We start from the raw sequence: 144179 nt of genomic DNA on the forward strand, positions 1-144179 counted from the left end.
GTAACATCTCAGTACTGAGTGATGTAATGATAGTAATTGTAACTGTGGGGTAGTATCTTGCTTTCTGTGATTACTGTTCGCGGATTAATGGTAACTACTGCTACCTGCAACTTAGAGCACCCTGTGTTAGTGTGTATCCAATGTTCTACTCAAAGGAAACCTTAATGAAAGTCACTTCAACAACCCTTATTCAATTTCCTTAAACATAATGTTTCAAATTAATATGCCTTAGGCTGGTGACCGTTTATTGTTTCATTTGTATGAACTTTTCTACTTTCATTACCCCAAAGTAAATCCTGTTTAGTTTTGCTGTTAATTACAATATATTCAAAAATACTGTCCGATGCATTTTTATCCATTAGACAAACGCACGGTCAAAAGACAAAAATCCTCATAGAGGGCAGCACTAGTTTAGTGTCACGACAGGCAAATTAGTGACGAACAGTGAAGTATGGCTGGTGTTATACCTTCTGACTTATCAAGTCTGGAAACTATCCCAATTTAGTCTGCGAAAATCACATAACTGCAGTGCATGTGCGTCTCAAAAAGTTTTCAATATTCCTTCGCTCTCTTCGCGCAGACTGTTAGCCCTAGGGGAAAACGAACAGGACGTTTCTGTAGAAAATTGAACATAGTTTAATTATGTACTGGGATACATTTTCGCTAGAGGCCGCGGTTTTCGAGTTACTTATGACGACCGTAAAAAGCGACATTTCAACGCACCCTCATACGCCATTGGTCAGAATTTTTAGTATGTTGGTCATGAAACTCGCTCCTGCCAATATAAAAACAAGGTCACACTTACAGAACAGATGGTTTGAAAATGGACACAGGTGTCCGAAACTAGTCACCATCAAGAGATTTAAAATAGATACCTCTCACTACAACCTACAAGTGACAGAGCTACAACCATTTATTTCAAACTTATTGCTATTCTCATTTCTCCTAATCCTGATTATTTTTGTCTTTCTCGGTTTACTTTTGTTCATACTCTGTATTGATCAGACTGTTTATTCCATTCAACAGATGCTGTAATTCTTCTTCACTCTCAACGAGATAGCAATGTCATAATCAAATCTTATCAGTGACATCATTTACGTCTGTATTCCAGGTCCCATTCTTGAACGTTTCTTTTATTTCCACTATTGCTCCTTCGATGTATAGCTTTGAAAATTAGGGGTGCCACTATGCTACCGTGCCATACACGCTTTTCAACCCCAGAACTTGTTGTTGGTCTTCTAAACTTATGATGCTGGCTTGGTTTTTGTACGTATTGTATATTTCCCGTCATTCTCCGTAACTTACTTCTTTTTTTCTGAGAATATCGAACGTGTTGCGCCGTTTTACATTATCGAACGGTTTTTCCAGTTCGTCAGGACTACTGACGTGTGCTGATTTTTATCAAATGTTGCTTCTATTATCAAGCAAAACCTCAGAGTTCCTCTTTGTTACATTCATGTCTTAAAATCAAACTGATCATCGTCTAACAAATTTTCAGTTTTTGTGCCCATTTATTTCTATATTATTCTTGTCAGCAGCTTGGACGGATAAGCTTTTAGGCTGACAGTGCTCGCAAATTGCCTCCTCTTGCTGTGTTCGGAATTGTGTTGATATTTTTGCGAAAGTTTGATGGTACGTTTCCATCGCCATAGGTTCTACACGCCAGCTGAAATAGTCGTTTGGTTGTCACTTCCCCCAGAGATTTTAGCAATTTCGATAGGATATCTATTTCTTCTGCCTTACTCGATATCACGTCACTCAAAGTGCTGTTAAACTATGACTCTAATATTGGATCCCCTATGTCTTTCACACCAACTTCCATTTCTTCTTCTATTACGTCATCAGGCAAGTCTTCCACCTGCTAGCAACACTAAGAGACTGAAACTTTAAACACCTTGGAGAATTTATAACAGGAAGGAACAGGAGCAAGGAGGGAATAACAGAGAGGATAAAGTGGATGAGGCCAGACTTCTGCATGACGAGAGAGGTATACAATAAAAAGAATATATCCACAGAGGCAAAGATAAGCCACTCAAAGGCAACAGTGAGGAATGGAGTATTATCTGCTGCTGAGGCGATGACACTAGGAAGAAATGGGGCATAGTAAATAGAGATAGAAGAGGGGAAAATAATGAGAAAAATACTAGGTCCCAAAAGTTGTGTAGAGAGGTGGACGCGAAGACTTAGGGAAGAATTGGACCGGAACATGAGAACAATATTTGGGGAAATCAGACTCAAAAGGGCAAGGTTTTCTGGGTATGTAGTTAGGACGAGTAAGGACAGAATGACGAAGAGAGTGTGAGAAAAAACAGGGAGGACAAGGGGAAAGACAGAAACGAAGTGGATTGTTGAACTTCAGAAGGAATGGATGCAACTGGGGGTCAAGGTCGAAGGAAAGAAAAATTGGAGGAACAAATATACACCAACAAATATGCCGGAGATCAATGACAGAGAAGAATAAAGGAAAAGATTGGAATGACACCAGCAAAGCCGCCAGGAGAAAGGAAAACTGAAGGTCTCGGAAGAAGAGTGGGAGAGAGAGAAGAGAAATAATGTAGAGGTTCTGGGAGAATAAGAGGAAAATGCAGTCCACGAATGGGTTCCCTGTGGTCCTATGGTGCTGCAAGAAGAAGAAGAAGAAGAAGAAGAAGGTTGTGTACATAGTTCCACATAGTCAGCGCGTACACAACTTTCCCACTAGAGAGCGTCCCACTAAGCAGAACAGCGCAGGCGCAGCGCTCGTCCGCCTCTGCACTACGAGATGGCGCTGCCTTAGAGACAGACCAAATTCTGCCTCGGCCAATCCATGTATTAATACACTCATGGAAATGGAAAAAAGAACACATTGACACCGGTGTGTCAGACCCACCATACTTGCTCCGGACACTGCGAGAGGGCTGTACAAGCAATGATCACACGCACGGCACAGTGGACACACCAGGAACCGCGGTGTTGGCCGTCGAATGGCGCTAGCTGCGCAGCATTTGTGCACCGCCGCCGTCAGTGTCAGCCAGCTTGCCGTGGCACAAGGAGCTCTATCGCAGTCTTTAACACTGGTAGCATGCCGCGACAGCGTGGATGTGAACCGTATGTGCAGTTGACGGACTTTGAGTGAGGGCGTATAGTGGGCATGCGGGAGGCAGGGTGGACGTACCGCCGAATTCCTCAACACGTGGGGCGTGAGGTCTCCAAAGTACATCGATGTTGTCGCCAGTGATCGGCGGAAGGTGCACGTGCCCGTCGACCTGGGACCGGACTGCAGCGACGCACGGATGCACGCCAAGACCGTAGGATCCTACGCAGTGCCGTAGGGGACCGCACCGTTACTTCCCAGCAAATTAGGGGCACTGTTGCTCCTGGGGTATCGGCGAGGACCATTCGCAACCGTCTCCATGAAGCTGGGCTACGGTCCCGCACACCGTTAGGCCGTCTTCCGCTCACGCCCCAACATCGTGCAGCCCGCCTCCAGTGGTGTCGCGACAGGCGTGAATGGAGGGACGAATGGAGACGTGTCGTCTTCAGCGATGAGAGTCGCTTCTGCCTTGGTGCCAATGATGGTCGTATGCGTGTTTGGCGCCGTGCAGGTGAGCGCCACAATCAGGACTGCATACGACCGAGGCACACAGGGCCAACACCCGGCATCATGGTGTGGGGAGCGATCTCCTACACTGGCCGTACACCTCTGGTGATCGTCGGGGGGCACTGAATAGTGCACGGTACATCCAAACCGTCATCGAACCCATCGTTCTACCATTCCTAGACCGGCAAGGGAACTTGCTGTTCCAACAGGACAATGCACGTCCGCATGTATCCTGTGCCACCCAACGTGCTCTAGAAGGTGTAAGTCAACTACCCTGGCCAGCAAGATCTCCGGATCTGTCCCTCATTGAGCATGTTTGGGACTGGATGAAGCGTCGTCTCACGCGGTCTGCACGTCCAGCATGAACGCTGGTCCAACTGAGGCGCCAGGTGGAAATGGCATGGCAAGCCGTTCCACAGGACTACATCCAGCATCTCTACGATCGTCTCCATGGGAGAATAGCAGCCTGCATTGCTGCGAAAGGTGGATATACACTGTACTAGTGCCGAAATTGTGCATGCTCTGTTGTCTGTGTCTATGTGCCTGTGGTTCTGTCAGTGTGATCATGTGATGTATCTGACCCCAGGAATGTGTCAATAAAGTTTCCCCTTCCTGGGACAATGGATTCACAGTGTTCTTATTTCAATTTCCAGGAGTGTATGTAACGCAGCCAATGAGATTGCTGCTAACGTAGAACTTTTTCTCCTCGCAGATCACACTCGCGCAGTGATGCCTGAAAGCGTGAGGTATTATAACAAGTGTACATATCTCCCATGAGTCAGTCTGTAACAGTCTGCAATAGTCTGTACCAGTCTGCATTAGTCTGTACCAGTCTACATTAGTCTGTACCAGTCTATAGTCAAGTTTCAGTCTGCGCCTAATAAGAGTACCATAGTCCTGTACATAGCCATGAACAGAAATGTATAGACACTTTGTCAAGTATCAGATATAAGGGAGAATAAGATTAACGTACCAAGACCAAAGGGACTTCAAATTGTCAATTGTAAACAGCATCCAGAATCAAGTTAAGTAATTTCTATGCTTGTTATTATTTTAATAAATGTGTGTGAAAATTAATCAAGTTCTGTTTAAAGTTGGTCACCGTCACTCTGCTACTCTAAGTGTGCAAGTGGCATTTCTATCGTCTGACCTAACAGCAGAAGATAAACACGCCACGATAAGACCACGAGACATATTGCTGACACTCGCCTACTTCGTTAGAGCGAAGAGTCAAATAACCTGATGGTGTGTGTACCGAAGGTCTTACAGTACACACACCACAAGAAGATATTGTATCGTTGCAGTAAACCTAACTGCAGCCACAAAGTCGTAACTTTCGACCTGAAACGCCAGACACCAACACACGTGAAAATAAGGCTGTGGTTTAAGCGCTCTAAAGGCAAATACGCTAACTTGGATCCGTTCACTGTTAGAGGGGATTCTGCCTGCGCGTGAAACCCTGGCACCCAGACAACGGTGGAAGGGACAAGACAGCACTGATAAAGCAGTGCGGTCCCCTTTCCCGTGACCGTAGCTCCAGCCCCCTCCAACCCCCCTTCACACACACACGCACACACACACATCTCACCGCTGTCCAGCTCAGCCGTATGATTTACGACCCTGCCGGCCTAATGGAGCGGGCAGCCAGCCACCTCACGTGTCCGGCACGTGCTCACAGCGGACGGCCCCACCGCGGAAGCACGCTTCCACAACCAAATTACTACATCGTGCGTCCTCAAGACTCACTAAAAGTAGAGCACACTGCTCTCAAAGAACTTCCAGAGGAACACCTCAAAGCTTATGAAATCGCGGATTAGGCTGCTCGAATGGTTCAAATGGCTCTGAGCACTATGGGACTTAACAACTGAGGTCATCAGTCCCTTAGAACGTAGAACTACTTAGACCTAACTAACGTAAGGACATCACACACATCCATGCCCGAGGCAGGATTCGAACCTGCGACTGTAGCGATCACGCGATTCCAGTCTGAAGCGCCTAGAACCGCTCGGCCACTGCGGCCGGCTACTCATTCACAGATTAAAACTGTACAAAACAATGTCACTGAAGGTACTTGCATCGCAAATCTAACAGTAGGAAAACTCTCTCATTCCCCATATACCAGTGATCCCAAACAAAATTAACCCACTCATTTTAAGTGACTTCAGTTCCCAATCAAGGTTTCGTTTGCAATAGCAATAAACAGACAAGGTGAGAGAGAGGGGAAAGTAATAGACGGACAGAGAGGAGCTGGAGGAGGTACAGGAAGATATGGGGTAGGAGGAGTCGGGCAGAGAGAGGGGGACTACTCATTTCTTGACCAGTCTGCCGTGGCAGCTGAAGATAGCGGAACGAAATTTTAATTTTCACCTTCAACAAATCGTTCACACAGGAGAATCGTACAGAGACACCGTCATCTAACCATCGGTCAGACTCCCGTATATACGACATAATAATAAGCATATCTAGCGTATGGCGAGACCACAAGCCATGCTTTTGTGCAGTTCATCCATATAGCGACAGATACCAGCTCACGAAGTTTGCTTTATTGATGCTCAGAATTTAGGGGGACTCGTATGTTGAAACCTGGTGATTCTACTCAACTTTTTAGGCATCTTCAACAGCCTTGTTTCTGAACTTGAGCGCAACATACACAAGATTTATCACAATTCACTGTCAAAGTAACTCATATATCTTGTCGTGACAATTCTCAATCAAGTTCGGCAGCTTGTATCTTATCAGAGAACGACTTTCTGACGCTGAGTTTTTCCTCATTTGTAGCCAGCCATCAAATCTCAAGGCTGTACGATTGGCGTCTTGATTACTCAGATAATTAGTGATTTATCCAAGTTTAAAGTCGGTTCAAAACATTTATTTATCAATTACGTCTCATTTGCAGCAAGCCATGCCCTAAAAGGGTCCACTCGGATTTGATTTATTTTTCTTTGCACCACTGAAAAGAGAAGGAATTAATTTGGTTTGATCACTAAAAGATTGTTTCATTTCAGAGATAATAAAGAAGTTCCAAAACATACTTGACTACTATTACGAGCGAAAATAAGTATGAACTTTTTGAACATGCGCATTGGAAAAAGGAATAAATGTTAAAGCTGTTTTTATTTGTCTTTGATTTTTTTAATGTGCAAAGTAGATTGATTGTTCAGCCTCTGGATTTTAGAAATGTTTATCTGTTCATTTCGTACGCGCTATCCTGCAGTTCAACACAACAATTTTGACCACCTAGGAGTAGGCAGCTTGTTCAATGAAAATATCCAGTGTTTTTACGTTAAACAATTCAAATCAAAGTCCAAAGGGAGTTGGATAAAACTGCAACTTCATGCCTATTCAAGACAACATTTCAATGATGTAAAGCATTGGTTTTGTAGAAAACTCTAAATGTCATCTGACAACATTCAGCCATTCTTTCAAACTCCCGCGTCACTTCTTACATGGTCCAACTTTGAAGTGGTAATGTCAAAATCTACAATTTTTGTGAGTGCTCTAACATTCAGAACGTGCTTTACTTGTACTGGGTATCTTTTGAATCAAAGCGGAACGAAATTTTAAATTTAACCTTCAACAAATCGTTCACACAGGAGAATCGTACAGACACACCGTCATCTGACCATCGGTCAGACTCCCGTGTGTACGACATAATAATATGCATACCTAGCGTAGAGCAACAACTGAACGATTTGAAAGCAAATATGTTACCGGGTCCGGATGGAACACGAGTTCGATTTCACAAAGAGTGCTGTTGTTGTTGTTGTCTTCAGTCCTGAGACTGGTTTGATGCAGCTCTCCATGCTACTCTGTCCTGTGCAAGCTTCTTCATCTCCCAATACCTACTGCAACCTACATCCTTCTGAATCTGCGCAGTGTATTCATCTCTTGGTCTACGATTTTTACCCTCCACGCTGCCCTCCAATGCTAAATTTGTGATCCCTTGATGCCTCAAAACATGTCCTACCAACCGATCCCTTCTTCTAGTCAAGTTGTGCCACAAACTTCTCTTCTCCCCAATCCTATTCAATACCTCCTCATTAGTTACGTGATCTACCCATCTAATCTTCAGCATTCTTCTGTAGCACCACATTTCGAAAGCTTCTATTCTCTTCTTGTCCAAACTAGTTATCGTCCGTGTTTCACTTCCATACATGGCTACACTCCATACAAATACTTTCAGAAACGACTTCCTGATACATAAATCTATATTCGATGTTAACAAATTTCTCTTCTTCAGAAACGCTTTCCTTGCCGTTGCCAGTCTACATTTTATATCCTCTCTACTTCGACCATCATCAGTTATTTTACTTCCTAAATAGCAAAACTCCTTTACTACTTTAAGTGTCTCATTTCCTAATCTAATTCCCTCAGCATCACCCGATTTAATTTGACTACATTCCATTATCCTCGTTTTGCTTTTGTTGATGTTCATCTTATATCCTCTTTTCAAGACACTGTCCATTCCGTTCAACTGCTCTTCCAAGTCCTTTGCCGTCTCTGACAGAATTACAATGTCATCAGCGAACCACAAAGTTTTTACTTCTTCTCCATGAATTTTAATACCTACTCCAAATTTTTCTTTTGTTTCCTTTACTGCTTGCTCAATATACAGATTGAACAACATCGGGGAGAGGCTACAACCCTGTCTCACTCCTTTCCCAACCACTGCTTCCCTTTCATGTCCCTCGAATCTTATAACTGCCATCTGGTTTCTGTACAAATTGTAAATAGCCTTTCGCTCCCTGTATTTTACCCCTGCCAACTTTAGAATTGGAAAGAGAGTATTCCAGTCAACATTGTCAAAAGCTTTCTCTAAGTCTACAAATGCTAGAAACGTAGATTTGCCTTTTCTTAATCTTGCTTCTAATATAAGTCCTAAGGTCAGTATTGCCTCACGTGTTCCAACATTTCTACGGAATCCAAACTGATCCTCCCCGAGGTCCGCATCTGCCAGTTTTTCCATTCGTCTGTAAAGAATTCGTGTTAGTATTTTGCAGCTGTGACTTATTAAACTGATAGTTCGAAAGAGTGCTCTACATCATTAGCCCTTTACCCAGCCTGCATTTATCGCGAATCTCTAGTGCAGCACTCGCAAACGAATGGAAAAAAGCGAGGGTGACTCCGGCGTATAAGAACGGAGCCGCAAAATTACAGACCAATACCCCTAACTTTTGCTTGCTGCAGAAAACCTTGAACGTATTCTCAGTTCGAATATGATAAAATTTCTTTAGACTCAGAAACTTATGTGCACGAATAAGCATGGTTTTAGAAAGCGTCCCTCGTGCAAAACTCAGCTTGCCGTTTCCTTGCGTGATATACTGCGAAATATGGATGAAGGAGAACAGGCAGATCCCGTATTTCTAGATTTCCGAAAATCATTTGACACGGTGCCCCACTGCATGCTGTTAGCGATGGTACGAGCATAAGGAATATGTGAGCGGCTCGAAGACTTCTTAAACAGTAGAACCCAGTAGTTGGCCTCGACGACGAGTGTTCAACAGACGCAAGGGTATCGTCAGGAGAGCACCAATGAAGTGTAACAAAACCGATATTAAATGTAACCGTAGGCTTCCGCGGCCGTTGTCAATGTCAGTAAAATTCTTCTGGGTTGGAGACCGCATTGTCATTTATAAAATTCCAACGTTTCGGCGTCTGTTGCAAGACGCCTTCCTCAGGGTGTGTTGCTAACTGCTGAATGCGCGCAAGTGTGGGTACATATATACTATGGAAGAGTGTTGTGATTGGATGTGAGGATGAGGAGGAAGGGTACTAGGAGTTCATTTCATTGGCGTTTGCATTGCGTCTTGTTATTGGCGGAAATAGGCGTTTGACGACCACCTATTTTAGGTGGAAAGGGGATTTTTACGAGCAGACGGACGGTGTTGCTATAGGTTCTCCTCTTTCGCCAGCTGCAGCAGACATTTTTATGCAAGCATTCGAAGAAACAGCACTCCTGTCCGCGCCATTACGCCCGGAATGCTGGCTACGATACGTGGATGACACCTTTGTTATCTGGCCACACGGAGAAGAAGAGCTTCAGAACTTCCACGAACATCTTAACCAGCAGCACAGCAAAATTCATTTTACCATGGAGATTGAAAAGAACGGGGCATTGCCTTTTCTCGACGTAGAAGTTTATCGTAAGCCAGACGGGAAGCTTGGACACAGAGTTTACAGGAAGCCCACCAACACGGACAGGTACCTGCATGCATCCTCCCACCACCATCCTATGCAAAAGAATTCGGCCCTGCGAACTTTAACTAAGAGAGCCTACAGGATCAGCGATGAATACAACCTGCAAGCTGAACTGCAGAACTTCAGGACCATTTTTGGAGCTAATGGCTACGACATGAGGCTGATACGCAAAACCATGGCGCCGAAGGAGGAGGGCAACAGGGAAATACAGAACGAAGCAAAGAACACCGCCGTGCTACCGTATGTACAAGGGGTTACTGAACGTCTGGGAAAAATTCTCCGTCGGGCAGGTATTAAGCCGATTTTTCGTAGCAACAACAAAATAAAAGACATTCTGGGCTCGGCAAAAGATACAATTGACAAGTTTCATGCCGCCGGAGTTTATGGAATCGAGTGTGAATGTGGACTGGTGTTTGTAGGTGAGACAGGGCGTCCAATAAGCACGAGGCTAACTGAACATGAGAGATATATCCGCCTCAAACAATACAGCAAATCAGCACATCATGAGCAGTGCAGGATGAACATCGAATTTCGAGAGGCCCGAGTACTGGCGAAACAGCCGTTTAGTTTGAGGAGGAAGATTAGAGAGGCTATAGAAATAGCCAAGCGACCCGATAATATGAACAGAGAAGACGGGTACAGACTTCCAGCGTCTTGGCTGCCTGCTGTGACAGCTTTGCGGAAGGACAGCTCGCGCAAAGCAACAGGCGTGCGGTAGGCCACAGCGGAGGATGGTACACAGAGCGCTGACGCGGCCTAGTCGATACTAGGCAGTTAGTAAACAACGCTACGCTGCAGGCGCCGCTAAGTCTCCTATTCGCCGATTTCCACCAATGGCACGCAGTAAAGGAAACTCCAATGGAAAACGCCTATTTCCGCCAATAACAAGACGCAATGCAAACGCCAATAAAATGAACTCCTAGTACCCTTCCTCCTCATCCTCACATCCAATCACAACACTCTTCCATAGTATATATGTACCCACACTTGCGCGCATTCAGCAGTTACCAACACACCCTGAGGAAGGCGTCTTGCAACAGACGCCGAAACGTTGGAATTTTATAAATGACAATCCGGTCTGTAACCCAGAAGAATTTTATTGACACGAAACCGATATTGTTCTCTACATAGATAAGTAATTTTTTGCTGATGATGCCGTAGTGTACAGTACGCTGTCGAAGTTGAGTGACTGTTGGAAGATACGACTCAGACAAAATTTCCAGTTGGTACTGAAACTGTCCTGCAGCCACCTTTTATTAGTCCGGTAGCCCATTACTGGCACGACAGAATGTGATGCATCCATGCGGGAAATTGTTTCTCGTGTGGGATGAAGTGTTCCGGCAGTGCAACGGGAAGCGCAGAATGGTTCACGGAACGCAGTAGAAGACGACGAGATGGCTCCAGTCGCAGCTTCCAGACCACCCTACGAGAAGACGACTCCTTGAAATGATCCTGTAGCCAGTATTCATTAGTCCGGTAGCCCATTTTCACTACCATTTCTCTTTCTTTTCCTTGTTTCTCTTTTCTCTTTACTCTCATAGTGGCGTGATGAATGAATGTGGTTGTGTGTCGCGTTGCTAGACGGTGGCGTAGTCTGCTGCAGGAAGTCTGCGATAGCCGTGCAGATTCAGCAGCAGTTGTACAGAATAGCCAACTCTCGTAGTGGTCAAGTAGGCAAAGAGGTTTGCGCTACTTGTGAGAAATCCACCTGCGTTAGGTTGGTGCCGGAAATGGCACGTTTGGGTTTTCGGGGCCACGCGGAGCGTGCAAGAGGCTGAAGAAGAAAGCGGGAAGCAATCTGCCGCCGGTACGGGAAGCGTCCACAGCTGTGCTCCAGTCGAAGAAGGGTGAGTTAGACTGACCGCGTGGCACGTTGTTACTTGGCGAGAGGAGAGCTGTTAGCTTTTGGTCTCGCTTTTCAACTCTGAAAGATTGCTTTGCCTTGTTGCAGCAAGTAATGCAAAACTTTGGCAGATTTTTCTTTTAGAAAATTTCTGTAGCAGATTTGGATCCGCCGGAAGAGTGCCACACAAAGGTGTCGATAAGAAGTGAGCACTCGCTCCTGTATGAATGTCTGTTTGCCTTCAGCTGTACGTGTGTAAGCTTTTATTTTTCTAAATATTAATAGCTTTGCCTTCTCGTAAATTTTCCTCGCTATATATGTGTCTTTCGCCCGTGGGGAGCCAACCACGTGGTTGAACATTAGACTTTGTTGGGCTACCGTCGTCACTAACTGTCCGATCTCATGTTTGTTTTAAAGAATGTTAACTGTTCATGATTGTGTGATGTGATATTGTTGCAACTTGGCCACGATACCTAGAAATTGCGTCTCCACAAACCACGTGGGCACTCGGGTGCACTGCGAAACGTGTACCGTTTCACGAGTTATTGCGATCAGTTATCAGGCAACAGCAGCTGTGTGAATGATTCACACCAATGATTTTAGGCGTAGATTATAATGAATGTATCGATGCTTTTCTTTAATGTCTCAGGAATTAATGTTATCAGGAATCGTGTACATGCCTCACATCCATGTCTTAGAAATAAATGATTTTATCTACAATTTTCTCTTCTGTTCCGAGGTTACGTTTTTGCACCTAAGCCACTCACCTCGTAGCTTTCCCGTTAGCACATCCAACGCGTTTCCTTACGAACAGGTTCAGTGATTAGTTGTTCAAATGGCTCTGAGTACTATGGGACAACATCTGTGGTCATAAGTCCCCTCGAACTTAGAACTACTTAAACCTAACTAACCTAAGGACGTCACACACATCCATGCCCGAGGCAGGATTCGAACCTGCGACCGTAGCAGTCGCGCGGTTCCGGACTGAGCGCCTTAACCGCGAGACCACCGCGGCCGGCTCAGTGATTAGTTTCCCCTTTTATTTTAAAACAAATTCTTTTGATTAAGTCTTATTTTCAGGTGTGTTGCTGGGAGCTGATCTTATGCACAGTGTTGATGCATTTTCCATTTTATTTTAAATGTTTGACTCTCCTCAACAGTGCACTGGAAATACTATTACTTACATCGCATCCCCCATGCGCGATATCACGACGTATACATCTTTATGAGTTTTTGGACTGTTATCAAATTAATTTATTTTCCGACTCGGCCCAACCTTTGATTAGTTGTATGGTTAGAGTCGGTGGCGACCCTAATCTTAACGTAATAACCCGTAGAAACAGGTTAGTTACAGTATGACGAATTGCAGCTAGCCCTGTGAAAAAATGTGAGTTAATGAGGACGAGTAGGAAGATCAAATCTGTAATGTTCGGATACGGTATTATTAATGTGCTGCTTGACACGATCGTTTAAATACACGTATCTGAGCATAACGTTGCAATGCAACATGAGGTGGAAGTAGTATGTGAGAGCTGTGTTTGGGGAGGTGAATGGTCGACTTCGTTTTATTGGGAGAATTTTAGATCAAACTGTGTGCTGGACCGAGACTTGAACTCGGGACATTGCCTCTCGCGGGCAAGTGCTCTACCAACTGAGTTACCCAAGTTCGCAGAAGAGCTTGTGTGAAGCTTGGAAGGTAGGAGATGATGTAATGGCTGAATTAAAGCTGTGAGGCGGGATCGTGAGTCGTGCTTGGATAGCTCAATTGGCAGAGACGTTGCCCGCGAAAGGCAAAGGTCCCGAATTAGATTCTCGGTCTGCCACACAGTTTTAATCTGCCAGGAAGTTTCATACCAGAGCGCACTCCGCTGCAGAGTGAAAATCTCATTCTGGATACTGCTCGAGTGTTTGGGATCCATACCATGTCGGATTGGAGGAAGACATCGAGGCAATTCAGAGGCGGGCTGCTAGATTGTTACCGATAGGTTCAAACAACACGTGTTACGGTGATGCACATGAGAGGTGTCTTCATTTACGTACTCTGACACGTACAGCGTTATCTATTGATCAATTTTCACACTATTCTTTTCTTCTGCCATAAGTTTTCCCCCTCTCCGATACTATTCCGTTGCAAATTGATATTTCTACAGCGTTTTGAAAGCTTAACTTTAATTATAATCAGCCTGCATTTCTGTTATTGAATGTTATTGCGAGGCCTGTTTCTTTTGTGTGTTAAATTTATCAAACATTTTTGTGACTTCATTGGTTCATGCATAAGGAATCTTAGAATTGTAATGCCAGTGAAACATAAATGCGCCAATCTAAAATGTGTAAGGGTGCTAGGTTTGCGAATCAACGGTATTACAGCCTGTCTGTGGCGAGCTATTGAAGTAGCCACATACTGGAGTGGAAATTATCTGCTAACACTCCTAAACGAGCGTCAGGTGGAAATAATATTTGTGTATTGCAATGTGGCATGCCGTAGAATGCTTTAAAATATTTCACGTCGACAAGAAGTATTGCATTAGAGCACATTGGAAGAAGAGCAGCGGTTCAGTAAGACTGTTCAACTTCGTAGCCACAGCAGATAATGTCGTCAACACCTCGAGGCTACGTAAAGATTTTTTAGAACTCTACTAGTACACTGAAAGGTCTCTGTTGGATTCCTTTCATGTTAATTTCTTAAATCTGTTGTCATTTACGGCATAAATTCCTCTTCTAAATTTACTGTGGCGTCTCTGACTATCTGCGAGGAGACTGAGTAGTGGATCGTGTTACTTTTACACATAAACAAGAACAATCTGTCACACTACTACACTTTAAAACACAGTTTATATGCAATTCATGTCACACAGTCTCATACGGAACCTACATCCGCTTTCTTTTATATACTGTATATGATAAGATACTGTCATCCCCCTTCCCTTCTGTGTGAGAGGATGAATGAGCAAATGCATTTCTAGTTGCATGCTTGAGGGTAGCAGAAAGCCTGTCTGTTAGAGAACAGTAAGACTAACGTCGGAACAGGTAGCTATGCTTTCTAATAGCAAAGAGGTTTCTATCCTAAGCATGGTTCTGTCCGTCCCTTGTCATGTTGGTATAGGAAGCTGCCCCTCTGGTCACTTACGTTTTGTATACGGAAGCACCCTTGGTAGGAACGCAGGTCAGTCTGTCCGCGGCGAGCGTCTGAAGTGGTAAGATCTTCGGCTAAGCGCGTGTCTGCTAAGTCCACAGGACAATGGATTTCTTAAGTTCAGCCTAACTGAAAATTTAATCACCTTTATTTCAGGTTTAGCTCTAAAATATCTAATGTTATCTTAAATTGCAACGCAGTGTATTTCGAGTGTGAACTTCAGAATATTTTCCAGTAGTTGCTTTGTCACTACTTTGTGAGTAAAGTGGAACCACGTGTTGATCAGTAACTCTAACTAAGATCATCAATCTTAAATGCGAATGTGCGTGAGATTATAACGTCTCGCCTTAACAATGTTTTTCAATATAGCAACTTTTCTTTATGTTCAAGGCACGTGGGGTGTACTTTGTGAGACCAGTACCACGTGCTTATACAATTGTTTGACCCATCAGGTTAATAGTAAGACGATAGTAACCAGTTCGAGGTTTTTGTTTTGTAAATTGCTTTTCGATCTAATTTATTTTAATTATCAAAATTATTATGGAGTTACACTCTTTGTGTAAACCAAGTTAACCACGTGAAGCATGTGGTGTAATCATCAAAGTAGCTCTCAGCTATTCTTTTCGGGAAGATTTCACAGAGAGTTAGTATGAATCTAGTATACGAGTGTGTGGTAATTACAAGACGGACAGGATTGCGCTACCAACGTTACTTCTTTGGGTGAAAATTGAATCGGTTGGTTGTGGTTAATTTCCTCTTACATATGTTTCAATGTTCTTCGTGTGTTGTTTTATGAATGTAGTGTTGTATGCAGTCTCCCAATCTTGGCTCCCCATTTGATGTGTTCCGTAAGATTACAAACTCACATTTTCACAATCCTAAATAAGGCACCAGCTTAGTTATGACTCAAGTTTAATATGCTGAAATTTCAATGATCAATGTTAAAATAAATTTCCAAATATAAACTGATTTATTTATTTTTATTTAAATTCTCTTTTTTATATATGTGTTTTCGTATGACTATTAAAAGATTATAATTAATGTTAGTCTGGTTGGAAATTTGGTAAGCTAGACTGGATACCTGGTGAAACAGTTGCTCAGTAATGCAACGTTAACTTCCTCAGATAGCTCACAGCTTTTAACCCTCTTTTATTGTCTATCAGCACCACTTTCACATAACAAATTAAAGCAACAACATTACAACACGAATCAGTCGTTTCATTGCAATGGATTAATATATGTACGAATCTGAATACGTGCGTGTTAGGAAAACATTATTAACGTAAGTCACAACATCCGTATCCGACTCCTGCTTCTGGTTCTCCATATTAATTCATTATCCTTTTTGATGAATTAGTGAAAGATACCACCACCATTAAACAACATAAAGATGATGTAATACAGATAAATCGATTAATAAACCATATTGAAACCACAGCATATGGGTAAAGATTATACGAGGGTATCGCTCGTTTGACAACAAATCTCGCATACGTGACGTTATTTTGACGTCATACGTAGTGTCAGCGACCACAGAAACTGTTATCGACTTTCATTAGCGTTCGATGCGGGACTGTCAAAACGACTGTGCACGCGTATAGGAGATTTATAAAAACATGTCATTCTTGGAAAGATTTATTATAATTTTGCTATAATTAAACTTCACGTAATGATTTATCGACCGTTATAAGAGTGCTCTCTCAGGAATGAGTAGATGACGTCCATAATTTGCAAATTAAGCGTGGAACACGGTTGTAGGGGAACTTGGCCTAAAATGAAATACTAGGATAAAATGACACACTACTTGTTTCTCGAATACCGTGACTCTCAGCTTTAAATCTATTGTAGTAGCGGTACTGTGATAATGGCGTGTGCCTCTTGTGTTTATTTCCCGCGCTAGAGCTCAAAATCGTAATCAACAGGTGCTGATCTAATATCGGTAAGTCACATAATGCTCTAAACACGTGCTTTATTATATTGTTATCAAAAATGTAAGTTAAGGTGACGGAACTATTATTTTCTTTGTTTGTTGACAGCAAAGTTTTGTTGATAAACATAAGCTGGTCATGCGTCTGTTGTGCCGAGTACAAAATGGCTGTCCAGGGAAACCTGACACCAGTTACTTGGGTATAATGAAATACTGCGTCATTCTACCCATGTATAGTGTGCCATTTTACCCTGGCAAATAAATCGTATATTTTGAATGTTTATTGTTGTGTTTACGTATTAAAATTAATTAGAATACTAAAAACAACAAAACAGTGTTGATAAGTTAATGAAATTATATATTGTAAATGTTTTATATACAGAAATATTTGTAGGATTAGGTTACAGCTGCTGGCTGATAGTAATTGATGCAATATAATAATATCGTATGCCTAACTTTAAGTGTGCTGTCATAAAACAATAGATGCGTAATACTCAGCTTCTTTTCAGCACAAATGGTTTGGACCTACAAGAGAGACAGATTGTCAGTCTTAGAGCGAACACTCAATGAAACAAGCTATTCAAGCTATTGAAAGAAAAGATATGGGATGGCTGAAAGCTTAAAAGACATTTGATGTTGCAAAAGCTACGTTACGTCGATGAGTTATGGGAAAAAACAAACGTATCACTGGAGCAGACAAAGGCTTGGGACGATTCATCCCTACATTTTCTAAGAGACTTGAAACACTGCTGGTCGATCACATAAAAGATTTAGCATCCCGAATGTTTGGTCTTACATGTAACTGTATACGAAAATTAGCTTTTCAGTTAGCAGAGCAAAATAGAATACCTCACAGATTCAGCAGAAAAGATGAAATGGCACGCTGGGATTGGCTTAGGGGATTGCGAAAGAGAAAACCAGAGCCCACTGAAGCAGCTAGAGCCCAGTCTTTTAACAAACCGCAAGTATAAATTTTTTTTAACGTTCTTGAACAAACATTACAGATAAGTAATATTGAGCCCGCCAGAGTATGGAATGTTGACGAATCAGCTCTTAACCGTGCAGAAGCCTCAAAAACTATTTGCGGTAACTGGTAAAAAACAAGTTCGCACCATCACCAGTGCAGAGAGAAGACTGTTACTGTTGTATGCTGCATGAGTTCATCAGGAAACTTTATCCCGCCAACTCTACTTTTTCCAAGGAAAAGATGGAAGCACGAGCTTTTAGATGGCGCACCTACAGGATCACTAGGCCTGCCTAGTGAGACTGGCTGGATGAAGGGAGATTCATGTCTCACTTGGCTTCAATATTTTCAAAAGTATGCAAATGGAAGCAAAGATAACAAGGTTTTATTACTATTAGAGGGGTACAAAGAAGGAGCCTCCTAGAAGATTGTGAGCCTAAGACAGACACAATCGGACGTACCCTGGAAACGGTGAAAGATTTCACCGGGTAATTCTTTTAACACCAGATCAAGTTCAAAACCAAATTAACATCAAGATGCAACGGCCTTTATCAAGACTACCCCTTGTGACGATCTCGATAAATATTGAGGGATTCTCCAGTCATAAGAGTGTTTTATTAGCAGACATATGGTATAAGCATAAATGCGACGTATTGTTGGTGTAAGAAACACACCGGGGAGCCACCAGCCACAGACCTAAAATAACAGGGATGGATTTTGCCATTGAAAGACCTCACGACAAGTATGGGAGTGCGATTTTCATCAGACCCGGGCTCAGCGTAACATCAGCCACAATGACAGAAGCAAATAACATTGAGGTACTTATCATTCGCGCCCAGAAGTTCTCTGTGACGTCTGTGTACAAACCACCAGATGTGGACTTTGTTTTCCATGAACCAAACAATTTTACATATGACCATATTAATTTAGTCATGGGCGATTTCAACTGCCATGGTGAAGCATGGGGATAAAATGAGACTGATGAAAATGGTGTACAGCTTGAATCCTGGGCTGACGCTAATGACCTACAATTCATTCATGACCCAAAACAGCCAGCATCCTTGAACAGCAGAAGATGGAGAAGGGGATATAATCCTGACAAAATCTTTGTGAGTAGGAAGTTGGCAGCACAGTGCATGAAGCTTGTTGAAGAACCTATCCGAAGTGCACAACATAGAACCGTCATTTGTGCTGTGAATGGCGAAGACGGTTTAATTTCAAAAAGGCAGACTGGCAGAAATTTAAAGAGCAATTGGACGACGAGATTGAGGAAATCCCCCCTTGACCAGATGTGTATGGTAGATTTATCGATCTTGTGAAAGGGATCTCAAAGAAAAACATCCCAAGAGGTTGCCGTACCCAGTATATACAGGGTCTGACCGGCAGCAGAAATGTCTTACTTGACAGGTACCAAAAGCTGTTCACTCAAGACCCCTTCAACGAAGATAGGATGGAGGCTGGGGAGGAACTAATGCAGGCTATTGCTGAGGATGAGAGATCACGGTGGTGCAAGCTAGTCGAGAATCCTGACATGAAACAAAACAGCAGACGTGCATGGAAAGTACTGAAAAACTTAAGTGGGGACCCAACTGACCACCAGCATAAGAACAACGGGGTAACAGCAAATCAGATTGCTATCCAACTTCTGAAGAATGGGAGAATTAAAGGGAAAAGAGAAAGGGAAAGAGTTCTACCCCAAGAACAAAAAGATTACGGATTCTTCAATGCTTCATTCACAGCAACTGAAATGGAAGACGCCGTCCAGAATATGAAACTGAATAAGGCCGCTGGAACTGATGACCTTAGAACGGAGCAGATAAAACAGTTCAGGCCCAGAGCTCGAAACTGGTTACTACAAATGATGAACACCTGTATTAAAGAGCTGAATATTCCAAAACTATGGCGGCAGGCGAGAGTGGTGGCTTTACTAAAACCTGGCAAGGAGATAAAGGACCCCAAGAGTTACAGACGATTGTCACTTCTATGCTATCTCTATAAGATACTGGAGCGGATGAGTCTCAACTGGGTGGCAGAAAGTATAGATGGAAAGCTCATAAAGGAACAAGCCGGTTTCAGACCAGGAAGATCTTGTTGTGGGCAAATACTTAATCTGGGTTTGAAAAAAAATTAACTGGAGCAGCTTTCATAGATCTTACTGCTGCATACGACACGGTAAACCACAGAAAGCTATTGCGCAAATTATATCACATCACAGGGGACTGTAGTTTGACGATGGTTATTGGTAGTGTTCTGCAGAATCGAAGATTTTATGTCTCCCTAAATGGTAAGAACAGTAGATGGCGACTGCAGAAGAATGGCTTTCCACAAGGAAGTGTACTTTCTCCCATCCTTCATGATGTGTATACTAATGACCAACTTGTACCTCAAGATGCAAGACTGTTCGTACATGCTGATGACACAGTTGTGGTGGTCCAGGGGTCCAATTTTGATGCAACATCTGGAAATCTCTCTAGAGCGCTTGAAGAACTGGCTCAATGCTACGACGCCAATCACCTCAAGCCAAACCCTGACAAAACCCAAGTATGTGCTTTCCATCTGCGCAATAGAGATGCTGGAGCTGAGTTCGACGTTACATGGCATGGTAAGAAGCTAAAGTACTGTCCAACTCCTAAATACCTTGGGGCTGTACTTGACAGAACGCTTTCCTTCAAGCAGCATTGCCAAAACACCAAGGCTAAAGTCTGCTCCAGGAATAACATCATCCGCAGGCTGACAAACTATGAATGGGGAGCTCAACCATCAGTACTGAGAACATCAACACTTGCTTTGTGTGTTTCTGCAGCGCCAGTATCGGAAGCATTTGCACTTGCTAAACAGGTTGATGTAAGTGCAAACGAGACAATACGAATTGTCACAGGCTGTCTCAGACCCACGCCAACGGGTAATTTGTACCTACTTGCTGGAATTTCCCCATCCAAGATTTGAAGGCAGGTGGCAGCAGACTCTGAGAGAACAAAGAAAGAAACAGATGCTCGACACCCACTAAATAGGTGCGTCACTCAGGCTTGGAGGCTTAACTCTAGAAATAGCTTTATTGCGAGAACCAAGATGCTTGACGGTTCACAGGAAGATAATAGAGTCCGTAAATGGGAGAATGAAGAAACCGCAATGCAGATAATACCAAAAGATCAAATGGCACCTGGAAACAAACTTCCTTGTACCGTGTGGAGAACACTAAATAGGCTGAGGGCTGGTGAACCCAGATGCAAAACTAATCTGGGGACTGCTGACTAACGATGTCGACGTTCTTTGCGGATGCGGAGAGGTACAGGACGAGGCACATCCGCTCATGTGCCGACTACTGCCGCAGCCCTGCAGTTTTAGTGACCTGCTACAAGCCAACGACAAAGCCGTAGCGGTGGCTAACTACTCGAAAAATAAAATTTGACCTGGACACGGAAAAGTAAAGCAATTACCATTAGATGGATATAGTATGCGAAAAGTCTTAGAAATGGCCACTCACGCGAGAGAAAACGGCATAATTATGATTTATTTTCCTCCTCGTTGCCCACACAAGCTGCGACCTCTAGACGGATGGTTCTATGGTACCCTGAAGACTTGCTATGGTCAGTCCACAATGTGGTTAAAATATCATCATGGAAAGGTCATAACTCAATTTCAGGTAGCTGGAATATTTTGTGAGGAATATGGGAAAGCTGCTACTATTAGTAAGTGGTTTCAGGAAAACCGGAATTTGGCCGTTACACACACAAATATTTCCGGAGTACGAATTTTTGCCTTCTTTAGTAACACACATTGATGGAGAGCGCGAAGAAACTGGCAATGGAGAAGTTACAGTGGAGAATACAGTTGAGCCAACACATTCGAAAGAACAACGTATCCAGAATGACTCGACATCAAAAGAAGACCCTACACTTCCATACGGTTCTAATGAAAATAGTGAGAATTGTCCAGATAACACTCTACCAGATCTAAGGGAAACGTACTGTTCCGCCTCCCAACATATCCGAGTTCACAGGATATATTACCAGTCCCATCAGCTTCTGGATCTTATGTTCGAAGCAAAAGAAAACGAGATGGTTCCCCAATTTTAACCAGTAGTCCATATCTATTAAATTTACAACAAAGGTTGCGGGAAAGCGAGCATTAGAAGAGAGAAAAGCGGGAAGAAATGCAAAAAGACAGCTGACACTCAGGGATGAAACTGAAGCAGATGCTGACGAGGAAGATGTATTTACTGCAATGACCTTTTAGTCGTTCTAAGCCTGGGGAGAATTGGCTGCGGTGTGTAAAATGTCCCATGTGGACACATGCTGAATGTGCAGGACCGCTAAGAGATTCGTATGTGGCATATGGAAGGACTGAATGCTTTATAACATGACATTTTTAATAGGGATTCCGTAGAAATATTGGAACACGTGAGGCAATACTGACCTTACGACTTATCTTAGAAGAAAAATTAAGGAAAGGCAAAGCTACGTTTCTAGCATTTGTAGACTTAGAGAAAGCTTTTGACAATGTTGACTGGAATACTCTCTCTTTCAAATTCTGAATGTGGCAGGGGTAAAATACAGGGAGCGAAAGGCTATTTACAATTTGTACAGAATCCAGATGGCAGTTATAAGAGTCGAGTTGCACGAAAGGGAAGCAGTGATTGGGAAGGGAGTGAGATAGGGTTGTAGCCTCTCCCCGATGTTATTCAATCTGTATATTGAGTAAGCAGTGAAGGAAACAAAAGAAAAATTCGGAGCAGGTATTAAAATCCATGGGGAAGAAATAAAAAGTTTGAGGTTCGCCGATGACATTGTAATTCTGTCAGAGACAGCAAAGGACTTGGAAGAGCAGTTGAACGGAATGAACAGTGTCTTGAAAGGAGGATATAATATGAACATGAACAAAAGCAAAACGAGGATAATGGAATGTAGTCGAATTAAGTCGGGTGATGCTGAGCGAATTAGATTAGGAAATGAGACACTTAAAATAGTAAAGGAGTTTTGCTGTTTGGGAAGCAAAATAACTGATGATGGTCGAAGTAGAGAGGATATAAAATGTTGACTGGCAATGGCAAGGAAAGCGTTTCTGAAGAAGAGAAATTTGTTAACATCGAGTATAGATTTAAGTATTAGAAAGTCATTTCTGAAAGTATTTGTGTGGAGTGTAGCCATGTATGGAAGCGAAACACGGACGATAAATAGTTTGGACAAGACGAGAATAGAAGCTTTTGAAATGTGGTGCTACAGATGAATGCTGAAGATTAGATGGGTAGATCACATAACTAATGAGGAGGTATTGAATAGAATTGGGAAGAAGAGGTGTATGTGGCACAACTTGACTAGAAGAAGGGATCGGTTGGTAGGACATGTTCTGAGGCATCAAGGGATGACCAATTTAGTACTGGAGGGCAGCGTGGCGGGTAAAAATCTTAGAGGGAGACCAAGAGACGAATACACTAAGCAGATTCAGAAGGATGTATGCTGCATTAGGTACTGAGAGATGAAGAAGCTTGCACATGATAGAGTAGCATGGAGAGCTGCATCAAACCAGTCTCAGTACTGAAGACCGTAACAACAACAACAACAAAATGACCTACACGTGTTTTATTTTACCCCTAGTAACTAGGGTAAAATGAAACACCGAAGTAATTTTGCAATGCTCATTTTCTGCAAAAAATATTTTCTTTTTTAAAATATCTTGTGTACTAAAAGATGTGTTTGTTAGTTATATTCGTGTTGCTACTTTGTACAAACAAATATAAATGAATATCGAGTACAGTGTCAGTTTTGCTTAGTGTGTGTTATTTTAGGCCAGGTTCCCCTATTATAGTTTTCAGTATGCCGTTTGAAGTAACGGAGCACTGAAAATTTATCGCAAACACGTCACCATTATTGTTAAATTTCAGTTAATAACACTTCGATGCTATAATCCTTCAAGAGATACTATATTAACGAAAACAGGAGCCAAAAGATCCATTAATAAGTGCTAGAGTCATGAATAACATCGTTGTTTCTGGGTTCGGAAGATATAGGTTCGCATCGTCTCACATGATTTTTTTTTTCCATATCAGCGTCGTTAACTCCTTTTGGGACTTCCTTATGAATCTAATACTAGTGTGTTCTCCAGTATTCGATGTTATTTAGAGTTCCGTCTGATAAGAGAATGAAGGATAAAATAAATATTTACTGATTTCAGAGTGTGTGGTTAGTCAAGAACCTAAAAGACGAGCTTAATTTACTTAAAAGACAAAAATAAAATCCATATTCTCTATTCTCACAAATATTCGGCTCTTTATTTCCGAATGCGTGGAATGCTTTGGGTTTATGGTTAGGCAGGAACCTAAGAGGACAACTTTAATTGCTGCAACTGAAACGAACAGTAATAATTCATATGCTCGTATTTCTTTGTCACAAATATTTTGCTATTTATTTCCGAGTACGTCGCGATTTTCGAGCGTTTGGTTAACCAGGAACCAAAGAGCACAGCCTTAATTGCTGCAGCCTGTAATGGTACTTGAATTACGCAACCGTTACGGCACCTCACCTCAACCTCTCGATACCAGGAATATTCTACCGTGTTTCTGTAAAACAGTTAACATATTTCTGTGACAACATTCATATTTGATTTCATTAATGTAGAGGTACTTCGATACATCGATATGTATATGTTGCAATGATATTATTCTTATGTGTATTCTTTCCTTTGTCACTATGATCTTTGACGTACTTGTAACTCTGATTTTTGCGCGCGTAAGCGATTATTAGAGTGTCAAGTTTTGGTCGTCATGTTAAAAAGACGCAAATCGTAGTCAGTCTATGAAATGTGAACTTTAACAGTGAGGAAGATATTTTCAAGTATGTTTCATATTGTGAAGTGATGTTTTGGAACGAGTTACGTGATATTGCAACACTTTTTTAAAAAGAAGTGTAACTTAGATTCGGAGTGCTGATTACTTTTTTACATCACCATTGTCCTAACTTGCAAAAGTTTAATCTTCAAGAATGTTTTATGGAACACATCTATAAAACTTTTGAATATCGCAGAATAACACCTAGGCCTCTTTGCATCCGAGCTTGGAATCATCACTGCCTAGATTTTCGACGATTGAGCCATGAGTTCACAACGAGAACAGCGTGAGAAACACTAAAAGATGAGTGCCTAGTTTATCCATTATTTCAAGAAGTGACTTTTTTAACTGTGCTCTAATGACACCTGCCACATAATATAACTTTGTTGTTGCCCGAAAATGCAACACTACAATCATAATTAATTTTTGACCTTTGTTGTGGTTGGGTTGTTGGAAGCTGGAACGAACAGCAATGAAATTAATACTCTTTCTTTTCACAAATATTTTGTTTTTATTTCTGAATATGTGGCGACTTCCAAATGTGTTGTTAGGCACGAACCCAAGAGGACAGCTTGAACTGCCGCGTGTGAATCGAGGAGCAATGAGATTCCTGTGCTTCCCCGTCACAGATATTTCGCTGTTTATTTACGAACAAGCTTAGCGTCTTCTGTGTCGCCCGCACAGACTGTATGCCTGCAGAGATTTTTTTGTTTTTTGTTTTTATTGAATGGAATTTTTATGTTCTTGACAAATGGAAACACCTAATCTTTCCATTCTAATTAATGCCATGTAAGTATGGCCTTTTCAGAATGCACTTCTGATCAAAAAGCGATTCTGGTAGCTCCAGTCCAAAGTTTTTGTTAATCACGCCTTTTGCGTTTTTGTGGAGATATTTCCATAGCAGCTTTCGTCTCCTAATAAATATTTTTTTATATCGAACGCAGAAGCGAAATACCAAATTTCATAAATTTCCAAAAAAACAGTGGAAAAATTTTCATAAAAAATTCATCTTCTATTTCACCCCCACAGGGGTTTAGCTTCCGGAACCACTGAAACACTTTTTTTGTCTGTAACCGAGAAGTCGAATACCAATATTCATAAATGTAGTTTTAAGACTACTTTAATAGTTATTTAATAATGATATTTATTTCAAGGAAATTTTTCACTCATTACTTCACCCCCCCCCCCCCCTCCCTTAGGGTTAAATTTAAAAATTGATGAAACACGAATCTATTTTTTACCTAGAAACTAAATATAGTTTTCGTAGGTCTAGCTTCAAAATTACTTTAACAGTGGCCTGTCACAAAAAAAACTTCATCGGTTGTTTCACCCCCTTATGGTTGCAATTTCGAAAGATCCCTTCTCAAACGACGCCTGTAGTATGAGATACACATTTTCTCTAAATTTCAAGTTTATATCCTTGGCGGTTCGGGGGAGGCTATGATGAATCAGTTAGTCAGTGCATTGCCTTTTATATACAGAAGATAAGCAGCGATTTCCGAATGTGTGATTAGGCGACAGCCTACGAATGCAGCTTTAAACGCTGCGACTAAACCGAACTGCAATGAAATTGGTATTATTGCCTCTCGCAAATTTTTGGCTCTGTTTCCGAATATGTGGCGATTTCCGAGCTTGTGGTTCCAGAGAACAGCGTAAATTACTGCGACTGAAACGAAGAACAATAACATTCATATTCTCTATTGTCACGAAGTCGATGACAGACCGTGCTGTTGTCGATATTGAGCGTGCCGTCAAAATTATGTCACGTGTGCGGGAAGTGTTGTGAAACGAACATTACCTGCAATACAGACAGTAAATAATACAACTATACTATCACACAAATCCGTAGATTAATATACCAGAGATGTAACAGTAGAACATAGTTGCCAAACTGTCAACAGAAGCTGTCATCTATAAAAACTAACTAAACATCTCAAAAATAGTGCTCAGCTACTGCAGATTAATAAAACTTCATGAACTTATTAAAAAAATTACTGCGTCAGCGATAAAAATGTGCTGAGGAAGTAAGTATGCTAAGGACGTAAGTACTTTGAAATTGTAAAGCAAAAATTATAACATAATTTACAACTAATTAAAACGTACCGAACAAAAATTATGTACGAACATCTAGCATGTTTTTCATATAGCTTTAAAATGACCATAGTGTCAAAATCAGCTCATAGGCACCAGTAAAGCTGAATAAAATACTATTACAGCAGTATTATTGGTTAAATTATTTCATGAAAGTTTTTATTTCAACTTCTAAATACGTTTTATTTGTTACAACAGTCAAAATCTTGAGTAAAATCATTCTTTCATATCTGAATTATTCTGCTGCACTTAAATTGCACTGAGTGGTCTTAAATTCAAACAACTGCATAAAATATTTGGTTTAATTTTGACTACTTTTGTATAAATAAGTGTTAAACAGTATAATTTATGCGCTTTACTGTTTTATGTATGAAATGTGCTGAAACACGTATTACCAAATGCCATAAGACCTTTAGGATCCTCATAATTCTATGCACCGTGTTGATCAGTGATTCCTTCCATTTCATTATAGACTACTGTGTCTCCTGATCTGCTCAGCTAATAAACGTAATGAAGTGGTAAATTTTATTAATTCGGTTATGTGTAATGGTAGTAAAATTTACAGAGATAGTAGCACAGAGATGTTGCCATCTGCATCCATTTTACTTTTCCATCCTGACTATGAATACTGAAGAGTATATTGACTATTCTGAAATTAATTGTCCAGTTTGGACTGAAGACCACCTGTTTTTTATCCGGTCACATTAATATTGTTGCACAAGAACCTGGGTTCGAGTCCGTGTCCTGTTTCATTCTCACTTTTTGATACAGTAGGCCCTACTATTACGTCAGAAGATTATTGCTTTAAATATTTGGAAAAGGATCGTTTAAACAGAGTGCCTTCTCGACGCACTCTCCAGTTTTGATCGACGTGCGATACGTGTGGATCTTATGTGAAGCCATGCCAAATTACAGCTTGATAAGCAGTGTGCCGAGATCACAAGCCACGCTTTTGTGTAGTTCATCGATACAGCGATAGATACCAGATCACCAAGTTTGCTTTATTGATGCTCAGGATTCAGGGCGACTCGCATGTTGAAACTTGGTGATCCTGCTCAACGTTTTAGGCATCTACAACACCCTAGTTTCTGAAGTTGAGCGCAACATACACAAGATTTATCACAATTCACTGTCGAAGTAACTCATAAATCTTGTTGTGACAATTCCCAATCAAGTTCGGCAGCTTGTATCTTATCAGAGAACGACTTTCTGACGCTGAGTTTTTCCTCATTTGTAGCCAGCCATCTACTCTCAAGGCTGTGCGATTGGCGTCTTGAATGCTCAGATAATTGCTGATTTATCCAAGTCGCTTCAAAACATTTATTTATCAGTTATGTCTCATTTCCAGCAAGCCAAACCCTAAAAGGGTCCACTCGGATTTTATTTTTTCTTCGCACCAATGAAAAGAGAAATAAATAATTTTGTTTGATCACTAAAAGTTTGTTTCATTTCTGAGATAAAAAAGAAGTTCCAAAACATAGATGAGTGCTATTACGAGCGAAAAAAGTGAACTTTTTGAACATGCGCATTTGAAAAAAAAAATGTTAAAGCTGTTTTTATTTGTCTTTGATTTTCTTAATGTAGAAAGTAGTTTGTTCAGCCTCTGGATTTTACAAATGTTTATCTGTTCAATACATACTCGCTATCCTGCAGTTCAACACAACAATTGTGACCACCTAGGAGTACGCAGTTTGTCCAATGAAAATACCCAGCGTTTTTACGTTGTTGTTGTGGTCTTCAGTCCTGAGACTGGTTTGATGCAGCTCTCCATGCTACTCTATCCTGTGCAAGCTTCTTCATCTCCCAGTACCTACTGCAACCTACATCCTTCTGAATCTGCTTAGTGTACTCATCTCTCGGTCTCCCTCTACGATTTTTACCCTCCACACTGCCCTCCAATGCTAAATTTGTGATCCCTTGAATCCCCAAAACATGTCCTACCAACCGATCCCTTCTTCTAGTCAAGTTGTGCCACAAACTTCTCTTCTCCCCAATCCTATTCAATACCTCCTCATTAGTTACGTGATCTATCCACCTTATCTTCAGTATTCTTCTGTAGCATCACATTTCGAAAGCTTCTATTCTCTTCTTGTCCAAACTAGTTATCGTCCATGTTTCACTTCCATATATGGCTACACTCCAAACAAATATTTTCAGAAATGACTTCCTGACACTTACATCTATATTCGATGTTAACAAATTTCTCTTCTTCAGAAACGCTTTCCTTGCCATTGCCAGTCTACATTTTATATCCTCTCTACTTCGACCATCATCAGTTATTTTACTTCCTAAATAGCAAAACTCCTTTACTACTTTAAGCGTCTCATTTCCTAATCTAATTCCCTCAGCATCACCCGATTTAATTTGACTACATTCCATTATCCTCGTTTTGCTTTTGTTGATGTTCATCTTATATCCTCCTTTCAAGACACTGTCCATACCGTTCAACTGCTCTTCCAAGTCCGTTGCCGTCTCTGACAGAATTACAATGTCATCGGCGAACCTCAAAGTTTTTACTTCGTCTCCATGAATTTTAATACCTACTCCAAATTTTTCTTTTGTTTCCTTTACTGCTTGCTCAATATACAGATTGAATAACATCGGGGAGAGGCTACAACCCTGTCTCACTCCTTTTCCAACCACTGCTTCCCTTTCATGCCCCTCGACTCTTATGACTGCCATCTGGTTTCTGTACAAATTGTAAATAGCCTTTCGCTCCCTGTATTTTACCCCTGCCACCTTTAGTATTTGAAAAAGAGTATTCCAGTCAACATTGTCAAAAGCTTTCTCTAAGTCTACAAATGCTAGAAACGTAGGTTTGCCTTTTCTTAATCTTTCTTCTAAGATAAGTCGTAAGGTCAGTATTGCCTCACGTGTTCCAACATTTCGACGGAATCCAAACTGATCCTCCCCGAGGTCCGCATCTACCAGTTTTTCCATTCGTCTGTAAAGAATTCGCGTTAGTATTTTGCAGCTGTGACTTATTAAACTGATAGTTCGGTAATTTTCACATCTGTCAGCACCTGCTTTCTTTGGGATTGGAATTATTATATTCTTCTTGAAGTCTGAGGGTATTTCGCCTGTCTCATACATCTTGCTCACCAGATGGTAGAGTTTTGTCATGACTGGCTCTCCCAAGGCCGTCAGTAGTTCTAATGGAATGTTGTCTACTCCTTGGGCCTTGTTTCGACTCAGGTCTTTCAGTGCTCTGTCAAACTCTTCACGCAGTATCGTATCACCAATTTCGTCTTCATCTACATCCTCTTCCATTTCCATAATATTGTCCTCAAGTACATCACCCTTGTATAAACCTTCTATATACTCCTTCCACCTTTCTGCCTTCCCTTCTTTGCTTAGAACTGGGTTGCCATCTGAGCTCTTGATATTCATACACGTGGTCCTCTTCTCTCCAAAGGTCTCTCTAATTTTCCTGTATGCAGTATCTATCTTACCCCTAGTGAGATAAGCTTCTACATCCTTACATTTGTCCTCTAGCCATCCCTGTTTAGCCATTTTGCACTTCCTGTCGATCTCATTTTTGAGACGTTTGTATTCCTTTTTGCCTGCTTCTTTTACTGCATTTTTATATTTTCTCCTTTCATCAATTAAATTCAATATTTCTTCTGTTACCCAAGGATTTCTAGCAGCCCTCGTCTTTGTACCTACTTTACCCTCTGCTGCCTTCACTACTACATCCCTCAGAGCTACCCATTCTTCTTCTACTGTATTTCTTTCCCCTATTCCTGTCTATTGTTCCCTTATGCTCTCTCTGAAACTCTGTACAACCTCTGGTTCTTTCAGTTTATCCAGGTCCCATCTCCTTAATTTCCCACATTTTTGCAGTTTCTTCAGTTTTAATCTACAGGTCATAACCAATAGATTGTGGTCAGAGTCCACATCTGCCCCTGGAAATGTCTTACAACTTAAAACCTGGTTCCTAAATCTCTGTCTTACCATTATATAATCTATCTGATACCTTTTAGTATCTCCAGGGTTCTTCCACGTATACAACCTTCTTTCATGATCCTTAAACCAAGTGTTAGCTATGACTAAGTTGTGCTCTGTACAAAATTCTACTAGGCGGCTTCCTCTTTCATTTCTTAGCCCCAATCCATATTCACCTACTATGTTTCCTTTTCTCCCTTTTCCTACACTCGAATTCCAGTCACCCATTACTATTAAATTATCGTCTCCCTCCACTATCTGAATAATTTCTTTTATTTCATCGTACATTTCTTCAATTTCTTCGTCATCTGCAGAGCTAGTTGGCATATAAACTTGTACTACTGTAGTAGGTGTGGGCTTCGTATCTATCTTGGCCACAATAATGCGTTCACTATGCTGTTTGTAGTAGCTTACCCGCATTCCTATTTTCCTATTCATTATTAAACCTACTCCTGCATTACCCCTATTTGATTTTGTGTTTATAACCCTGTAATCACCTGACCAGAAGTCTTGTTCCTCCTGCCACCGAACTTCACTGATTCCCACTATATCTAACTTTAACCTATCCATTTCCCTTTTTAAATTTTCTAACCTACCTGCCCGATTAAGGGATCTGACATTCCACGCTCCGATCCGTGGAACGCCAGTTTTCTTTCTCGTCATAAAGACGTCCTCTTGAGTAGTCCCCGCCTGGAGATCTGAATTGAGGACTATTTTACCTCCGGAATATTTTACCTAAGAGGACGCCACCATAATTTAATCATACAGTAAAGCTGCATGGCCACGGGAAAAATTACGGCTGTAGTTTGCCCTTGCTTTCAGCCGTTCGCAGCACCAGAACAGCAAGGCCATTTTGGTTAATGTTGCAAGGCCAGATCAGTCAATCATCCAGACTGTTGCCCCTGCAACTACTGAAAAGGCTGCTGCCCCTCTTCAGGAACCACACGTTTGTCTGGCCTCTCAACAGATACCCCTCCGTTGTGGTTGCACCTACGGTACGGCCATCTGTATCGCTGAGGCACGCAAGCCTCCCCACCAACGGCAAGGTCCATGGTTCATGGGGGGGAACTGAAATCAAAGTCCAAAGTGAGTTGGATAAAACTGCAACTTCATGGATATTCAAGACAACATTTCAATGATATACAGCATTGGTTTTGTAGAAAATTCTAAATGTCATCTGACAACATTCAGCCATTCTTTCAAACTCCTGCATCACTTCTTACACGATCCAACTCTGAAGTCGTAATGTCAAAATCTACAATTTTTGTTACTGCTCAAACACCCAGAACATGCTTTACTTGTACTGGGTATCTTTTGAATCAAATCCCCCAGTACCAATAAAGTTATGTCCAGTCGTATCTCGAGTTTCATTCAGTTTCCTTTTGCAGGAAGTCTGGCATTAATCACTGACACGCCTTAAATTCTAGAGGAAAGATGCCAATAGATTTGATAAATCTGTATTCTGTTGTACTGATATATTGTTGCAAACTGTTTGCGGTCTGTTGAGCACGTTTTATGATTAATATTCTATATCATAGCTTCTAACTGATCAGCTGTTTAGAAAATAATAACCTGTAAGCCCTTTTACACAAAAAGGATTACAACACAATTTCACTAGAAGTCCATATGTTTCCAAAAGCAATGCTTTGTGATGAACGTTTATTTTGGCATCTTCAGTAAGACATAAGTACCTTCGTCTATTAAGTAATTGTTGCCGTTTGCTGAAAATTTGTTTATTTGCTTGTGATGCAAGTGTTTTCATTTATTAATTCATGAATTTATTTGTGTTGTCAGGTTACATGTAGAATTCTCTGCAAAACCGATGCTATACTACTCTGAAATGTTGCTGACACACACACACACACACACACACACACACACACACACACACACACACAGTGGTTACGGGTACTAGAAGCCACACCACAATTTGGGAAACGGGACCAAATTTCTAATAGTTGACTGGCGAGTGTAGATTTTCACACACAAATGTTTTATTCATCTCTTACAGAAACTAACAGTACGGCAATAAAAAACCTTTTAACACGCCGCTAACGGCAATCAAATCATTTATAACAATACAAAAATTTAAAAAAAAATTCTTTAAAAAAAATAGAAGTACCAGTACGGAAATCAACAACCTTTCAAAACACGCCGCTAACGGCAATCAAGTCATTTACAGCAATGCAACAGTTTAAAAATTTCTCTTAAAAACGGCAATCCAGTCATTTATAGCAATACAACAGTTTAAAATTTCATTTTGTAAAAAAAAAAAAAAAAAAGAAATAAAAAACACGGAAGCTAACAGTATGGCAATACCAGCCTTTCGAAACACGCCGCTAACGGCAATAAAGTAATTTATAGCAATATAACAGTTAAAAAATTGAGAACCTTAGTAAACAGGCTAAACACCGAACTTTGTTAATAAGCTACGGTGAGGTACTGAAGCTACCAACACCGCCATTTAAAAAAAAATCAAAAGTCTCAGCAAACACATGATTACTGGCAGTAAAGGAATCGAGGAATTTAAAAAGGTTTTTAAACAAAAGTGTCCTGGGCGCTTTGGGCGCTCATCATTTAGGTCATCAGCGATAACAGATATGACGGACCCGTGTAAGGCGGCCACAAATCACCCACTCTGGGATGCTCAGGCTAGACAGAATACTGACCAATTTAAATACGCCCGTAAACACAATTGCCACTCTCTGGCTGGTCACTGAACCGACTTTTAGCAAGCGAAAACTTGTTATAAGATGGCTAAACTTGCTGACAGAATTAGAGCTAACCTCGTCAAGGAAACATTACACCACACAGTCCTGAATGAGCGACCACATGATCAACCAACAAGAAGCATGGATTTACTCATAACCCACGACAGAATAGCGAAACAATTACTGTCAAAACTACACCTCCAATCGGGCAGTAACGAGAGCAGGAGGAAAGATCACTGTCTTCAATTACACCGGTTCCGGGGACAGGAAACCCGGTCGCTGGAGGCCACAAGGCAGAAGAGACGGCGGTTACGCAAAATTATCACTTAATGATTAAACCTTCCACTAACTTAAGTTGCAATTATGCTCGAACAGGCAGTACACGACCTCCGATGGCAAGGATCCACACATGCGACAGCGCACGCGTCGCCAGCGTACCCAACACGCCACGGTCACGTGACAACACGCTCTGTCACCGGAGTTCACGTCTTCTCTGAAACGTTGACGGGTAGTGACCGCTCTTTCATGGCAGGTGTTTCCTTTTTAAACTCCAGTGCTGAAACGGAGGACTTAAAGACGCTTCTTTACGTCCCACCAAGGTGAGATGAACGGCAACTACTCGTGGAGCGATTGTGTATACAACCAACACGCGGGGAGCTCTTCCGTCAACTTGACCCGCTCGTTACACACAACCGACATACATCACGTGGCGACTCGGTACAACCGACCACGCCTGCTTCGCGCTGGAGAGCCACACTGACCTCCCGTGTCCACCACACCCTCTGCTCGCCACGCCCCTACTTCCGCGCCACCACACGAGGTTACCACCAGTCAGAGATTTCACTTGCTCCATAGCAGTTTCAATGACGCAAAAATGCAGATATCGATAGCAGAGAGAAAACACAACCACGCAGCCACTTAATGACAGACAACGTATCAAACAAACATGTAAGGGGAAGAAAAGGAAAACAAATGCAATCTGAATACAAGGTGTAGCACGAGTCGATACACGGCTCATTTACCTTGAGCATCCATAACGATGCAGTTTCACTTCCACTTTCTTTGTTTTCAATTGTTCAAACGTAACACTGATGCACAGTGAGCGGGGACGTTGTTAAGTCTTGTTTCGAGAGCCTCGAGTAGCGTCGTCGGGAGATTTCGGTGGTATCTCCTGTTACCATTTGCCCCCCCTGCGAGCACGGTCTGTTAGCACCAGACCACGGAGGTTCCAAAAAAGGCTCACTTGACATTATCACTTTGCCCGATAACTACTGTTTCTGAGATCATTTCGGCGCGGAGGTGGTAGATACTCATCTCTCCACTGTTGCTTTTGCTCCTTCCTCTTTGAATCATCGTGATGCAAGGAGAAACCAAACCCTCGTTACAGCTGTCGGTCATAGTTGGCTAGGCAGACTGGTGAAACAGGGTGTAATGTTGATGCATTAAGATGTTCTGAAAGCGGTGCTGATATTCAAGTTAATAAAAACGAGTTGAAAGCTGTGAGCTATCTGGGGAAGTTACTCTTGCATTACCGACCAAGTGTTTCACCAGGTATCCAGTCTAGTTGACCAAATTCTCAACCAGACTAACATTAAAATTATAATCTTTTAATAGTCATCTTACGGCAACCGGTGATATATATATATATATAAAGACAATTTAAAAAAAGGAATAAATCAGTTTATATTTAGACATTTATTTTAACATTGATCATTGTACCATTAAAATATCAGCATATTAAACTTAATCCACTATAAATAGTTTGGACAAGAAGGGAATAGAAGCTTTCGAAATGTGGTGCTACAGAAGAATGCTGAAGATTAGATGGGTAGATCACATAACTAATGAGGAAGTATTGAATAGGATTGGGGAGAAGAGAAGTTTGTGGCACAACTTGACCAGAAGAAGGGATCGGTTGGTAGGACACGTTCTAAGGCATCAAGGGATCACCAATTTAGTATTGGAGGGCAGCGTAGAGGGTAAAAATCGTAGAGGGAGACCAAGAGATGACTACACTAAGCAGATTCAGAAGGATGTGGGTTGCAGTGGGTTCTGGGAGATGAAGAAGCTTGCACAGGATAGAGTAGCATAGAGAGCTGCATAAAACCAGTCTCAGGACTGAAGACAACAACAACAACAACAACAACAACAACAACAAACTTAATTCATAACTAAACTGGTGCCTTATTTAGGATTGTGAAAATGTGAGTTTGTAATCTTACGGAACACGTCAAATATGGAACCAAGATTGGGAAACTGCATACAACACTGCATTCATAAAGTAACACACAAAGAACGTTGAAACATATGCAAGAGGAAATTAACCACAACCTACCGATTCAATTTTCAACCAAAGAACTTACGTTCGTAGCGCAATCCTGTCCGTCATGTAATAATCACACACCGGTATACTAAATTCATACTAATTGTCTGTGAAATCTTCTCGAAAAGAATAGCTGAGGGCTACTTTGATGATTATTGGACACTCAAAGTGTGTAACTCCACAGTAATTTTGATAATTAAAATAAATTACATCGAAACGCAATTTACAAAATAAAAACCTCGAACTGGTTACTATCGTCTTAGTACTAAGCTGATGGGTCAAACAATTGTATAAGCACGTGGTACTGGTCTCACAAAGTACACCCCACGTGGGCCGAACATAAAGAAAAGTTGCTATATTGAAGAATATTGTCAAGACGAACGCTGCTTCCAACGTGGAGGCGAAGTCCAGAATCGCATAAGTTCGCAACAGTACAGTGCCTAACTGTTCTAACTATAAACTCTCCTCAGAGCAAAGGCAGAAAGCCGTCTGTCTCAACAAAACTGTGTTAGAGCGACCGTCACACACGAGCGCTCGCAACAGGAGACCTCGTCTCTCCACCACCGGTCTCCAAGAAAGGCTCAGCTCCCCACCATCGTAATTCCGAAAACAAATCATATTCCAGAAACTAAGGAATATTCTCCCTCTCTAGAGATTCTTCTGAACGCCGACCAACCATTTTGTCGTCCAGAGCGGAAAGTTTGCGAGGAAAAATCTATACTCGTACAACGGTACGCTTCTGAGAAGAAATTCTTGAAAATAACCCAGCCTGCGTTATTTCAGAGGTGACGCTTCCTCGTTCCTCTCACCTGCATCAAAGATGTTCGTTGTTTCCGAAGTATCATCCTTCTGGTTCGGCTAAAAAACCGGCCGGTCGCGACTCTGTTGTGCTCCAGCCCTTAGGAGCTACGACGTCCGTCTTGCTACTTACTATGTTTAAGCAGGAGCAATACACCTGTGTGGGACTTCCATCCGGGCTTGAGTTCCGTCTGCCGTTTCCTTTCCACCGCCGTGTGATAATAAAGACACTCCATCACTTTTCGTGCAATATGTGTTAACAAATATTTACAAGGCTTAGGTGACAATATTGTAAGGTTTCAGGCAAATCCTACACCTTCCATGAAAGCCCTGACATGATAAGCAAATCCAGTAGTATGTCACACAGCTCCCAACAAATCGTGACATTAAATTAACCAAAGTAATACGAGTAACGAGTGAGCAAATGGAACACCACAGACTAACACAAGAATGCCTAAATGCATGTCATACCTTCCTACCGTGAGACAGACCCAGTTCCGAGGGGAGAAACGAGAACAGAAGCCGAGAGCAGAACCGGGTTAAGCTAGAAGGCGCTACGGTAAGGCACGGACTGGACACCGACGTAGCCAGCTAACCACTAGGGCCACACCACCTGCAAGTTTTAAAGTGCGACTTTTTCGCGTCTCTGTTACGTTGCAAACTTTAAAAACATTGCCCCACCACAATAAGTATAACGTTTCTCATTGGATGGACAGAATTTTTGTAGGCGGAGCTTAAGGTTAACATTGAAACCCTGATTGGTCAGATGAAAACACAGCCAGATAGTTTTTTTTTTTTTTAAAAAAAAAAAAACTTCAGTAAATGGTAGTAAGGAGAAGTGAGGACAGAGTTGCTTCCGAGATGGCGAGGTGAACGGAGCTGTGCACCCAGCCGCCGCCCTGACGCTGCCTAAACACCGACAAGGTAATGAACGGACGCGATGCCGCATTTTTGATCGCATAAGGCTTCACTCAGAACTGCAGAAGTCTCATCTGTTACACCCCCTTTTTGCGTAATACTAGTGTCGATCGTCAATTAAAGCTCATGGTGTTCACATTTGCCACTTGAAGAAAAAATCTGAAACGCGATGATTTCTCTGTTATATAGTTATTGAGAAGCCACATCAGCCACTGTAATTTACGACAAGTTAGATAAGTAATTAAAGATAATTGAGGGTCACTGTAGTCCATTTTGATAGTTTTCTCTTATGTCAAACTCAATTTAAACCTAGATTATAGATGTAATATGGCATAGGTCATCCTTCGATCCATTGTAGAACTTGGAAACCCATTCAGGGAATATTCGTTCACATTTTTGTTGAACGCCGTTGGTTTTTACCATCCTGTATTAAAACACTTCCTTTTATCAATAGTGCAATTTATAAACAATGTTTTGTGAGTAGAATTAAATTTCCAATGGTAAACTGCTTTTTCGGCGTTATTTTACCAGCTAACTAAAAATGGGAAAGCCTTGAACCCCTTCCACTAAATTTAGTTAGTATTAAGATTCTTTTACAGGGAGTGCAGTGGAGCTGACGCTGAGATCATTTAGTATTGGGTTATATCATCGCTAGTCTCACAGAACTCTTCTGAATTCTACATGTCATGTGTGGTCTGGCGTCTCCTTACCAGCAGCAGGTCCCAGGTTCAAACTAGTCAATTCCCTAAAAAACACGCTCAGAGCGTCGTTGCGCGAAAGCGGTAGGGAGACACGATATAGAACAGACAGACACCACCATGAATGTTTAGAATGTCAGTCTCCTTTAAATATTCATATATACGATGTACTGCCTATCAAATACTACATAAGGTGGTTGTAGGTCACGGCAAAGTACACTCCTGGAAATGGAAAAAAGAACACATTGACACCGGTGTGTCAGACCCACCATACTTGCTCCGGACGCTGCGAGAGGGCTGTACAAGCAATGATCACACGCACGGCACAGCGGACACACCAGGAACCGCGGTGTTGGCCGTCGAATGGCGCTAGCTGCGCTGCATTTGTAAACCGCCGCCGTCAGTGTCAGCCAGTTTGCCGTGGCATACGGAGCTCCATCGCAGTCTTTAACACTGGTAGCATGCCGCGACAGCGTGGACGTGAACCGTATGTGCAGTTGACGGACTTTGAGCGAGGGCGTATAGTGGGCATGCGGGAGGCCGGGTGGACGTACCGCCGAATTGCTCAACACGTGGGGCGTGAGGTCTACACAGTACATCGATGTTGTCGCCAGTGGTCGGCGGAAGGTGCACGTGCCCGACGACCTGGGACCGGACCGCAGCGACGCACGGATGCACGCTAAGACCGTAGGATCCTACGCAGTGCCGTAGGGGACCGCACCGCCACTTCCCAGCAAATTAGGGACACTGTTGCTCCTGGTGTATCGGCGAGGACCATTCGCAATCGTCTCCATGAAGCTGGGCTACGGTCCCGCATACCGTTAGGCCGTCTTCCGCTCACGCCCCAACATCGTGCAGCCCGCCTCCAGTGGTGCCGTGTCGCGACAGGCGTGAATGGAGGGACGAATGGAGACGTGTCGTCTTCAGCGATGAGAGTCGCTTCTGCCTTGGTGCCAATGATGGTTGTATGCGTGTTTGGCGCCGTGCAGGTGAGCGCCACAATCAGGACTGCATACGACCGAGGCACACAGGGCCAACACCCGACATCATGGTGTGGGGAGCGATCTCCTACACTGGCCGTACACCTCTGGTGATCGTCGAGGGGACACTGAATAGTGGACGGTACTTCCAAACCGTCATCGAACCCATCGTTCTACCATTCCTAGACCGGCAAGGGAACTTACTGTTCCAACAGGACTATGCACGTCCGCATGTATCCCGTGCCACCCAACGTGCTCTAGAAGGTGTAAGTCAACTACCCTGGCCAGCAAGATCTCCGGATCTGTCCCCCATTGAGCATGTTTGGGACTGTATGAAGCGTCGTCTCACGCGGTCTGCACGTCCGGCACGAACGCTGGTCCAACTCAGGCGCCAGGTGGAAATGGCGTGGCAAGCCGTTCCACAGGACTACATCCAGCGTCTCTACGATCGTCTCCATAGGAGAATAGCAGCCTGCATTGCTGCGAAAGGTGGATATACACTGTACTAGTGCCGACATTGTGCATGCTCTGTTGCCTGTGTCTATGTGCCTGTGGTTCTGTCAGTGTGATCATGTGATGTATCTGACCCCAGGGAATGTGTCAATAAAGTTTCCCCTTCCTGGGACAATGAATTCACGGTGTTCTTATTTCAATTTCCAAGAGTGTATGTGGATGAGTGCTCGTAATGTGCGACATTATAGCCACCTCACAGTCGTCTATTTCATTAACATTTTTGATTTAAATGTGCGAATGAGCGTAATGCGCAAAAAACTACTATTGTAAACTTTATGCTGAAACTAAGTTTACTGTTCGATCCAAATTTATCCCTTTATTAATTTATTCGGCAGAAACTTACATCTGCCTCAGACACAATTTCTTTGAAATTAAGGCACATATGGTCTACTCTTACATAGCTGGGAAGGTGTGGTGATCGTCTTTTAGGAAAGTGTCAAACCAATTTTTATGCAGTTTGGTAAATAGAATATACACCGAAGAGGCAAAGAAACTGGTGCATCAGCCACCGCGTCCACGCAGAAACGCTGCAACACGACGTGGCAGGGGCTCGATTATTGTCTGAAGTAGCTCTCTCCATAAATCCGTACCAGGGTCTGGAGATCTCTTCTCAACAATGCATCCTAGATACGCTCAATAATGTTCATGTCTAGGAAGCCTGGCGGCCAGAGGAAGGGTTTATGGTCAGAAGAGTGTTCCTGGTGCCACTCGGTACCAGTTCTGGACGTTTGTGGTGTCGCATTGTCTGCTGGAAGTGCCCACGTCCATCGGAATGCACTTTGATGCCAGTGATGAGACAAGATGCTCAAGAACGTGTCACCTATCAGAGGCGTATCTACACTTATCAGGCGTCCCATATCTCTCCAACTGCACACGCCCCACACTATTACAGAGCCTCCACAGGCTTGAACAGTCCCCTGCTGACATGCAGGCGCGATGGATTCATGAGGTTGTCTCCATACCCGTTCACGTCCATCCGCTGTATGCAATTTGAAATGAGACTCGTCCGACCAGGCAACATGGTTCCAGTCTTCAACAGTCCAATGTCGGTGTTGCCGGGCCTAGGAGAGGCGTGAAACTTTGTGTCGTGCAGTCACGTGAGGGCCTTCGACTCCGAAAGCCCATATCGATGATGCTTTCTTGAATGGTTCGCACGCTGACACTTGTTGATTGCCCTGCATTGTAGTTTGCAGGAACTTTTTCCAACTGCAGCGATGTCGGAGATTTGATGTTTTACCGGATTCTTCATATGCACGGTACACTCGTGGAGTGGTTGTACAGGAAAATATCCACATCATCGCTATCTCGGAGATGCTCCATCTCGCACGCGCCACGTTGAAACATACTTAAATCACGATACGCTCACATTATAGCAGCGTAACCCATCTAACAACAGCGCGAGACACTTGTTTTCTTACACTACAGCCCATTAAAATTGCTACACCAAGAAGAAATGCAGATCATAAACGGGTATTCATTGGACAAATATATTATACAACAACTGACATGTGATTACTTTTTCACACAATTTGGATGCATAGATCCTGAGAAATTAGTACCCAGTACAACCATCTCTGGCCGTAATATCGGCCTTGATACGCCAACAGAGCTTGGATGGCGTGTATAGGTACAGCTGCCCATGTAGCTTCAACACGATGCCACAGTTCATCAAGAGTAGTGACTGGCGTATTGTGACGAGCCAGTTGCTCGGCCACCATTGACGAGACGTTTTCAGTTGGTGAGAAATATGGAGAATGTGCTGGCCAGGGCAGCAGTCGAACATTTTCTGTATCCAGAAAGGCCCGTACAGGACCTGAAACATGCGGTCGTGCATTATCCTGGTGAAATGTATGGTTTCGCAGGGATCGAATGAACGGTAGAGCCACGGGTCGTAACACATCTGAAATGTAACGTCCACTGTTCAAAGTGCCGTCAATGCGAACAAGAGGTGACCGAGACGTGTAACCAACGGCACCCCATACCATCACGCCGGGTGATACACCAGTATGGCAATGACGAATGCACGCTTCCAATGTGATTTCACCGCGATGTCGCCAAACACGTATGCGACCATAATGATGCTGTAAACAGAACCTCGATTCATCCGAAAAAATGACATTTTGCCATTCGTGCACCCAATTTCTTCGTTGAGTACACCATCGCAGGCGCTCCTGTCTGTGATGCGGCATCAAGGTTAACCACAGCCACTGTCTACGAGCTGATAGTTCGTGCTGCTGCAAACGTCGTCGGACTGTTCGCACAGATGGTTGTTGTCTTGGAAACGTTCCTAACTGTTGACTGAGGGATCGAGACGGGCTGCACGATCCGTTACAGCCTTGCCGATAATGTGCCTGTCATCTCGCCTGCAAGTGATACGAGGCCGTTGGGATCCAACACGACGTTCCGTGTTACCCTCCTGAACCCACCGATTCCATACTCTGCTAACAGTGATTGCATCTCGACCAACGCGAGCAGCACTGCCGGGATACGATAAACCGCAATCGCGATAGACTACAATCCGACGTTTACCAAAGTCGGAAACGTGATGGTACGCATTTCTCCTCCTTACACGAGGCGTCACAACAACGTTTCACCAGGCAACGCCGGTCAACTGCTGTTTGTGTATGAAAAATCGGTTGGAAACTTTCCACATGTCAGCACGTTGTTGGTGTCGCCATCGGCTCCAACCTTGTGTGAATGCTCTGAAAAGTTAATCATTTGCGTATCACAGCATCTTCTTCCTGTCGGTTAAGTTTCGCGTCTGTAACACGTCATCTTCGTGGTGTAGCAGTTTTAATGGCCAGTAGTGTACTTGGCTGACGGCTGTATGGATACAGCTCCTGACGTAGTCGTAGAGCGGGCTGCGTAAAGAAAGAGAAAGCTTTTGACAATATTAACTGGAATATTCTCTTTACAAATTATGGAGAGGTAAAATACAGGGACAGAAAGGCTGTTTACAGTCTGTAGAGAAATGAGATGGCAGTTGTGAATCGAGGGACATGAAAGAGTAGCAGTCGTTGGGAAGGGAGTGAGACAGGGTTGTAGGCTCTCCCCGATGCTATTCAATCTGTATATTGAGCAAGAAGTAAAGGAAACAAAAGAAAATTTCGGAGTAGGTATTAAAATCGATGGAGAAGAAATAAAAACTTCAAGGTTCGGTGATGACATTGTAATTCTGTCAGAGACAGCAAAGGACCTGGAAGAGCAGCTGAAGGGAATGGACAGTGTCTTGAAAGAAAGATATAAGATGAACATCAACAAAAGCAGAACGAGGATAATGTAATGTAGTCGAATTAAGTCTGGGAATTAGATTAGGAAGTGAGACACTTAAAGTAGTAAAGGAGTTTTACTATTTGGGGAGCAAAATAACTGATGATGGTCGAAGTAGAGAGGATATAAAATGTAGACTGGTAATGGCAAGGAAATCGTTTCTGAAAAAGAGAAATTTGTTAATATCGAGCATAGATTTTAGTATCAGGAAGTCGTTTCTGAAAGTATTTGTGTGGAGTGTAGCCATGTATGTAAGTGAAACATGGACGATGAATAGTTTGGACAAGAAGAGAAAAGAAGCTTTCAAAATGTGGTGCTACAGAAGAATGCTGAAGACTAGATAGGTAGATCACATAACTAATGAGGATGTAGAGAATAGGATTGGGGAGAAGAGGAGTTTGTGGCACAGCTTGAGTAGAAAAAGGGATCGGTTGGTAGGACATGTTCTGAGGCGTCAGGGAATCAGCAATTTAGTATTGGAGGGCAGCGTGGAGAGTAAAAATCGAGGAAGACCAAGAGATGAATACACTAAGCAGATTCAGAAGGATGTAGATTGCAGTACGTACTGGGACATGAAGAAGCTTGCACAGGATATGGTAGTATGGAGAGCTGCATCAAACCAGTCTCAGGACTGAAAACCACAACAACAACAACAAGTAAAAGGTGGTGTAAATGGTCGCCGGCCTGTGTGGCCGTGCGGTTCTTGGCGCTACAGTCTGGAGCCGAGCGACCGCTACGGTCGCAGGTTCGAATCCTGCCTCTGGCATGGATGTGTGTGATGTCCTCAGGTTAGTTAGGTTTAAGTAGTTCTAAGTTCTAGGCGACTGATGATCTCAGAATTTAAGTCGCATAGTGCTCAGAGCCATGTTTGTAAATGGTCTTTTGGGCAGTTTGCGCCACTAGATACGTCTTATTGACGTCGCGTCCAGGAGGTATACGTAATAAATTGGCCACGCCTGTTTGTGTTTGTGTTTGTGAGTGCGTGGGCGTGTTGTGTGGGTGTCGGGTCAGGGAGCGCAGACGGAGCGCCCCCGTCCATCTGGCGGCGCGCCAAGCAGTCCGTCAGCGCAGGGGTGGCCGGGCCGGCCGTGAATCAGACGTGGGGGCGGTGGGGGTGAGGGGTGGTGTCCCGCGGCGGCTGCCCGATGGCTCGGAAGGGGCGGCTGGCCGACCCAGCCGCGCCGGCTAACTCGGTTATCTGCGTTTCCTGTCCACTGCTCCCGCGCCATGTCCGGCTCATTTGGCGCCGTCCGCGCTGCCAGCGGGCAAAGCGGTGTGTGGGGGGTGACAGCAGCGGGCGGCTCTGCCGTTGACCAATAGAGGGAGCACGGTGCACTGCCCCGGCGGCGCTCGTCCGCGCCGTGACGTGACGGCAAGTGGAGGACGGCGGAACTTCAGCTGCCGACGAGGGTCACTCTAAGCAAAGTAAAGAACCACCAGCTCCTCCCCCCTCCCCCCCCCCCCTCCCTTCCAAAGCACCACCGCCACCCTCACCACCGTGTCAAAGGCCTTGAAACCTGCTACTTCTTGTCTTTAACGATTCGTGAACTTTTCTACCTTGGGACTTATGAGCAACTAACTTCATTCTCTACCAATTTACTTACTGTGGTGTGTGTACTGTAAAACCTTCGGTACACACACCATCAGATTATCTGACTCGTCGCTCTAACGAAGTAGGCGAGTGTCAGCAATATGCCTCGTGGTCTTATCGTGGCGTGTTTATCTTCTACCACTTGCACGCTTAGATTAGCAGATTGACGGTGACCAAATTGAAACAGAACACGATTAATTTTCACACACATTTATTAAAACAATAAAAAGCATAGACATTACGTAGCTTGATTCTGAATGCTACACTCCTGGAAATGGAAAAAAGAACACATTCACACCGGTGTGTCAGACCCACCATACTTGCTCCGGACACTGCGAGAGGGCTGTACAAGCAATGACCACACGCACGGCACAGCGGACTCACCAGGAACCGCGGTGTTGGCCGTCGAATGGCGCTAGCTGCGCAGCATTTGTGCACCGCCGCCGTCAGTGTCAGCCAGTTTGCCGTGGCATACGGAGCTCCATCGCAGTCTTTAACACTGGTAGCATGCCGCGACAACGTGGACGTGAACCGTATGTGCAGTTGATGGACTTTGAGCGAGGGCGTATAGTGGGCATGCGGGAGGCCGGGTGGACGTACCGCCGAATTGCTCAACACGTGGGGCGTGAGGTCTCCACAGTACATCGATGTTGTCGCCAGTGGTCGGCGGAAGGTGCACGTGCCCGTCGACCTGGGACCGGACTGCAGCGACGCACGGATGCACGCCAAGACCGTAGGATCCTACGCAGTGCCGTAGGGGACCGCACCGCCACTTCCCAGCAAATTAGGGACACTGTTGCTCCTGGGGTATCGGCGAGGACCATTCGCAACCGTCTCCATGAAGCTGGGCTACGGTCCCGCACACCGTTAGGCCGTCTTCCGCTCACGCCCCAACATCGTGCAGCCCGCCTCCAGTGGTGTCGCGACAGGCGTGAATGGAGGGACGAATGGAGACGTGTCGTCTTTAGCGATGAGAGTCGCTTCTGCCTTGGTGCCAATGATGGTCGTATGCGTGTTTGGTGCCGTGCAGGTGAGCGCCACAATCAGGACTGCAGACGGCCGAGGCACACAGGGCCAACACCCGGCATCATGGTGTGGGGAGCGATCTCCTACACTGGCCGTACACCTCTGGTGATCGTCGAGGGGACACTGAATAGTGCACGGTACATCCAAAGCGTCATAGAACCCACCGTTCTACCATTCCTAGACCGGCAAAGGAACTTGCTGTTCCAACAGGACAATGCGCGTCCGCATGTATCCCGTGCCACCCAACGTGCTCTAGAAGGTTAAGTCAACTACCCTGGCCAGCAAGATCTCCGGATCTGTCCCCCATTGAGCATGTTTGGGACTGGATGAAGCGTCGTCTCACGCGGTCTGCACGTCCAGCACGAACGCTGGTCTAAATGAGGCGCCAGGTGGAAATGGCATGGCAAGCCGTTCCAGGAGTGTATTTTACTCAACCAATCAACTCGCTTTGCAGTCTGCTAACTTCCCTATTCAAATTAATTAAACCAACAAATACTTTTCTGATTTTTTCATGTCCAAGAGACAACACATTTACACAACCCAATTACAATTACAGTAGAGTTTCAAAAATGCCTCCATTGACACTTACACAAAGGTTACACCGTCGCATCATGTTCTGTGTGACACGGGCAAAAACCCCATGAGTATCCGGAATTGTTCCTGCTGCTGCTACTATCCATGCAACCAGATCCTCTTCTGATGCAACAGGAGTTGCGTAAACAAGGTTGCGCATCTCTCCCCACACAAAGAACTCCAGAGGTGACATTTCCGGGGATCGAGCAGGCCGTGGTACAGGACCACCTCTGCCAATCCACGTTTCTGGAAACCGTCGGTCCAGGAATCGACGCACACGACGACTGAAATGTGCCGGCGCCCCGTCATGTTGGAACCACATGCGTTGTCTTGTAGGGAGCGGGACCTCTTCTAGCAATTCTGGCAATGCTCTGGCGAGAAAATTTTAATAGTACCTGCCATTTAATGGCCTAGGTAGCAGATAGGGCCCAGATTACCTGAACAGGGACGCCGTCGCACGGTAAGAACGCTGCAATTTGAGGAAGCTGTCTTGCAGCATGTGGAGCGGGACCTTTCAGTCAGCACTCGTGCAATTCCACGTGACATGGGGACGAATCAGACGAAGGTAAGAACAGTCCTTCGAGAGCAATTGTTACGTCCATTTCACTTGCAGCGTGTCCACAACAATTTAATGGCCTAGGTACCAGATACGGCCCAGTTAAACAGTCCCCAATAACATCGACCCACACAGTAACGAGGAACCGCACTTGATGAGTTCTAGTAACTGTGGCATATGGGTTATCCTCACTCCAAACTTGCGAATTGTGCATGTTGAAGACTCCATCACGCCCGAACGTTGCTTCAGCGGTAAACAACACAGAGGATGGACATGTAGGATGGATTTCACACTGTTCCAGGTACCACTGCGAAAACTGTGCTCTGGTTGGATAATGAACTGGTTCCAGGTTGTGGACACTCTGTAAGTGAAATGGACGTAACAATTGCTCTCGAAGGACTGTTCTTACCTTCGTCTGATTCGTCCCCATGTCACGTGCAATTGCACGAGTGCTGACTGAAGGATCCCACTCCACATGCTGCAAGACAGCTTCCTCAAATTGCAGCGTTCTTACCGTGCGACGGCGTCCCTGTCCAGGTAATCTGCTAAATGACCCGGTCTCACGCAGACGTTGGTACACAGCAGCAAAGGTCGTATGATGCGGCCTACGGCGATTAGGATATTGTTGTTGATAAACCAGCTGTGCAGCTCGTCTGTTGTGGTGCGCTACGTAGTACGCACCAGCCATATCAGTGTACTCAATGCAGATCTATCGCTCCATTAGTAAAGAGAAACAATGCACTACTACACTGGTGGACAGCAGTTGCATACAACTGAAGAGCGTTATACAGCGTTCACTGGTTTAAATAATCCTCATAGAAAAAAATGACATTAGGGAAAAATATTTGTTTTGATGTCCCCTACAACCTCCCACAGTTTGTCGGTGTAAATACTTTTCACCTTGTATATCACCTCCCACGATTAAAGATGTGTAAACAAATAAAATAAAAATGACGCACTGAAGGTTAATTAAACTTCACATAACGACTAAGAACTTCCCTTGAATATTTCTCAGTTTCAGGAATAATCGCTGAAATGCTTTTTTTTAATAAGCAATAAATGGTTGAAACTGGTATTTACTATCTAACAAAATTTTATTGCCTGCCTTATGGTTGCAGTTTCCCAAGAAGAAAATCTACAATCTCGCTGTGACTTCCCTTGAAATTTGCAGACAAAACGTTGTCACCATTCCGTATTTCCGTACGTCTGTTACTTAGAAACTTCTTTGCCTACAGTCGCTTTTGTCTGTTCTATTTCTGTAGCCTTTTGATCACAAGAAACGCAGCATAACCTCCCCCCCCCCCCCCCCCATGCATACATGCGTACTTTCCACAAATTTTTGGGTATTCCTGTACGTCTACGATTGCGCACGACGAAAGAGACATCGTGTAGATATACCTTTACTTTTTAAGTGGGGTAGGACGTCAAATGGGCCCAACTTGAAGCAGGAGAGGCATCACAGGACATTTTAATTTCCACTGTCTATACTTTTACAAATAAATTCATAAAACTTTGTCAGCAGACAATGCATCGAAGAATCTCCCTTACTTATGAAGAAAAGTGTACCTATAGCAACAAATAGTAAGTGAAAAAAATGATGAAATTTCACAGGAAAAAAAATTTTTTTGTTATGTTTTCAAACTTCCACTGCTATGAGTGTGAATTCTGAATCCTTCCTGGTCATGCTGACAAAGTTTTGTGAATTTATTTGTAAAAGTATAGACAGTGGGAATTAAAATGTCCCGTGGTGTCCCTCCTGCTCCAAGTCAGCCCGTTTGACGTCCTACACCCCTCCCCCACCCCCCACCCCCGCCCCTCCCCCATTAAGCTTTAACTCTCGCACATTCTTTTCTAACTCTAGCACGGTGATGTATTACTTGAGATTTGGTCGCGTATTTGCATAACAATCCCGTTTTATTCTTTTCCCATTTCTTTCTTAAATTCTGAAACTTATTTTGAGAATTCTTAACAACTAACTAAAACTGACCTTGACCTTCTTCAATAGTAGCTTGTCTTTAACATCATACATTTTACGATCAGTATCCTGCAAAAGTCTTCACTTAATAGTGTGCTTATTTCAGTCATCATTATTGTTAACTCATTATCACTTTCAAACTGTTTGCTTAACCAATCAAAGCTCTCATTTTGACCTTTAGAAACAGTTTTGATTTTGTCTGTCAACTAGCCTAATTGTCTATTATTACTTTTCATATATTGTTATATACTACTAACCCCTGTTCCTTTACATTGTCTCCTGTTCCTAACCTCAATTTCTTCACATTGTTACCCGTGAACGTCCCCTATCTCCCAGAAGTGTACCCTATTATTCTTGACCTCCTTTTCATAGGAATTTTGACTTCTATGAACTTGCCTTGAAACTACACTACCTTAGTCCTCCTTGGCTAGTATTAATCTTACGATAGTCAGATCATTATAGTGTCATGTAACTCACCTAACACTTTGTTGTTCAACCTGAGCGGGACAAACTGTAGAAGCTGAAGAATGGTACGCTAATGCATCCCAACTATCAACAGATCCAGGGTGCTGAATCACATCAGTAGTGGGTGCATTCTTACTCAGGAGAACACGACAGATATCCTCACCTTCAGTATTAACATCACTAACTGTGCCGGCCGCTGTGGCCGAGCGATTCTACGCGCTTCAGTCCGGAACCACGCGGCTGCTACGGTCGCAGGTTCGAGTCCTGCCTCGGGCATGGACATGGGTGATGTCCTTAGGTTAGTTAGGTTTAAGTAGTTCTAAATTCTAGGGGACTGATGTCCCATGGTGCTCAGAGCCATTTGAACCATCATCGTCGTACTCTCTGAGGCCTAGGCGAAACAACTCAATCACAGTGAAAGTATGGTATCTGAGCCGTGGCGCTCGTTACTGGCGCGCCAGTCTCCTGGATGTCCATTATCGATCCTTCGATGTTTCTTATCTTTGCTTGCCTTGTTGTTTTCCTCATTCGCGGGGCTTGTGGCAGTTGACGTTTGCTCGGACTACCTGCTGAGACGCCGCGAGGTACGAGGTGGGAAGCAACCGCGTATATGTGGAGTTGGTTGTACGCGGTCTGCCGGTTCAGCATGGAGGATATGTGTTGGCTGCCTGCCTGTCTGCTCTCCTGATTTTGCTCGCCGTGCCTTGCGACCGCCTAGCTTGGGTTGCTGCCTGGTGTATCCTACACGAGCCATACCGGACGTGCAGCAGAAGTTAAGCAGCCTTGTGTTTCTTTAAAGAAAAGGAGCAAAAGTTAAAGACCTTTTGTAACGAATTTTGGTGGCCTCTTAAGTGTGGCCTTCGCGTTTACACTGCCTTTGGGGAGAGCTAATTCTTTTAAATTTAATTAGTTTGCGTTCCCTGTACTTTGTAATCTTTTGGGGGTTTTATTTGAATTTTCTCTTTGGGGTTCCTTCGTTGTGCTTGGTTAAATGTTTCTTTGTATAGCGGGAAGTGACTCCTGGTTAAAACACGGAGAAGGTGTTTGATGTTACTGCCGCTTTCGGCATTTGTCTTTTCAGTTAAGTGATGTCATCCCTTAGAGCGACCTGATGCCACTCCTCGTTAATTAATGCTGGTTTATGTGTACTTAATTTTGAATTGGCCATTTGAATTAATATTTTGGAGCGCAGTATAACACTAAGGCAACCTCACTGTATACCACCTTGTGCCCCAGTCTAGTACCTTAATTTTCAGAGGCACGACATTGAAAATAGGTACAACGTTCTTCGTTATTCTTGTCAGAACAATATTTTTTTGTAATAATAACTCAATTTCACTTAATACACCGAAGCCAGATGCCAGTGTAGGAAAGAATGACAATTTATTTATTTAATTGATCACCTGTGTACTCCCACAAAATAAATCTATACACTCAATTTGGTGAGATCTGTGAAATGAATGAATGTATGATCGTGTGCTAACCGCAGATAGTGAAGGTGCAATATATGATCATCTTTGAGATGGTCCTTTGGTCACCTTTAGTGAAACCAAATAGATGAAATTTACCTGAGCTTTGAGCGCCTGAAATGTTGCTGACCAATACGGTAGCAATGTGCTCCCACGCTTCGACAGAGGTGCGAGATGACCTGAAGAACGGCCATGTTTCAGCACTGGGGCGCTGGATCTTGTGTTGGTAGGGCCTGTCTTAGGTGTGCTCCGTAAAGAAAAAAGAGTGGAGAGAGTGGTATGCATGTGGAATACTTAAGAGTAGTTTGGAATATTAATTTCTCTATTTCAGGAAGTTTTGTGGGGAGAATTAAATGTGAGGCAGGTAATATTAAGGGGATCGTAGTAATCTTCGGAAGTGACCAACGGTGACAATGAAACCACGTGTAGCAATAAGTTGAAATACTTCCGAGTAAAGGTGAATTACTGGTGTGTGTACTATAAGTTGGAAATATTTAAGAAATGGCGTGTGCAGGACTTGAAACTAGAGACGAGTACTTCCACGTGTTGAGTACTGTGCGAGTCTCAATCTGTGTATGAGACAAAGGATAAAGAGAAGTACTCGTCCATGGTATCAGTTGAGTAGTCGCGTGTGTGGCGAATATGTTCTTAATATTACTTTGCGTGTTATGGTTCCGTGTGACGCTTGATTCAAACTATAATACTCTGAGAGAGAAGCAAGGTGAGTCAGCCGTCTATCCAGCAACGCCACTTGGCTTGCATTGCACAGGAAGACGTGCATATATCCTCCAGAGTTCATAGTGGGAAAGAAAAGTTACGAAGTGGGGCAGTGTCGTGTGAAACTGGGATGAATACTGATTGAAGAGGGAAAGCTTAAAGTGGTGTGATTATAACGTTGTGACTATTCTTTGTGTTGTATTATATATTGCCAGAGTGATGTATTTCAAGTAATGTAAGTATGTGTGGTTTGCATGGGAGAGTAGCAAGATATGTTCAGGGGCAGTGGGTTATGATTGTTCCTTTTTTTACCATTCGGTCTGGAGTAAATTTTCGTGTTGATGGGTGTAAGAGTCGAAGTGTGAGATACAGCAAAATATCCACCATCCTATCCAGAAAGTGCACTGTAGTGTTAGACAGTTACGAGACCATAAGATAGAGAATCACCAATGTAAAGCCATGCCCACTGGGCGGAGTTTCCCATTTGTAATTGCTGTAGAAAAATGTAATAATAGAATAATAGAATTTATCGGAATTAAAAAAATATAGTGAAAACAAAAAGATTGGTCGCCTTTTCCTTCGAATTTTATGTTGTCATGGTATCCAGAATTTATAATGTGTGCGCCATTCATATTCAGTGCGATGGTCACGTGTTGATCAAAGCCGTTAAATAAGAAAGAAAATGTCGTATTGCCAGTGAGTAGTGTACAGTCAGAGTTGTGTAAATTACTAATAGTCAGATGTGCGTTTCCGTTTCCGTTGCGTAATATTCAAACAGGAGAATAACTTTTAACTTAATTGTACTAGAGCTCATGTTACTCTAGAAATAAGAATGAGGCCACTCGCTTGGCAGACCACTCTTCTTGCAGGCCTGACTGCTTGGTGCCACATTATCAGCCAGGCATGTGGGTGCCTCTCAATACACTGGCCATTATTTACAATTTAGAAAGATGCTTATACGTTACATTTCGATAATGACAAAAGAGAGTTTTATTGGATCCAAACCAACTAATAAGATCAGTTGAAAGGTCTCTGTTGGATTCCTGTCACGTTAATTTCTTAAATTTGTTGTTATTTACGGCATAAATTCCACTTCTAAATTTACTGTGGTGTTTCTGACTATCTGGGAGGAGACTGAGCAGTGGAACGTGTTACTTTTACACATAATCAAGAACGATCTGTCACACTACTACACTTTAAAACACAGTTTATATGTAATTCATGTCGCACAGTCTCATACGGAACCTACATCTGCTTCCTTTTATATACTGTATATTATAAGGTACTGTCATCCCCCTTCCATTCTGTGTGAAAGGATGAATGAGCAAATGTATTTCTAGTTGTATGCTTAATGGTAGCAGACAAGCCTGTCTGCTAGAAAACAGTAGGACCAATGTCGGAACAGGTAGCTACGGTTTCTAAAAGCAAAGAGGTTTCTATTCCTAGTATGGTCTTGTCCTTCCCTCGTCATGTTGGTATAGGAAGCTGCCTCTCTGGTCACTTCCGTTGTATCTGTTAAGCACCCTCGGTAGGGGCCCACGCCAGTCTCTCCGCAGCGAGCGTCTGAAGTGGTAAGATCTCCTGCTAAGCGCGTCTCTGCTAAGTCCACAGGACAATGGATTTCTTGAGTTCAGCCTAACCGAAAAATTAATCACCTTTACTTCAGGTTTTGATCTAAAATATCTTGTTGTTGTTGTGGTCTTCAGTCCCGAGACTGGTTTGATGCAGTTCTCCATGCTACTCTAACCTGTGCCAGCTTCTTATCTCCCAGTACCGACTGTGACCTACATCCTTCTGAATCTGCTTGCTGTATTCATCTCTTGGTCTCCCTCTACGATTTTTACCCTCCAAGCTGCCCTCCAATACTAAATTGGTGATCCCTTGATGCCTCAGAACATGTCCTACCAACCGATCCCTTCTTCTGGTCAAGTTGTGCCACAAACTTCTTTTTTCCCCAATCCTATTCAATACTTCCTCATTAGTTATGTGATCCACCCATCTAATCTTCAGCATTCTTCTGTAGCACCACATTTCGAAAGCTTCTATTCTCTTCTCGTCTGAACTATTTATCGTCCATGTTTCACTTCCATACATGGCTACACTCCATACAAATACTTTCAGAAAATACTTCCTGACACTTAAACCTATACTTGATGTTAACAAATTTCTCCTCTTCAGAAACGCTTTCCTTGCCATTGCCAGTCTACGTTTTATATCCTCTTTACTTCGACCATCATCAGTTATTTTGCTCCCCAAATAGCAAAACTCCTTTACTACTTTAAGTGTCTCATTTCCTAATCTAATTCCCTCAGCATCACCCGACTTAATTCGACTACATTCCATTATCCTCGTTTTGCTTTTGTTGATGTTCATCTTATATACTCCTCTCAAGACACTGTCCATTCCATTCAACTGCTCTTCCAAGTCCCTTGCTGTCTCTGACAGAATTACAATGTCATCGGCGAACCTCAAAGTTTTTATTTCTTCTCCATGGATTTTAATACCTACTCCGAATTTTCCTTTTGTTTCCTTTACTGCTTGCTCAATATACAGATTGAATAACATCGGGGAGAGGCTACAACCCTTTCTCACTCCCTTCCCAACCACTGCTTCCCTTTCATGCCTCTGGACTCTTATAACTACCATCTGGTTTCTGTACAAATTTTAAATAGCCTTTCGCTCCCTGTATTTTACCCCTGCCACCTTTAGAATTTGAAAAAGAGTATTCCAGTCAACATTGTCAAAAGCTTTCTCTAAGTCTACAAATGCTAGAAATGTAGGTTTGCCTTTTCTTAATCTTTCTTCTAAGATAAGTCGTAAGGTCAGTATTGCCTCACGTGTTCCAACATTTCGACGGAATCCAAACTGATCCTCCCCGAGGTCTGCATCTACCAGTTTTTCCGTTCGTCTGTAAAGAATTCGCGTTAGTATTTTGCAGCCGTGGCTTATTAAACTGATAGTTCGGTAATTTTCACATCTGTCAGCACCTGCTTTCTTTGGGATTGGAATTATTATATTCTTCTTGAAGTCTGAGGGTATTTCGCCTGTCTCATACATCTTGCTCACCAGATGGTAGAGTTTTGTCAGGAGTGGCTCTCCCAAGGCCGTCAGTAGTTCCAATGGAATGTTGTCTACTCCGGAGGCTCTGTTTCGACTCAGGTCTTTCAGTGGTCTGTCAAACTCTTCACGCAGTATCTTATCTCCCATTTCATCTTCATCTACATCCTCTTCCATTTCCATAATATTGTGCTCAAGTACATCGCCCTTGTATAGACCCTCTATATACTCCTTCCACCTTTCTGCTTTCCCTTCTTTGCTTAGAACTGGGTTTCCATCTGTGCTCTTGATGTTCATACAAGTGGTTCTCTTATCTCCAAGGGTCTCTTTAATTTTCCTGTAGGCAGTGTCTATCTTACCCCTAGTGAGATAAGCCTCTACATCCTTACATTTGTCCACTAGCCATCCCTGCTTAGCCATTTTGCACTTCCTGTCAATCTCATTTTTGAGACGTTTGTATTCCTTTTTGCATGCTTCATTTATTGCATTTTTATATTTTCTCCTTTCATCAATTAAATTTAATATTTCTTCTGTTACCCAAGAATTTCTACTAGCCCTCGCCTTTTACCTACTCGATCCTCTGCTGCCTTCACTACTTCATCCCTCAAAGCTACCCATTCTTCTTCTACTGTGTTTCTTTCCCCCATTCCTGACAATTGTTCCCTTAAGCTCTCCCTGAAACTCTGTACAACCTCTGGTTCTTTCAGTTTATCCAGGTCCCATCTCCTTAAATTCCCACCCTTTTGCAGTTTCTTCAGTTTTAATCTACAGGTCATAACCAATTGATTGTGGTCAGTGTCTACATCTGAACCTGGAAATGTCTTACAATTTAAAACCTGGTTCCTAAATCTCTGTCTTACCATTATATAATCTATCTGATACCTTTTAGTATCTCCAGGGTTCTTCCATGTATACAACCTTCTTTCATGATTCTTAAACCAAGTGTTAGCTATGACTAAGTTGTGCTCTGTGCAAAATTCTACCAGGCGGCTTCCTCTTTCATTTCTTAGCCCCAATCCATATCCACCTACTACGTTTCCTTCTCTCCCTTTTCCTACACTCGAATTCCAGTCACCCATGACTATTAAATTTTCATCTCCCTTCACTATCTGAATAATTTCTTTTATTTAATCATACATTTCTTCAATTTCTTCGTTATATGCAGAGCTAGTTGGCATATAAACTTGTACTACTGTAGTAGGCATGGGCTTTGTGGCTATCTTGGCCACAATAATGCGTTCACTATGCTGTTTGTAGTAGCTTACCCGCATTCCTATTTTCCTATTCATTATTAAACCTACTCCTGCATTACCCCTATTTGATTTTGTGTTTATAACCCTGTAGGCACCTGACCAGAAGTCTTGTTCCTCCTGCCACCGAACTTCACTAATTCCCACTATGTATAAGTTTAACCTATCCATTTCCCTTTTTAAATTTTCTAACCTACCTGCCCCATTAAGTGATCTGACATTCCACGCTCCGATCTGTAGAACGCCAGTTTTCTTTCTCCTGATAACGACATCCTCTTGAGTAGTCCCCGCCCGGAGATCCGAATGGGGGACTATTTTACCTCCGGAATATTTTACCCAAGAGGACGCCATCATCATTTAATCATACAGTAAAGCTGTATGCCCTCGGGAAAAATTACGGCTGTAGTTTCCCCTTGCTTTCAGCCGTTCGCAGTACCAGCACAGCAAGGCTGTTTTGGTTATTGTTACAAGGCCAGATCAGTCAATCATCCAGACTGTTGCCCCTGCAACTACTGAAAAGGCTGCTGCCCCTCTTCAGGAACCACACGTTTTTCTGGCCTCTCAACAGATACCCCTCCGTTGTGGTTGTACCTACGGTACGGCTATCTGTATCGCTGAGGCATGCAAGCCTCCCCACCAACTGCAAGGTCCATGGTTCATCTTATGTTATCTTAAATTGCAACGCTGTGTAATTCGAGTGTGAAGTTTAGAATATCTTCCAGTAGTTGCTTTGTCAGTACTTTGTGAGTAAAGTGGATTCACGTGTTGATGATCCGTAACTCTAACTAAGATCATCAATCTTAAATGCGAATTTGCGTGAGATTATAACGTCTCGTCTTGACAATATTTTTCAATATAGCAACTTTTCTTTATGTTCAACCCACATGGGGTGTACTTTGTGAGGCCAGTACCACGTGTTTATTTAATTCTTTGATCCATCGGGTTAATAGTAAGACGATAGTAACCGTTCAAGGTTTTTCTTTTGTGAATTGCGTTTCGATGAAATTTATTTTAATTATCAAAATTACTGTGGAGTTACACTCTTTGTGTAAACCAAATTAACCACGTGAAGCATATGGTGTAATCATCAAAATAGCTCTCCGCTATTCTTTTCGGGAAGATTTCACAGAGAGTTAGTATGAATCTAGTATACCAGCGTGTGGTAATTTCATGACGGACAGGATTGCGCTACGAACGTAACTTCTTTGGGTGAAAATGGAATCTGTTGGTTATGGTTAATTTCCTCTTGCATATGTTTCAACGTTATTCGTGAGTTATTTTGTGAATGCAGTGTTGTATGCAGTCTCCCAATCTTGGCTCCATATTCGATGTGTTCCGTAAGATTACAAACTCACATTTTCACAATCCTAAATAAGGCACCAGTTTAGCTATGAATCAAGTTTAATATGCTGAAATTTTAACGGAACAATGATCAATGTTAAAATAAATGTCCAAATATAAACTGATTTATTTAAATTCTCTTTATATATATAAATCACCGGTTGTCGTAAGATGACTATTAAAATATTATAATTAATGTTAGTCTGGTTGGGAATTTGGTAAGCTACACTGGATATCTGGTGAAACAGTTGCCCAGATAGATCACAGCTTTTAACCCACATTTATTATCTTGAATATCAGCACAGCTTTCAGAACAAATTAATGCAACAACATCACGTACTCTATAGGGTTTAAGGTCCAGGAAGAATTCAGGCCACTCCATACATTCACCATCTTCACTTTCAAGTGCGTCCGGCACCTCAGTGGTCCTGTGTGGGCGGGCATTTTCGACCATGAACAGAACCTACCGCACTCCTAAACAGAAGGACATGACCCAGAATAATCTGTCTGCAGTACCGCTGTGCTGTAACAATACCTCGCGCATAGATATGCAGCGGTGTTCGACCACTGTGCATAATGCCTGGCGATACTATAACGCCTAGGCCATTCCGATGACACTCAAGGACAGTGTGTGTGTAAGTGTGTTCCCTGTGTCTCCACAGTAACTCGTGGCCAGAATCACTTGCCACGGTGGAGCGGGAGTCATCGGAGAACATCACACTAGATCACTGTCATTGACTGCAACGAGCTTGCTCTCTACACCAAAGAGCTCTTTCTTCACGATGATATAGTTCGAGTGGGACCAATTTAACAGGCTTACGAGCGTACAAACAGGCTGATTGCATAGCCGCGAAATGGTTATTTCGCAGACACGTGTACCGAGAGCGCAGTGATCTCCCCAGCGGTGGGAGGTCTGCTCATTTTTTCCACTAGGGCCACGTATCGATCCTCTTGGCGTGTGGTGGTCCATATACAACTTCCGGCATGCTTTCGCCACCTCCAGCGGTCATTTTTAATCGCGAGGTAACACTTTCGACACATCCATCTTGCGGCCACAGTATTGACACTCTGACCGGCTTCGAGCAGCCCAAATACTGGTCCACAATCGTAAGCACTCAAATAAGGTCTTGCAGACATGCTGCCTATAACGGTACCTTGCGGGCAAGGGCGTCAATTAGTATCATATTAATTAAAATCGGGGGTAAATATACTTTATTTTGGAAGAATTAAAAAGTGGAAAGTAATACGAAACTTTAATAACTGCACATTATTACTAAGAAGCAATATAATGAAAAGTAATAAAAAGCAAAGTAGCAAAGACCAAGCGAGACAGAAAGATATAGGGGAGCGTTTGTTTTTTAACACATATAAAAGAACATGTAACACATTATTAAGCTCTCTGCCTTCAGTTATCGCGATCGGGCTAGTCGATGAAAAAGTGGTACGCGACTGAGAAATTAGTTAAGGAGATTATTTAAAGACTCTTCAAGCACGTTTAGAATACATTACGTGTGACGAGGTGACAAGAGACGTTTATTGTCGGGCGAAGTGAAAATGATTCTGACAACATAATTCCAACTTTGTGTTAGCTGGGAAAAATACTCTTGGGAAACTATTAGGGTTGTGGAACCTACGAAAGTTGTACCCAACGGAAAGCTATAGTTTACGTAATTCTGCATTTTATGAAATTGTGAAACGCGTGTGTGCGGAACATTAAGAGAATCTTATCCTTGGACGGTTGCGGGGGTAACTGATACAAACAACGCTCCAGCATAAAAATAGTTAGCTTATTAACTATCAGATATTAATTAACGGCGACCTAAAATACTAAAAACAATGCATACAGTGTTAAATTGAACCCAGCGTGTGAAAGACAATCACATCGAACATTTCGAGAGTGAAGAATAGGCATTTAAGTGCAGAAAAGAGAGCCTAGGTCGTGTCGATATTTGGACATTATATGACACGCGTTATTCAGAACACAATATCGACCATTCTGATACTGAAAAAAAGGATAGGATCATGACCTCGAATCCCGATTCATACACTCTTGGAAATTGAAATAAGAACACCGTGAATTCATTGTCCCAGGAAGGGGAAACTTTATTGACACATTCCTGGGGTCAGATACATCACATGATCACACTGACAGAACCACAGGCACATACACACAGGCAACAGAGCATGCACAATGTCGGCACTAGTACAGTGTATATACACCTTTCGCAGCAATGCAGGCTGCTATTCTCCCATGGAGACGATCGTAGAGATGCTGGATATAGTCCTGTGGAACGGCTTGCCATGCCATTTCCACCTGGCGCCTCAGTTGGACCAGCGTTCGTGCTGGACGTGCAGACCGCGTGAGACGACGCTTTATCCAGTCCCAAACATGCTCAATGGGGGACAGATCCGGAGATCTTGCTGGCCAGGGTAGTTCTTACACCTTCTAGAGCACGTTGGGTGGCACGGGATACATGCGGACGTGCATTGTCCTGTTGGAACAGCAAGTTCCCTTGCCGGTCTAGGAATGGTAGAACGATGGGTTCGATGACGGTTTGGATGTACCGTGCACTATTCAGTGTCCCCTCGACGATCACCTGAGGTGTACGGCCAGTGTAGGAGATCGCTCCCCACACCATGATGCCGGGTGTTGGCCCTGTGTGCCTCGGTCGTATGCAGTCCTGATTGTGGCGCTCACCTGCACGGCGCCAAACACGCATACGACCATCATTGGCACCAAGGCAGAAGCGACTCTCATCGCTGAAGACGACACGTCTCCATTCGTCCCTCCATTCACGCCTGTCGCACCACTGGAGGCAGGCTGCACGATGTTTGGGCGTGAGCGGAAGACGGCCTAACGGTGTGCGGGACCGTAGCCCAGCTTCATGGAGACGGTTGCGAATGGTCCTCGCCGATAACCCAGGAGCAACAGTGTCCCTAATTTGCTGGGAGTGGCGGTGCGGTCCCCTACGGCACTGCGTAGGATCCTACGGTCTTGGCGTGCATCCGTGCGTCGCTGCGGTCCGGTCCCAGGTGGACGGGCACGTGCACCTTCCGCCGACCACTGGCGACAACATCCATGTACTGTGGAGACCTCACGCCCCACGTGTTGAGCAATTCGGCGGTACGTCCACCCGGCCTCCCGCATGCCCACTATACGCCCTCGCTCAAAGTCCGTCAACTGCACATACGGTTCACGTCCACGCTGTCGCGGCATGCTACCAGTGTTAAAGACTGCGATGGAGCTCCGTATGCCACGGCAAACTGGCTGACACTGACGGCGGCGGTGCACAAATGCTGCGCAGCTAGCGCCATTCGACGGCCAACACCGCGGTTCCTGGTGTGTCCGCTGTGCCGTGCGTGTGATCATTGCTTGTACAGCCCTCTCGCAGTGTCCGGAGCAAGTATGGTGGGTCTGACACACCGGTATCAATGTGTTCTTTTTTCCATTTCCAGGAGTGTACTTAAACCTAACTAACCTAAGGACATCACACACATCCATACCGTGGCGGTCAAACGGTTCCAGACTGAATCTCCTAGAACCGCACGGCCACACCGGCCGGCCAAACGAAATATTAAATTTTAGTATGAAATGTATCATTTGTATCTGGTTACTGGTTAGTGTGTTACATAGTTGGTAGAATTAATAAACTGCACCCAAGAACGGCTAGTAAGTGGCTAAATATTGCAGAAAATATGCTAAAGCGACGAAGATACTGGTAGAACCAAACGTATCAAGTCAGATACAGAGATATGTAAACAGGCAGAATACGGTGCTGCAGTCGGCAACGCCTGTGGCAACAAGTGTCTGGCGCAGTTGTTACATCGGTTACTGCTGCTACAATGGCAGTTTATCAATATTTAAGTGAATTTGAACGTGGTATTATACATTATGTGATCAAAAGTATCCGGACACCCCCAAATACATACGCTTTTCATATTAGGTCCATCACCTACTGCCAGGTACTCCATGTCAGCGACCTCAGTAGTCGTTAGACATCGTGAGAGAGCAGAACGGGGCGCTCCGCGGAACTCACGGACTTAGAATGTGGTCAGGTGATTGGGTGTCATTTGTGTCATACGTCTGGACGCGAGATTTCCTCACTCCTCAACATCCCTAGGTCCACTCTTTCCGATGTGATAGTGAAATGGAAATGTCAAGGGACACGTAGAGCACAAAATCGTACATGACGAACTCGTCTGTTGACATTTGAAGAAGGTCGTAATCTGTAATAGGCAGACATCTATCCAGACCATCACATAGGAATTCCAAACTTCATCAGGATCCACTGAAAGTACTATGACAGTTTGGCGGGAGGTGAGACAACTTGGATTTCATGGTCTAGCGTCTGCTCATAAGCCATACATCACGCCGCTAAATGCCAAACGACGCCTCGCTTGGTGTAAGGATTGGACGACGTAACATCGGAAAAGCGCTGTGTGGAGTGACGAATCACGGTAGACAATGTGGCGATCCCATGGCAGAGTGTGGGTATGGAGAATTCCCGGTGAACGTCCTCTTCCAGCGTGTGTAGTGCCAACAGTACAATTCAGAGGCGGTGGTGTTATGGTGTGGTCGTGTTTTTCATGGAGGGGATTGCATACCTCGTTGTTTTTGCGTGGAACTACTACAGCACAAGCATACATTAGTGTTTTAAGAACTTTCTTGCCTCCCACTGTTGAAGAGCAATTCGGGGATGGCGGTTGCATCTTTCAACACTATCGAGCACTTGTTCATAATGCACTGTCTGTGGCGGAATCGTTACACAACAATAACATCCCTGTAATGGACTGGCTGCACAGCATTGGGATGTTTTGGAACACCGACTTCGTGCCAGACCTCACTGACTGACATCGATACCTCTCGTCACTGCAGCACGTTGCCATTCCCCAAGGAACCTTCCAGCACCTGATTGAGCGTTTGCCTGCGAGAGTGGAAGCTATCATCATGGCGAAGGGTGGCCCAACACCATATTGAATTCCAGCATTACTGATGAAGGGCGCCCCGAACTAGTAAGTTATTTTCAGCCAGGTGTCCGGATACTTTTGATCACATAGTGTAGTAGGCCCACGAGCTATGGGACTCAGCATCTCAGAGGTAGTGATGAAGTCGCGATTTTCCCGTACGACAATTTCACGAGTGTACCGTTAATATCAGCAATCCGGTAAAACAAATATCCACCATCACTGCGGCTGGAAAAAGATCCTGCAAGAATGGGAAGAGAATCATTCAACATGACAGAAGTGCAACCCTTCTGAAAATTACTGCAAAATTCAATGCTGGGCCTGTAACAAGTGTCAGTGTGCGAACCATTCAACGAAACATCGCAGAATGGGCTTTCGGAGCCGAAGGCCCACTCTTGTACCCTTAATGACTGCACGACACAAAGCTTTACGCCTCACCTGGCCTGGACTGTTGATGACTGGAAATATGTTGATCGGTCGGACGAGTCTCGTTTCAAATTGTATCGAGCGGACGGACGTGTACGGGTATGGAGACAACCTCATGATTCCATGAACCCTGCATGTCAGCAGGGGACTGTTTAAACTGGTGGAACTGGTGGAGGGTCTGTAACGGTGTGGGGCATATGCAGCTGGAGTGATACGGGGCCCATGACACGACTCTGACACATACGTAAGCACCCTGTCTGATCACCTGCATCCATTCACGTCCATTGTGCATTCTGAAGGATTTTGTAGAAATTCTCGACGTGTGGACTGTCCCATTGTTCTACTGGAATTGCCAGAATGGCAATTCTATACTCGATGTTAACAAATTTCTCTTCTTCAGAAATGCTTTCCTTGCCATTGCCATTCTACATTTTACATTCTCTCTACTTCGGCCATCATCAGTTATTTTGCTCCCCAAATCGCAAAACTCCTTTACTACTTTAAGTTTCTCATTTCCTAATCTAATTCCCTCAGCATCACCCAACTTAATTCGACTACATTCCATTATCCTCGTTTCATGACACTATCCATTCTGTTCAACTGCTCTTCTAAGTCCTTTGCTGTTTCTGACAGAATTACAACGTCATCGGCGAAACTTAAAGTTTTTAATTCTTCTCCATAGATTTTAACACCTACTCTGAATTTTTCTTTTGTTTCCTTTACTGCTTGATTGAATAACATCGGGGAGAGGCTACAACCCTGTCTCACTCCCTTGCCAACCACTGCTTCCCTTTCATGTCCCTCGACTCTTATAACTGCCATCTGGTTTCCGTACAAATTGTAAATAGCCTTTCGCTCCATGTATTTTGCCCCTGCCACCTTCAGAATTTGAAACAGAGTATTGCAGTCAACATTGTCAAAAGCTTTCTCTAAGTCTACAAATGCTAGAAACGTAGGTTTGCCTTTTCTTAATCTAGCTTCTAAAATAAGTCGTAGGGTCAGTATTGCCTCACGTGTACCAACATTTCAGTCATAACGAATGTGATACTACTTTAGCGGTTACAAAATGGAGTCAAACTAAATAAAGGAAAATAAGAAGGAATGACGTAGCACTCCCTGTGGCCTGAATGCATGAACTGATTTGGATGGTTTGGGTGGTATAAAGTCGGTGTATCTTGTCCTCATGCAAACTCGCCCACAACTGTTGCAACACGTCCTTGATGTCCTAGATACTGGCAATGGGATGGAGGTGACGGCCGAACTGGACCCACAAATGTTCTAGCCACAGGAGTCCCTTTACATCACGTAGATTGTGCATAGACAAATGCCATGTGTGGACGAGAATTGTCCTGCAGAAAAATGGCAACAAGATACTGTCGCACGACTTGTAACAAACGTGTATGCAGTACTTAATCACTACCCTCTGTGATGTGTAGTCATTTCCGATATCTCCCCAAACAATAATTCCATAAATAACACAGCTGTGTCTCTCCAAAGCAATGGAAAAAGGGACCTCACTGCAGGTCATCTCCATAACCGCCGACGGTTATCGAGGGTGATACAGAACCGCGATTCGGCGTCCATCAGCAACAGTCCCTGCTTCTGAGTCACGGCACCATTCCAAACGCAGCTTTATTGTGTCGTGGTGCTAGTAGCAGCCTACACAGAACAAAGGCAAACGTCAACTGAATAGCTCTTGGAGGCGTGATCCTGAAAGGTCTCTGTTGGATTCCTTTCATGTTAATTTCTTAAATCGTCATTTACTGCATAAATTCCTTTTTTAAATTTACAGCGGTTTTTTTGACTATCTGCGAGGAGACTGAGTAGTGGAACGTGTTACTTTTACACATAAACAAGAACTATCTGTCACACTACTACACTTTAAAACACAGTTTATATGCAATTCATGTCACACAGTCTCATACGGAACCTACATCCGCTTTCTTTTATATACTGTATATGATAAGATACTGTCATCCTCCTTCCCTTCTGTGTGAGAGGATGAATGAGCAAATGTATTTCTAGTTGCATGCTTGAGGGTAGCAGCAAGCCTGTCTGCTAGAGAACAGTAGGACCAACGTCGGAACAGGTAGCTATGCTTTAAAAGCAAAGAGGTTTCTATTCTTAGTATGGTCCTGTCCGTCCCTTGTCATGTTGGTATAGGAAGCTGCCCCTCTGCTCACTTCCGTTTTGTATCAGGAAGCACCATTGTTAGGAGCGCAGGTCAGTCTGTCCGTGGCGAGCGTCTGAAGTGGTAAGATCTCCGGCTAAGCGCGTGTCTGCTAAGTCCGTAGGACTTAAGTTCAACCTAACTGAAAATTTAATCACCTTTATTTCAGGTTTTAGCTCTAAAATATCTAATGTTATCTTAAATTGCAACGCAGTGTATTTCGAGTGTCAACTTCAGAATATCTTCCAGTAATTGCTTTGTCACTACTTTGTGAGTAAAGTGGAACCACGTGTTGATCAGTAACTCTAACTAAGATCATCAATCTTAAATGCGAATGTGCGTGAGATTATAACGTCTCGTCTTAACAATATTTTTCTGTATAGCAACTTTTCTTTATGTTGAACGCACGTGGGGTGTACTTTGTGAGACCAATACCAAGTGCTTATACAATTGTTTGACCCATCAGGTTAATAGTAAGACGATAGTAGCCAGTTCGAGGTTTTTGTTTTGTAAATTGCTTTTCGATCTAATTTATTTTAATTATCAAAATTATTGTGGAGTTACACTCATTGTGTAAACCAAGTTGACCACGTGAAGCATGTGGTGTAATCATCAAAGTAGCCCTCAGCTGTTCTTTTCGGGAAGATTTCACAGAGAGTTAGTATGAATTTAGTATACCAGTGTGTGGTAATTACATGACGGACAGGATTGCGCTACGAATGTAACTTCTTTAGATGAAAATTGAATCGGTTGGTTGTGGTTAACTTCCTCTTGCATATGTTTCAATGTTCTTCGTGTGTTATTTTATGAATGTAGTGTTGTATGCAGTCTCCCAATCTTGGCTCCCCATTTGATGTGTTCTGTAAGATTACAAACTCACATTTTCACAATCCTAAATAAGGCACCAGCTTAGTTATGACACAAGTTTAATATGCTGAAATTTCAATGATCAATGTTAAAATAAATTTCCAAATATAAACTGATTTATTTATTTTTATTTAAATTATCTTTTTTTATATATGTGTTTTCGTATGACTATTAAAAGATTATAATTAATGTTAGTCTGGTTGGAAATTTGGTAAGCTGGACTGGATACCTGGTGAAACAGTTGCTCAGTAATGCAACGTTAGCTTCCTCAGATAGCTCGCATCTTTTAACCCGCTTTTATTGTCTATCAGCACCGCTTTCACATTACAAAATAAAGCAACAACATTGCAATCCTCAACATCATGGAATGAGGACACAGAAGGTCATGTGGTCAGCATATGACTCTCCCGGCCGTCGCCTGTTTACGTGGTCAGTGCCGCTACTTCTGAATCAAGTAGCTGCTCAGTGGACCCCACAGGGGCTGAGTGCACCCCAGTTGCCAACAGCACTCGGCAGACCCGGGCAGTGACCCATCCGAGTACGAGCCAAGCCCAACCAGCATAACTTGATTGATCTGATGGAAACCGGTGTTGCCACTGTGGCAAGGCCATCGGCTGCAGCCTACACATGGCACGATAATTTATTAGTACAGGTGCTGTTAGTATACGACCAATAGAATACTGAAGGGAGTCTATTACTTATTTCCAAATGGGAGGCACAGATTCAATTAATTAATGGCGTGTGGCTAGGGCCTCCCGTCGGATAGACCACTCGCCTGGTGCAAGTCTTTTCAATCTGAAGCCACTTCGGCGACTTGCGCGTCGCTGGGGATGAAATGATGATGATGATTAGAACAACAACACCCAGTCCCTGAGCGGACAAAATCTCCGACACAGCCAGGAATCGAACCCGGGCCCTTAGGATTGACAGTCTGTCGCGCTGACCACTGAGCTACCGGGGGCGGACACAGATGTTCAACTGGTTCAAATGGCTCTGAGCACTATGGGACTTAACTGCTGTGGTCATCAGTCCCCTAGAACTTAGAACTACTTAAACCTAACTAACCTAAGGACATCACACACATCCATGCCCGAGGCAGGATTCGAACCTGCGACCGCAGCAGTCGCGCGGTTCCGGACTGAGCGCCTTAACCGCTAGACCACCGCGGCCGGCCGGACACAGATGTGAGGGGGTTTCAATATGTCGGCTCGTTTCGCCGAGCGGTTCTAGACGCTTCAGTCTGGAATCGTGCGACCGCTACGGTAGCAGGTTCGAATCCTGCCTCGGGCATGGATGTGTGTGATGTCCTTAGGTTAGTTAGGTTTAAGTACTTCTTACTTCTAGGGGACTGATGACCTCCGATGTTAGGTCTCATAGTGCTCAGAGCCATATGAAGCATTTTTTAGAGTGACCTATTCAGCCGATAACTAAGTCCAAAAATCTTTCTGTATTGTTTGGACAGCTGAGTGTAACTGACAGCCCCCTTTTGGCCGCTTTCGACAGTTCCAGCTACCTGTTCTGTCCTGCGGATTTAAGCAGGCCGTTTCACATTTCTAGCATTGTATTCATATTTTTGACCAATCCCTGTACTTGAACGTCAAATGTAAATGGGCCCTTTAACCACGTATTTTTTATAGTATCAATAAAAAACTGTACTGAAGTAAATGTCTCATTCATATTACAAAGTTTTAATCATGGCTGCTTCATTCAGAGACCGTTCATAAATTAAAGTTGAAACAAATAAATCCTGGGTCACAATTTTTAGTATTATTAAGCAGGTTTCAACACTTCAAAGAGTGCCTTCATAAGAATTTAAATGCTTCAAGTGACCCACAACATAATTACAAATTTATGGGAAAAGAAATTTTTTATATAAAAGTGTAGGAACTGGTTCAAATGGCTCTAAGCACTATGGGACTTACAATCTATGGTCATCAGTCCCCTATAACTTAGAACTACTTAAGCCTAACTAACCTAAGGACATCACACAACACCCAGCTATCACGAGGCAGAGAAAATCTCTGACCCCGCCGGGAATCGAACCCGGGCGCGGGAAGCGAGAACGCTACTGCACGACCACGAGCTGCGGGCTGTAGGAACTGACTAACAATACAAGACAGAGTCAGTACTTCCATCTCTTGTATAAAATGAATAACAGGCCAGAAGGGTTTTAGTCACGAAATTTTTTTACAAATGAATGCATGAAGGCGAGCCACTGTGGGCTGCTGGTACCCGTAAAGCCTCAGCTACCAAGGGACTGAGACGCTCGCGTTAACGAGTGCGGGCAGGTGAACTTGACACCAAGAATGCCATCTGTTAGCCGTAAATATAAGTATCCTACTTGACATTTAAAATATAGACAGCTGAATGTTAAAATGAACAGTATTTAGTACTTCAACTCACAGGCAAAGTCTTATATGACAACAGCAGACATGGTAACATTTCGCTTATGCAAAAGCATAGAAATAAAGTTTGAAAACTGAAAACAGTACAGTACAGTACAAAAATAAGCAGTACTTACACGTCACGTATAAGGTAAATATAAAGCGAAACAGCTTTAGCCACAATCTGAAGTAAAATGTGTGGAAGGCGAGCCACTGCGGGCTGCTCGCATGTGTCTTGCTTCAGACTGAGGCGCCCTTCGTTAACACCTGCGGGCAGGTGAACATTTCACTGAGAGTGCCATCTAGTAGCTGCAAGTACAACTTGGCTACTTAACATTCAAATAGACGAATATTATGATGAACATTATTCAGTACATTATGTAAAAGGCAGTACTTTGTTTAACAGCGACAGATAAAGTAACATTATGTCTACGTCAGAGCTTACAGCACAGTTTGAAGTATAAAAACATCACTGTGGAAAATGTATAAACTAGTGCACTCTGCTGGTGGTTCTGCTGTCATAGAAAATGGCGCCGCAAATAATTTACGTACGCGCCAAAATTGTGCAGTTTCGGTGACATCCGACCACATTCTGGGAGCTTCCCTTTTTTTTGTCAGGCAGTTTTCTACAGAGTACTGATTACATAAAAATTAATTTTCGACTTGTATTAAACCGGGCACCTAGAAACGATGTAAAGGCTTCTTTTCGCTGTAGTCCTCAGTGGTCCACAACCCCACAACAGGCCACAGCAGCCCACCCACCCCACAGCCGCCCCACACCGAACCCAGGGTTACTGTGTCGTTCGGCCCTCAGTGGACACACTCTCCCCCTGCCCGCCCGGGAACATCTCATACCAGACGAGTGTAACACCAAATGTTTGCGTGGAAGAGTAATGAGTAATTATGGTGTATGCGTACGTGGAAATGCTGTTTGCGCAGCAATCGCCGACACAGTGTAGCTGAGGTGGAATAATGGGAACCAGCCCGCATTCGCCAGGGCAGGTGGAAAACCGCCTAAAAACCATCCACAGGCTGGCTGGCACACCGGACCTCGACACTAACCCGTCGGGCGGATTCGTGCCGGTGACCGTCACGCCTTCCCGCTAGGGAAGCAGGGGGTTAGACCGCACGGGCAGCTGGATGGGCAGTTTTTGACTTGAGCATGCCTGCTCGTATAATTTTGATTATTGCATGCTCACAATGTAGAGATTTCAAAACCTAAGTCAATCTATTACAAATTATTTGCAACGGTTTGGCTGTGTTATTTCTCCTTTGTCTGTAAAAGTTATAAGACAAAGGAGCACTCTACAGTAGAGAGCTATTACACTCCTGGAAATGGAAAAGAGAACACATTGACACCGGTGTGTCAGACCCACCATACTTGCTCCGGACACTGCGAGAGGGCTGTACAAGCAATGATCACACGCACGGCACAGCGGACACACCAGGAACCGCGGTGTTGGCCGACGAATGGTGCTAGCTGCGCAGCATTTGTGCACCGCCGCCGTCAGTGTCAGCCAGTTTGCCGTGGCATACGGAGCTCCATCACAGTCTTTAACACTGGTAGCATGCCGCGACAGCGTGGACGTGAAACGTATGTGCAGTTGACGGACTTTGAGCGAGGGCGTATAGTGGGCATGCGGGAGGCCGGGTGGACGTACTGCCGAATTGCTCAACACGTGGGGCGTGAGGTCTCCACAGTACATCGATGTTGTCGCCAGTGGTCGGCGGAAGGTGCACGTGCCCGTCGACCTGGGACCGGACCGCAGCGTCGCACGGATGCACGCCAAGACCGTAGGATCCTACGCAGTGCCGTAGGGGACCGCACCGCCACTTCCCACCAAATTAGGGACACTGTTGCTCCTGGGGTATCGGCGAGGACAATTCGCAACCGTCTCCATGAAGCTGGGCTACGGTCCCGCACACCGTTAGGCTGTCTTCCGCTCACGCCCCAACATCGTGCAGCCCGCCTCCAGTGGTGTCGCGACAGGCGTGAATGGAGGGACGAATAGAGACGTGTCGTCTTCAGCGATCAGAGTCGCTTCTGCCTTGGTGCCAATGATGGTCGTATGCGTGTTTGGCGCCGTGCAGGCGAGCGCCACAATCAGGACTGCATACGACCGAGGAACACAGGGCCAACACCCGGCATCATGGTGTGGGGAGCGATCTCCTACACTGGCCGTACACCTCTGGTGATCGTCGAGGGGACACTGAATAGTGCACGGTACATCCAAACCGTCATCGAACCCATCGTTCTACCATTCCTAGACCGGCAAGGGAACTTGCTGTTCCAACAGGACAATGCACGTCCGCATGTATCCCGTGCCACCCAAAGTGCTCTAGAAGGTGTAAGTCAACTACCCTGGCCAGCAAGATCTCCGGATCTGTCCCCCATTGAGCATGTTTGGGACTGGATGAAGCGTCGTCTCACGCGGTCTGCACGTCCAGCACGAACGCTGGTCCAACTGAGGCGCCAGGTGGAAATGGCATGGCAAGCCGTTCCACAGGACTACATCCAGCATCTCTACGATCGTCTCCATGGGAGAGTAGCAGCCTGCATTGCTGCGAAAGGTGGATATACACTGTACTAGTGCCGACATTGTGCATGCTCTGTTGCCTGTGTCTATGTGCCTGTGGTTCTGCCAGTGTGATCATGTGATGTATCTGACCCCAGGAATGTGTCAATAAAGTTTCCCCTTCCTGGGACTATGAATTCACGGTGTTCTTATTTCAATTTCCAGGAGTGTATTTTCACTGATGATTAAGTGGATAAATGTAAATGTCGTGTGACTAGGGCCTCCCGTCGGGTAGACCGTTCGCCTGGTGCAAGTCTTTCGATTTGAAGACACTTCGGCGACTTGCGCGTTGATGGGGATGAAATGATGATGATAACCACAACACCCAGTCCCTGAGCGGAGAAAATTTCCGACCCAGCCGGGAATCGAACCGGTGCCCTTAGGATTGACATTCTGTGGCGCTGACCAGTCAGCTGCCGGGGGCGGACGATTAAGTGGACGAATGTGATTTTGCGCGGCCCCTACCGCCGGAGGTTCGAGTCCTCTGTTGTCCTCAGCATAAGTTAGTTTAAGTTAGCTAAAGTAATGTCTATGTCTAGGGACCGATGATCTCAGGAGTTGATGATACACAAGCGTACAAGACAGAATCAATGACTCCCACATTAAATACAAATAATGTGGTTCTATGTACAGCACCTTCTGAGGAAGACAGTTTTAAAACTGTTGAAACCATGGTCAAGGTATAACGAAGCTGTATTTTGCAACTGGCTGGGTGGTATTTCCTGGCCTTTGAAATGTTGCGGGCCCTTTCCAATAACAGGTCGCGTAACAACTTCAAAGCACTATTTTAAAGAGGGAGGTGTGCTTGTCTTTTCATATCATTGCGCCTTCACTGATTTGATTTCCATCTGTAATCGTTTCATTTCACTGAATCTAATTCAACAGTGAAACATGTTGGCTCTTCCCATTCTGTTTTATTTCCTACGCACCCAGGCATGCTACTCGCAAGTCGGCTATTTTTGTGAGCTGTAGCAAAGACGTATGTAGGCTGTAATGGATGCAAGACAAGATATTTTATATGTGCTACCTTAATATGTACATATGTTAGTGAGTTGGTATTTTTTTCTCTGCATCTTTCCACAAACAGAAGCATAATTCGCTAACTGATGTTCTCTGCTCGTAACAGCACCACTAAGCAAACCATCCCTGTCAGTATACATTAACCAACACCTGACCTGCTGCCCCGGTGAAAGCAAGCGTCTTTCCCACATGTCCATGGAGGTACCAATCATCTTAAAAAAAGGACTTGTAATAGCTATATTACTGGCCATTAACATTGCTACACCACGAAGATGACGTGCTACAGACGCGAAATTTAACCGACAGGAAGAAGATGCTGTGATATGCAAATGATTAGCTTTTCATAGCATTCACAGAAGGTTGGCGCCGGTGGCGACACCTACAACGTGCTGACATGACGAAAGTTTCCAACCCATTTCTCATACAGAAACAGCAGTTGACCGGCATTGCGTGGTGAAACGTTGCTGTGATGCCTCGTGTAAGGAGGAGAAATGCGTACCATCACCTTTCCGACTTTGATAAAGGTCGGATTGTAACCTATCGCAATTGCAGTTTATCGTATAGCGACATTGCTGCTCGAGTTGGTCGAGATCCGATGACTGTTAGCAGAATATGGAATCGGTGGGTTCAGGAGGGTAATACGGAACGCCGTGCTGGATCCCAACGGCCTCGTATCACTAGCAGTCGAGATGACAGGCATCTTATCCACATGCCTGTAACGGATCGTGCAGCCACGTCTCGATCCCTGAGTCAACAGTTGGGGACGTTTGCCAGACAACAACCATCTGCACGAACAGTTCGACAATGTTTGCAGCAGCATAGACTATCAGCTCGTAGACCGTGGCTGCGGTTACCCTTGACGCTGCATCACAGACAGGAGCGCCTGCGATGGTGTACTCCACGACGAACCTGGGTGCACGAATGGCAACACGTCATTTTTTCGGACGAATCTAGGTTCTGTTTACAGCATCATGATGGTCGCATCTGTGTTTGGCAACTTCGCGGTGAACGCACAATGGAAGCGTGTATTCGTCATCGCCATACCGGCGTATCACCCGGCGTGATGGTATGGGGTGCCATTGGTTACACATCTCTGTCACCTCTTTTTCGCATTGATGGCACTTTGAACAGTTGATGTTACATTTCAGATGTGTTACGACCCGACCCTGCGAAACCCTACATTTCAGCAGGATAATGCACGACCGTATGTTGTAGATCCTCTACGGGCCTTTCTGGATACAGAAAATGTTCGACTGCTGATCTGGCCAGCACATCCTCCAGATCTCTCACCAATTGAAAATATCTGGTCAATAGTAGCCGAGCAACTGACTTGTGACAATACGGCAGTCACTACTCTTGATGAACTGTGGTATCGTGTTGAAGCTACATCGGCAGCAGTACCTGTACATGCCATCGATGCTCTGTTTGACTCAATGCCCAGGCATATCAAGGCCGTTATTACGGCCAGAGATGGTTGTTCTGGGTACTGATTTCTCAGGATCTATACACCCAAATTGCGTGAAAATGTTATCACATGTCAGTTTTAGTATAATATTTTTATCCAATGAATACTCGTTTATCAGCCGGCCGCGGTGGTCTCGCGGTTCTAGGCGCGCAGTCCGGAACCGTGCGACTGCTACGGTCGCAGGTTCGAATCGTGCCTCGCGCATGGATGTGTGTGATGTCCTTAGGTTAGTTAGGTTTAAGTAGTTCCAAGTTCTAGGGGACTGATGACCACAGCAGTTGAGTCCCATAGTGCTCAGAGCCATTTGAACCATTTGAACCCGTTTATCATCTGCATTTCTTCTTGGTGGAGCAGTTTTAGTGGCCAGTAGTGTATTAGTCTGAAAATGTCGTAAACACTGATGTAATGCTCTTCAGTTCATCGATCTCCATCAGCAATAGAAGTATCTGCACTTACAAGTGTTACATCCTGGATAATCAACACAGATTCTATCTATGTGTTAACTGCCTGACAGAAAAAAGCAATTCGGCCGCCATGTTTTGTAACGTCAACACACTGATCATATTAGTTAGGTGGATCCATTAAAACTCTCTTTTGTCATGATCGAAATCTAACGTAAAAGTGTCTTTCTAAATCGTAAATCATGTCCAGTATATGTTCAAAGTGGGAGAAATGAACGAACTGTCAAACGTCAATAGAGAAGAATAATTTTACTCTTAAGATTATATCTTTACGCATTCCGTATAATGACACATTGACTGAGTTGGATCACCTAACGGTCTGCTCTGAATTCGTAGAGGAATATGTTTTCTGATAAAGCTGTTTTTTGAAACATTACTTGTACGAGGATTGCCAGAAGGTAATGGGCCGCTTTTATTTTTCTGGTTCGAAAACAATGCTACGAATGCGAAACGTTACGGACGTATTATTTGAAGTCTCCTGAGTGAGCGCGCCAAGTTCCTGGTACTTCCAACAGATAGCACAACTGCAGGACAGTTTCAAAATGGCGTCTGTAGGTGATGTACGTTACAAGCAACGTGCTGTCATTGAATTTCTCACTGCAGAGAAGAAACTGTGGGGAACATTAACAGATGCTTGTGCAAAGATTATGAAGCATCTGATGTAGACGGAAGTACGGTTAGACGCTGGGCACGGAGGGTGAGGTCATCAGAAGGTGGTTAGGCGGAACTCCACGATTTGCAGCGGTCGGAGAGACCATCCACAGCTGTCACACACCACCTAGCCCCGTCGGACTTCCACGTGTTTGGAACATTAAAGGGTGCCATTCGTGGAAGACATTTCTAGGACGATGAAAAGGAGATTCACACAGTGTAGCACTGGCTCCGCCTCCAGGACCAGCATTGGTACGGACAGGACATAAATTCCCTTGTTTAGCATTGGAGGAAGGCCATAGAACGCAATGGAGATTACGTGGAAAAATAGGGTCTATGCATAAAACACCATTCTTTCTAGTGTGTAATTCTCGTTATGTTCAATAAAGGATTGTTGAAGAAAAAAATGCGGTGCATTACTTTCTGGGCAACCCTCGTAGGTTACATCATTTGAGCAAAATTAAGTCAATGAACGACAGAGGAAAACGGATCGGACAGATGTACATGTAAAGGCAACAGTGATGAAATCTAAATGGAATTTTTATATTTTACGAAGTTGCGAAGACCGTTAATAGTTACAGTTCATTACTGTTAACATGCCGGTCGTTATGGCCGAGAGGTTCCAGGCCCTTCCGTCCGGAAACGCGCTGCTGCTACGGTCGCAGGTTCGCATCCTGCCTCGGGCATGGATGTGCGTGATGTCCTTAGGCTAGTTAGGCTTATGCAGTTCTCAGTCTAAGGAACTGATGGCCTCAGAAGTTAAGTCCCATAGCGCTCAGAGCCATTTGAACCGTTTGAACTGATGACATGATGTAACATATTTTTTAAAAAAATTAGTTTATTCTTTGATAGCAAAGATGTGATGATTCTGGGATGTTCATATACAGGGTGTTACAAAAAGGTACGGCCAAACTTTCAGGAAACATACCTCACACACAAATAAAAAAAGATGTTACGTGGACATGTGTCCGGAAACGCTTAATTCCATGTTAGAGCTCATTTTAGTTTCGTCATTCCAACGTGATCAAATTGTAAATTGTGCAATCACGTCATCAACATAGATTTTCTGTGAAGATTTGGACAGGCATTGTTGGTGACGTTTCGTTTAGGCCTCATGTTCTTCCACCTACTCTCAATGGAACACGTTATCATGATTTAATACGGGATACTCCACCTGTGCTGCTAGAACATGAGCCTCTAAAGTACGACACAACATGTGGTTCATGCACGATGGAGCTCCTGCACATTTCAGTCGAAGTGTTCGCACGCTTCTGAACAACAGATTCGGTGACCGATGGATTGGTAGAGGCGGACCAATTCCGTGGCCTCCATGCTCTACTGACCTCAACCCTCTTGACTTTCTTTTATGGGGGCATTTGAAAGCTTTTGTCTACGCAACCCCGGTACCAAATGTAGAGACTCTTTGTGCTCGTATTGTGAACGGCTGTGATACAATACGCCATTCTCCAGGGCTGCATCACCGCATCAGGGATTCCATGCGACGGAGGGTGAATGCATGTATCCTCGCTAACGGAGGACATTTTGAACATTTCCTGTAGCAAAGTGTTTGAAGTCACGCTGGTACGTTCTGTTGCTGTGTGTTTCCATTCCATGATTAATAGGATTTCAAGAGAAGTAATAAATTAGCTCTAACATGGAAAGTAAGAGTTTCCGGACACATGTCCACAGAACAAATTTTCTTTCTTTGTGTGTGAGGAGTGTTTCCTGAAAGTTTGGCCGTACCTTTTTGTAACACCCTGTATAGAGCAGATAACTGAGAAGGTACTGCACAATTTCGACTGGAAGTATTTTTAGCCAAAGTGTCTTTAGGACTTTTTCTGACACATCTACACTTGCCAAGGCCTGCATTGTTGTTGTTGTGGTCTTCAGTCCTCAGACTGGTTTGATGCAGCTCTCCATACTACTCTATCCTGTGCAAGCTTCTTCATCTCCCAGTACCTACTGCAACCTACACCATTATGAATCTGCTTAATGTATTCATCTCTTGGTATCCCTCTACGATTTTTCCCCTCCACGCTGCCCTCCAACACTAAATTGGTGGTCCCTTGATGCCTCAGAACATGTCCTACTAACCGATACCTTCTTCTATTTAAGTTGTGCCACAAACGTCTCCTCTCCCCAATCCTATTCAATACCTCCTCATTAGTTATGTGATCTACCCATCTAATCTTCAGCATTCTTCTGTAGCACCACATTTCGAAAGTTTCTATTCTCTTCATGTCCAAACTATTTATCGTACATGTTTCACTTCCATACATGGCTACACTCCATACAAATACTTTCAGAAATGACTTCCTGACATTTAAATCAATACTCGATGTTAACAAATTTCTCTTCTTCAGAAACGCTTCCCTTGCCATTGCCAGTCTACATTTTATATCCTCTCTACTTCGACCATCATCAGTTATTTTGCTCCCGAAATAGCAAAACTCCTTTACTACTTTAAGTGTCTCATTTCCTAACCTAATTCCCGTAGCATCACCCGACTTAATTCGACTATATTCCATTATCCTCGTTTTGCTTTTGTTGATGTCCATCTTATATACTCCTTTCAAGACGCTGTCCATTCCGTTCAACTGCTGTTCCAAGTCCTTTGCTGTCTGTGACAGAATTACAATGTCATTGGCGAACCTCAAAGATTTTATTTCTTCTCCATGGATTTTAACACCTACTCCGAACTTTTCTTTTGTTTCCTTCACTGCTTGCTTAATATACAGATTGAATAACATCGGGGAGAGGCTACAAACCTGTCACACTCCCTTTCATGTCCCTCGATTCTTAGAACTGCCATCTGGTTTATGTACAAATTGCAAATAGCCTTTCGCTCCCTGTAAGCGAAAGACGTTCCCTAGCCAACGAATATTTATTCGCATCTGTGCGAATAAATATTCACAGATGTGAATTCACAGATGCGAATTCACAGATGCGAATAAATATTCTCGATGTAGTTTGGTTTTAATTGTGACACAAGGTGGTTAAATTTAGTTTCTTCTGTGACAATTTAGCAAATGCTGAACTGTGCTTCTAGTTGATAGAACCAAATTTCGGGTTTTTCACTCCAAAAAGGCGGAATTTTGATGCTAACCTTGTTTGCTTACAGGAAGTTCCCAAAAGATGTTGCTTGACTATATTTAGTCCAATTTTAAGTCATCAAGAACACACGCCACTTTGCCTGTTTAAGACTTCTTTACTGACTTTTACTTAGCAGCACTCCTAAAATCATCACATCTTTGCTACCACAGAACAAACAATTTTTTTTAAAGGTATTACATCATGTTATTAGTAATGAACTATAACTCTTAACGGTCTTGGCAACTTCATAAAATAAAAAAAATTCCTTTTAGATTTCACCACCATTGCCTTTACATCCAAACAAGTTAATAGTGTAAAGATGAGCCTTCGTTGTAAATTGGCCTTTTTTATGTAGAAATACATTTTCGCTTATACTTTAATGCCGAATAACCGTAGTCCTATGTAACACTATTAAATATAAAAATGTCAATTACAGTATACCATAAACGTATACAAAAGAATTTTTAATTAAATTGCAGTCAGCTCAAAACGGATAACCTATTGTCAGAGATGTTGACATCTGTTGCCGAAGATAGCCATGCTAATCAATTTTTTCTACCTCAAATCTGCGTTTGTCTTCTTCTGTTGTGGTCAATCCAAAGAGTGGTTTGCAACAGCTACAGTGGCGGCTTGTCTCCATTCTGTGCGTCTTTCGGCTTTTCTCTTCATTTCTTTATAGGTGTTACATCCCACATCTTTCACTATTTTATCCATGTACCTGAGCCGTGGTCTTCTTCTTGGTCTTTTTCCCTCGACATATCCCTCTATGATTGTGTTCAGGAATCCTTTATGTCTCAATAGATGGCCTGTAAATTGCATTCTTCTTTTAACAATGAAACTCCAGAAGCTTCTCTTCTCACATGCTCTTTCCAAAACCACTTCGTTTGTGACCTTGACGATACATTTTATTTTGAGCATGCGTCTATAGCGCCACATTTCAAAAGAATTTACATTCTGGTCTTCCTCTGTCCCGAGAGTCCATGTTTCACACCCATAGCATGCCACACTCCACACATATGATTTCAGAAATCTTTTCCTGATTTCAAGGTTGATGCTCTTAGATGTTAATATGTTTTCCTTCTTGTTAAAAGCAGCCTTTGGTTGAGCAATTCCACTTCTCACTTCTGCCTTGCTCCTTCCATCCCTGGTATAATTACTGCCCAGATAAGTAAATTTATCAACTTGTTCAAGCAGTTCATTGCCTACATGAACTTGGACTTTCACTTGATCTTTTTTGTCGCATGCCCTTACTTTTGTTTTTGCTTTATTAATTCTCATATTATATTCTTCACCCATAACTTTATCCAGTCTATTCAGTAGGACTACAAGATCTTCACTTTCAGCCAGGACAGCTACATCATCTGCATATCTTATCATATCTATTCGTTGCCCATGAATTACTACACCTGTCTGTGAATTTTCCCTTACTTTTTTCAGCGCCTCTTCAATGTATAGGTTAAGGATAACAGGGGATAGCGCGCAACCTTGTCAGACACCTTTCCGTATCTGCACCTCTTCTTGTTTTGTCCGTCCACGGATAACTGCTATCTCGTTTTTGTACAGGTTCCATATCATTTTTTCTATCTTTATGGTCTATTCCTATGGTAACTAGGCTGAGCGTCCTATAATTTTCACATCTTGTAGCATTTGCCTTCTTTGGAATGGGGTCATAATGTTCTTCTCAAAGTCTGTGGGAATTTTACCCTGCTCGTACATGTTGAAAACAAGACTATACAACTCCTGATTCAGTTTTGCTCCTCCAGATGTCAGACGTTCGGCTGGGATATTGTCTATACCAGGCGATTTGTTGTTTTTCAATTTTTCAGAGCTAGTTCAAACTCTTCCTTTAATATAGGTTCACCTATGTTGTGTGCATCTACTTCTGTTTCTTCTTCCATGATGTTTTCAGACAGGTCTGGTCCGCTGTACAGTTTTTCTATATATTGTTTCCATCTTCTTGCAACTTCATCATCGTCATCCAACATATTGCCATTTTCATCCATCACAGCCCTACACTTGTTTCTTCTGTCTTCAAAGCAATGTCTCACACATTTATAGGCCTTGTCGATATTTCCCTTGCTCATGTTGTCCTCAACTGAAATACAGATACCATCGAGGTATTTTTCTCTTGCTTGTTTTGCCTCTCTGTTGATTCTATTTTTCATACTCTTTTATTTCTCTTGGTCTACCTTCTTCCCAGAATTTTTTAATTTCCTTCTTTCTTCCATCATACTTAGTAGGTCATTAGTGATCCATTCCTTCTTTTTCTCTGTTCTTTCTTTTCCTATTACTTCTTCTGCTGTTTCTAAAATACCAGTTTTTATTTTTTCCCAGATGCTTTGGATGTCATTGCAGCCCTGTGCATTTGTTTTCTTGTCTGTTTCTAGTTGATAGTGCTTCAGTGTATTATCGTTTTTCAGGTCTGTCAAATCCCAGTTACATGTACTTCTTTTTTTAATGTTCTTGAATTTTTAGTTCAGTCTTCATCATAACGAGTATTTAGTCACTTTTCACATCAGATCCTGGATATGATCTGCTGTCCTTAACTTGGTTTTTAAATCTTCGCTTCACTAATATGAAGTCAATTTGATATCTGTTAATGTCACCAGGCATTTTCCAAGTATATCTTCTTCTTGGATGATGATTAAAGAAGGTATTTGTAATGCAAAGTTTATTTCTTTGGCAGAATTCTACAAATTTATCCCCTCTTTCATTTCTTAATCCTAATCCAAAATTCCCTGCCACATCCTCTTCTTTACCTTCCCCAACAACGGCATCCCATGATGACAAGGTTTTCAGCTCGTTTAATTCTGCCAATTACTTCTTCAAGGTGGTCATACATCATGTCGATTTCATCATCCACGTGCCTCGTAGTTGGCATGTATACTTGGATTATGATTGTGTCTCTTGGTTTAGTTTCCAATCAGACATAAATTATCCTCTCACTATGTTGAACAAATCCTTTTACTCGTAACCCCATCTCTTTATTGAGGATAATTCCAACTCCTGCAATCCCGGGATTGTCTTGTGCTGTTCCAGTGTGTATGATTCTGTAATACCCTGACCAAAAGTTGCCAGAGTTTGGCCATCTCATTCCTGAGACTCCCAGTACATCAATATTCATTCGTTTCATTTCCATTTTCAAGTTTTCCAGTTTACCAGATTTAAGAAGTGAGTTGACGTTCCATGTTGCTATCCTTCTTACGTTAATGCTTTTGGATTTTGGTATCTCTTTAGTTATCCCCGCCCGGAGATCCGAATGGGGGACTATTTTACCTCCGGAGTTTTTAACCAAAGAGCTTTCCAGCATAAGCTGTTGATACTTGGGATAATCCATTAATATTTAATGGAGTAGTTTCCCGTTGCCTTCTGCATTCTATGCCGTTGGCCACCTTGTGGCTCCTCCGCCATTAGGAGCAGTTTCCCACTCCAAGGGCCAGAGAGTGCCCTTCCTGTCTCCAGCCACGTACTCACTACGTGTCAGTCCCTGCATCTGTATTGACTGAATATTTATTCCAATTTAATCTCCATTCATACTTATCTTATCATCATTTTCTTGGTCACAATCTGCATATGTATCCGTTTGATATCGATCCATCTTCATGCTTTAAGCCAGTATTATATACCCAATTAAAGGTGTTGTGCAGTAATTCAGCTGCGAGCATGAAACGCTCCTTGGATTAGCAACATAATTATTCTTAGGAAATGTGTACGAATGCAGGTAAAAAGCAATGACTGTAATTACTTAACAATTAGTTCCAGAAGATGGAGGTCTATATGCATGACCCGATTACGAAAGCTGATTGTTGTAGAAGGGCCATATTGTAATCGTGAACTACATTTCACAGAAGAGTCCGCATGTAGACAGAGAATTAAGAAACTAATGAAAGCACCCTCAAGAGGGCTTATATTAGTGACGAATATGTTGTTATTTATAAAAGGTATTTGCCTATGTTAATAAATGACATTCTATATCACAGTGGTTTATATTAAGATCGGAAGGTTAAAGGAATAGTGGATGAGAGGCAGAACCTGCGAGTTTTCATTAATTCTGTTTGGGAGCGTAATTTTTTCTTCTATGTCCTTATTTTTATTGTAATATAACAAAAATGAACAGATATCGTCCACTCTTCGGTTGAATATTTTACACGCACCGTAAATATTCCTTGCCATTTCAATAGCGAGAAAAGTGCTTTTCCTCTTTCCAAGGTCGCTCAGATTTAATTTTGGTAAACATTTTTTTCCAGCAGATGAGAAAATGGAAACGGGTAAATCAAAAAATGGTTCAAATGGCTCTGAGTAGTATGAGACTCAAGTTCTGAGGTCATCAGTCCCCTAGAACGTAGAACTACGTTAACCTAACTAACCTAAGGACATCATACACATCCATGCCCGAGGCAGGATTCGAACCTGCGACCGTAACGGTCGCGCGGTTCCAGACTGTAGCGCCTAGAACCGCTCGGCCACAACGGCCGGCACGGGTAAATCAGGCAAGAACTATATGCACTATAAAGACTGCTCATTGAATACACACGAGATTAACTTTCAGAGATCACGAATTTGTACACGGTTCTTGCCAACATTCACCAGATTTGGTGGGAATTGTGTTAGACTCTCTTCTACATCTATATGGCAACTCTGCAAATTACATTTAAGCGCCTGGCAGATGGATCGCCACACCATCTTCACTATGATTCTCTATTGTTCTAATCTCGAATAGCTAGCGGAAAAAAAGAACACCTATATATTTCCGTGCTTATTTTATTACGATAAACGTGTCTCCCTGTGGAGAACATCCTGCGCAACGAGAAACGCCTTTCTTTTAATGATGTCCTTTCCAAACCTCTATCATGTTCATGAGACTCTCTCCTCTATTTCTCGAAAATACAAAACGTTCTGTCCTTCTCTTAATTTTCTCCATGATGTACACTGTTTATCCTATCTGGTAAGGGTTCCATAACGCGCAGCAGTACTTAGAAAGAGGACGAACAAGCATAGTGTAAGCAGTCTCTTTAGTAGATCTGTTGCATCTTCTAAGTGTCCTGCCGACAAAACGCAGTCTTTGGTTCACATTCCGCGCAATTTTTTATGTTTTCTTCCCAATTTAAGTAGTTAGTAATTGTAATTTCTAGATACCTGGTTGAATTTACGGCCTTTAGATTAGACTGATTCATCGTGTAATCGAAGTTTAATGGATTCCTTTCAGCAGGTGTGTAGATGCTCTCACATCTTTCATTATTTAGGATCAATTGCCACAGACATCTTTTCTAAATCGTTCTGCAATTTGTTTCGATCTTCTGGTGCCCTTACTGGACGATAAACGACAGCGTCATCTGCAAACAACCTAAGACGGCTACTCAGAATGTCTCCCCAATCGTGTACAGAGATAAGGAGCAGCAGAGGGCCTACAGCACGACCTAGGGGAACGCCAGAAATCACTTCTGTTTCACTCGAGGACTTTCTGTCAGTTACTGCGAACTGTGACTTCTCTAACAGTGAATCACGAATCAATAACTGAGACGATATTCCACGATCACGCAACTTGACTAGAAAGCACTTGTGTGGTACAGTGTAAAAACTTTCTGGAAATCAAGAAATACAGGATAAATTTGAAATCCCTTGTTATTGCACTTAACATTTCGCGTGAGCAAACATTAGCTGTGTTTCTCAAGAGCGATATTTTCTAAATCCGTGTTGACAATGTGTCAATAGACCGTTCACTTAAAGGTAATTCATAATGTTCGGACACAATGAAGTATGTTCTATAGACCTGCCGCATTTCGAGGTTAGTGATAGACGCCTGAAAATTAGTGGATTACACCTGTTGCCTTTGTTGAATATTGGTGTGACCTGTGCAACTTTCCATTCTTAATGAAATAAATACACATTAGTTCTAAATTAATTTTATGTCTACATAAATGTGGCAACGGCCTTGCCGCAGTGGTTAGACCGGTTCCCGTGAGATCACCGAAGTGAAGCGCTGCTGGGGGTGGTCGTCACTTGGATAGGTGACCATCTAGGCCGCCATGCGCCGTTGCCATTTTTCGGGGCGCTTTCACCCTCGTGATGCCAATTGAGGAGCTACTCGACCGAATAGTAGCGGCTTCGGTCAAGATTACCATCATAACGACCGGGAGAGCGGTGTGCTGACCACACGTCCCTCCTATCCGCATCCTCCACTGAGGATGACACGGCGGTCGGATGGTCCCGGCAGGCCACTCGTGGCCCTGAAGACGATCTACTTAAATGTAGAACGGGATGTCAGAAACACACTCAACACTTGCTTCTGGTGCATAAATACCATAAAATAGTAAACAAGTGAAGGTTTTGTATGGGACTGTGGTCGACGATATGGGGTTTTCTGTATTCCATCTGAACACTGGAATTCTTTCTACTGCAGTCTTTGCTCCTTTTCTTCGCATTCAAAGATATCCTTTCTTTGACACTACAAACTCGTGCTAACAAAGCCAAATGAAACGCAAGTCGGTAGATGTGATGTAAATGCGCAAATAAATGATTACAATCCCAGAAAAATTGGATGTTTATTCAAAAGAAAGAGCTTCACAAATTGAGCAAGTAAATAATGCGTTGCTCCACCTCTGGTCCTTAAGCAAGCTCGACACAGATTGATAGAATTGTTGGATGTCTTACTGAAGGATATCTTGTCAAATTCTATCCTATTGGTGGCTGATTTCGGCAAAGTCCCTAGTTGGTTTGAGGGCCCTGCCCATATTGCTGCAAACGCTCTCAATTGGGGAGAGATCCGGCGACGTTGTTGGCCAATGTGGAGTTTGGCGAGCAGTGGATTCTCTCGCCGTGTGCGGTCGGACATTATCTCGCTGAAATGTAATGTCAGGTTGGTTTGTCATCAAGGACAACAAAACCGGGAGTAGAAAAACGTCGACGTACCGCTGTGACTTAGGAAGTCTGGATTAGCATGGAAACACAACAACTAGTAGATCAATAATTTATTCAAGACCACATTTAAAAAAACAGCTAACATACAACCAACATGTGGCCATCATTAAGACAATATCGAAAAATGGCAGCTTCCTTATTAAGGAAGCAGGAAATTACAATTACTTAACGAACAGTAAATTACATCAGAAATGATTCAAAGAGATGTGGAATGCGGCACCATATATATTTTGATCAATAACACAAATAAGACGTTACAGTCAGTAGAATTCATTGCCAAGCAAATTTCAGAATATATTTTTTTAATTATACATGCGAGTTTATCAAACGATCAGTGACGCCAGACTGCCCTGGATAAAACGTGACTTAACATAATATGCCGGAAGCAGCACACCAGCCGTCCAAAACAACATCTAAACGCCGGGGACCAATCGGGAGTCACTTCCCGTTAGACGGCACGTCACAGCTTCTGTGCACCGAAGCGTGGCGTGGCGCCACACCCACGCACCCCAACTCGCAGAAAAACTGGAACACAAACAGGCCGTAGAAAAGACGGCAAACACCACGCAAAAATCAATCAATATAAGTTGAAAGGGTCCTGCAGCCACCTTTCATTAGTCCGGTAGCCCATTTTCACTAGCATTCCTCTTTCTTTTCCTTGTTTCTCTTTTCTCTTTACTCTCATAGAGGATGGATGGATGTGGTTGTGTGTCACGTTGCTAGACGGTGGAGTAGTCTGCTGCAGAAAGTCTGCGATAGTCATATAGATTCAGCAGCAGTTGTACAGAATAGCCTAATCTAGTAGTGGTCAAGTAGGCAAAGAGATTTGCGCTACTTGTGAGAAATCCACCTGCGTTAGGTTGGGGGCGGATATGGCATCTTTGGGTTTTCCGGTCCACGCGGAGCGTGGAAGAGGCTGGAGAACAAAAAGGGAGGCAGTCTGCCGGTACGGGAAACGTCCACAGCCGTGCTCCAGTTAGACTGATCGCGTGGTGCGCTGTTACTTGGCGAGAGGAGAGCTGTTAGCTTTTGATCTCGCTTTTCAACTCCGAAAGATTGCTTTGCCTTGTCGCAGCAAGGAATGCAAAACTTTGGCAGATTTTCCTTTTAGAAAATTTCTATAGCAGATTTGGATCCACCGGAAGAGCGCCACACAAAGGTGTCGATAAGAAGTGAGCATTCGCTTCTGTATGAATGTCTGTTTGCCTTCAGCTGTGCCTGTATAAGTTTTCACCTTTCTAAATATTTACAGCTTTGCCTTCTCGTAACTTCTCCTTGCTTTATGTGTCTTTCGTCCGTCGGGAGCCAACCGCGTGGTAGAACATTAGAGTTTGTTGGGCTACCGTCATCTCTAACTGTCCGATCTCATGTTTGTCTTAAATAATGTTAACTGTTTATGACTGTGTGATGTGATAGTTGGACTTTTGGGCACTATACCTAGAAATTGTGTCTCCACAAACCACGTGGGCACGCGGGTGTACTGCGAAACGTGTACTGCTGGCGGCTCACCTCCAACTGCGCAACGCTACACGCTGTTCACATCCAGCTGCCGCTGCCCAACACTACAATGGCAGACAACAATGCAAACCAGCCACAGACTTCACACAGCACAACCATTGATTTTCATACAGAGCGCTACGTGGCGTTACCAACAACAAAACCTAAACAACAACTTACATAGCCCACATGCTCCCCACAAAAAAATTTACACATTGTTTTGGGCAGTGGCCAATACAGATTTGAAAATTTTTTCCATAATTACAATAACAAAGAAATGAAATGCACACACTTATCGCTACAATGTTGGTCAGAAGCTAAAATTTTCTCACAGCCCATAAAGACAGTCCTGATCATTCATCAAAGTAAAATTGCAGTGTTTTTCTCAAAGTCTGAGTAGTAAAAGAAAATGCACACGGAAGTAGTGGATTTTCATGCAGTCTTGAAGAAGTAGTGTTGTCCCTCCAACGAAAAGACAGTGCTGACTCTTGCCATGCAGACAGGTAATGGGCCACAACAGAGCAAACCCACAGCAGAGTCAGTCGAAGTTTTGAAGAATATTGGTAGGTAGGTCAATACAGAGTAGACCCATTGTAGTCCTGGTAGAGATTACAGTATTGGTGGGCCACCAGAGGTGCAGACCCACTGCAGTCCTTGTAGAAATAATGGTATTGGTGAGTCATCAAACGTGTAGACCCACTTCAGTCCTGGTAGAGATAGCCAGCAGCCATATGTTGCGACTGTGCAGGTGCACAATCACCATCAAAGAGTCTTGCAGAGAATATAGCAAGTCCATCAACCACCACTTGTAGACACACAAAGTTTTTGGAATTGTACTTAGCCTAGTAATGCTGTTAACCAGTCCCTTACTGAATTATCAACAAATGTGCAAACACTAACTGTCCCTACTTCTCACATATTATCCATATACTATGACCAACAGAAACGTGCGCAGTGAAATGATACTTAATTTGAAGAACTTGTGTCTATACAATTATAAATTTAAAACATAAAAATACAATTACAAAGGCACAAAATACATCATTAAAGAACATAACAATACAGATAACCTTTGTAGTAAAACGGGCTTTAGAAAAGAATAGAAATGAACATATACATCAGTGTTAGAGGAATTATGACATAAGTAAATACATAAAAGATCAGAATAATTATTAAAACATCAACTTCACACATGAGCATTAAAATACAACAGAATAAATAATGTCTAAACATCTTTACAAAGAAAATAACATATTATCAGAAAAATTCTACAACGGAAATCTTATTACCTAAACACCTAAAGAAAGGACAAACACAGATTCACATAGCGTAATAACACAAAATACAGGACAGGGTTTGTTTTCAATGTGACATTTGGTACTGCAGTCCAACCCAAAACGTCATTCTGTAGATCTTTTGTCTTATCTCAACATTTGTTTCCACCAAAAACATCCTATCCAAGCATGCTTTCTGTATTTTGTTTACATCCTCTTTCAAAAATAGTTTTCCTCCACTGTACACTACTTTTGTGGCCAAATCATTTTCTTATAGCTTCTCAATGCATTTCTTCCAATTCATTACAACTCGTTCTCTTTTATAGCCTACCCCATCTTAAGCTAACTTAAATCTACTGAGCTCAGATGCTAAACTAAGGGACGAGGCAATGCAGCGACACAAAAAAATTAATACAAACAGCAATGAAAAAAATGGAAGTTATCAAAGCAAGCAGCAATATTAAAACTAATATAAAGCAATAAAAAAAATGGAAGTTGTCAAAGCAAGCAGCAATATTACAACTAATATAAGGCAATGGGCAGCAAACAAAAAAAATAAATCTGTAGTAAAACTGGCTTAACAGAGTACTACAAAGTCAAATTCAGTAACATTATGCCTGGCAAACAGCAGCAGCAAATGCAATCACTTTTACCTAAACATGACAAAGCTCAAGCAGAAAAAATACTACAGTAAAAATGACCATGTTTAATACCTACATCACATCTTACACTAGGGTGATGCATCACGAGAACTTACTCTAGCAGACAAGTTACCAAACTGTAAAAAAAAATTATTTATGCAGTTCCTGTGCAGGGAAATGTCTATTTATGTTCCCTCGTTTTCTTGGAAGTAGATCATAATTTTTTTTACTAGATCTGTAGGCATAAAATATTACTACATCTATTAAATTTTATTTTAACCAATGCTACAGTGCAGCTAGAAACTAGATATTAAACAAAATAGGCAAAGGAAGGCGTGAAACGTCATTCGCTAGCCATAAGGCATTTCATAATGCAGTAAACAATCTTCCAACTAGCAAGACAATAGACATGAAACGTTGCTCATCATTTCATTTCAGTAAATATCATAAATTAGGAACTCTACAGTGTAATCATGTTTTCAAGTTTGAGGGTGTCGTATTTACTATGCTTTCTACAAAGGAATGTCAATAGCGAGGATAATGTCCTCTTTTTTTTCTCTCCACCTGTGCCTCTGACAGGCACACACTAATGGTTTTTTCCCCATGCGACTGTCGCAGAGCTGGGTGCCCATGACGCATTACGTGCAAGTGGTCACTTACCTTTCTTACTGAAAAATTTACGACAACAGTTTCCGCTACAGTGACAGTCTCATATAAAAATATTTTCACAGATTGAGAATTTGCGTTACAAATCTGTAGAAAAAAATCCTTTAAATATAATAGTGTCCAAAAAATTTTCAGCATCATAGTGATACATTCACGTATATACACACATTTCATAACTCTTAAAGTACGATTCTCTGTTTCCAACATCCTTTTTCACAAACCAGACTCCCTAACCACTACTCATTATTCCTTACCTTATTACACATATATATATTCATCTGGACTCTGACCACAATCTATTGGTTATGACCTGTAGATTAAAACTGAAGAAACTGCAAAAACGTGGGAATTTAAGGAGATGGGACCTGGATAAACTGAAAGAACTAGAGGTTGTACAGAGTTTCAGGGAGAGCATAAGGGGGCAACTGACAGGAATGGGGGAAAGAAATACAGTAGAAGAAGAATGGGTAGCTTTGAGGGATGAAGTAGTGAAGGCAGCAGAGGATCAAGTAGGTAATAAGACGAGGGCTAGTAGAAATCCTTGGCTGGCAGAAGAAATATTAAATTTAATTGATGAAAGGAGAAAATATAAAAATGCAATAAATGAAACAGGCAAAAAGGAATACAGACGTCTCAAAAATGAGATCGACAGGAAGTGCAAAATGGCTAAGCAGGGATGGCTAGAGGACAAATGTAAGGATGTAGAGGCTTATCTCACTAGGGGTAAGATAGATACTGCCTACAGGAAAATTAAACAGACCTTGGAGATAGGAGAACCAACTGTATGAACATCAAGAGCTCGGATGGAAACCCAGTTCTAAGCAAAGAAGGGAAAGCAGAAAGGTGGAAGGAGTATATAGAGGGTCTATACAAGAGCGATATACTTGAGGACAATATTATGGAATTGGAAGAGGATGTAGATGAAGATCAAATGGGAGATACGATACTGCGTGTAGAGTTTGACAGAGCACTGAAAGACCTGAGTCGAAACAACGCCCCCGGAGTAGACAACATTCCATTGGGACTACTGACGGCCTTGGGAGAGCCAGTCCTTACAAAACTCTACCATCTGGTGAGCAAGATGGATGAGACAGGCGAAATACCCTCAGACTTCAAGAAGAATATAATAATTCCAATCCCAAAGAAAGCAGGTGTTGACAGATGTGAAAATTACCGAACTATCAGTTTAATAAGTCACAGCTGCAAAATACTAACACGAATTCTTTACAGACGAATGGAAAAACTAGTAGAAGCTGACCTCGGGGAAGTTCAGTTTGGCTTTGTAGAAATGTTGGTACACGTGAGGCAATACTGGCCCTACGACTTATCTTAGAAGAAAGATTAAGGAAAGGCAAACCTATGTTTCTAGCATTTGTAGACTTAGAGAACTCTTTTGACAATGTTGACTGGAATACTCTCCTTCAAATTCTGAAGGTCGCAGGGGTAAAATACAGGGAGCGAAAGGCTATTTACAATTTGTACAGAAAGCAGATGGCAGTTATAAGAGTCGAGGGGCATGAAAGGGAAGCAGTGGTTGGGAAGGCAGTGAGACAAGGTTGTAGTCTCTCCCCGATGTTATTCAATCTGTATATTGAGCAAGCAGTAAAGGAAACAAAATAAAAATTTGGAGTAGGTATTAAAATCCATGGAGAAGAAATAAAAACTTTGAGGTTCGCCGATGACATGGTAATTCTGTCAGAGACAGCAAAGGACTTGGAAGGGCAGTTGAACGGAATGGATAGTGTCTTGAAAGGAGGATATAAAATGAACATCAACAAAAGCAAAACGAGGATAATGGAATGTAGTCGAATTAAGTCAGATGATGCTGAGGTAATTAGATTAGGAAATGAGACACTTAAAGTAGTAACGGAGTTTTGCTATTTGGGGAGCAAAATAATTGATGATGGTCGAAGTAGAGAGGATATAAAATGTAGACTGGCAATGGCAAGGAAAGTGTTTCTGAAGACGCGAAATTTGTTAACATCAAGTATAGATTTAAGTGTCAGGAAGTCATTTCTGAAAGTATTTGTATGGAGTGTAGCCATGTATGGAAGTGAAACATGTACGATAAATAGTTTGGACAAGAAGAGAGTAGAAGCTTTCGAAATGTGGTGCTACAGAAGAATGCTGAAGATTAGATGGGTAGATCACATAACTAATGAGGAAGTATTGAACAGGATTGGGGAGAAGAGAAGTTTGTGGCACAACTTGACCAGAAGAAGGGATCGGTTGGTAGGACATGTTCTGAGGCATCAAGGGATCACCAATTCAGTATTGGAGGGCACTGTGGAGTGTAAAAATCCTATAGGGAGACCAAGAGTTGAATACAGTAAGCGGATTCAGAAGGACATAGGTTGCAGTAGGTACTGGGAGATGAAGAAGCTTGCACAGGATAGAGTAGCATGGAGAGCTGCATCAAACCAGTCTCAGGACTGAAAACCCGAACAACAACATATTCACCGACACATCTTCAATATTTCATCAAACAGATACGTAGCATAATCAAATAACTCATATAGCATCAGCTTAAACATACCTCAGCAGCATAATTCACAGCGTCCCTGAGGATTAATGTAATTATATCCTCAGGTGTTAAAGATTACAGCAATGGAATGAAATTTATCACAGAAAACCTTTGTATCATTGTACTTCAAATATCTTTAAAAATAAATGTTGTAAGTACAAAATTAATCACTCAAATACGTGTACTGTAGCGCTAAACTGTGCGTCTCGCTGTAAGATAATCTCTGTGGAAGTGTCGTAGTTATCGTCCTCCGAAGGCTATGTTCTGCAGAAGTCAATGTACTTACCTCATGGTAAACAAAAGTGAAATGCTTTGCGTATAGATATTGTAGTTACTACTCTTATTGCCGTGATGAAGTAAGTACTGTACTGTAACGTATTTTTGTGCTACAGAAAAGGATGTCTCATTGTAGCTATACCACAAAGTTACTACTAAACATGTTTTCCTTTCAGAAAACTCTGCAGATAGAAAACAGATACACCGCAAAAGCACAATGTAAATTGTGTCACACATTAGTAGCGTCGTGATATAATCGTGTAGCTATCAAAGAAACCAAATGCTAAGTCATCTTTAATCTCACAGAAAGTACTTCAAATAAAGAATGTCTTTTCAACTAAACAAAAATGTTGCATTAAAATCTCATTAACAGTATATGTTCTTATTATGTAAGCCTTATAGTCGTTACGTAATCGTGCAACTAACAAGCAAGAATGTACAAATAACAACACTGTGTCGTCTATTCACTATAACAATGCATTCGTAATTTCTGTTTAAAAATATTCCCTAGGTTCTAGACTGGATAGTTAACTCCAAAACATTGTTGCATGTTAACAGTTTCTCAGTGTGACAAGGCATACTAGAAATGTGAAGTGAAATTATTTATGGCGAAGACAAAGTTAGAAAGCAGATTATCTTTCAATAAATGGTTTTACATGTGAAATGTGGTGCAGTCTTTTACTCTTCCTAGTATGCAGAGTTTCAGTTTCAACGCAATTATCATGTGGTTACGTCGGTAAGGAACACTGGAATTTTGCTCAAGGTTAGCTTATGTTATTTTTCTCTGAGCCAGCCGGCGCACGCGGCTGCCTGCGGTGCGAGTCATTGTCTGTCTCTTTGTTGGCGCGCGCCATTATTGGGATTAGGAGACCTAACTTCTACAAATTCACCTTGTCGAGAGGGCCCAGCTCTGTTTCAATCCCTCCAGTCCTGATGAAATTCCTTTCTGTCATTATGATTATATCGTCTGTCGTCATGTCGGTAGTTCCTGTAGTTTCGTTGTTGTCAGTCAAGTGTTGGTCTAGGGGTGTAGGGGTAGCGTCTTTGATTCATAATCAAAACGTTTTCGGTCCCGGGTTCGATCCCCGCCACTGCCTAAATTTTGATAACTCATCAGCATTGGTGGTCGAAGACTTCCGGCATAAGAAGTCAGCCTCATTCTGCCAACGGCCTTGTCAAAGAGGTCGGAGGAGCGGATAGAGGTAAGGGCACACTCTTGACTTGGGGTGGTAAATTGCCACTAAAGGCGGAAGAATCAGCAATGATCATCGACATGAGGGTGCAGAAGGCAATGGAAACCACTGCATTAAAGACACGTAACATGTATCCACAGGACATGTGGCCTGTAGTTGAAGAAGTGTCATGATGATCTCTCCATTGGCAAAAGATTCCGGAATAGTCCCTCATTCTGATCTCCGGGAGGGGACTGCCAAGGGGGAGGCTACCATGAGGAAAAGATTGAATAATCAACGAAAGGATAATGTTCTACGAGGCGGGGCGTGGAATGTCAGAAGCTTGAACGTGGTAGGGAAACTAGAAAATCTGAAAAGGGAAATGCTAAGGCTCAATCTAGATATAGTAGGGGTCAGTGAAGTGAAGTGGAAGGAAGACAAGGATTTCTGGTCAGATGAGTATCGGATAATGTCAACAGTAGCAGAAAATGGTATAACAGGTGTAGGATTCGTTATGAATAGGAAGGTAGGGCAGAGGGTGTGTTACTGTGAACAGTTCAGTGATCGGGTTGTTCTAATCAGAATCGACAGCAGACCAACACCGACAACGATAGTTCAGGTATACATGCCGACGTCGCAAGCTGAAGATCAACAGATAGAGAAAGTGTATGAGGACATTGAAAGGGTAATGCAGGATGTAAATGGGGACGAAAATCTAATAGTGATGGGCGACTGGAATGCAGTTGTAGGGGAAGGAGTAGAAGAAAAGGTTACAGGAGAGTATGGGCTTGGGACAAGGAATGAAAGAGGAGAAAGACTAACTGAGTTCTGTAACAAGTTTCAGCTAGTAATAGCGAATACCCTGTTCAAGAATCACAAGAGGCGGAGGTATACTTGGAAAAGGCCGGGAGATACGGGAAGATATCAATTAGATTACATCATGGTCCGACGGAGATTCCGAAATCAGATACTGGATTGTAAGGCGTACCCAGGTGCAGATATAGACTCAGATCACAATATAGTAGTGATGAAGAGTAGACTGAAGTTCAAGACATTAGTCTGGAAGAATCAATACACAGAGAAGTGGGATACGGAAGTTCTAAGGAATGACGAGATACGTTTGAAGTTCTCTAACTCTATAGATACAGCAATAAGGAATAGCGCAGTAGGCAGCGCAGTTGAAGAGGAATGGACATCTCTAAAAAGAAAAGGAAAACATAGGTACAAAGAAGGTAGCTGCGAAGAAACCATGGGTAACAGAAGAAATACTTCAGTTGATTGATGAAAGGAGGAAGTACAAACATGTTCCGGTAAAATCAGGAATACAGAACTACAAGTCGCTGAGTAATAAAATAAATAGGAAGTGCAGGGAAGATCAGACGAAATGGCTGCAGGAAAAATGTGAAGACATCGAAAAAGATATGATTGTCAGAAGGACAGACTCAGCATACAGGAAAGTCAAAATAACCTTTGGTGACATTATAAGCAACGGTGGTAACATTAAGAGTGCAATGGGAATTCCACTGTTAAATGTAGAGGAGAGAGCAGATAGGTGGACAGAATACACTGAAAGCCTCTATGGGGGTGAAGATTTGTCTGATGTGATAGAAGAAGAAACAGGAGTCGATTTAGAAGATATAGGGGATCCAGTATTAGAATCGGAATTTAAAAGAGCTTTGGAGGACTTACGGTCAAATAAGGCAGAAGGGATAGATAACATTCCATCAGAATTTCTAAAATCATTAGGGGATGTGGTAACAAAACGACTATTCACGTTGGTGTGTAGAATATATGAGTCTGGCGACATACCATCTGACTTTCAGAAAAGCATCATCCATGAAATTCCAAAGACGGCAAGAGCTGACAAGTGCGAGAATTATCGCACAATCAGCTTAACAGCTCATGCATCGAAGCTGCTTACAAGAATAATATACAGAAGAATGGAAAAGAAAATTAAGAATGCGCTAGGTGACGATCAGTTTGGCTTTAGGAAAAGTAAAGGCACGAGAGAGGCAATTCTGACGTTACGGCTAATAATGGAAGCAAGGCTAAAGAAAAATCAAGACATGTTCATAGGGTTTGTCGATCAGGAAAAAGCGTTCGACAGTATAAAATGGTGCAAGCTGTTCGAGATTCTGAAAAACGTAGGGGTAAGCTATAGGGAGAGACGGGTCATATACAATATGTACAACAACCAAGAGGGAATAATAAGAGTGGACGATCAAGAACGAAATGCTCGCATTCAGAAGGGTGTAAGACAAGGCTGTAGCCTTTCGCCCCTACTCTTCAATCTGTACATCGAGGAAGCAATGATGGAAATAAAAGAAAGGTTCAGGAGTGGAATTAAAATGCAAGGTGAAAGGATATCAATGATACGATTCGCTGCTGACATTGCTATCCTGAGTGAAAGTGAAGAAGAATTAAATGATCTGCTGAACAGAATGAACAGTCTGATGAGTACACAGTATGGTTTGAGAGTAAATTGGAGAAAGACGAAAGTAATGAGAAGTAGTAGAAATGAGAACAGCGTTAAGCTCAACATCAGGATTGATGCTCACGAAGTCAATGGAGTTAAGGAATTCTTCTACCTAGGCAGTAAAGTAACCAATGACGGACGGAGCAAGGAAGACATCAAAAGCAGTCTCGCTATGGCAAAAAAGGCATTTCTGGCCAAGAGAAGTCTACTAATATCAAATACCGGCCTTAATTTGAGGAAGAAATTTCTGAGGATGTACGTCTGGAGTACAGCATTGTATGGTAGTGAAACATGGACTGTGGGTAAACCGGAACAGAAAGATAATCGAAGCATTTGAGATGTGGTGCTATAGACGAATGTTGAAAATTAGGTGGACTGATAAGGTAAGGAATGAGGAGGTTCTACGCAGAATCAGAGAGGAAAGGAATATGTGGAAAACACTGATAAGGAGAAGGGACAGGATGATAGGACATCTGCTAAGACATGAGGGAATGACTTCCATGGTCCTAGAGGGAGCTGTAGAGGGCAAAAACTGTAGAGGAAGACAGAGATTGGAATACGTCAAGCAAATAATTGAGGAGGTAGGTTGCAAGTGCTACTCTGAGATGAAGAGGTCAGCACAGGGGAGGAATTCGTGGCGGGCCGCATCAAACCAGTCAGTAGACTGATGACCCCCCCAAAAAAAGTGGTGGAGAATTTCTCCCTGGATCGTAACTGCGCGCTGGACCGTTGTGTCTGACGTTATTCTGTCTCCCTTGATAATAATTGTTTTGGTTCCCATATTGTCTGTTTCTATGGTTGTATCTGTGATATTCATTACTATGGAAATGCGATCTTTCTCTGTAACTATTACTGTGCCAGTGGTTGTCATATGGGTGGTGTCTGTTTTGGTCACGATTTGTGTTGTGAGAATAGCCTTGTCGTGTCCAGTTATTTCTTTCATCGCGGAACTGCGACGGATGTGACCTGTAATTGTTCTGTTCCTGTTTCCACGTTCCGCGATGGTTAGTGTCAATTTCCAATTCTTGTAACAGTCTCTAAAATGCTTCAATGTCATCTTTGCAACGCCCTGCCAAAATAATATGTCGTAAATGTTCAGGCAATTTGATTAAGCAAATGCGGATGAGTTCTGAGGGGCTGTATGGGTTTGAAAGATACTGTTTCTTATGTAACATGTCTTCAAAATATTTCTCAAGACTGGAAAATTCAGATTGTTCGAAATGTTTCATCATTATGATGCTATGTTTTACTCGGTCTTGTGTAGCTTGAGACCAATATGCTGAGAGGAAGGCATGATAAAATTCTCCTTCACTGTGGCAATCGTGAATGACCGATCGCATTCTTACAGCTGGTTCATTCTCTAAGTAGCCACACATAAATTCTAATCTGTGCTCTAGTGACCAGTTGGGAGGAAAACAATGAGAGAATTGATGGAGCCACGCTTGTGGATGAATGTCGTTGCCAGAATTCTTAAATGTTTTGAATTTACGTGTAGTAATGAACAGCTTATAGTCAAAATCATCGTCTCGGCGGGTAGCTAAATAACTACACATAAATTCTAATCTCTGCTCTAATGACCAGTTGGGGGGGGGGGGGGTAGGGGAAACAATGAGAGAATTGATGAAGCCATGCTTGTGGATGAATGTCATTGTCAGAATTCTTAAATGTTTTGAATTTATCTGTAGTAATGAACAGCTTATAGCCAAATCATCATGTCGCCGAGTCGCATGTCGGTCATTGTTACGTCGTTTCGGCGCTTCCATCTCAAAATTCGGTGTACGTTGCCAATTTCTTTCATAATTTCCGAAGTGTCCTGTGTGATTATTTTGTGGTTGTTCTGTATTTCTATGTCCCTCTTCCCGTATTGGAGCGCGAGTGTCCTCTGAAATATGTAATTCTTGTATTACTTGAGCCAACTGATCTTGTACTTCCCGCATTTCTCTTTTGTACTGTGTGTTGCCCCCCCATGAACCATGGACCTTGCCGTTGGTGGGGAGGCTTGCGTGCCTCAGCGATACAGATGGCCGTACCGTAGGTGCAACCACAACGGAGGGGTATCTGTTGAGAGGCCAGACAAACGTGTGGTTCCTGAAGAGGGGCAGCAGCCTTTTCAGTAGTTGCAGGGGCAACAGTCTGGATGATTGACTGATCTGGCCTTGCAACATTAACCAAAACGGCCTTGCTGTGCTGGTACTGCGAACGGCTGAAAGCAAGGGGAAACTACAGCCGTAATTTTTCCCGAGGACATGCAGCTTTACTGTATGATTAAATGATGATGGCATCCTCTTGGGTAAAATATTCCGGAGGTAAAATAGTCCCCCATTAGGATCTCCGGGCGGGGACTACACAGGAGGATGTCGTTATCAGGAGAAAGAAAACTGGCGTTCTACGGATCGGAGCGTGGAATGTCAGATCCCTTAATCGGGCAGGTAGGTTAGAAAATTTAAAAAGGGAAATGGATAGGTTAAAGTTAGATATAGTGGGAATTAGTGAAGTTCGGTGGCAGGAGGAACAAGACTTCTGGTCAGGTGACTACAGGGTTATAAACACAAAATCAAATAGGGGTAATGCAGGAGTAGGTTTAATAATGAATAGGAAAATAGGAATGCGGGTAAGCTACTACAAACAGCATAGTGAACGCATTATTGTGGCCAAGACAGATACGAAGCCCACACCTACTACAGTAGTACAAGTTTATATGCCAACTAGCTCTGCAGATGATGAAGAAATTGAAGAAATGTATGATGAAATAAAAGAAATTGTTCAGATAGTGAAGGGAGACGAAAATTTAATAGTAATGGGGGACTGGAATTCGACAGTAGGAAAAGGGAGAGAAGGAAACATAGTAGGTGAATATGGATTGGGGCTAAGAAATGAAAGAGGAAGCCGCCTAGTAGAATTTTGCACAGAGCACAACTTAATCATAGCTAACACTTGGTTTAAGAATCATGAAAGAAGGTTGTATACGTGGAAGAACCCTGGAGATACTAAAAGGTATCAAATAGATTATATAATGGTAAGACAGAGATTTAGGAACCAGGTTTTAAGTTGTAAGACATTTCCAGGGGCAGATGTGGACTCGGACCACAATCTATTGGTAGATTAAAACTGAAGAAACTGCAAAAATGTGGGAAATTAAGGAGATGGGACCTGGATAAACTGAAAGAACCAGAGGTTGTACAGAGTTTCAGGGAGAGCATAAGGGGACAATTGACAGGAATAGGGGAAATAAATACAGTAGAAGAAGAATGGGTAGCTCTGAGGGATGAAGTAGTGAAGGCAGCAGAGGATAAAGTAGGTAAAAAGACGAGGGCTGCTAGAAATCCTTGGGTAACAGAAGAAATATTGAATTTAATAGATGAAAGGAGAAAATATAAAAATGCAGTAAATGAAGCAGGCAAAAAGGAATACAGACGTCTCAAAAATGAGATCGACAGGATGTGCAAAATGGCTAAACAGGGATGGCTAGAGGACAAATGTAAGGATGTAGAAGCTTATCTCACTAGGGGTAAGATAGATACTGCCTACAGGAAATTAAAGAGACCTTTGGAGATGAGAGAACCACGTGTATGAATATTAAGAGCTCAGATGGCAACCCAGTTCTAAGCAAAGAAGGGAAGGCAGAAAGGTGGAAGGAGTATATAGAAGGTTTATACAAGGGTGATGTACTTGAGGACAATATTATGGAAATGGAAGAGGATGTAGATGAAGACGAAATGGGAGATACGATACTGCGTGAAGAGTTTGACAGAGCACTGAAAGACCTGAGTCGAAACAAGGCCCCCGGATTAGACAACATTCCATGAGAACTACTCAGCGCCTTGGGAGAGCCAGTCATGACAAAACTCTACCAGCTGGTGAGTAAGATGTATGAGACAGGCGAAATACCCTCAGACTTCAAGAAGAATATAATAATTCCAATCCCAAAGAAAGCAGGTGTTGACAGATGTGAAAATTACCGAACTATCAGTTTAATAAGTCACAGCTGCAAAATACTAACGCGAATTCTTTACAGACGAATGGAAAAACTGGTAGATGCGGACCTCGGGGAGGATCAGTTTGGATTCCGTCGAAATGTTGGAACACGTGAGGCAATACTGACCTTATGACTTATCTTAGAAGAAAGATTAAGAAAAGGCAAACCTACGTTTCTAGCATTTGTAGACTTAGAGAAAGCTTTTGACAATGTTGACTGGAATACTCTTTTTCAAATTCTAAAGGTGGTAGGGGTAAAATACAGGGAGCGAAAGACTATTTACAATTTGTACAGAAACCAGATGGCAGTCATAAAAGTCGAGAGGCATGAAAGGGAAGCAGTGGTTGGGAAAGGAGTCAGACAGGGTTGTAGCCTCTCCCCGATGTTATTCAATCTGTATATTGAGCAAGCAGTAAAGGAAACAAAATAAAAATTTGGAGTAGGTATTAAAATTCGCCGATGACATTGTAATTCTGTCAGAGACGGCAAAGGACTTGGAAGAGCAGTTGAACGGAATGGACAGTGTCTTGAAAGGAGGATATAAGATGAACATCAACAACAGCAAAACGAGGATAATGGAATGTAGTCAAATTAAATCGGGTGATGCTCAGGGAATTAGATTAGGAAATGAGACACTTCAAGTAGTACAGGAGTTTTGCTATTTAGGAAGTAAAATAACTGATGATGGTCGAAGTAGAGAGGATATAAAATGTAGACTGGCAATGGCAAGGAAAGCGTTTCTGAAGAAGAGAAATTTGTTAACATCGAATATAGATTTATGTATCAGGAAGTCGTTTCTGAAAGTATTTGTTTGGAGTGTAGCCATGTATGGAAGTGAAACATGGACGATAACTAGTTTGGACAAGAAGAGAATAGAAGCTTTCGAAATGTGGTGCTACAGGAGAATACTGAAGATAAGGTGGATAGATCACGTAACTAATGAGGAGGTATTGAATAGGATTGGGGAGAAGAGAAGTTTGTGGCACAACTTGACTAGAAGAAGTGATCGGTTGGTAGGACATGTTTTGAGGCATCAAGGGATCACAAATTTAGCGTTGGAGGGCAGCGTGGAGGATAAAAATCGTAGAGGGAGACCGAGAGATGAGTACACTAAGCAGATTCAGAAGGATGTAGGTTGCAGTAGGTACTGGGAGATGAAGCAGCTTGCACAGGATAGAATAGCATGGAGAGCTGCATCAAATCAGTCTCAGGACTGAAGACAACAACAACAACAACTGTGTGTTGATTTGATTTTGATTCTGTTTGAATTTTCTAATTTGTTCATACTCTTCAGTGTCAGTGAAGACTACAGGTTTTGTGTCATTCAGATCATCATCTACCATTGTAGATAAGTTAGTGAACTGATCTGAAAGTTCGGCTATTTTATCCGATAGTGAAATTATTTCTACTGTGTGTTTTTCTGAACCAAGTTTCAGAGTGTCCATTTGTGTTGAAATCGTATCTACTGTGTCCTTTAAGTTTTCCTGAGTTTTTGCAAGTTGCGTAACCGAATCAGTTGATGCAACTGAGTCAATTTTAGCTTGCAAGGTCTCATGATTTTCATGAACAATTGTTTGCAGTTCTTTTATGGCTGCTTCGTGATTCTGTAATGCATTTTCATGCCGCGAAAAAATAGGTTGAAAATGCTTACAAATTTGTGTTTTTACGTCATTACAGACTTTTTGACATTTCGATTCAATGTTATGTAACTCATTAGTTAAATCTTCACGTGTTTGTTCAAGTGTGGTGTCAAACTTTTGAAGCATTTGTTCCATTGTGTCTAACTTTTGAAGATTTTGTTCCATTGTGTCTAACGTTTGAAGCTTTTGCTGTGTTTGTCTCTGATTTTGTTCCATTGTGTCTAACTTTTGAAGATTTTGTTCCATTGTGTCTAACTTTTGAAGCTTTTGTCCCATTTGTTGCATTAATTGTAATAACAATGCACTGGTGTCTGAAACATGTTCCTCAGTGCTATTCGGCAATGCATTTGAACCGGCAATATTCGCAGTTTGAAAAACAGAAAATGTGACTTGACTTATTTGAGAAAACGGTGAGGACGCAAAACCTGAATCTACACTATTTGCAAGATTGTGTCCTGTCATTGTGGAATCCTGAGGCGAGCTGTTGCCGACCGATCGATCGATAATGCTTCCCTGTTCACTAATTGTTTCACTGCCTACACCATTATTTGCAACCCTTTCCATTTCCCTATGAACAATTACCAAATTACTACTTTGAACATTAGTTAATACATTACATGGTGGCGCTAACACACTGCTTTCGTCTTCACTGTCATTTCTCAGTTTACTTTGGAGCCTAGTATTACGTTTTTCACACGCCATTATTGTCACAATATTTCACACGATAACACAGAAAAACACAATTTGAAGAGCAAAAATAAGACAACACATTAATATAGCACTGAAAATAATATCTAGTTAGTTGCAAGCGCAGCTGCGAAATACTTCGTGCAAAACTAGATGCATGCCACAACTGTTTTACTGTACAACAATGAAAGACTGCAACTACAGAAGAAATTCTCTCTACAATTACGCGCTAGCAATAAACAAAGGCTACACTAACTACACAAACTACAAGAAAAAATCAGAAGATTCCAGTGAGGTATCCTCGGCTAAGGGTCGACATGTGAAACGTCCTCTTAGAAAAATTGTACAAGATTGTGCTTAAACTGACACACAATAATTTTAGCGCAACGCAATCTGACTTTCAATAATCCCTACAAAAGAATGGCCCTGACTAACATTAACCCATACGTTTCACTTACCTCACCAAAAATCTTCGTTACTCGAACTACTGCAATACAGCGAGCGCCACTACTGCCAGCTAAATAAAAGATTCAAACTACGGAAGTCACTAACTACTTATAGGCACAGTTAGCAAATGAAAGATTTTAATAGAGAACAAACAATGTATTTACCTTAATAGTCATAATATATTATCAGTTCATGACATCAATTCTTACAAATTTCAAAACTCCGCCATCTCTCTCCACACGTCCACCACTGCTGGCGGCTCACCTCCAACTGCGCAACGCTACGCGCTGTTCACATCCAGCTGCCGCTGCCCAACACTACAATGGCAGACAACAATGCAAACCAGCCACAGACTGCACACAGCACAGCCAGCGATTTTCATACAGAGCGCTACGGGGCGTTACCAATAAGAAAACCTAAACAGCCTACTTACAATATCACAAGCAGTAAGTATTTACATTTCCAATAATAACGTAATAAGCCGTAGAAACAGGTTAGTTACAATGTTAAAAACGAATAAATAATAATTTTAAGAAAACCAGTAACTACTTCCAATAAAACGTCTAAAATATCAGATTTTTACACTAGGCAAGAATATTTTCACATATCATTAAGGCCGACAATGTGTACAAAGATGAAATGGAAATAATTTCGAGATAATATTGCGTTATTCGAATGCGCAACTGCAGCACAAACTAGGTTTTGTGCACTTTAATTTCCTTGCATAGGTATGCAATTTACTGCCAATAGTGTAAGCTCGGTATGCAGAAAATTACAACTACACTATGACCTAATACCTTCAGTAGCTCACAGTTAGTACATCTTTTGGGGACGCTGATTTGCTTAAAGGAAGTAGTGACTGCTGGTTTCCTTCCGATCACACACCTTGCCGGCTGCTCTTACTTTAACAATACACATTAGGGCAACCAACAAACCAACAAGTGACAGTCGCTACAACGCAAATGGTTCCACGAAAAGAAGGCACCAAAACCACTTACACCTCCGATGGTCTCGAAGAAATAGTCTTGTTCGACAAAAAGGATACCAGAGCAAGGCGACGGGAGGCGCCCGGAATTGACATCAGGCAGCTGCACCACGAACTTGCGACCGTCCTGCAAGGTAGAGTCTGTCGGTAAACTGAAGAGCGACCTAGCCAGACCCCACTCTGAATACTCGTCTAGGTCACATGGCGCTTCTACAGGCTAGGTTCGTATGGGCAGTTCCCAGCGGCCTCGTACGCATGCGCAGAGGCGAATTCGCGTAACAGCAGTGCCTTCCTCCCGCTTCTGGCTACTTGGAGCGTGGTTGATTGCTGTATGAGCAACAGCAGCAAGTATCCAGAAGCTAACCGTAAAAATTTTTCTGGCGCAGCCAAGCTGCCAGATTCGCGCAAGCGCAGAGCAAGCTGAGTTACAGTGGGGGGAGGGGGGGGGGGGGAGATCGTTCCCCACGTGACCCGGCCATGTTTACAGCTCGCACATCAAATGAAAACAAAACAGATTTCTGTGGCCGGGAGCCATCAAGTGAATTAATATACATTCTCATAACGATGAAAGACCAACATAAGTTAGTAGTTTCAATTTTCAGATTTTATATTATTTCCAGGTAATTAGCGATCAAAAAAAGTAGGAATAGACCATAAAGATAGAAAAATGATATGGAACCTGTACAAAAACGAGACAGCAGTTATCCGTGGACGGACAAAACAAGAAGAGGTGCAGATACGGAAAGGTGTCCGACAAGGTTGCGCGCTATCACCTGTTATCTTTAACGTATACATTGAAGAGGCGCTGAAAAAAGTAAGGGAAAATTCACAGACAGGTGTAGTAATTCGTGGGCAACGAATAGATATAAGATATTCCGATGATATAGCTGTCCTAGCTGAAAGTGAAGAATATCTTGTAGTCCTACTGGATAGAATGGATAAAGTTATGGGGGAAGAATATAATATGAGAATTAATAAAGCACAAACAAAAGTAATGGCATGCGACAAAGAAGATCAAGTGAAAGTCCAAGTTCATGTAGGCAATGAACTGCTTGAACAAGTTGATAAATTTACTTATCTGGGCAGTAATATTACCAGGGATGGAAGGAGCAAGGCAGAAGTGAGAAGTGGAATTGCTCAACCAAAGGCTGCTTTTAACAAGAAGAGCATCTAAGAGCATCAGCCTTGAAATCAGGAAAAGATTTCTGAAATCATATGTGTGGAGTTGGCATGCTATGGGTGTCAAACATGGACTCTCGGGAAAGAGGAAGACCAGAAGCTAAATTATTAGAAATGTGGTGCTATAGACGCATTCTCAAAATAAAATATATCGACAAGATCGCAAACGAAGTGGTTCTGGAAAGAGCAGGTGAGAAGAGAAGCTTCTGGAGTTTCATTGTTAAAAGAAGACTTCAATTAACAGGCCATCTATTAAGACATATCGTCTAGGGTCCAAACTTTTTTTTTTTTTTTTTTTTTTTTTTTTTTTTACTTGTTTGATGTGGCCAGCCACGAATTCCTTTCCTGTGCTATCCTCTTCATCTCAGAGTAGTACTTGCAACCTACGTCCTCAATTATTTGCTTGATGTATTCCAATCTCTGTCTTCCTCTACAGTTTTTGCCCTCTACAGCTCCCTCTAGTACCATGGAAGTCATTCCCTCATGTCTTAGCAGATGTCCTATCATCCTGTCCCTTCTCCTTATCAGTGTTTTCCACATATTCCTTTCCTCTCTGATTCTGCGTAGAACCTCCTCATTCCTTACCTTATCAGTCCACCTAATTTTCAACATTCGTCTATAGCACCACATCTCAAATGCTTCGATTCTCTTTCTGTTCCGGTTTACCCACAGTCCATGTTTCACTACCATACAATGCTGTACTCCAGACGTACATCCTCAGAAATTTCTTCCTCAAATTAAGGCCGGTATTTGATATTAGTAGACTTCTCTTGGCCAGAAATGCCTTTTTTGCCATAGCGAGTCTGCTTTTGATGTCCTCCTTGCTCCGTCCATCATTGCTTCCTCGATGTACAAATTGAAGAGTAGGGGCGAAAGGCTACAGCCTTGTCTTACACCCTTCTTAATGCGAGCACTTCGTTTTTGATCGTCCACTCTTATTATTCCCTCTTGGTTGTTGTACATATTGTATATGACCCGTCTCTCCCTATAGCTTACCCCTACTTTTTTCAGAATCTCGAACAGCTTGCACCATTTTATATTGTCGAACGCTTTTTTCCAGGTCGACAAATCCTATGAACGTGTCTTGATTTTTCTTTAGCCTTGCTTCCATTATTAGCTGTAACGTCAGAATTGCCTCTCTCGTGCCTTTACTTTTCCTAAAGCCAAACTGATCGTCACCTAGCGCATTATCAATTTTTTTTCCATTCTTCTGCATATTATTCTTGTAAGAAGCTTCGATGAATGAGCTTCGAAGCTGATTGTGCGATAATTCTTGCACTTGTCAGCTCTTGCTCATAACAGGTTGACGAAAAGCCACGGCTCAGGTACATGGATCAAATCGTGAAAGATGTGGGATGTAACACCTATAAAGAAATAAAGAGAAAAGCTGAAAGACGCACAGAATGAAGACAAGCTGCCATTGTAGCTGTTGCAAACCAATTCTTGGATTGACCACTACAGAAGAAGAAGAAGCAGAAACAATCAACCATTAATATCTTAATGAAGCATTTCTGTCTCTTTTATAGAGAAATTTGCTTCAGTTAATTTTTTTTCCGCTGAGGAAGTTAATTTATTTGAAACGGAGTGTTTAATTCCGCGCTATTGGCTACTTTCAACCTCGTTCAATTTAAAGTGCAAATTTTCATTTTCCGGGACGAAGGACGTTATACGATAATAAAGAACCAAACATGAGAATACAGTACTGAACCTCCAAGAAAATTGTTATCACGGAAACCACATGAAAAGCTGAATATCAGGTACTTCAGAGTCCATCTGCACATATAAATGTGCAATTAGAGCGGAATGAAGCTTTTTAGTATGGTTTATGAAATTCCGATGCTGCTGGAGTAGTCTCTGATGTCCTGTTCCTCGTATGACACTGTATGATCTCTTAATGCTACATACGTACGAACATACGTAAACACTGACTTGAAGCTAAGTAGGCAAATTTGGTCAGTAGTTTTGAACTAAATATTTTGTTTCAAATATAATGACAGTTGTAGCAGAATTTTATAGATCTGCCTTTTATGAAAGTGTTTTTCGACCACAAGCCAATTGTCTAGTACTTCCTCTGGGCCTGAAGTTATTTCTTAATTTGTGTTTACGTCTTAAATTTATAGACTGCCATTATATGCTAAATTTTAGACTGGCGGCATAGCATGTTTTATCATTTTAACTCCCCACATGATTTCATATTTATTCCTAGAGTAGAATATAAACTGTCTGTTGTTCAGTTTCTTTGCCTCACAGACAACCATGTTAAGTTTTTCACATTTTGAACTAGTCATGAAATTGATTGTCCTTTATTTCGATGTAAACTACACAAGAAACAGTCTCTTTTTTTTTGCAAGTAATTTGTATTCCATCCCAGTAGCTTTTTGCAGTGCTGTGTAGATGTAAACGTGTTGGAAATGCTACATAACAATATTGCAGAGTAGGAATTAAAAAAAAAAAATCTGTCAAAGTCACCCTTAGCAAAATTTTATGGTACTTCGAGCTGTGGAGTCTAATTTTGAAATGACTCAAAAGCCAAGAACTGCTTAGTTATTTGCATCCTTTAACTGTGTGGTATATGATAAAACAATTGCTCTAAGTACAACTCTGTATGTCCTCTCAACAACATGTCGCACGGCTACATCGAGCGAGGTGGCGCAGTGGTTAGCACACTGGACTCGCGTTCGGGAGGACGACGGTTCAGTCCCGCGTCCGGCCATCCTGAGTTAGGTTTTCCGTGATTTCCGTAAATCGCTCCAGCCAAATTCCGGGATGGTTCCTGTGAAAAGGCACGGTCGACTTCCTTCCCCGTCCTTCCCTAATCCGATGACCTCGCTGTCTGGTCTTCTCCCCCAAACAACCCAACTGCTTTGAAACTTAACAATTCTTGCAACACAAATAGTGTTTAAAAAGTAAGCAGAAATTTATAGTTTTGTTTGTTGTATTAGTCCGATTTGCACTACTTCTGTATCACTGTCTTCATAAACGTGTATCAAAAGTATGTGTACAATGTTATGCATACTGGGTATTTACCCTGTTGTCAGCTGTCAAAAAGGTTACATATGTTGTGGTAGCATCATCGAATATTTGTTTTGTATAAAAGTAGATTACAGAAACTGCATTAAATTTTCTGATAAGAAATGTTAAATATTGCTTTTGGTGAACCTGTTATGAGTAAACCAATGGCATACAAGTGGTACAAATATTCCAAAGTAGGCCTTAAAGGACAGCGGTTTTACAAGCATCGATGAGGTTAAAAATGCACAGTTAAGAGACCTATAAACTATCCCGAAGAAACAGTTCGTAAAGTGTTTCGGGAATTGGAAAAAGCACTGGCATAAGTGTACAGTATGTAATGAGGAATATTTTGAAGAGGATAAAATTGCTGTAGATTAACAAATGAAGCTCTTACCAAAAAACAAAAATTAATATGTGAACGCACCTCGTTGGTCAAACTTCGGTGTACACGTTTCGAAGAAAATTTCAGCAGTGTTTGGAATAGTTATTGGGCACATGTTTTGAGTTATTAGAATCAGGTGAATAGTGACCAAGATAGAGAATTCGTGTTCCATAAGGATCAAAGGTTTTACATGATTTTGAAACTGTCTATAATGATGGGTTTCCTCCCAAAATTATTAGCTTTCCTTCGTGGCGACTCCAGTAAACCATGCGGCTTATTTTCATGTTCCTCCCTTATGCGTCCTATTGCACGAGGTTGACGTTAACATAAATTGCCGCCCTTTGATTGGCACTGGTAATATTATTATACTTATAGTTCTTTTAGCGCCGCCTCTTTAATACACGCTGTAATAACATTAGAGACGATCGAACGCTCGTTACTCCGCCAATACCTCCTCTTCGTGGTATTCTGCACATTTTCTTGCAATGCTGGACGACTTTCCATCATCTCCGGATATCGAAGTATAGCTGTAGGTATACAAAGTTAACTAACTGACACTGGCAACTAAGATCCCACTGCAAGCCGATCTACACCACAAGACAGGTAACAGGCGACAGATTTTGGGTGCCCCTGTAGGCCGGTGGCAGCGTTCTTCCGGCGTCCCCTCAAGCACGTCCTACCGCCTCGTAGCGAGTCCGACGACCAACTCCCAGACCGAATGTACCCGCCGCCAGATCACAACAGGGCCAAAGATCGTAGTACAGCCGGGTAATCGATAGTCATCCAGAGAGCTGGGTTGACAGAAAAGGTGCACCACGACTCAACCACTGTGCTCTAAGGACGCCTCGGATGAAAACCAAAGGGGTCCTGCTGTGAAAAGGAGTGGCACCCCAGACCATCACTCCTGGTTGTCGGCCTGTATAGCAGTCAACATTCAGGATGTCTCTAGACAGATTGACTGGAGCCGAATTGTCTTGAGTCCCGCTTCAAGATGAGCCCCGATGACCAGAGAAGTCGTGTCTGGAGGCGCCCCAGTACGCGCTGGGATACCAACCTAACTGTCGCCCGTCATATGCCCTAACACCTAGGAGTCCATTTTTTTATCATACCAGGTCTCTTTCGGTTGTCATCTGCGACATCCTTAGAGCACAGCGATACATAGATGATGTTCCACGCCCCGTTTTGTTGTCATGGCAGTTCGCCGTGGGCTTACGTTCCAGCAAGATAATGGCCACCCGCACACGGCGAGAGCCTCTACTGTTTGGCTTCTTACTTGCTAAACCCTACTATGGTCAGAAAGTTCACGGATCTCTCCCTAATTGGGAACGTTTGGAACTGTTGTGTACATAGTTCCGCGTAGTCAGCACGTACACATCTTTCCCACTAGAGCGTGCCCCACTAATCACAACAGCGCAGGCGCTGCGCTGGTCCGTCTCCGCACTACGAGATGGCGCTGCCTTAGAGACGGACCAAATTCTGCTTCCTCCGATCCGCGTATTAATATGTAACGTAGCCAATGAGATTGCTGCTAATGTAGAACCTTTTCTTCTCGTGGATCACACTCGCGCAGTGATACGTGAACTCTCGAGGTATGAGACGAGTGTACAGACCTCCAATTAGTCTGCACCAGTCTGCATTAGTCTGTAGTTAAGTTTCAGTCTGCGCCTAATAAGATTATCATATTCTTGTACATAGCCATAAAGAGAAATGTATAGACACTTTGTCAAGTATCAGAGATATGTGAGAATAAGATTAACGCACCAAGACCAAAGGAACTTCAAATTGTCAATTGTAAACAGCATCTAGAATCAAGTTAAGTAATTTCTATGCTTGTTATTATTTTAATAAATGTGTGTGAAAATTAATCAAGTTCTGTTTAAAGTTGGTCACGGTCAATCTGCTACTCTAAGCGTGCAAGTGGCATTTCTATCGTCTGACCTAACGGCAGAAGATAAACAGGCCACGATAAGACCACGAGACATATTGCTGACGCTCGCCTACTTCGTTAGAGCGACAAGTCAGATAATCTGATGGTGTGTGTACCGAAGGTCTTACAGTACGCACACCACATGAGCATTATGGTCAGGGTCCTCCAGCCTGCTCGATGTTTCTGACGATCTAACGCACCAACTGGACAGATTTTGGCACGGTGTCCGTCAGGATACTTCACCCGTGGTGTTCCGCTTCGCGCGCCGAGCGGGAAGGTTCTTGTGTTTGACTTGCTGCAGCGTCTCTTTTGTGAACTTCTCCTCCTTAGTGTTGTTCTGTCAGCCGAGTGAGGCGTAGCTCCTTCGTTCCACCTCATTGTCTGTGTTCCGCCTACATGCAGCGGCCGCTCCGCTATGGCTACGGTGGTTTCCACGTGTTTTCCACAAAAAGGTACTGTGAGCTTTACTTTAGATTAAACAACGCGACACCTGCAGCCCGGGTCTGTACAAACCCACGACTGGCTTGTGAACTCTGATGACGTCCACACCGTTTATTATGATGCAACGATTACGTGTTTTATGTGAAATTTATGGACCCCTTCACGTTGAAAGATTACTGTCGCGACATGGTTTTCAACTTCCGTTCAGGCATGGCTATACTTCCGTTAGTATGGTGTCACTCGTAGATGCTATAATCGAATGTACCAATGTTCGGATGTTCAACCTCCCGCCAGCAGTTGATGACGACTTTCTGAAGGACATATTGACTCCTTATGGTAACGTGAAAAACGTCCGTCGTGAACGCTGGTCTACTCAATACAGATTACAGTGCTACAGTGGAACTCGCTCCGTGGATATGCATGTCAAACGCAATATTCCATCGCATTTACATGTGTGTTGTTACCGCGTTCGTGTCATGTATATTGGTCAAGAGCGAACCTGCTTCCTATGTAATGAAAGTGGACACGTTCGGTCTAATTGCCCGCAGGCGATTTTTATATCAAAGCCATCAATAGTGCAGCGCCGCGGATTGACAGTTGCTGATCTTGTTCCTTCCCCTCCCGCCGTCGGGTCTACTTCTGCTTCGGATCTAAACGAACATACAGTCAGCTCTGATAATCGTGTCAATGGCTTTCCGCCTTTACTTCCGCGACAGGTCCAGAATCCTATCGCTCCGAGTACAGAACCTGTGAACATTGACAAACGAAAGATGTCGCACTCAGAATGGTAATGATAAGGATTTGGCTGCGCCTTCCACACCAACCTCTTCCACACTGATTGTGTCCCCTGCTCCTTTCAATGCTACAGTACCTTCCGTCCGTGGTACGGTGAGTGGCGAAGAAGCTATCTCCAGCATCCCACTGCTCGCCAAGTGGCTCCTCCTGAGCTGTCTACGTGTGGAGAAGAAGCAGCGTCCCCCTTTCCGTCTTTGTGTCTGAGCCGATGCAATGTACTCCCACTCCTTCGTCTTCAGCCGCCGACAGTTTCCTCAAGTTGCCACCTACAGTAACTTCCGAGGAGTGTAAAACTAGCGACCAAGTATTGCGAGCAATTAAAGGTCTTTCTTTACATGGATAGTCAGGCAGCAGTTAGAGTTGACGGTAAATTGAATTCATGGTTCAGAGTAGTTTCAGGGGTAAGACAAGGCTGCAACCTGTCTCCACTGTTGTTCATATTATTTATGTATCATATGTTGAAAAAAATAGACTGGCTGGGTGAGATTAAGATATGTGAACACAAAATAAGCAGTCTTGCATATGCGGATGACTTAGTTGTGATGGCAGATTCGATTGAAAGTTTGCAAAGTACTATTTCAGAGCTAGATCAGAAATGTAAGGACTATGGTATGAAGATTAGCATCTCCAAAATGAAAGTAATGTCAGTGGGAAAGAAATATAAACGGATTGAGTGCCAAATAGGAGGAACAAAGTTAGAACAGGTTTCAAGTACTTAGGATGCATTTTCTCACAGGATGGCAACATAGTGAAAGAACTGGAAGCAAGGTGTAGCAAAGCCAATGGAGTGAGCGCTCAGCTACGATCTACTCTCTTCTGCAAGAAGGAAGTCAGTACCAAGACTAAGTTATCTGTGCACCGTTCAATCTTTCGGCCAACTTTGTTGTATGGGAGTGAAATCTGGGTAGATTCAGGTTACCTTATCAATAAGCTTGAGCTTACGGATATGAAAGTAGCTACGATGATTGCACGTACTAGTAGATGGGAACAATAGCAGGAGGGCATCCACAATGAGGAAATCAAAGAAAAACTGGGAATGAACTCTATAGATGAAGCCTTCAGGGCGAACAGGCTTAGATGGTGGGGTCAGGTTACACGCAAGGGAGAAGCAAGGTTACCCAAGAGACTCATGGGTTCAGCAGTAGAGGGTAGGAGGAGTCGGGGCAGACCAAGGAAAAGGTACCTGGATTCGATTAAGAATGAATTTGAAGTAATAGGTTTAAGATCAGAAGAGGCACCAATGTTAGCACTGAATAGGGGATCATGGAGGAATTTTATAAGGGGGCTATGCTCCAGACTGAACGCTGAAAGGCATAATCAGTCTTAGATGATGATGATGATGATGATGATGATGATGATGATGATGATGACCAAGTATCACCTGTTGCATTGGCAGTTCCACAGAATGCTTCCGCCTTAGCGACGGGAACTGCATTACATGACCGCACTTCTGAGGGGCAGGAAGCTGTGCCTATGGCCCCTCAAAAACCTCCGTCTGCAGAGGCTGCCATGCCACGTAGCCGACAGAAACAGCGTGAACAACCTGACCGTGCGGTAACACGTAAGAAATCTAAGAAAGGAGGTAGCGATGACGGGGGTTCTGGTCTCCCAGGATGATAGATTCCTATGTGGATTCCGCCATGGACCTTGACTCTCAACTGTCTACGTAATTCTGCTGGGACACTTCGCGAACAACCCTGAATAGCTGTGATCAATGACCCATGCCTGCACATTACTTTCCTTAATCGTGTGGAACCGGGATTGCGACTGGCTTCGCTGCGTCAGTTCATTTATGATTCATGTGCGGACATACTCTTCTTACAGGAGGTGTTATTTAAGCACTTCTCCTCCCCTGGTTTTCATGCGATCCTTAATGTAGCACCCGGTTATTCTACGGGGACCGCCTTACTTTTCACGGCGGCATTCATATAGCTCAGGTGGAAGTGTTGGATTCCGGCGGGGGCAGAGATTGTCCACTTTTTAATATTCCTTGGTTCTTTTGCATATCCCATCTGCCAATGGTCGCGCAGTGGATCGTTCGCATTCTTATAAAGAGGACATTGCTCATCCGTTGCGTAAGAGTCCTCTGGGTGCTGTATTGGGTGGTGATTTTAGCCCTGTGGCGCATAGCGTCCACTACAGTGGACAGATGTTACTGCTCGCTTGTTTGGCACTTTCAGTCAGTTCTGAGGCTGCACTCCCTACTGGTGTTGTGTCCTCCATGCATTTTCAGCCTCATGACTGATTGAAAACGCCAGAGAATTGACCATTATAAGTTGTCCACTGCACTGAAATTCATTGCACCACAGCGTTAAGTGTGTGTTGCGTCCTGCAGACCAATCTCCAAATTTTAATTTCTGTTGTGACTTACATGAACTGGTCCGCTCCTTGCGCCTGTAAGACGTCTGCATATGTAAATACCCGACGATAGTAGAATTTATCCACTTTGCTGCAACTTCTAGCAGCCGCTTAAATAGGTTTTACTTATCAGACTGCCTGCGCGATTGCATTCTTAATGTTGAGGTCATCCTAGCTTCCTTTACCGATCACTACAACCCTCAATCTAGAACGGCAACCAGTTAAATTGTTTCGCTCTCCGTGGATGTTAAACTTCGCTCACCTAGCTGACCCCTCTCTCGGTGACGTGATGGAGTGTACTATATGGTCCACTGTGAAGTACTCTTTCATCGTTGACTGGTGGACACAGCTGGCAAAACCGGGGCTCAGGCAAACTTTTATGCTTTTTTGTGCCGCCAAAGCGCGAGACTTCCGGAGAACTTACGAATATTACTATTCCATCCTGTTAGGCGTGTAAAGGAGAAATAGTTGACCTTGAAAGAACGCAAATGGAAGTGTTGAAAATCTGATCCATACCACTATCATTGGTGACGGAAGAATTGACCTTGCTAGATCATTTGCTTCAGCATCAGACTCGTCGCCGACGGACGTGTATTCATTCTCTCACGACAAATAATGGACATATCGTATCGGAGCAAGCGTGTCTTTCACCAATACTATGTAGACATTTACGGCGTCGATGAGTTCAGTGCAAGCCGCTGCGACTCACTAGCCCGCATCTCAGATACGACAGTAGCACCTGAACATAATGCAACGCTCTTAGCTGCATTTCAGCCTCAGGAAGTTTACAAACTGTGGTGTGCGTACTGCAAGACCTATGGTACACACACCATCAGATTATTTGACTTGTCGCTCTAACGAAGTAGGCGAGTGTCAGCAATATGTCTCGTGGTCTTATCGTGGCGTGTTTATCTTCTGCCGTTAGGTCAGACGATAGAAATGCCACTTGCACGCTTAGAGTAGCAGATTGACGGTGACCAACTTTAAACAGAACATGATTAATTTTCAAACACATTTATTAAAATAACAAGCATAAAAATAACGTAACTGATTTCTGGATACTATTTACAATTGACAATCTGAAGTTCCTTTGGTGTTGGTACGTTAATCTTATTCTCACATATATCTCTGATACTTCACAAAAGTGTCTATTCATTTATCTTCATGGCTATGTGCAGGAATATGGTAATCTTATTAGGCGCAGATTGAAACTTGACTATAGACTGGCACAGACAAATGCAGACTGGTACACACTAATGCAGACTAACTAATTGGATGTCTGTACACTCGTTATAATACCTCGTGCATTCAGGTATCACTGCGCGAGTGTGATGCGCGAGGAGAAAAGGTTCTACATTAGCAGCAATCTTATTGGGTGCGTTACATATTAATTCGCGGATAGGCGGAAGCAGAATTTGGTCTGTCTCTATGGCAGCGCCATTGTGTAGTGCGGAGATGGACGAGCGCTGCGCCTGCGCTGTTGTGCGTAGCGGGGCATGCTCTAGTGGGAAAGTTGTGTACGCGCTGACTACGCGGAACTATGTACACAACACGAACCTATTGCAGGATCGCCTTCTCAAAAGTCTCCAGGTTTGGATGGACTTCCCACAGAATTTTACGTGTGCTCTTGGCGGCTGTTGGGTGCTACCTTTACGTCCGTTTTGAACGAAGTGTTACAGGGTAGAGTAGTGCCGACCTCGTTGAAAGAGAGAAAAATGTTTTACAACCGAAACGCCCTGGACGCGCTTCTCCTGCAAGCTTTCGCCTAGTTACCTTGCTAAACTTTGATTATAAGACTGTGGCGAGGGCAGTTAATAGTAGGATGTCGGCTCTGATAGAGATGATTGTTGCCAAACATCAAAGTTGCGTACCTGGTCGCACCATTCTTATTCATGTAGTCAAATATCGTGATGTGGTTTCGGTTGCTGCAATCACGTCCGTCCCTTGTGCCCTTGCTTTCCTAGACTTTGATGAGGCATTTGATCTTGTTAACCACGACTTTCGGATTTTGGAGGCAGTTGGTTTTACTGTTGACATACGGTGAGTGCTCTCAAATCTTTTTACAGGTATTTCAGCTTTGCTGGTTGTTAATCGTCAACTGAAGCCCCCGATAAATATCCGTTTGGTCGTGCCTCAAGGACGCCCCCTGTCAATGAGTTTGTATTGTCTCTGAAGCCCCAACTCCGGATGCTACCATACGAGCTGAAAGGTTGGACGCTTTCTGGAGCAACTATAGCTGTTCGCACATACGCGGATGACGAGATGGTTCTACTCAGTAATTCTGCGGAGGTACCTCGACTGAAGGCTGTAATCGATGATCATTGTCGTAGTCCAGGTGCACTACTTCATGAAGGTAAATGCAGGCTCCTTACTTTGAGAGGTTTTGATGACGCCATTGTTCCATGGGGTACTGTGGTGGAACGCCACACGTCTCTCGGTATCATCACTGATCGTTGCTCACTCAAAATGGCGGCGCTCAACTGGAAGTCTGTTACGGAAAAAATTCAGGGATCGATACTGGAACATGAAAGGCGTTCTCATTCTCTGCTCGAGAAAGTCCGAATACTGGATACATACGTATTATGCAAAGCTTATTACGTAGGCCAAGTTTATCCGTTTCCCTCGATGATGGCGATGAAAATACAGCAACTGTCTGGTCGGTTCTTATGGAAAATCCATATCTTTCGTTTCCTGCATGAGGTGGTCACGAAGCCTCGTTGCTTTGGAGGATTGGGCCTGGCTGACACACGGAGCATGACGCAGATGCTCTTTGTGCGACGTACGAGGTGCATTCAAGTTCTAAGGCCTCCGATTTTTTTTTCTCCGGACTGGAAAGAGATAGAAACATGCGCATTGTTTTAAAATGAGGCCGCGTTCATTGTCAATACGTCCCAGAGATGGCAGCACCGTACGGCAGATGGAATTTTACCGCCAGCGGCGAGAATGAGAACTGTTTTAAATACTTAAAATGGCGACGTTTTCCTTACTTGAACAGCGTGCAATCATTCGTTTTCTGAATTTGCGTGGTGTGAAACCAATTGAAATTCATCGACAGTTGAAGCAGACATGTGGTGGTGGAGTTATGGATGTGTCGAAAGTGCGTTCGTGGGTGTGGCAGTTTATTGAAGCCAGAACATCGTGTGACAACAAACCGAAACAACCTCGGGCTCGCACAAGTCGACCTGACCACATGATCGAAAAAGTGGAGAGAATTGTTTGGGGGGATCGCCGAATGACTGTTGAACAGATCGCCTCCAGAGTTGGCGTTTCTTTGGGTTCTGTGCACACAATCCTGCATGACGAACTGAAAATGCGAAAAGTGTCATCCTGGTGGGTTCCACGAATGCTGACGGACGACCACGTGGCTGCCCATGTGGCATGTTGCCAAGCAATGTTGACGCGCAACGACAGCATGAATGGGACTTTCTTTTCGTTGGTTGTGACAATCGATGAGACGTGGATGCAATTTTTCAATCCAGAAACAAAGCGCCAGTCAGTTCAATGGAAGCACACAGATTCACCGCCACCAAATAAAATTTCGGGTAACCGCCAGTGCTGAAAAAATGATGGTGTCCATGTTCTGGGACAGCGAGGGCGTAATGCTTACCCATTGCGTTCCAAAGCGCACTACGGTAAGAGGTGCATCCTACGAAAATGGTTTGAAGGACAAATTCCTTCCTGCACTGCAACGAAAACGTCCGGGAAGGGCTGCGCGTGTGCTGTTTCACCGAGACAACGCACCCGCACATCGAGCTAACGTTACGCAACAGTTTCTTCGTGATAACAACTTTGTAGTGATTCCTCATGTTCCCTGCTCATCTGACCTGGCTCCTAGTGACTTTTGGCTTTTTCCAACAGTGAAATACACTCTTCGTGGCCACACATTCACCAGCTGTGCTGCTATTGCCTCAGCGATTTTCCAGTGGTCGAAACAGACTCCTAAAGAAGCCTTCGCCGCTGCCATGGAATCATGGCGTCAGCGTTGTGAAAAATGTGTACGTCTGCAGGGCGATTACGTCGAGAAGTAACGCCAGTTTCATCGATTTCGGGTGAGTAGTTAATTAGAAAAAAAAAGTCGGAGGCCTTAGAACCTTGAATGCACCTCGTACTGTATGGATAACTCAAGAAACTTACTCATTCACGTCTCGTTTATTTATCTGTGTCCGTCCTGATAGTTTTGAACGCCCTATTCATGTTGGTCGCATAAATTACAAGTTGAAACACATTCGTGACTTCTATCTTGCGGTGAGATATTTAGAGGCTGACATCTTATGGAGACCTGTCCTCACTATGAAATTCCTACAGACTCGTTGTAAAGCAGAGCCTTGTCTGAACATAGGTGCAAACAAACTGGGCGACAGTTTGGTGCAATATCAGTCTTGCGATTTTGCCTGCGCGCGTCGCGTCCTCTTGGTATAAGGTAGTCAATAACTTTGAAGCCATTTTGACTATTTTTCGACCGTGACTGTCTCAACAAATATGTAAAGCTTTTTTCTTAATTACCGCTACCAGTCACAATTTTTGTCAATTATTGTATTATTTATTTAGCGACATGTTTCGAGGGTTCTACCTCATCTTCAGGCTAAATGGCATTACAAAAACAAATTTACAATAAGGTCACACTGATGTTTCACAGTCTTTACGTAAATGCTGTGGTCATCTTTGTTCAGTCAATAACTCTATTCCAACGAACGAACGAATTTTCCGTATTGGTCTTAGCGACACGGATTTATGTAGTCGTTGTATGCCTACAGATACGATTCGACATCGCTTTACTTGTGGAGGTCACATGGGAAATTGGATTAGGACGCAATTGGCCTTCCTTACTCGATCTTCTGAGACTTTATACACTATGGATATCATATTGCGACCAGATTCTTCCTTCTTCCCACGGTCGAAAACACATACCGTTATGTGGTTGCTGGGACACTTCGTTCATTATGTTGTAGAAGGCGAGGGGGAAGATTACTGTCTATTGGACATGCTTGCTAATGCCTCGATATCGAGACCTCTTCGCCAAAATGTTGAATCTTGTTTTCCATCGGCAAGGTGAGGGTTAATAACATTTTTCTTATGACAAGTGTTTTCCTAGTTATGTATGTTTTCTATCTGATTTGCTTCGGCTTGTTCTCTCCTAGTTTCCTGCACGTTTTGTTTAGTGTTTTGACTCAGTGTCGCTCCAGTTCTATAGTAAAATGTGAATAAATGAAGTACGTACACACATGAGCTAATACATCCCTTGAAATCATTTTGGATTTTTTTTTAGTTTGTTATTTCGAATATAGTCTGTTTCGTTTGTCTTTCTGCTTTTACATTCTATATAAAAACTAATATATATAATAAATAAAAATTCAACAAAAAACGAAAAAATATGAAAACTATTAAAAATTGTTTATGGATGTCATGAGAGTTTGGTGATGGTTTTACGGCTATTATCTCGGTTGTTTTCCTTTCTCCTTCTCTTATTGTTTTCTTGTCATAATTAATTTTTTCCTCCCATTTTGAGCTTATATTACATGATGATTTCACTATGGTGTACTGAAGCTTAAGAAAAAAAAATAGAGGTCTAGGCGTAGAGTCATTGAGTCATAATCAAAAGGTTTTCAGTCCCGTGTTCGAATCCCGCTGTTGTTTAAATTTTGATTAATAATCAGCCATGGCGGCCGAAGACTTCCGGCATAACAATTAACCCTCATCCTGCCAACGGCCTCGTCAAAGAGGACGGAGGAGCGGACAGGTGTTCAGGGCACTCTCTTGTCATAGGGGTGGGAAACTGACCCTAAAGACGGGAGAATCAGTAATGATCAACGGCACGAGGATGCAGAAGGCAATGGAAACCAATGCATTAAAGACAGGTAACGTGTATCCACACGACATTGGCCTGTAATTGAAGAAGTGTCATGATGATCTCTCCATTGGCAAAAGATTCCGGAATAGTCTCCCACTCGGATTTCCGGGAGGGGACTGCCAAGGGGGAGGTTACAATGAGAAAAAAAATGAATAATCAACGGAAGGATAAAGTTCTACCAGGCGGGGCGTGGAATGTCAGATGCTAGATCGTGGTAGGGAAACTAGAAAATCTGAAAAGGGAAATGTAAAGACTCAATCTAGATATACTAGGGGTTAGTGAACTGAAAGAAAACAAGGATTTCTGGTCAAATGAGTATAGGGTCATATCAACAGGAGCAAAAAACGGTGTAACAGGAGTAGGTTCGTTATGAATAGGAAGGTAGGCAGACAGTTTCTGTGAACAGTTCAATGAGAGGATTGTTCTTATCGGAATCGACAGCAGACCAACACCGACAACGATAGTTCAGGTATACATGCCGACGGCACAGGCTGAAAATGAAGGGATGGAGAAAGTATCAGAATATTGAAAGGCTAATACAGTATGTAAAGGGGGATAAAAATCTAATAGTCAGAGGAAACTGGAATGCAGTTGTAATGGAAGCAATAGAACAAAAGGTTACAGGAATATGGGCTTGAGATAAGGAATAAGAGAGGAGGAAGTCTAATTGAGCTCTGTCACAAGTTTCAGCTAGTAATAGCGAATACCCTGTTCAGGAATCGCAAGAGGAGGAGGTATATATGGAAAAGGCCGCGTGATACGGGTATATTTCAGTTAGATTACACCACGGTCAGACAGAGATTCCGAAATCAGATACTGGACTGTAAGGCGTGCAGAGAAGCAGATACAGGCTCAGATTACAACATAGTAGTGATGAAGAGTAGGCTGAAGTTTAAGACATAAGTCGGGAAGAATCAGTACGAAAAGAAGTGGAATACGGAAGTACTAAGGAATGACGAGATACGTTTGAAGTTCTACACTACTGGCCATTAAAATTTCTACACCACAAAGATGACGTGCTACAGATGCGAAATTTACCGACAGGAAGAAGATGCTGTGTGATACACAAATGATTAGCTTTTCAGAGCATTCACTCAAGGCTGGCGCCGGTGGCGACACCTACAACGTGCTGACATGAGGAAAGTTTCCAACTAATTTCTCGTACACAAACAGCAATTGACCGGCGTTGCCTGGTGAAACGTTGTTGTGATGCCTCGTGTACGGAGGAGAAATGCGTACCATCACGTTTCCGACTATGATAAAGGTCGGATTGTAGCCTATCGCGATTGCGGTTTATCGTATCGCGACATTGCTGCTCGCGTTGGTGGAGATCCAATGACTGTTAGCAGAATATGGAATCGGTGGGTTCTGGAGGGTAATACGGAACGCCGTGCTGGATCCCAACGGCCTCGTATCACTAGCAGTCGAGATGACAGGCATCTTATCCGAATGGCTGTAATAGATCGTGCAGCCACGTCTCGATCCCTGAGTCAACAGATGGGGACGTTTGCAAGACAACAACCATCTGCACGAACAGTTCGACGACGTTTGCAGCAGCATGAACTATAAGCTCGGGGGCCATGGCTGCGGTTACCCTTGACGCTGCATCACAGACAGGAGCTCCTGCAATGGTGTACTCAACGACGAACCTGTGTGCAATACGTCATTTTTCGGATGAATCCAGGTTCTGTTTACAGCATCATGATGGTCGCATCACCTGGCGTGATGGTGTGGGGTGCCATTGGTTACACGTCTCGGTCGTCTCTTGTTTGCATTGACGGCACTTTGAACAGTGGACGTTACATTTCAGATGTGTTACGACTCGTGGCTCTACCCTTAATTCGATCCCTGCGAAAGCCTACATTTCAGCAGGATAATGCACGACCGCATATTGCACGTCCTGTACGGGCCTTTATGGATACAGAAAATGATCGACTGCTGACCTGGCCAGCACATTCTCCATTCTTTGCAACGCTACGCCCGACATTTAAAAGACTGGATTGAGTCAAGCAGGACACCAGTAACTCTGTACCTCAACATTACAGATTTGTTCTTCCTACTCGTCTTCAACAACTAACATTTTTCAGTATTTAGAGCTATATGCCATTCATCATGCACGCCAGATAGAAATTTTGTCTTCTATGTTCCTACATTCACTTAACGTCGATACCTTACCGTACACCACAACATCATCAGGAAACAACCGCAGACTGCTGCCTACCCTGTCTCTGGGGCACTTCTGACCATACACTTGTCCGTGATTAACATTCGCCGTGGATGACAACATACTGAGTTCACTACTCAAGAAGTGTTCTGGCCAGTAACATGCCTGTGAACTTATTCCATGTTATTGTTCGCCAACAGTCTGCAATGGGGTACCGTGTCTAATGCTTTCCGGAAATCTAGAAGTGTGGAATCTACCTGTTGCCCTACATCCATAGGTCGCAGTATATCATACGAGAAAGGCTCATCCTGAGTTTCACACGAGCGATGCATTCTATAAACATGCTCATTCGTAGACGTAAGTCCGCAGCTCGCTTTTCGGGCACGGGATGCCGGGTTCGATTCCCGACGTTGTCAGGGAATTTCACCTGGCTCAGCTGGGTGTTTGTGTTGCCCTCACCATTTCATCATCATTCATGAATGTGGCCAGTTTGGACTGAGCATAGGTTCGGAATTTGTACGAGCGCTGATAACCGCGCAGTTGGGGTTGGGGCCCCGCAGACCAAACATCATCATCATCTTCGTAGACGTAAGCTTCCCCACATGGACAGCACACTCACTGATACTACACTACTCGCTATTTAAATTGCTACGCCAAGAAGAAATGCAGATGGTGGACGGGTATTCATTGAAGAAATATATCATACTAGAAGTGACATGTGATAGCATATTCACGCAATTTGGGTGCATAGATCCTGAGAAATGAGTACCTCTGGCCGTAATAACGGTCTTGATACGCCTGGGCATTGAGTGAATCAGAGCTTGGGTGGCATCTACAACTACAGATGCCCATGCAACACGATACCACAGTTCATTAAGAGTAGTGACTGGCGTATTGTGGCGAGCCAGTTGCTCGGCCACCATTGACCAGACGTTTTCAGTTGGTGAGAGATCTGGAGAATGTGCTTCTGTATCCATAAAGGCCCATACGGGACGTGCAATATGACGTCGTGCATTATCCTGCTGAAATGTAGGGTTTCGCAGGGTTCGAATGAAGGGTAGAGCCACGGGTCATAACAGATGTGAAATGTAACGTCCATTGTTCAAAGTGCCGTCAATGCGAACAAGAGGTGAGCTAGACGTGTAACCAATGGCACCCCATACCACCACGATGCGTGATACGCCAGTATGGCGATGATGAATACACGCTTCCAATGTGCGTTCAACGCGATGTCGCCAAACACGGATGCGACCATCATGATGCAGTAAACAGAACCTGAATTCATCCGAAAAAAAATGACGTTTTGCCATTCGTGCACCCAGGTTCGTCGTCGAGTACATCATCGCAGGCGCTTCTGTCTGTGATGCGGCGTCAAGGATAACTGCAGCCACGGTCTCCGAGCTGATAGTCCATGCTGCTGCAAACGTCGTCGAAGTGTTGGTGCAGATGGTTGTTGTCTTGCAAACGTCCCCATCTGTTGATGCAAGGATCGAGACGTGGGTGCACGATCCGTTACAGCCATGCGGATGAGATACCTGTCATCTCGACTGCTAGTGATACGAGGCCGTTCGAGGCCGTCGGGATCCAGCACGGCGTCCCGTATTACCCTCCTGAACCCACCGATTCCATATTCTGGTAGCAGTCATTGGATCTCGGCCAACGCGAGCAGCAATGTCACGATACGATAAACCACATTCGCGATAGGCTACAATCCGACCTTTATCAAAGTCGGAAACGTGATGGTACGCATTTCTCCTCCTTACACGAGGAATGACAACAACGTTTCGAAAGGCAACGCCGATCAACCGTTGTTTGTGTATGAGAAATCGGTTGGAAACTTTCCTCATGTCAGCACTTTGTAGGTGTCGCCACCGGCGCCAGCCTTGTGTGAATGCTGTGAAAAGCTAATCATTTGCATATCACAGCATCTTCTTCCTGTCGGTTAAATTTCGCGTCTGTAGCACGTCATCTTCGTGGTGTAGCAATTTTAATGGCTAGTGGTGTACGTGTACAGTGCGTTTGTGTGGCTAGCAGTGATTCTTCGCCAGGTGGCACTGCTATCGCCCGGACGGGTTTATGTCGATAGTAGGTCGGAGGTCATAATGACCTGGCTGATCGATGTGCATAACCAGTGAGCTGCTGCCTGCAGCAGGTTAGTCACGTTGCGACACTCGGCCTGTGCGTTTAGGAAGGTCGGCAGAGACAGGGATCCACGGGGGCGGTGAACCGCGCCAGCCACCACGACAAAGAGGCGGCAAATCCCATTTGCCGCTGCGGAGCGGGGGTGGCGAGGCAGCGATTACCGGAGGCCGCTTAGCGCTCAATAAGCCGTCCGCCCCCGCCTCCACCGCCACCCCTGCTGCAATCGACGCCTGGCGCAGTCCCCTTCAGCGGCGGCCCGCAAATAGAGATGTTATTTATCGCCGCGTTAGCGCCCGACGTCTTTTTACGCTGTCGCCCTCTGTAGGCGTCGGGCTGGCTTCTCCAAACAATTGCCCGTACACTAGGCGACTCTAAGCGGCCTCTCCACAAATAGCTAGCCACGTAGCTGTTGACGTTCTCTATCTGATCTGCGAAAAACGCGCCGGTTCGCACCTTTCCACGGCGGTTCATTCTTTAGATCATGCTACTATTGGAAAAAAATTTAAGTTTGATGCAATAGATTGCTACACATACAGCTGGCCATTGAAGCATATTCTGAATAATTCAGAAAAGTGGCCAGAGAAGGTGAAAAGGGAGACACATGGAGTTCGACGTTTGGCCAACTCCTGTTGTAAGTAGGCTATTTAGGTTTTTAAATTGATAACGCCATGTAGCGCTCGGTATGAAAATCGCTGACTGTGCTGTGTGGCAGTTGGATGTGAACAGCGCAACAGCGCATAGCGTTGCGCAGTTGGAGGTGAGCCGCCAGCAGCGGTGGATGTGGGGAGAGAAATGGCGGAGTTGAGAGCGGATGATCTGGACGTGTGTCCATCAGAGACAGTAAATTTGAAAGACTGGATGTCATGAACTCATATATATATATATATATATATATATATATATATATATATATATATATATATATATATAATGACTTTTGAACACTATTAAGGTAAATACATTGTTTAATCTGGACGTGTGTCCATCACAGACAGTAAATTTGCTAACTATGCCTATCAGTAGTTAGTGCCTTCAGTAGTCTGAATCTTTTATTTTGCTGGCAGTAGTGGCGCTCGCTGTATGGCAGTAGTTCGAGTAATGAAGCTTTTTGTGAGGTAAGTGATTTGTAAAAGGTATAGGTTAATGTTAGTCAGGGCCATTTTTTGGAGGGATTATTAAAAGTTAGATTGCGTTGCGCTAAAAATATTGTCTGTCAGTGTAGTGTTGATCAGAATAGCTAAAGAGCGAAATGTCTGAGTACTTTCATTTCTGCTCAGCTGTTTGAATATCAAATAATGTAAGAGGTTTATCAGCACAGTAATTCATTAATTTTTCTAGGGGGACGTTTCACTGTTCCCTATTTATGAGAATGACTTTCCACCTGATCGACAAGAAACATTGGTACTTTTTGCAGACAATACTAGTTTTATAATAAATCCCGTAACAGAGAAAGAGACAGAAGAGTTGATAAATCATATTTTCCCAAAGAACTGCTAAATGCAGTGAACACATAGTGTGTTGTGGGGCTCTCGCTCTGTTGTAGAAATAATTCAAAAGCCAAGATCGAAAAAAATGTTTCAAATGGCTCTGAGCACTATGGGACTTAACATCTGAGGTCATCAGTCCCCTAGAACTTAGAACTACTTAAATCTAACTAACGTAAGAACATCACACACATCCTTGCCCGAGGCAGGATTCGAACCTGCGACTGTAGTTGTCGCACGGTTCCAGACTGAAGGGCCTAGAACCGCTCGGCCACTGCGGCCAGCAATGCCTAGGTCCTAGAATAGATACCTATATGACGTTCGTTTATGAACCGTACATATGATGGAATAGAATGACCATGGAAGCAGTTGTTTTTTAATTTTTATTTCTGGGACAATGATTTTATATCTGCTGGCCTGCCTCATGTATCGTTATATCCAATTGATTTATACATGTTAAGCTACACTCAGGTATGTGATGCTGTAGTAATAGTAATGTATATAGTGTAACTCATGTAAGCCCTCCCTCAAACCTGTCATGTTACATCTTCACAGATCCGATGATGGCACCTGTAGTGTGTTGAAACCGGTCATCTAGTAAACAGTGTTTAAGCGAGCTTGGCTTTTGCATTATTTCTACAATTTTTAAATGGTTCCGTGCAAACGGCCTCTCCGAAATTTTTGAAAATCACGCTGCATTCATTTCTGTTCAAAAATAGTGGTACCAACAACTGATGTAGCAAATGATTAATCGTCAGTAAACAAAGTAAAATGCTCGAAATTTTTGAGTGTTCTTACCGACAAGAACTGGAATTGGAAGAAGCATATTATTGAGCTTCTCAAACAATTAAGTTCAGCTATGTTTGCTCTTCGTACAATTGTTGATCTTACAAAGAAACGTATCAACCTCCCGACGTAATTTCCATACTTCCAATCACTAATGTTTTACGTAATACTTCTTTTCGCTAATTGAACAGTTAATATGTACGATTCATCCACGAACGCCATGTAGGTAGGTACCTCTTCTAGGAGCTAAGCATTGCCGGCCGCAGTGGCCGAGTGGTTCTAGGCAGTTCATTCTGGAACCGCGCGACAGCTACCTAAGATGTTAAGTCCCATAGTGCTCAGAGCCATTTGAACCATTTTGAACAGAAAAACGCTCATCAGTGTTATGAAAGAAATCGCTAAGAAGAACCAGCCATTGCTTGAATTTTGGATAAAAGTCATCGGCACAGGCGGCCGAAGACTTCCGTCATAAGAAGTCACCCTCGTTATGCCAACGGCCTTGTCAAAGAGGGCGGAGGACCGGATATAGTTTCAGGGCACTCTTGTCGTTTGGGTGGGAAAGTTTCCCGCGGAAGAACCAGCAATGATCAACGGCATGAGGATGCAGAAGGCAAGGGAAACCACTGCATTAAAGAAACATAACGTGTATCCACGCGGCACGTGGGCTCTAATTGAGAAAGTGTCATGATGATTTATCCATTGGCAAAAGATTCTCTCATTCGGATGTCCGGAAGGGTACTGCCTACGGGGAGGTGACCACGAGGAAGAGATTGAATAACCAAAAAAATGGGCAATACTTGAGTAGTCGGAGCGTAGAATGTCAGAAATCTGAAAGAAATAGGGAAGCTAGGAAATCTGAAAAGGGAACGAGGAGGCTAAATCTAGTCACGGTGTGGGACAATTAAAAGATGTGGAAATAAGATAAGGATTTCTTGTCAGACGAAAATAAGGTAATATTAAGAGTTCGCAGAATCGTACAATTGAAGTATGATGCGTTATGAACTGTAAGATAGAGCGGAGATTGAGTAACTGTGAACTGAAGAGTGATAGGGCTGTTCTCATCTGAATCGACAGTAAACCAAAACCGACGACAATGGTTCAGTTATACACTCCTGGAAATTGAAATAAGAACACCGTGAATTCATTGTCCCAGGAAGCGGAAACTTTATTGACACATTCCTGGGGTCAGATACATCACATGATCACACTGACAGAACCACAGGCACATAGACACAGGCAACAGAGCATGCACAATGTCGGCACTAGTACAGTGTATATCCACCTTTCGCAGCAATGCAGGCTGCTATTCTCCCATGGAGACGATCGTAGAGATGCTGGATGTAGTCCTGTGGAACGGCTTGCCATGCCATTTCCACTTGGCGCCTCAGTTGGACCAGCGTTCGTGCTGGACGTGGAAAAGCGCGTGAGACGACGCTTCATCCAGTCCCAAACATGCTCAATGGGGGACAGATCCGGAGATCTTGCTGGCCAGGATAGTTGACTTACACCTTCTAGAGCACGTTGGGTGGCCGGGGTACATGCGGATGTGCATTGTCCTGTTGGAATAGCAAGTTCCCTTGCCGGTCTAGGAATGGTAGAACGATGGGTTCGATGACGGTTTGGATGTACCGTGCACTATTCAGTGTCCCCTCGACGATCACCAGAGGTGTACGGCCAGTGCAGGAGATCTCTCCCCACACCATGATGCCGGGTGTTGGCCCTGTGTGCCTCGATCGTATGCAGTCCTGATTGTGGCGCTCACCTGCACGGCGCCAAACACGCATACGACCATCAATGGCACCAAGGCAGAAGCGACTCTCATCGCTGAAGACGACACGTCTCCATTCGTCCCTCCATTCACGCCTGTCGCGACACCACTGGAGGCGGGCTGCACGATGTTGGAGCGTGAGCGGAAGACGGCCTAACGGTGTGCGGGACCGTAGCCCAGCTTCATCGAGACGGTTGCGAATGGTCCTCGCCAATACCCCAGGAGCAACAGTGTCCCTAATTTGCTGGGAAGTGGCGGTGCGGTCCCCTACGGCACTGCGCAGGATCCTACGGTCTTGGCGTGCATCCGTGCGTCGCTGCGGTCCGGTCCCAGGTCGACGGGCACGTGCACCTTCCGCCGACCACTGGCGACAACATTGATGTACTGTGGAGACCTCACGCCTCACGTGTTGAGCAATTCGGCGGTACGTCCACCCGGCCTCGCGCATGTCCACTATACGCCCTCGCTCAAAGTCCGTCAACTGCACATACGGTTCACGTCCACGCTGTCGCGGCATGCTACCAGCGTTAAAGACTGCGATGGAGCTCCGTATGCCACGGCAAACTGGCTGACACTGACGGCGGCGGTGCACAAATGCTGCGCAGCTAGCGCCATTCGACGGCCAACACCGCGGTTCCTGATGTGTCCGCTGTGCCGTGCGTGTGATCATTGCTTGTACAGCCCTCTCGCAGTGTCCGGAGCAAGTATGGTGGGTCTGACACACCAGTGTCAATGTGTTCTTTTTTCCATTTCCAGGAGTGTACATACCGGAACCACAAGCCCAAGGTGAAAAGGTGAAGCTCGTATATGAAGATACTGAACGGGTAATGCAGTACTTAAAGGGAGATGAAAATCTAAGAATCAAAGGGAAATTGGAATGTGTTTGTAGGAGAACAGTAGAAGAAAGGGATACGAGAGAATGTGGGATTTTTGGTAATTATGAAAGAGGGAAGAGACCAATTGAGCTGTGCAATAAATGTCAGCTAATACTAGCGAATATTCTATTCAAGAATCACAAGCGGAGTAGGTGTACATGGAAAACACCCATAACGCGGGTTACATCATTGTGTGGCAGATAATCCGAAATCAGGTATCGATTTGTAAAGTATGCCCAAGAGCAGATACTGACAGATCAAAATTTAGTAATCATGAAGAGTAGCTATATAGTTTAAGAGAAAAGACAATTGTTTAAGAGAATCTTCCGGAAGAATGAGTGTGGAAGGAAATGGGGTACATATGTACTGAGAGTGACAAGACGCATTTGAAGTTTGCTAAAGATGTGGACAACGCGATACGGAATAGCACAGGAGACAGTTCGATTGAAGAGGCGTGGAAATCTTTAAAAAGAGCAATGACTTATATTGAAGAGGCAAACATAGATGCAAGGAAAGTGATCACGGAGAAACCTTGAGTAACAGGAGAAATACAATGCTTCAATTGGTAGACGAAAGAAGGAACCAGAAAATGTCCAGGAAAGACAGTTATACAGCAATATAAATCACTTAGGAATAGAATAAATACAGAGTGTCGGAAAGACAAGGCGAAATGGCTGCGAGGAAAATGTGAAGAAATCGAAAAAGAAGAAAAACATGATCGTCAGGAAGACCGACTCAAATATACCAAAAACAAAACAACCGTCGGTGACATTAAAAGCTAGCCAGCCAACATTAAGAGCGTAATGCGAATTCCGCTGTTAAACTTGCAGAAGAGAGCGAATAGTTGGACAGTTTACAATTAAGGCATCTCTAATGGGGAGATATTGTCTGATGAAGAGATAAGAGAAGCCAATTAAGAGGACACAGGGGATTCATTATTAGAGTCGGAATTTGAGAGAGCTTTGGAAGATTTGATGTTCAATAAGCTACAAGGGATAGATAACATTTCATCGGAAGTTCTGAAGTGACTGGGGGAAGTGACAACGGTTATTCGAGTTGGTGTGAAGAATCAATGAAACTGGCGACATATCACTAGACTTCCTAGGAAATATCGTCAACACAGTTTCGCAGACAGCAAGAGCAAATAAGTGCCAGAACTTATAACACGAAAGATTATTGCTACGAGAGCAAGTGCTCTATAATGTTACTCGTTTAACAGGAATTTAATCGTTGACCTTCATCGTGTGCTAATGGAAGTCAATGACATTAAGATTCGTCAACAGCAGGGTTACGTTTTGAAAATAGAGCACCATTTATTTTAACGGGAATCAAACCAGTGGGATGACAGTGTGGAAGTAAAGCTGTGTTCTAATTAGGCAAAGTAATTCCCAGTAAATATACTCCGAACAAAGTAAACTCCTCCTTGTTTTAAAGTTTACTTGGAACAGAAATCTATTTGGTGAATCGGACGTGAAAACAACAGCACACCTTAGACTTTACAAGCAAAGTACCTAACTACGAGCAACACAAATAAATGCTTGAATGTACTGGTCAAAACATTTTTCACATTAATGTACACCGTGTGTTTTATAGGGTAAAGGTTATTTTTGATTGAAAATTACCACTTAATGAGGGAGAAACAGATAATTTGGACATGAGCTGGCATTAATACTTCACTACATGAAGTAATTTGAAATAGCTATCAAAGGGTCGTTTTAACTGTAAGGGAAACTATTGTTCTGATTGTTGCCAGCATCATATTTAAAATATCGGGGAAGCAGGTTGCTAGCCTTACTTGCCCCAAGTCCCATTGAGTTTTACCCCTAACGGTTGAGGGACTAACCGGTGGATTTGGTAGTCTTTGCCGTATGAGCACAAAGGTGACCACGACTCAGAATACGTCCGAGACGCCCAGCCTTATTCCAAAGTAACTGGTATCTCGACTGTCGGGACCACTTACTTGGCCACTCATACGTTGCCCGTGGTTCATGAACTAGGACATGACTACAGGAACCCACACCATGAACCAAACAGGCTTAGATGGTGGGGTCATGTTACACGTATAGGAGAAGCAAGGTTACCCAAGAGACTCATAACATCAGAAGAGGCACCAATGTTAGCACTGAATAGGGGACCATGGAGGAATTTTATAAGGGGGCTATGCTCCAGACTGAACGCTGAAAGGCATAATCAGTCTTAAATGATGATGAGGAACACTGTTTGTTTTCATGAGGAGCATATAAGTCTTTAATCTGTTATCGCATTAGTAAAGCTACCACCAGTTATGACTTTCATCGTATAAATCTACACACACACACACACACACACACACACACACACACACAGAGAGAGAGAGAGAGAGAGAGAGAGAGAGAGAGAGAGAGAATCTATTCTATCTGATGAGTTGGTTTAGGTCTAACATTCCCAAATAGACACAGTAACAGTATATACATAAAGACAAACATGTGAATAAAAACACTATTAGAAACCTGCACAGTAAATTGTAATTGCCCTTTGAACCGTTATGATCTGAACTTTTTTTTTTATAAACCACTGTTCTACAATGAAACTTCTATTATCGTGCAAAGCTTTTAATAAGAATTCAAAACAATCAGGAATAAAGCCTTTCTCAAACACTCATTCTTTTGAAATTGGTGAGCATGTGGACCATTTCACCTGAAAGGTTAAGTAACCACAAAAGAAAATTATTGTTCCACGAAAGTTGATAAATTCCTTTAAATATTAATTATCCTCTAGGTAATTATGATCAGAAACGCTTGGAAAACTTCACTTCGCAACAAGAACAGGAACTCATCCAGCCGGTCGGAGTGGCCGAGCGGTTCTAGGCGCTACGGTCTGGAACCGCGCGACCGCTACGGTCGCAGGTTCGAATCCTACCTCGGGCATGGATGTGTGTGATGTCCTTAAGTTATTTAGGTTTAATTAGTTCTAAGTTCTAGGGGACTAATGACCTCAGAAGTTAAGTCCCATAGTGCTCAGAGCCATTTTTTTTAACTCATCCAACTAAATGATAAATTAGTGATCTTGACGCAAAGTTAAGAGCAGAAGAAATGTATCTGCAGTTGGTGATATTTGAAAATTTGTGTCAGACGGGTACTCGATCCCAGATTTCTGTTTACGTGAGTGGTCAGCTCAGCCCCTTCGACTATCGGAGCACACTTCCCAGACCGATCCTAGCCCTGTCGTCACCTTGTCTTCACGTCCTGTACTCACACAGTTGTTGTGATTCCCTCTCACATAAGTACTTATTTATTACTGCCAGGGTCTTTCTAGACATTTAATACTATTTTTGCAGTGTCTCTTTTCATGGTGCATTGTGCAATGTCCTTCATACATATATGCATGTTGTTACGCCAAGCCCAGCCCATGAGATTTGACCACTACCATTGAAACGTCCCCTTAGAAAAATTATACATGACTGTGTTTAAACTGACACACAATATTTTTAGCGCAACGGAATCTGACTTTCAATAACCCCTACAAAAGAATGGCCCTGACTAACATTAATCTATACCTTTCGCAAATCACTTACCTCACAAAAATCTTCGTTACTCGAACTACTGCAATACAGCGAGCGCCACTACTGCCAGCTAAATAAAAGATTCGAACTACTGAAGGCACAAACTACTGATAGGCATAGTTAGCAAATGAAAGATTTTAATGGAGAACAAACAATGTATTTACCTTAATAGTCATAATATATATAGCAGTTCATGACATCCAGTCTTACAAATTTCAAAACTCCGCCATCTCTCTCCCCACATCCACCACTGCTAGCGGCTCACCTCCAACTGCGCAACGCTACGCGCCGCTAACATCCATCTGCCCAACATTACAATGGCGAGTATTACAATAATGCCAACCAGACACAGACTGCACACGGCACAGCCAGTGATCTTCATACAGAGCGCTACGTGGCGTTACCAATAAAAAAACCTAAACAGCCTACTTACACCATGCGCTCCGCTACGTTCCACACAAGTCTACAGAACTTTAGTGTCGATGCGGAAATCCCCTTCTCTCATATGACAAAGTAAATACCCATTTATTGTGTGACATAATGAACACTCCAAAGTCCTCGTGTGGTAACATAGTCTTCCACATCATATCATGTTTATTTTTTTTTTCTTCCCTCTCACAGGCTCTTACTTTGTCGCGTCGGTTGTTCATTAATTCATGTACCTAATTCATAGTGTTTGTTGAGTAAAGTAATTAATTGGTTTGTGTGCGACCATGTGAACATTAACGCAGATTGTAAACAAGTAACATCATTACATGATCAACTGAAGGATGTCGTATGTCAACACACACCATGTATTCATGGCCACAGACTGACATCAGGATTTATTAGCTTTTTATTTTTTGCTATTTCGTATCTTGTTCTAATAGACAGAAGTCACAAATGAAAAGAATTTAGTGTTATTTTGTACCAAATACTATACTGATTTTGTGCATGTAAACTTTTATTATTACATGGCATACTTGTACCTGTTCTGGACATTTTTAGCGTATGTTCCTTTCTTTGGTTTCATGTAGTATACTAGAAACTTTCATACATTTCATTTTGAAGATTAAAAAAATAATGATAATATTTCGTATTTAACATAAATCATATACAATAAATACGAGATATGTAGCACAACAACTTCAGACAAAATATTTACAACTCTCCCTTCACAAACGAGTGATTGGTTGATCAACTGAGCGTTTTGTATGCATATTCTAATATTATGTAGTCACAAAAATACTTTCAGCATTACAGCCAGTTGGAAGGCGAATGGACAAACTTGTCTGCCTTTGAATGAATATGTTTTCGTGTTAACTTTGTTCTGATTGGTCGAGATACTTTTTCGTATACCCACCGTTCAGCCTGTGATTTTGGCGGTTTGATTAACTAGCTTGTAGACCACACCATGTACAGATTTGTGTGAGATTTTCGCTTGTTGATACCCCGCTATATTCTTTAGAGGGACACTCCCTACAGAAAATTGTTGTGCGACTGAGATATTATAAAATGCAACCTCTTTTCATTCTTTGGTAATGCTTAATTATGAAAATGGACGAGAGGGACCAGATGTAGCCTGAAATCAAAGAAATAGTACTGACAACAATTGAGAGATTTATATCAAATAAATTAATAAATGACGGAGCTGACCCAATTAGTACACAAAACTGGTCAGAACACTGTTGCAGAAACAACTAAAAAAGCATGCCAAATTCAAACGAACGCAAAATCTTTTACAGAAGCTCGAAATTTAGCGCCGACTTGAATGCGACATGGTATAATAGATCCCACAAGGAAACTTTTTCTCAAAACGTGGCAAAAAATCCAATGAGATTCTGGTTATATGCAATGTATGCTAGCGGAAAGACACAGTCAATGGCTTATCTGCGCGGTTAGCAATGGAAATACTACAGCTGACAGCGCTGCCAAAGCACAGCCTTCCGAAATTTCTTCGCCAAAGAAGACGAAGTAAATATTCCACTATTCGAATCAAGAACAGCTGCCAATATGAGTAACTTAGAAGTAGATATCCTCGGTGTAGTGAATCAACTTAAATCATTTAATAAACGTAAGGCATCCGGTCCAGACAGTATACCAATTACGTTCCTTTCAGAGTATGCTGATCAATTGCTCCATACCTAACAACCATATACAACCGCTCTTTAGACAAAAAATCCGTACCCAAAGACTGGAAAGTTGCGCAGACCACACCAATATTTAAGAAAGGCAGTAGGAGAATTCCCCTAAATTACAGGCTCATATCATTAACGTCGATATGCATCAGGATTTAGAAACATACACTGAACCGCCAAAGAAAATGGTATAGGCAAGCGCATTCAAATACACAAATATGTAAACAGCCAGAATACGGTGCTGCGGTCGGCAACGCCTTTATTAGAAACAAGCGCCTGGCGCACAAGTAGACACAGCTTCTCCGAGGCGGCAATGAAGTGAGGATTTTCCCGTACAACCATTTCACGAGTGTACCGTGAATATCAGGAATCCGGTAAAACATCAAATCTCCGATATCGCTGCGGCCGGAAAAAGATCCTGCAAGAACGGGACCGACGCGACTGAACAGAATCGTTCAACGTGATGGAAGTGCAACCCTTCCGCAAAGTGCTACAGATTTCAATGCTGGGCCATCAATAAGTGTCAACGAAACATCATCGATATCGGCATTCGGAGCCTAAGGCCCACTCGCGTACTCTTGATGACCCTACGACACAAAGCTTTACGCCTCGCCTGGGCCCATGAACACCGACATATTCCTGGCCGGACGAGTCTCGTTTCAAATTGTATCCAGCGGATGGACGTGTACGGGCTATGAAGACAACCTTGTGAGACCGTGGACCCTGCATGTGAGCAGGGGACTGTTCAAGCTGAAAGAGGCTCTGTAACGGTATGGGTCGTGTGCAGTTGGAGTGACATGTGATCCCTGGTACATCTAGATACGACTCTGACACGTGACACGTATGTAAGCATCCTGTCTGACCACCTGCATCCATTCATGTCCACTGTGCATTCCGATGGACTTGGGCAATTCCGACACGACACTCTTCTGAGTTTCAGCACTTCCGCTGGCCACCAAACTCCCCAGACATGAACATTACTGAGCTTGTCTGGGATGCCTTGCAAAGTGCTGTTCAGAAGAGATCTCTACCCTCTCGTAGTCTTATGGATTTACCGACAGCCATGAAGGATTCATGGTGGCAGTTCCGTCTAGCGCTACTTCGGACATTATTCACTCCATGCCACGTCGTGTTGCGGTACTTATGCATGGCATGGGATAAGTATTAGCATAATGATGGGGTTTCATGGGCTGACTTCCTTTCTTAATTTTCTTACAAACTAAGATGGTGCTGGGAGCTTTCAGTTGATTTCTGGGCTTACTTAAGAAATTAGAAGTGGTGTAAACATGAGACAAAGCTGCGAAGCCCAGCAGAAAAAACCACGGGAGGCACTCCATTACTTTGCAGAAACAGGAAAGAAAATGGCAGGTGGGGTGCCTGCCTTCTGCCCAGGCGATGAATGTCCCTTAGGTGGACAGAGCTCTTGCCGGACGAGATAAACAGGTCTCCGTTCCAGAAAATGGAACTTTGCCAGTGGCCGATATGTGCTGGGAGCATCTAAAGTGACACACTGGAGGAGATAAATATCTCCTGGAGTTTCTAAAAGCTCGAAAGCAGCTCTCTGACCTACTTTACAGATAGATGCAGGAGCTGGGTAGGCAAGCAAATTTTTTCACGTTTTCGTGGAACATACAGGGTGTCCGAAAAGACTTTCCCTGATTACATAAATTGATAACTCAGGCTAGAAGTAAGATGCAAATATGAAACTTGTATCGAATTGTTTACAACTATCAAAGTTTTTTTCTGTTTTATGCTCGCAGTGCGTAAGTAGTGGATGAGGTGCAGTGCCCAAGAAGCCATGTTAAACAATCAAGAGAAGGCACAGAATGTCCTGTGGTACAATGAGATGCGATCACCAACCACAGTGCAGAGACACCTCCGGACAACATTTGGAAGGAATCCACCTGATGTCAAGAGCATTAAAGCCAGGTATGAGAGGTTCAATAACACAGGATCGGTTGTTGACCTTCCGAGGTCTGGTCGACCAAGAACTTCAGCAGACACGGTGGAAGCTGTAAGGCAGCCTTTCCTGCGAAGTCCGAAGAAATCGGTGCGCAGGGCCTCACGAGAATTACAGATACCAAAAGCTCTCTCCATGACATTTTACACAAACGTTTATTGTTTCGTGCATACAAAGTGCAAATCGTTTAGGCCTCGTTGCCCAATGACAGTACACGTCGATACGACTTTGCGGTCGAAATGCTATCACGTATTGAGGACGATGATACACTCCTGGAAATGGAAAAAAGAACACATTGACGCCGGTGTGTCAGACCCACCATACTTGCTCCGGACTCTACGAGAGGGCTGTACAAGCAATGATCACACGCACGGCACAGCGGACACACCAGGAACCGCGGTGTTGGCCGTCGAATGGTGCTAGCTGCGCACCATTTGTGCACCGCCGCCGTCAGTGTCAGCCAGTTTGCCGTGGCATACGGAGCTCCATCGCAGTCTTTAACACTGGTAGCATGCCGCGACAGCGTGGACGTGAACCGTATGTGCAGTTGACGGACTTTGAGCGAGGGCGTATAGTGGGCATGCGGGAGGCCGGGTGGACGTACCGCCGAATTGCTCAACACGTGGGGCGTGAGGTCTCCACAGTACATCGATGTTGTCGCCAGTGGTCGGCGGAAGGTGCACGTGCCCGTCGACCTGGGACCGGACCGCAGCGACGCACGGATGCACGCCAAGACCGTAGGATCCTACTCAATGCCGTAGGGGACCGCACCGCCACTTCCCAGCAAATTAGGGACACTGTTGCTCCTGGGGTATCGGCAAGGACCATTCGCAACCGTCTCCATGAAGCTGGGCTACGGTCCCGCACACCGTTAGGCCGTCTTCCGCTCACGCCCCAACATCGTGCGGCCCCTCCCCCAGTGGTGTCGCGACAGGCGTGAATGGAGGGACGAATGGAGACCTGTCGTCTTCAGCGATGAGAGTCGCTTCTGCCTTGGTGCCAATGATGGTCGGATGCGTGTTTGGCGCCGTGCAGGTGAGCGCCACAATCAGGACTGCATACGATCGAGGCACACAGGGCCCACACCCGGCATCATGGTGTGGGGTGCAATCTCATACACTGGCCATACACCTCTGGTGATCGTCGAGGGGACACTGAATAGTGCACGGTGCATCCAAACCGTCATCGAACCCATCGTTCTACCATTCCTAGACCGGCAAGGGAACTTGCTGTTCCAACAGGACAATGCACGTCCGCATGTATCCCGTGCCACCCAACGTGCTCTAGAAGGTGTAAGTCAACTACCCTGGCCAGCAAGATCTCCGGATCTGTCCCCCATTGAGCATGTTTGGGACTGGATGAAGCGTCGTCTCACGCGGTCTGCACGTCCAGCACGAACGCTGGTCCAACTGAGGCGCCAGGTGGAAATTGCATGGCAAGCCGTTCCACAGGACTACATCCAGCATCTCTACGATCGTCTCCATGGGAGAATAGCAGCCTGAATTGCTGCGAAAGGTGGATATACACTGTACTAGTGCCGACATTGTGCATGCTCTGTTGCCTGTGTCTATGTGCCTGTGGTTCTGTCAGTGTGATCATGTGATGTATCTGACCCCAGGAATGTGTCAATAAAGTTTCCGCTTCCTGGGACAATGAATTCACGGTGTTGTTATTTCAATTTCCAGGAGTGTATAACTGAACCATTGTCGTCGGTCTTGGTTTACTGTCGATTCTTATGAGAACAACACTATCACTCTTCAGTTCACAGTTACTCAATCTCCGCTTTATCTTACAGTTCATAACGCATCATACTTCAATTGTACGATTCTGCGAACTCTTAATATTACCTTATTTTCATCTGACAAGAAATCCTTATCTTATTTCCACATCTTTTAATTGTCCCACACCGTGACTAGATTTAGCCTCCTCGTTCCCTTTTCAGATTTCCTAGCTTCCCTATTTCTTTCAGATTTCTGACATTCTACGCCCCGACTACTCAAGTATTGCCCATTCCTTTGGTTATTCAACCTTTTCCTCGTGGTCACCTCCCCGTAGGCAGTACCCTTCCGGACATCCGAATGGGAGAATCTTTTGCCAATGTTTAAATCATCATGACACTTTCTCAATTAGAGCCCACGTGCCGCGTGGATACACGTTATGTTTCTTTAATGCAGTGGTTTCCCTTGCCTTCTGCATCCTCATGCCGTTGATCATTGCTGGTTCTTCCGCGGGAAACTTTCCCACCCAAACGACAAGAGTGCCCTGAAACTATATCCGGTCCTCCGCCCTCTTTGACAAGGCCGTTGGCATAACGAGGGTGACTTCTTATGACGGAAGTCTTCGGCCGCCTGTGCCGATGACTTTTATCCAAAATTCAAGCAATGGCTGGTTCTTTTTAGCGATTTCTTTCTTAACACTGATGAGCGTTTTTCTGTTCAAAATAGTTCAATTGGCTCTGAGCACTATGGGACTTAACATCTTAGGTAGCTGTCGCGCGGTTCCAGAATGAACTGCCTAGAACCACTCGGCCACTGCGGCCGGCAATGCTTAGCTCCTAGAAGAGGTACCTACCTACATGGCGTTCGTGGATGAATCGTACATATTAACTGTTCAATTAGCGAAAAGAAGTATTACGTAAGACATTAGTGATTGGAAGTATTGAAATTACGTCAGGAGGTTGATACGTTTCTTTGTAAGATCAACAATTGTACGAAGAGCAAACATAGTGCCGACATTGTGCATGCTCTGTTGCCTGTGTCTATGTGCCTGTGGTTCTGTCAGTGTGATCATGTGATGTATCTGACCCCAGGAATGTGTCAATAAAGTTTCCCCTTCCTGGGACAATGAATTCACGGTGTTCTTATTTCAATTTCCAGGAGTGTAGTTATCTCAGTCGAATTGCCTTTTCCGACGAAGCGACCTTTTTTTGTCAGTGGCGTAGTGAATCGCCATAATGTGCGCATTTGGGGTTCACAACTTCCTGGCGAGGTCATAGAGTGCACCAGATGCAGTCCAAAGGTGAATGTCTGGTGCGCGCTGTTGCTCGATGGAATTATGGTGCCATTCTTCTTCGCTGTGGCTACCATCACATGTTCAGTGTATCTGGACATGTTGCAACTGTATGCTGTTCCTCAGCTGCTTCAGTATCACCCAGATGTCTTGTTTCAGCAAGACGGTGCACCGCCTCATTGGGGTTTGGACGTCTGTGCCTATCTCGATATGACCTTTCCTGGGCGATGGATTGGTCGTGATGAGCCAACGGATTGGCCTCCACGCTCTCCTGACATAACCCCTTTAGACCTTTTCATGGGGTTATGTCAAAGACGAGGTCTACCGAACGTGTCTACCAGACCTTGAAATCCTCCAGCAAATGATACCCACAGTCGCTGAATCGATCCCTCCAGTGATGTTGGCTAATGTGTGGACGGAAATTGAATATCGCCTAGATGTGCTACATGTTACCAAGGGTTCTCATGTGGAAGTTTACTGATGTGTGAAAAAACTTTGTTAGTTTGTAAACAATTATACACCAGTGTCATATTTGTATCTTACTTCTACCCTGAGTTATCAATTTATGTTATCAGGACACCCTCTATAATACAAGACTGGCTGATTGCTGAATGAGCATAAACTGGCGTGTTAGTTGCGATGCCACGTGGATATAAAACACTGCAGCAAGCTTTCAAGAAGAGAGAGGAATAAATTGCGATTCACGGGCCAGCAGGCGATTTGGCACTTCGGGCGCAAAATCTTTCCTACAAAACAAGTACGCCACTGGGTGTCGCTGGGAACTTTTTAGAAGACTGCTGGACACAAAGTATTGGCAGGAAGACACCAGCAAGCAACATTGTGAGAGACGCAAAAAAAGGAACTCCATGGGAAGACGTGGACGAGGGGTGTCGATTTTGGAATATGGGAGACAGGAGTCGACCGACAGACATGGAGGCCAGATTGCGGCTGTGACTCCACGATGCTCATAGACCAGTGAAGATTATGGTACGCATATCTTACAGCTCTGGCACGTCAGAGAAACCGAAAGTATTGTAATTTACACTACTGGCCATTAAAATTGCTACACTACGAAGATGACGTGTTACAAACGCAAAATTTAACCGACAGGAAGAAGATGCTGTTATATGCAAATGATTAGCTTTTCAGAGCATTCACACAAGGTTGGCGCCGGTGGCGACACCTTCAACGTGCTGACATGTGGAAAGTTTCCAACCGATTTCTCATGAACAAACAGCAGTTAACCGGCGTTGCCTGGTGAAACGTTGTAGTGATGCCTCGTGTAAGGGGGAGAAAAAAAAAGTGGTTCAAATGGCTCTGAGCACTATGGGACTTAACATCTGTGGTCATCAGTCCCCTTGAGCTTAGAACTGCTTAAACCTAACTAACCTAAGGACATGACACACATCCATGCCCGAGGCAGGATTCGAACCTGCGACCGTAGCGGTCTCGCGGTTCCGGACTGCGCGCCTAGAACAGCTAGACCACTGCGGCCGGCTAATGGTGAGAAATGCGTACCATCACGTTTCCGACTTTGATAAAGGTCGGATTGTAGCCTATCGCTATTGCGGTTTGTCGTATCGCGACATTGCTGCTCCCGTTAACGGAATATGGAATCGGTGGGTTCAGGAGGGTAATACGGAACGCCGTGCTGGATCCCAACGGCCTCGTATGACTAGCAGTCGAAATGACAGGCATCTTATCCGCATGGCTGTAAGGGATCGTGCAGCCACGTCTCGATCTCTGAGTCAACAGATGGGGACGTTTGCAAGACAACCATCATCTGCAGGAACAGTTCGACGACGTTTCCAGGAGGATGGACTATCAGCTCGGAGACCATGGCCGCGGTTACCCTTGACGCTGCATCACAGACAGGAGAGCCTTCGATGGGGTACTCAACGACGAATCTGGGTGCACGAATGGCAAAACGTCATTTTTTCGGATGAATTCAGATTCTGTTTACAGCATACTGAGGGTCGCATCCGTCTTTGTCGACATCGCGGTGAACGCTCATTGGAAGCGTGTATTCGGCATCGACATACTGGCGTATCACCCGGCGTGGTGGTATGGGGTGCCATTGGTTACAAGTCTCGGTCACCCCTTGTTCGCACTGACGGCATTTTGAACAGTGGACGTTACATTTCATGTGTGGCTCTACCCTTCATTCGATCCCTGCAAAACCCTACATTTCAGCAGGATAATGCACGACCGTATGTTGCAGGTCCTGTACAGGCCTTTCTGGATACAGAAATGATCGACTGCTGCTCTGGCCAGCACATTCTCCAGATCTCTCACCAATTGAAAATGTCTGGTCAATGGTGGCCGAGCAACTGACTCGTTACAATACGGCAGTCACTACACTTGATGAAGTGTGATATCGTGTTGAAGCTGCATCGGCAGCTGTACTTGTACACGCCATCCAACCTCTGTTTCACTCGTTGCCCAGGCGTATCCAGGCCGTTATTACGGCCAGAGGTGGTTGTTCTGGATACTGATTTCTCAGGATGTATGCACCCAAATTGCGTGAAAATGCAATCACATGTAAGTTATGGTATAATATATTTGTCCAGTGAATACCCGGTTATCATCTGCATTTCTTCTTGGTGTAGCAATTTTAATGGACAGTAGTGTAATAAGGAGGTAGCTGTCACTGGCTGATTTATCAGCACTTCCCCAGTTCTATAGGATCTTCGGGTGCTGGTTTCAGACTAACTTTCACTGTGTTTATCATAGGCTGCTGTGCCTATCTCACTAAATTCGACCGGAGATGCAACTCCACCTCTTCCAGTAAGTTTGCCAACTCAGAGCGTTAGTTAGCAATACATGTAGTAGGGAACATTGTTGTAGTCATTACTGTGTTGTTCTGCATTAATATTCATGTACTTTGATAACTAGCCACGGTGCTATTTAAATCTTGAGTTCATTATGATAACCAGTTCCTCTACATGATAATATTATGTCCGTTCTCCACCTTCAGAATCTTCGCTAGGGTCAATCATTTAGATCGCTACCAAAACCGTTGCGCACACTAAATTTAGTACTGGGTCTCAAAGATGTGCCTGTTTTTCGAATAATTACAGATTCATATAAAAACATTAAAAAAAGTTTTGGATCTCCTCAGTTCCAAAAACTCCTGAAGACAGACGGTGATTGTGGATGTTGTATCACAGCGACAGTCCCTTTGACTGTTCAGAGATGTCACTAAACCCGCCAAAATATGTGAACAACCATACATGAGCAGCGCCTATTAGACGGAGGGGGTCGGACAGCCGATCAATTCCAGTCATTCCACCTGGAAGGAGGTACACTGCTCGTGTTGTCTGTAGTTCAACCATGCCTATACGGTCAATACCGCGGTTCGATCGCATCCCCATTGTTAGTGTGAGCGAGAAAGGGCTCTCAACAAGGGAACTGTCCAGGCGTCTCGGAGTGAACCAAAGCGAAGTTGTTCGTACATGGAGGAGATGCAGAGAGACAGTAACTGCCTCGCTCAGGCCGCCGAAGGGCTACTACTGAAGTGGATGACCGCTACTTACGGATTGTGGCTCGGAGGATCCATGACAGCAACGCCACCATGTTGAATAATGCTTTCCGTGTAGCCACAGGACGTCTTGTTACGACTCAAATTGTGCGCAATAGCCTGCAGGTTACGCAACTTGACTCCCGACGTCGATGGCGAGGTTCATCTTTGCAACCACGACCCCATGCAGCGCGGTACAGATGAGCCCAACATCATGCCGAATGGACCGCTCAGGATTGGCATTACGTTCTCTCCACCAATGAGTGTCGCATATGCCTTCAACAAGACAATCGTCAGAGACGTGTTGTAAGGTCTCAGGCAAATCCAACACCTTCCATGAAAACCCTGACATGATAAGCAAATCCAGTAGTATGTCACATAGCTCCGAATAAGTCGTGACATTAAATTAACCAAAGTAATACGAGTAACGAGTGAGCAAATGGAATACCACAGACTAACACAAGAATGCCTAAATGCATGTCGTACCTTCCCACCGTGAGACCGACGCAGTTGCGAGGGAAGAAACGAGGACAGAAGCCGAAAGCAGAACCGTGTTAAGCAAGAAGGCCCTACGATAAGGGACGGACTGGACACCCACGTCGCCAGCTAACCACTAGGGCCACACCACCTGCAAGTTTTAGCGTGAGACTTTTTCGCGTCTCTGTTACGTCAAGGGCCACCCCCCAGCCCATGTTAAAAGCTAGAGCCCTCCAGAAAAACAGTATAGATCTCACGATAACGCTAAAAGGACCACACCAGCTGCAGGTTTTAGCGTGAGACTTTTTCGCGTCTCTGTTGCGTTGCAAACTTTAAAAATATTGCCCCACCACGAAAAGTATAACGTTTCTCATTGGATAGACAGAATTTTTGTAGGCGGAGCTTAAGGTTAACATTGAGACCCTGATTGGTCAGATGAAAACACAGCCAGATAGTTTTTTTTAAACCAACTTCGGTAAATTGTAGTAAGGAGAAGTTAGAGGAGAGTTGCTTCCGAGATGGCGAGGTGAGCGGAGCTGCTGCGCCGGCCGCTGCCGCCCTGACGCTGCTTAAACACCGACAATGAACGCACGCGATGCCGCATTTTTGAGCGCATAAGGCTTCACTCAGAACTGCAGAAGTCTCATCTGTTACACCCCCTTTTTGCGTAATACTAGTGTCGATCGTCAATTAAAGCTCATGGTGTTCACATTTGCCACTTGAAGTAAACATCTGAAACGCGATGATTTTTCTGTTATATAGTTATTGAGAAGCCATCTCGGCCACTGTAATTTACGACAAGTTAGATAAGTAATGAAAGATAATTGAGGGTCACTGTAGACCATTTTTATAGTTTTCTCTTTTGTGAAACTTAATTTAAACCTAGATTATAGATGTGATATGGCATAGGTCATCCATCGATCCATTGTAGAACTTGGAAACCCATTCAGGGAATATTCGTTCACATTTTTGTTGAACGCAGTTGGTTTTTCCCATCCTGCATTAAAACACTTCCTTTTATCAATAGTGCAATTTATAAACGATGTTTTGTGAGCAGAATAAAATTTCCAATGGTAAACTTAACTGCTTTTTCGACGTTATTTTACCAGCTAACTAAAAATAGGAAAGCCTTGAACCCCTTCCACTAAATTTAGTTAGTATTAAGATTCTTTTACAGGGAGTGCAGTGGAGGTGACGCTGAAATCATTAAGTATTTGGTTATATCATCGCTAGTCTCACGGAACTCTTCTGAATGCTGCATGTCATGTGTGGTCTGGCGTCTCCTTACCAGCAACAGGTCCCAGGTTCAAACTAGTCAATTCCCTAAAAAAACACGCTCAGAGCGTCGTTGCGCGAAAATGGTAGGGAGACACGACATAGAGCAATCAGACACCACCATGAATGTTCAGAGTGTTTGGAGGCAACCTGGTCAGACTGAACGCGTTATACACGCTGTCCAGCGAGCAGGTTCGCTGCTGTTTTGAGATGGCGGCCGACGTACGCTGCTGGTGGTCATGGAAGGCGCCACAACGGCTGTACGATACGTGAACGCCATCCTCCGACTGATAGTGCAACCACATCGGAATCATAATGGCGAGAAAGCCGTCTTCGTGGACGAAAATTCTAGCCACCATCGTGCTCATCTTGTGAACGACTTCTACATCTACATCTCCATTCAGGATAACCACATAGCTGGACTAGAGCGCCCAGCATGTTCTCCAGACATGAACCCTATCGAAAATGCCTGAGATAGACTGAAAAGGGCTGTTTATGGACGACGTGACCCACCAACCACTCTAGGGGGATCTACGCCGAATCGCCGTTGAGGACAATACAGTGCCTTGAAGAACTTGTGGATAGTATGCCACTACGAATACACGCGTGCTACTGTGTATTAGAGGTACCGGTGTGTACAGCAATCTGGACCACCACCTCTGAAGGTCTCGCTGTATGGTGGTACAACATGCAATGTGTGGTTTTCTTGACCAATAAAAACGGCGAAAATTATGTTTATGTTGATCTCTATTGCAATTTTCTGTACAGGTTTCGGTACTCTCGGAACCGAGGTGATGCAAAACTTTTTGATGTGTGTCGATGTCACAGTTCTCTCTCAGACATTGGGTTTTGTACGCTTTAGATCGTTCTTAGATGTTTAAGGCTTTTACAGCCCTATTTTCTGTTATGCGGACACATTTCGGAATGTTTTTTGACTCGTTCAAAACAGATCCTTTCTGACGCCATTTTCGGACTAATCGTTGCAGGTTCTCTTTGCTGCTGCTTTGGCACCATTAAACTTCTCAGGAAAAAACGGACATAACCGTTTCCACCACTTTTCATCACGTAAGTTTCCGCAACGTACTTCCGCTGCGCCCCTGTGAGTACCACCGTCCCCTTTGCAATGC

Source organism: Schistocerca gregaria, chromosome 9, assembly GCF_023897955.1.
Source record: "Schistocerca gregaria isolate iqSchGreg1 chromosome 9, iqSchGreg1.2, whole genome shotgun sequence".
Classification (NCBI taxonomy): Eukaryota; Metazoa; Arthropoda; class Insecta; order Orthoptera; family Acrididae; genus Schistocerca; species Schistocerca gregaria.